Source organism: Anas platyrhynchos, chromosome 1 (assembly GCF_047663525.1).
Source record: "Anas platyrhynchos isolate ZD024472 breed Pekin duck chromosome 1, IASCAAS_PekinDuck_T2T, whole genome shotgun sequence".
NCBI classification, from domain to species: domain Eukaryota; kingdom Metazoa; phylum Chordata; class Aves; order Anseriformes; family Anatidae; genus Anas; species Anas platyrhynchos.
Genome location: NC_092587.1, coordinates 104,486,986 through 104,631,164, shown reverse-complemented (window position 1 = coordinate 104,631,164; position 144,179 = coordinate 104,486,986). Strand labels below are relative to the sequence as shown.

At 38.5% G+C, this 144,179-nt stretch overlaps 2 protein-coding genes and 1 long non-coding RNA gene across 5 annotated transcripts; 2 read left to right on the top strand and 1 right to left on the bottom strand.

Annotated features, from left to right (window-relative positions):
* Window positions 1–52,449: 52,449 nt before the first annotated feature.
* C1H21orf91 (chromosome 1 C21orf91 homolog) lies at window positions 52,450–69,404 on the top strand. Its single transcript, XM_038164919.2, has 5 exons — window positions 52,450–52,593; window positions 52,811–52,941; window positions 64,101–64,637; window positions 67,856–67,918; window positions 68,391–69,404. Exons 2-5 carry the CDS (start codon window positions 52,818–52,820, stop codon window positions 68,549–68,551), a joined length of 885 nt encoding a protein of 294 aa, XP_038020847.1. The 5' UTR covers window positions 52,450–52,593; window positions 52,811–52,817; the 3' UTR covers window positions 68,552–69,404.
* Window positions 69,405–74,976: 5,572 nt separating this feature from the next.
* On the top strand, window positions 74,977–89,617 carry LOC139999148 (uncharacterized). Its single transcript, XR_011804255.1, has 3 exons — window positions 74,977–75,089; window positions 75,384–75,585; window positions 89,400–89,617. It is a non-coding gene; the product is annotated as an uncharacterized lncRNA (long non-coding RNA).
* A 12,806-nt stretch (window positions 89,618–102,423) lies between these two features.
* Window positions 102,424–135,895, bottom strand: CXADR (CXADR Ig-like cell adhesion molecule). Of its 3 annotated transcripts, XM_038186900.2 has the most exons (8): window positions 135,404–135,571; window positions 120,534–120,703; window positions 119,163–119,367; window positions 118,657–118,812; window positions 116,480–116,602; window positions 116,007–116,145; window positions 115,496–115,682; window positions 102,424–103,009 (listed from the first exon to the last, which is right to left on the bottom strand). In XM_038186900.2, exons 1-8 carry the CDS (start codon window positions 135,480–135,482, stop codon window positions 102,968–102,970), a joined length of 1,101 nt encoding a protein of 366 aa, XP_038042828.1. In that variant the 5' UTR covers window positions 135,483–135,571; the 3' UTR covers window positions 102,424–102,967. The 3 variants fall into 3 exon arrangements, with proteins under 3 accessions (XP_038042828.1, XP_027305078.1, XP_012955379.2); XM_027449277.3 differs by lacking the exon at window positions 102,424–103,009 and having other exon boundaries at window positions 111,427–115,682; window positions 135,404–135,895; XM_013099925.5 differs by lacking the exons at window positions 102,424–103,009; window positions 135,404–135,571 and adding an exon at window positions 129,598–129,658 and having other exon boundaries at window positions 111,427–115,682.
* Window positions 135,896–144,179: the final 8,284 nt, after the last annotated feature.

Genomic DNA, 144,179 nt, shown 5'->3' with positions numbered 1-144,179 from the left:
TTAGCATGAAAACAATAAGAACCCACTGCCAAGACCTTAAGTACCTGCTATTAACTCCCTGTCAGATTTGAAGGCACCCATTATTTTGCACACAAAAAGCTTTCCTAAAAAGAAATGGGCCAAATTCACCTCAGGTGTCAGTTCACAGACGTCATCAAAGATTGATTTAATCAGTGTGCCAAAAAAATTAATAGCTTTTCTAGTTCGGCCAACATTTTGTGCTTCATTTCAAGTACTCTGCAAGAATCAGTTATTTTACCAGTTATTAACACTGCAGTTATTTTAACTCTAAGTTAAAAAATATATATATTTTTTTCTTGCACTTATTTTACAAGAAAGGAATGAGACACCATGATAGAAGTGAATGTCTACCCATAACTTAAGATAAATATTGATGGGGAATTTAAAATTTGGTGAATTATCAAAAACACAACATACCCCTTTATGCCTTTACCCATTGTCACAAGGACACTCAATGAAAGGATGCTTACTTGACATGTTTTTCTCATTCTTACTTATTTTCCAGTGGAAGGAAGCTGTATACAAGTAAAGTCAAAGAACTGTGCATTGGCTGAAGATGATGAAGGTGCTTATGGTCCTGAAGAAGTTCAGGCCACAGTCCTGAGCTGGCCCTCCAAAATGTTACATCTTGTGAAGATGAAATCTTACTCTTTTAGTAGGACATGCCCTTTTTGTAGGACAGAGATCTGTCAAGTTACAGACTGATCCTTGAATTTTTATGGGTTTTGCAAGTTGTATTTTGCAGGAAGCAATACATGATGCTGAAAAGAAACATTAAAACATTCCAGATGAGTCACATTTTCATACAGTATTGAAGACTTCTTATATATGTACCTTTCATAGTTCTAAACCACACAATAAAAAATATGATGCTAGATAAACTCCTTCATAATGGGATTGAATTTCTAAAACTATTAATGACTAGAGAAAGCATTAGTCATAGATGTGCTATGGAGAATGAAAATGCTTCTAACTGTGAAAATGGAGCAGCTTTCAGCCAAAGGTAATTTCAACATTTCTTAAGCTCTCTCTGAGTCCTCTTGACTCAGCCAGCATCATGTCAATGGACTCAAGTTCATCCATGGATAGTTCTTATCCAAACACTGAATAATTCTGGGGGAACAATCTCTTTTTGAGACTCAGCTAGTAAAAGATTAGTAGAGAGGGCTTAGTTTTGCTTCACTACTTCTTGTATGTTGCATTCTAAATAGGTTTTCATCCATTTTATTCTGTAGCCAAGGGCTCTGCCATTCCTTTTGAGTGAAATGGCATTATCTAATGTCCTTCAGAAACAAATGTTTCAAGAAACTGAGAATAATGAGAGGAAATGTCTGCCCTCTGTCCACTGACAGTTAAGGTCATATATCACTGCCAGTAAAACATTTTTGTTTCTGGGTCCTGGCCCTAATCCAGACTGTGCCAGGTCTAGAAGATTAGTTTTGATTAGATGATGTTGTAGTCAGCCTTCCCTTAGTTTTCCTTCTTGCTTATCTTTAACAATCAAAAATCAGAAACCATGTCACAAAAACAATTGCCTTAAAAAAAAAAAAAGAGAGAGAGAGAGAGAGAGAAAACACATCTGGTCACATCACTTCGGAAGCTGTTCTATAAGAGAAAATTAACAGCCATAAGACAGGAAAAATTCTTGAACACTGGTCTAACAGTATGTATTTTAAACCGCTGAAGCCTCTGAAATCTGTTTTTTTGATAGGAAAGGTTATTGCAGCATTTTTGTTTGTTTATAGAAAAAAAACTGTTGCTATCAGATATCCAAATTAAGTAAACTGGATAAATATAAAAAATAATGGGATTCTTGTTCCTCTCATGGAAGTTCTTCCTTTTATAAATGTAGCCTGATATTAATCAGCTTTGTCATTTTTACATTTTACATAATCTTTATGACTCAAATCTTAAGATTAGAATGGCAATAAAATACAAAGAACTTTTTAAAGAGTACCCATAGACTGTGAATGTATGAAAAAATATATAACTGTGCTGTAACTAAAGCTCTCTAGTGAACTAGAAACGTGTTTCATTTATCTATGAAAGTGTTCAGAACATTACTTCTTGCTGTAAAGGACATTTTCTCCCCATAATCTTTGGTTTACTTTTCCTAATGTCCAGCCTGAACCTCTCCAGGCCCAGCTTTGTGCCATTCCCACTTGTCCTGTTATTGGCTATCAGAGAAAAGAGATTGCACCTTCCTTTCCATTTTCCCTCCTCAAGAGAGGAGCAATGAGGTTACCTCTCAGCCTCCTTTTCTCCAGACTAGACAAATCAATTGTCCTCAGCCTCTCCTCATAGGACGTGCCTTCCAGCCCTTACACTAGCTTTGTTGAGCTCCTCTGGATGCTTTCAAAGACCTCAACGTTGTTTTTACATTGTGTATTCCAGAACTGCACACAATATTTGATGTGAGGCTGCAACAATGTTAAATGTAGCAGGAGAATCACCTCTTTTGACCAGCTGGCTGTGCTGTGTTTAATACACCCCAAATGCATTTTGCCATCTTGGCTGCCAGGGCATGCTGCTGGCTCGTGTTGAGCCTCCTGTCAAACAGCACACCCAGATTCATTTCTGCTAAGCTGCTCTCCAGACACTCCTCTCTCAGTCTGTATCTGTGTCCAGCATTGTTCTGTCCCAGGTACAGTGCCCAGTGTTTTTCTTCATTGAACTCCATGCCACAGATGATTATCCATTGCTTGAATGTATCTAGATCCCTCTGCAATATCACTGATCCTTCCATAGAGTCAACAGCACCTCCCAGTTTAGTACTATATATAGTCTGAATCGCATATATAGTGTATATTTTTAATACATTATAATACTATATTATATTATAATATTGAATGGAGAGTGTATATTTTGAATTACAATTAGTTGTGTTTTTTTCAGATTTAGTAACTCTAGATACAGCTGAGCTTCAAATATATGATTAAGTTATTAAGGATCTAAAATACTGTAATCTAAAAGAACCTTGCTCTGGGATAGATTACAGGATGATGCAGCTCATTATGTTTGCTGGCAACACAAAGGAGAAAGTAAACTGATGTCAGCTGTTCAGAAGTTTCTCTCAACAGAAGAACGGGTCCCTTTTTCCGTACCGGTGCAAACATGAGGGGACCTATGTATGTAAGATTCATGCCATGAAATGCCATGAACAGATGGAATGAAAAGAATGACTACGCCATGCAGAGAAGATAAAGAAATGTGTCATATGTTCAAAGGAAATGTTTCATTTGAAACATTTTTCCAAAGGACTTTGCTAACCTTTATAAAATACCATTTTCCAAAATGAAAATATTATTTCAAAAACATTAACTGTCTGTTTCACCTAAATTTCACAAGTCATCCAGCAATTATTCCACAGAAATTTGATCATGATCCTCTGTGTAGCTGTGAAGTTTTTGATTCAATTCCAGCAATAAAACCATCACCTTCTGTAATCACTTGCTGGATTATATTTTACATCAGAATGCTGTACAAATCTAACCCCTCCCAAATCATGCTTGAAGTATGGACCCCAGGAGGACACAGCAGGTGTTTCCAAATTTGTAAGTATAGCAGATCTTTGTTTGTTGCATAAATAATATTTATTTTAAAATGGCTGAGCTTTGAGCTTCCATGTAGCTTGGGGAAATTCTGGAAAGTAAAGAGATTATTATTATTATTATTATTGTTGTTGTTGTTGTAGTTGTTGTTATTATTATTATTATTATTATTATTATTATTATTATTATTATTATTATTATTATTGATATTATTTCAAGGAAATGTACCAAAAGGTGCAGCATGGTGAAGTAATTGCAAAGGTTCGGCACAGAAAACAGGTATCTGAAAGTCGATTAAGACCTTATATGTGTTCTGTTTGTTCATTTTCAATATATCTCTCTCAGACCTTTGTCTCCATTGTGCTTTACAATGGCTTTACAGCCATTGTGGTCAATCAGTAAGCCATCTTCAAGAGTCTCAACACCTTAACATAAAGCAGTGAGTCAAGCATGTGGTTTCAGCCTTAATTCCACGTTTTCTGACTCTAGCAAACTGTATCCAGTTATACCCTTAACCTAATTTCAGCACATTTTGTTGTACAGGAATATGAATTTACATTGTCAGCTGAGTATAGAAGAGTGGAGTAATGGTGTTTTAAAGGATTGTGAATCATGAATAAATGGTGCTGGAATATGCAAAGATTTTTCTTCAAATTTCAGTTATCAGGAACCTTTCATAACACTAACCCCACTGCAAAATGTGAATATTGCATAGATTAATCATTTTGATTATTAGGTTGTACTCTTTTCTGCCTCATCAGGGTTTGATCCTGAAAACCCTGCCACTAGAGATGCTTAACAGAAGAGTCCAGTACCCTTGCAAAAGACAAATTTTGGTTAATTTCACATCTTGTTACCTCTAGGTTTCATAAACAAGGGCATAGGCTCTTTGTAATTAAATATCATTACTATGTTTTTCTTAAGTAAGTTTGGCAGAAATTCATTTCACTAACTTTAGACATCTAGAGGTACACTAAACATGAGAGAACTCTTTATCTAGGTTCCCTTGAGAGCCTGTGGAAAGTCAGGAACCTCTCAGCAGCACTTCTTCACATCTGTAGCATGTATTACCCTGGCAAGGGATGAATCACCTGCTGGAGGTGCATGTACCTCTTGTCAATGATTCATTTTAGCCCTGAATAGGCTGAAAAAACATCTTCAACCAGATGTTTAACTTTTGGACAAGCTAAAGTCTGATGAATCCCATCTGAAAGCACAAAGTAGTCTTTGCTGTTTATTTTGCTGTATTTTAAATCAGAGGAGAAAGAGAGTTTACTCAGTAAGACCTAGTTCAGCTATTGTCCCTGGTGACTTCATTTTATGTGCACATTATATATGTGCCCACGTATGTGAATGGTACTGGTTATGAGGCAGATGATTCAGTCTCCCAGAGGATGTATATATAATACCTTTATACTGAAAGCAATCTGAGACAGGACCTCAGAGCTGGCTGAGATGGTAGTAATGCCATTCAGATAAATGTTTTGTGCCATACAAGACCATAAATGTAACTGAAATTTGCAATGATAATCAAATTAGCTTAGAATTGGTTTATTTTCTTTTGCCATATTTCATGTCTTTGATGTCAGTCCCATTCCCATATGCCATTAAACCAAAAGATTTTCTAATGCATAAATGTGGAATTTTTGGTAGCTCTAGTAGATGTATGTAATATTAACTGGCATCAGCAAAAATGTATGTATAATTCCATTGTACCCAAAAGACAAGGAACAGAATTTACAGACAATAAAACTAAGTAAGCTGTGTAGCAGTAATTCCCTTTCTACTTGATCTAATATTAATATGGATGGAGGTAAAATGAAACACAGAGGAAATGAGCACTTAAGGGACACACAAAAACAACGGCCCCTATTGAAACACTGTGTTGATAAAGGAACCTGAGAGCTGAACATAAGACTCTAGACTTCATATTTAATTCATGCAAACACAAATACAGGCATTATTTCATTTTTATATAATACAAAATAAATGCAGCAACATAACCACTGTAAAGGGCTCCTAGCAAAATTCTTACTGAACCAAGTGGTAAAATCCCATTATTTTAATAGCATGTTTGTAGTGTGCCTGAATTTCATTTAATACTACTTTTGTTTTTAGTGGCCCTATGCTTTACTTAACACACCAAGAGGCAAATCATGCAAGACAGAACAAAAGGATATACACAATAGTTGTGTGTTTGTGCTACAAAACCATACAGAAAAACACAGACTTATATGAAACATTCCATGCTCAAACTGAAGGATAAATGTTCATAAGCAGTGAAGAATAGAAACTTTGAGCCAGTGTCAGCTCAGTTAAGTATAAATCCCAGTTTTGCTGATGTTCTTTTTAAGTATTGGTCCTACTAAGTTTTATGAACAAGAGATTGTTAGGACAGGTCCTGATCCTCGTGCCTTTGTATACTGCAGACACTAATTTTCTGAATAATCTAAATTACACTGTCATTTAAATTAATCTTGTAAAAGACGTTCATATAGGGCAGGCTTTTGTAGTCATCTGCATGTTTAAAGATAAAAGCTAGTGCTATGCTAGCAATGAAATTCAAACAGTCTTAATCAAGTCTGGTGACTAAATGTTTACCAAGTCAGAAACATTTAGAGACCCAGCCTATATGGTCTTGTTTCATAAACTGCAGCTGTCATTCCCTCAAAGCAGTACAAAAGAAATAAAATATCCTCAACATAACAGGTAAATTCTGTTAGGAACTAAAATAGAATCCTGGTAAGTTAAGAATTGTGATGGCTACTTTGAGAGATTTTTCATGAAATGGTAGAGAACGAGACCTGATGTATAACTGATGCAATTGTCAGCTAAATCAGTTTTTACTTTTACTTTAAAATTGCCAGATTCAGAGGTACAAGTAAGGGCTGAGTCAGAGCCAGTGACTACAAAGTCAAAGCAAATAGAATTTGTCCTTTTCAGCTTTACTGTTAAAGCATACACATGCAATGCTGTTCTTGATCAAATGCTTTTCCATCTACTTATTACTTGCATCAGGCAGTGCCTTCCAGGTCCAACTTGTACAATTTTCAAATATTGCTGTTTGTAATGAGCCATGCTAAAATAAACAAAAATAAAAGAACAGGTTCAGAAAATATAGGCTTCCCTAGCCCACCATTCTTTTTGGATTCTTTGGCATACTCTTTAACCAGAGTATAGCTGAGAAGTCTCTCAGTGCTCAGCCTGCAGCAGCCTTCAATCCCTCAGGCAGGCAGCCTCACACACCTCCCTAGGGAGCCACGGAGAGGATCTCTGTCAGTGGAGAGTTGTCTTTCTGGCTATGGGCGCTTTCCCAGAAGTACTATCCTATTCTTCCAGATGCTTCCATTTGAATTACCAAATGTCTCTGTTTGATGTCCTCTTGGGATTTCAGTTGATATGAGATGATAAGACATGAGAGAAGGTAAAAGGCTAAGTATCCAAAATTCAGCTGGCAGTTTGGTCATGTTATATACAGAGTTAATACTTTTGTACAGAGTTCATAAATTCTGTAGGTGGTTGCCTCAAATCATCACACAGACAGACTTGCTAAAAATAATGAATGGTGCTTAGAAAGCAACATAACTATGTTTTCTTACAGTTAAGAGCTTTTCTTACTGTGAATGTCGAGGGAGGAAGATTTTTGTTTTCTTTTGATTTTATTTTGAGGGCAGTAAGTTTTCTTAATATAAAGGAGTTCTACACATTTGGGGGCATGGTACCAATAGCAAATGGGTTCACTCTTGGTGCTGAGAACAAGTGAAACGTTACTTAAGTCTTCAGAATAGAAGATCTTACATCACAAAATCACAGAATTATCTAGGTTGGAAGAGACCTCAAGATCATCTAGTCCAACCTCCCTGCCAAACAGGATTACCTAGAGCACATTGCGCAGGATGGCTTTTAAGTCCTTTGCAAACAAAATCAAAAGATAAAGATTAACAATAAATAAATAAATAAAAGGAATTAGGAGTGTCAAATATTTAAAATCTCTTGCCTCTATAACCATAATGAGTTAACAGGTTAATTATTTTAAAGGAAGTGAAAATTGTTATGTGATGACAGTTTGGTATATTCACCACTTATGTGGACCATTTCTCCATTTCTTCCACACTTTATGAAGTTCCTTTTTAAGTTCCTTTTCCCTTCCTCTCTGAAATCAGAGTTACTGCAGGTATTTCTGTTCACTCTCAAATGTATTCAGAAAAATTGGTTCTTGCAATTTGCACATTTTTATTGTCACTTCTATTCCAATAAAACCAAAACTAGATGGCTGAGACAGTGCAGGGTAGTTTCATATAATCAGTCAAAAAACCATTCAGATCATTCTCTCCAACTTTTTTTTTATAATTTATTTATTTATTCAGAACTATTTTGTTTCAAACATATCTCTTTCATATTGCTTTCTGAAATTGCTCCCTCATCCCATATTCCAAGGAAAGAAGCAGCATCAGAGTTGTCAGATTTCTAATAAATTGTTATGGATCAGACTGAATATACAAGTGACAGCTCCTGTCACGCACATATACATGTGCCTATTAGCCAAATGGCTAAAAAAGTAAGGATGTGGGTTCATGGACCTGCACTGAATCTGAAGGTGTATAGATTTAGAAACTCAGGACTAGAAGAGTAATTTGCATTATCAAATCCTCCCTCGATCACAGGCAACCATACAGCAGATATTCAGGCTACAAGAGCACTTTCTGCATGCAGTGTTCAAATGATATTTTGCAACATCTTTGATGATGTAAACTAATAATAGAACAGAACAACATAGTTTATGAGCAATTGTATACACGGGATCAGATCTGAAGACACTCAAGTTATCACTTACATTTCTGCAATAGCATTTCATACAGTCATCTTGTCTCCTTCACTTATCAAATGAGACACGCCAGAAAAACTTACTTTGAGCTAATCAGGCCCTTTGGCTATGTCTGCACTAGTAAATAAAGGTGCAGACTCAGGCTGAAGCTCTGGCCTGCAGTTATCCAAAGTGCTCACTGTTGTGTGCTCCTCTGCATGGTTTTTGCCTGCATCACCTAACACTCTTCCAGAAAATGGGGGGTATGCTTGAGGAAACATGCACAGCAGGGAATATTTCCAATATACAGTACAGAAAGGTGTCTAATTTAATTGGGTCCCTCCATCCACTACAAACCTCCAACATTATCCCATTAATTTCTGCACTTTCAAACCTTTTACTCGCCCTTACATTGTACAATGGGGCAGGCAAAAAAATTCCATGGTGTCAAGCAACAACTCAGACATTATTTCAGGTACTTCAACCTGAAAAATGCTATTGTTCTTTTGTCTTAGAGCCACAGAGCACCAAGTGGAGCTAAAGAAATAGCAACAGTATGGATACAGCTATGTCCTGACACTGGCTTAAGGGACAGAGAATGGTCTCTGGCTTTGTTTTGTGGAATAATATGAAGAGATTAACACAATTTACTGTGTATTTCAGCCAGTTTCAAGTAGTGCTGGCTTGTCACTCAACCCTCTGCAGAACTGAGGTTTTTCCCCATATTTTTTGAGAATGACAGCTCTGAACTTCAAAGCTCTGAAGTTCAAAGACAAATTCCTGGAAGCAAGGCATATATATTAGGGATACATGGTATGTTACATAAATACTACCATTACCCTTTTCTATGATAGTATTTGAACATAGTTGACACTCTGTTTTAGCATGGTTCTTCTCTTCCTAATTCCACTCATGAACAAGTTATTCAGTGACTTCAGCGTAACACCTCTGAATTGAGTCCCTGTAGTTTCATCTTAAATCTATGCAAATAAAAAGCTGACACACCCATCTTTAATATTTATACTGTTACACAATCTTGTTGTTAACATCACTGAAGAGCGTGAGATCTGCAAAGGCTTCAACGGATTGTGGTGCTCACTGAAATATTTACACCAGCAATGTGACAGCCTTCCTACAGAAAATAATCTAGCAGTCACCAACACTTTTATTGTCATGCATTATGTCAAATGTCTGAAAGTGAAGATTATGGCTCTCCATCACCTCTGGAGCAAGGTCAGTGAGGTTCTCTCTGCAGTTCAGCAGTGGCCAGTGCACCAGCCCACCATTTAATGACATGGAAATAGCCTTAAGATATATTTCTAGAGTCCATTTCTTTCACTGGTCAGATAAGGCTATAAAGGTACTTAAATGGCTTTATTCAGCACATGCTTCAGATAAGCACTAGAAAACCTCACATTGCCTGTCACTGTGCTTGCATTAAATTATTAATGGAAAACCTGGAAACCAGAAACATTGCTGCTCATTTTGTCCCATATAAGCGACACAGTTTTAATAGTTTCCTAAATATTATCTTGGATCTTAATTTTTATTGTAGGGAATTGGTAAGCTATGACTTTAATTTCAAATCCAGGCTCAATAAAATATTGTATTGTAATAGTCAGCATAACCAGAGTGGCAGGAAGGAAGGAATGAATAAAAGTAATATCAGTAGGTTTTTTAAATTAAATCACATTTTATGCTTTCCAGATGGGAGCAGAAGACTAATTCCCACCTGGTTATATTTTTTACCTATTCAATATAATTGAAAGGAGTATGAAAATAATGTGTATTTCTCCAGACACATGCTGAAATGTAACTCTTACATAATTCTTACTTCTCATCAAGAAAACAACACCTTTTCTTATAGTCTCTCTGAAACATTTCTAGGCTAAAGAACTGTGTATAAGTCATTGCTGAATTAATAATTAAAGTGGGCTGAAAAATATCCATTTATATTGTAATTATAAATAAAAGATCAGCACTGTTCATGTAGAGTATTCAAAACATCGTGGACTATACTCCTCAAGAGTCAGAAAATGTATGACTTGAAAACCTCTCATATGGAAAGCTTTAGCAGTCAATTTGCCTGCAATTGAAAATTAATCGCATAGACACTTAGTAAAATTTTACAAAGTTTTGGATTCATTATCTTAGTTTTGCCTTTTTTACTCCCTAGTGAAAAATAAAAAATAAATCAATAAATAAATAAAAATAAAAAAAAAAATCATATCTCACAAAGAGGTCATAATTTAAAGAAAGTATGATAGATCTCCAAATTTAAATTTCTGATGTTCCCCAAGAAAGGCTGACATCCAATAATTAAAAATATATTCCAAAGGGAGAAAATAAACAATGGTAGTGTAAGAAGTTGAGAGGCCAGTTCTGTGCAAAAGAGATTTGAAGTCTTTGTTGCAGTTCAGAGGCACCTGTTTTTTAAGCAGACATTGAGCAAAATCCTGTTTACAGTTTCATTTTGGTGTGCCACTCTAGTGATACATGGCAGTTTTCAGCTTTTCTAATAGGTCAGCCAAGATTTACCCCAACATGCCAGTCATGGCCTACATTCAAACACAATTCTCAGTCAGCCCTTCGGAGGTAACGAGGCCATCAAAACACACAGCATGTGTCCGATCTCCAAGGAGCACAGGAGTCCAAGCCAGGCCATTAAACTTCAGGTATATATAGGGCCTAGGGAAGTAGAATGATGTTGAAAACTGAATTGAGCTCATGTCAGTGCAGTACACAGGAGGATGCTTTATAAAAGAGGATGACAGGTGTACATAAAAGAGAGGACCTGTTTGCTGCACTTGTACGAAGAAGAAAACTGACCAAGCCAAGGGTTGAGACTGTGGATTGTGACTGAAGGCAGCAATACCTGCTGGTTCATCCCAGCTTAGATTGAGAGCTCACTTACTTAGGTCATCCAAGGCACATTATTCTTCCCAAATCTTTTAAAAATCAGCTAAGTATAATCTTATATCCTTTTTTCTATTTTTCCTCAAAGACATCAGTACAAGTTAGATGTCAAAACAGCAAGCATCATCACAACCCCAAAACCTTTGTTGTGGATCTCACTCTCTTTGATTAGGTTAACAGTGAGTGAAGAAAACTGATAATCATATACTGTAAAATAAATAAATAAATAAATAAAATAATAACAGAAAGGAGTATGGGAAAATTAGTAAGTGAAACAGATGGCTGTAATGCATATCAAAGTGAATGACTTAAAGTAAATAATTAAAGCAATAAAATCACCAACACATTTTTTCCATTAAAGTTCTAATTAAAGTAAAGGAATGGTTCAGGATCCTTGATCTTAAATGTAATTAACATTGGGTGCCAGGAGTTGGCTAAACGATTACTATTTATCAATGTGCCTCTACTATAAAAATCAAAGTGATGGAAAAAAATAAACCTCTGTGGGTCTGTTACACTCCCTTTAAAAAAAAAAAAAAAAAAAGTGTAGTTCCACTGGAGTGAACAGAGTCTACATTATGATGTTATTATAAGGTCTGACCCAATATTTCAACATTTTCTAAGAAGTCAAATATGACACTTTATGACACTACACTTAAAAAATCATGCTACAGATCATGGACAAAAAAAATAACATATAAAACATTACTCATCATGTGCCACAGTGGCAGTTATTCTGGCCCTGTAAATTTTCTGCCTTCATAACTGCGTTATTGTTAGTTTCAAGAACAGTCTTTAAATAGCAGCTATTTAGCTGCTACCCTGTTTTACTAAGCAGCTGACTGCTAAACAAAAACTTGGGTAATGCTTAAATTGAGTCCACAGCAAATGATGTGACTTCAATGAGAAAGCAAAGGCTACAGTGTTGGAGAGGGGCGGGAATGAAATGGAAATGATAGATCAGAGGAAGCATGGCAGGGGGATAGTTCAGAAGCAGAGCTGAGCCAACCTCACAGCCTGCTGCCAAGACCAATTTCAGTGTCAGACCAACTCAGCTCTATTTATCTAACCACACCATCACAGAATAAGGGGAAAGGAAGAAATGCTGATGGAGAACAGGTGGTGGAATAGTAGAAAAAATATTTTCAGAAATGTCATTAGGAATTTGGTGAACAGTGAACAGATCCTTGTCCTTGTTAGACTTTTCAGGAGAGAATGATTATTTTTCTAGGTGTGTTTTTCTGGGAATCATTTAAACAGTGCACAATTGAATCTTTAAAAATTTCTATACTCTATTCTGAGGGACAGGAATTTTCTCTAATTTGGCAAGAGTAATATGAGCATATTTAAAAGTATCACACAGTGTTTACTTTATGAGTATTGAATATCAAGAGGATTTTCATTTTGAAATTAAACTACTCTTTTTAGAAGCTCTGGTTCTGAGTAGGCTAAGGTCTCTGCTTACTTTTCATCTCAGAGGAAAAAAAAATAATCCTTTTCCTTATGTCTACTAACTAAAAGTAGAAAGATCCTGAAGAAAATTATGCTTTGGACCATTTTTTGAACAAATATTCTTTAATTTTAAATAATTTTGCTGATGCCAAGTCTGATGTGATGCAGCACAAAGCTGTTTTTAATGGTAGAGGGAAACTGGAGAAACAATTTCATGTTATTGCTAATGTTATATATGGAGTGGTAATTCGTGTCAAGAAAATGGTTGATATTAATAAAGAAGAGGGAGATTTGGGAGTGTGACCATGGGGGCTGGAAAGCCCTGTGGTTGAGATAACATTAGACTCTTAACGATGAGGCCATCAGGAATATAAAAGAGTTTAGAGGGAACAAAGAAGGGTGATTCAGGAGACTCCATGCAGTCTCCCGTTTCTTGTTCTCCAGATGGTTTCTTGTTCTCCAGCCATTAAGGCATGGAAGTTTCTGGGTGTTTGCTGTTGTTGTTATATGCAAAGATGTTTGACCAATGAAAGAGTTGTTTTTGAAAAGGACTGCTGTGGGTTGAAGGGTGTAAGAGGGGAGCCTGCCCTCAAAATAAAAAAAAGGCAACACAATGAAGTCATGTCATCAATAAAGAAGCAGAAAGAAAGAATGAAAAGGAACAGGCTAGCAGAATGGAGACCAGGACAGGAACAGGCACATTGATCACCTCATTTAGACAGGCCAGACTCAGCAAACCACTCAGAGAAGCTCGTACTGAAAGTCGCTGGAAACAGGCGCACTGGAGCTGGAGAAAAGCTCAAGCTGAGAGAAGCGGAGCCACGCACACAACTGCCTCTCGCTGGTAAGCAGCTGCGCATTATGGAGAATCATACGTCCTTAGGAACAAAGACTGTCCTGGTAACCTTACAGCTTATTCTCCTCATTAACAATCGGACAGTTTATGATCCTGAAACATGGAACCAAATTGATGTCAAGGTGTGAGACTCTGCAACTAAAAATGACAAGATTGCAGTGGGATTGCTTGGCACCTGGCAAACAGTCTCTGAGGCCTTAAAGAGCCCTGTAGGGCCACAGTCAGAAACGTGTGGTTTGCCAGACAGTGAGGGAGCTGCGGGCTCCTTTACTGATCCGACTGCTACACCATGGGCCCCTCTGCTGCTACAGCCATCAAAGGCTTTTGCTGTTACGCCCCCTGCTGACCTGGACGTGCCTTTTGACCAAGGCCTCATTGGCCTTGAAAAGGAGATGGATATGCTTTTCTTCGATCTGGGAAGAATGGGATACATAAGGTCTGAAGACCGAGTTGCTTGACAACTTAAAGTGAGACATATTGTTCAAAAGGAATGGAAAATGGAGAATTGTTTGTAATCAAGAAAAGGAATGGAAAATAGAGACTGTTCAGTCATGGAACTTAAAGGATTGTTTGTTACCTTTTCTGATTGTATGGGCATACTCGGGTTTAGTATGTAAAGCAATGTTCTGTATATTTAGAATGTTTGATGTTCGTGTGTGCGTGTTGGTGGAGTGTAGACTCCCTGCACACCCAGCGCTGTTTACTTGCCTTTTATACCTTTTATAAGTATTCTTTTATAGATATTATTAAAGTCAGATTGAGTTGAGACTTCATTTATAACACTAAGAAGAGCTTTGTCTTTCCTCATTCCTAGGAGATAGGAGAGGATTTTTCCCTCTCAATATAAATGATGATGCTTCCTGATACCTCACGCGGTAAGATGGCTGTGTGACACCCAAAATACACGTTTACAGAATGTCATTTGCATAGTAGGCTTCCCTCTTTCTAGTGCTGTGCATGTCAAGCAGGTGCCTTGCAGTCAATTAGCACCTCAGCAGCACCCAGCCCCTGGCAGGTGGGTGGGAGGGTAGGTGCTTCATGCTTCATTTGAAGTTCTTTCTGTCTTGCTGCTGAATTGAACCTCATAAACTGACATGCATGGACCTAGCAGAACACTTTTTGGCGTTTCCTTCCACTGAATGCCTTACATTGTCGATAGTGATTTTCAAGAATTCGCCTACTATTTGTTTTTAGAGTGACATCTATTTATAATAAACACAGACAGGTATATATAGCTCTGCATGCCTTTTCTTAAACTCACATTAACTCAGATGTGAAACGCCTTTTAAGATTTTTCTTTTCTGATCATAAGGGAATAAGACATCAGCAACATGTACAGAAAACTAAAGTTTCTACAACTTTAAAAAAGGAAGAAAAAAGGAAAACAAATCCATAGAGCAAGGGTGAAAAGAGCTGAATCTTTATGACAATACAATAACATTTACTTTCCTTGGCAATCTCTCTCAAATACTATTTCATGTAACAAGATTCCTAAGCAGTTCATTGCAAAGTAAGATTAGCCCCAGCAGCATCTATGAAATGTCTACTTTGTACAAGTTTCCTTGCATTTTCATTCTTGTTGCTGTCTACTTTAACTCTAAAATATAAAAATAATAATAAAATAACTAAAATAAAATAAAATAATAAAGTAAAATAAAATCCAGTTGGAGGATTAACCTGTTATAAATGAAGTCTCAACTCAATCTGACTTTAATAATACATATATATATAAAAGAATACTTATAAAAGGTATAAAAGGCAAGTAAACAGCGCTGGGTGTGCAGGGAGTCTACACTCCACCAACACGCACACACGAACATCAAACATTCTAAATATACAGAACATTGCTTTACATACTAAACCCGAGTATGCCCATACAATCAGAAAAGGTAACAAACAATCCTTTAAGTTCCATGACTGAACAGTCTCTATTTTCCATTCCTTTTCTTGATTACAAACAATTCTCCATTTTCCATTCCTTTTGAACAATATGTCTCACTTTAAGTTGTCAAGCAACTCGGTCTTCAGACCTTATGTATCCCATTCTTCCCAGATCGAAGAAAAGCATATCCATCTCCTTTTCAAGGCCAATGAGGCCTTGGTCAAAAGGCACGTCCAGGTCAGCAGGGGGCGTAACAGCAAAAGCCTTTGATGGCTGTAGCAGCAGAGGGGCCAATGGTGTAGCAGTCGGATCAGTAAAGGAGCCCGCAGCTCCCTCACTGTCTGGCAAACCACACGTTTCTGACTGTGGCCCTACAGGGCTCTTTAAGGCCTCAGAGACTGTTTGCCAGGTGCCAAGCAATCCCACTGCAATCTTGTCATTTTTAGTTGCAGAGTCCCACACCTTGACATCAATTTGGTTCCATGTTTCAGGATCATAAACTGTCCGATTGTTAATGAGGAGAATAAGCTGTAAGGTTACCAGGACAGTCTTTGTTCCTAAGGACGTATGATTCTCCATAATGCGCAGCTGCTTACCAGCGAGAGGCAGTTGTGTGCGTGGCTCCGCTTCTCTCAGCTTGAGCTTTTCTCCAGCTCCAGTGCGCCTGTTTCCAGCGACTTTCAGTACGAGCTTCTCTGAGTGGTTTGCTGAGTCTGGCCTGTCTAAATGAGGTGATCAATGTGCCTGTTCCTGTCCTGGTCTCCATTCTGCTAGCCTGTTCCTTTTCATTCTTTCTTTCTGCTTCTTTATTGATGACATGACTTCATTGTGTTGCCTTTTTTTTATTTTGAGGGCAGGCTCCCCTCTTACACCCTTCAACCCACAGCAGTCCTTTTCAAAAACAACTCTTTCATTGGTCAAACATCTTTGCATATAACAACAACAGCAAACACCCAGAAACTTCCATGCCTTAATGGCTGGAGAACAAGAAACCATCTGGAGAACAAGAAACGGGAGACTGCATGGAGTCTTCTGAATCACCCTTCTTTGTTCCCTCTAAACTCTTTTATATTCCTGATGGCCTCATCGTTAAGAGTCTAATGTTATCATCAATGATGGGGCTTGCCCAATGATGGGGCTTGCCGACTCCCATGGCCACACTTCCAAATCTCCCCCTTCTTTATTCATATCAACAATTTTCTTGACACGAATTACCACTCCATATATAACAAACCATAAATAAGCATAAATAAATCTGAGAGCTAAGGACCAGGGGGAATGTCCACTTAATAACCAAATAACATGTACAGTGCCTATATAGAAACATGGTAAAACATAATATCCTAAATTCTGAGCACAAGAACAGGATTTTAGCCATTCCTACTTTAATTAGGAACATATATCTCAAATGTATCTGTTATGATGTGCTCTCAGTTCTCTAACCAAGGCTTCTGTAGATTTTTTGGTTGCGATAAGCTGCCTTAGATGGGTGTGCAGTCAATAAGGCAATGGCAGGGAGAATGGATATGTTCATGCAGTTCAACAGTACGTGTCCTGTATAAAATATATTTATTCTGGATTAAAAGCACTTCAATAACATATGAAACTCATTCTCATGACTCAAGTTTATTGAAATATTTTAGTAAGTTTAGTATACCATAATGCTTCCTGTGAGGTCAGTTATTGCCTGTCCATTATGCTATAAATTTAGTCCCAAACAGATATAATTTGTCCTCCTGCATCTGTCCTAGACAACCTGCTATCTCCTTTTTACCACTGCACTTTTTGATTTTCTTCCTCTCCATTTCCCTTCTCTCCCCTGCTACTTCACTTACCCTGTTTCCAGTTCTCAGCAGACCCTTCCTTGATCCAACTCAACACATTTTAAAATATCTGTTCTTCTGAGGGAAGGAGGGTTAGGGAATTTGTGTTAAATTCTTGTTATATTAGCAAGTTGATTAAAATAATGGAAACTGCAGCAAAATGTAGGTTAGAATACACCTCTGGAGGTCATTAATCCAAACCTCCTCTTAGAGCTGGATATCTTTGAAATTAGATTTTCCTGCATAGGACTGTGCTCATTTGGGTTTTGAATACCCCCAAGGGTGGAGATACCATAGCTTCTCTGGGCGCTGATCCAGTGTTTGACCATCTTTACAGTGATTTTTTTTTTCCTTATGTCCATTTAGAATGTCTCCCAGTGCAGCTTGTGACCATTGCCTCTTGTCCATTCAGCATGAACTTCAAGGACAACACTGGCTCTATCTACCCCACAATACCCCTTTACACAATGGAGGCACATGCCTGACAAAGATAAGGAGCACAAAGCCCTGGGTGGACCAGGGACATGTGATGAGGAAACATGTCTTTTCCCTTCCAGCCACACCTCACCTGACAGATTGATTCCATTAGCTGATTTCCAATTACATAGAAAGGGTGATTTATAATGAAAGAAACAACAATGTTGTAATGACTGAAGTCTTTATTGTAAGTGAGAGCTGAACTGGAAATCACCAAAATTAAAAACAGGATCCTCAGCTTTGTAAGTGAGAGCCTGTAGCATAATGGAGAAGAGAGATCTCTGAAATGGTATCTATCTGCACTGATACTTCTGCAAGGTGTGCCCTGTACAAAACTAGTCAGATGTAGCAGGGTGGGTTGCAAAGCTATTTAATTGCATCCATTAGCATAAGTAATAACCCTAAGGAACTTGGATTGTTTTCTGTGTCAAGTTTAGCTTGATCATTACTGGTTTGATGATCTGTGCACAGCTCTTAAATTCTGTGTAAGTGTACTTTAAGAGATATTCAAAGGCACTTGTACTTGACTCCTATATGGGAAAGCTGTGAAATTTAGGTGTCTACAAAGTTTTGAGTTACATAGGTAGATATTACGAAGTTCAACTAAACGGCTACAGTCAAGGTATGCAGTTGATTTCCACCATCAGAGATTGAGGGAGGTGGAGACAGGAGCACTGTTTGATAACAAAAGACTGTGAAATGCTCTTGCTGGAAAAGTTCGGGATTATTTTTTTTCCCCAGCAAATGCATTACATCTAGCAATAACATTAAATATTGTCCAGTATATGTGCACTTTTAAAAGAAATGAGGGGTGACCTGGCAGTTGAAAGGGGAGGAAAGCCTCACTTGGTCACTCCTGTTCAGGAAAAAATGATCTTAACACAATGGAATATGATCCATGTTCTACAGATGTCCTTCCTTTTGCTGGCACAGGAACAACATTGTCTAGAAACTCCAGGCTGTCTGAGACTGATTCATATGGACCATTTCAATTCCTCTGTATGCTACAACACTGTAGGTTTAGTTTATAAAATGGGTCCAGGAACAGGAAGGCTGAATTTGCCCTGGTGGATCAGCCCTGACGTCTGTCTGATCAAGAATCCTATTCCTGACAGTCACCAGTGTCAGACATGTCAGAGGAAAGTAAGATTGACAAAGGAGGTCAGTGCATGTGATCTTCACGTGTGTGTCGTGGTTTCTGCAGATTCAGTATTACACCTCCCTGTAATGCAAAGCTTAACGTGCTTTCAGATTGTTATTCTTTACAATCATAACTATTGGAGACACATGGCAAACGTTTTCCACGAAGGTGTCCTTTTAAAACCACCTAGAAAGCAGACTTTGCAGAAATCTGTCACCTTTATATGTGAGAAAACCCATTATCTCAACATGACTGATTTGTGAATGCAAACCAACCTAAAACAACCACATCCTTTCAGTGCATCACTAGCCAACTCTACAATATCCAGTCACTGCACTGCGTGCAAAAGTTATATACATTCAAATCAATATTAGTAAAAAACGGGTCATGGCCAGATTTTCAAAATCTGAGGAGCAGAAATGAGCCTTTTTGTTTTCTCCTCGGGAGGCGGCCGCAGGTTCTGCAGCTAAAATAAATACGCAATCCTGCTGCCCTCCTGTGGGCGAACGAGATTGTAGGGCATCACGGCTGCATCTCCTCGGCTGGCTGCTGACATCAGGGGAGGGGAGGGAATGCCTTAAAAAATGTATGAAGGCAGGTTTTCATATGGGAGTTTCTGAGCAGAATAAATCTAATCTGCAAAGTCCTCTCTGCTCTGCTATGGCTGTTCTACGCATAACAACGTGATGCTGCTATATATCATACAATAAATCGTTTCATTATTAAATTCGGGTGAAAAAATATGTTTTAACAGCATTTCTCTCTCTGAAACATTCACGATTGTTTGATGCCATTAATAACAAAACCAAGCTGAACAGTACCCTTTCAAATGATGTTGCCTATTTCTGCAAGTTTTATTTAAAGGAATAAAAATGCCCATACTTCCCATAGGTATCTGACCTATAAAGTTGCCAGAGACTGATTCATAGTGCAGACATCTCCCAAAATATTGAATATGATTTCAACTCTGTGAATGTCTACACCTTTATAACTCAAATGTTCAAATTACTTCAGCTAAGGTAAGAAGCATATTGTGACATTTGTGGCAACTCAGTAGAGCTTGCTTTTTTTTTCATTCCCTTCTCTGTTTCTGTCTCTCTCTCTCTCTTTTTTTTTTTTTTTTTTTTTTTTTTTTTTTTCCCCAGTCCTCTATGTTTGCACTTCCTGTTTCTGGAGGAATACCACTTCTGAAATACTATGGGAACCTCTTCCTTGCCTGGCCAAGATACAGTTGCACTGGAAACACAGCAAGAAAATCTTCTTTAGCTATTTGTAGGCCAAAGTTGTCTGGATAAGCAACCATATTTTTCCAAGCTTATCTTCGTTTTAGATTTCATGCAAATAAACCACTGGTTTATTACTGATGAACCAGACACAGGAGCTCCAGATCTTTTTGAGACCTGGAATTTTACAGCGGGGATATCTTGAGGAATTGAACCAGTTGATAACAGCTGAGGGGCCAGAGCTATCCTTTATCATTGTTTATAAACAACATAATAAAGCATACCTGATTTTGTTCTTTTTCTGTACATGTCAAGGAGTCTTTGCTGTTTTAAGATCCCAATTCTGCAAATAGAGTAATTAAAACAGTCCATACTCAACTAAAAGTAAAGCTGTGTAGTGGCAAGTAGAATAGCCTACAGTCTTGCTCTCAACACATATGTTTGACAAAATTGATCCAAACATTCCTTATCTCCATTTCTGTGTGTGAAACAATAAGGTTCAAGCATCCCATCATTCACAGGGACATTACAATATAAGGGTTATTAATGACTGTAAAATTGTCAGAATAATTAAGGTCACTTACATGGACATTGATGGTGTGAAATTGCAAGAAATGCAGCCTTCTGTTTAAATTGTTAAAGCCTGGAGCATGACTATGCTCACATATGCTCACATGACTATGCTCCTTAGCACACAGGACTACTGAGTATTACAGAGGAAGAGATAACAAGTACTATTAATATTAACTGGTCATTAATATATAATGTTAAGTGATTTCTTGGGTTATTCTCTTAATTGAGTAAATTGAATCCTTTTACATTTACTTGTTAGCAGAAGTGAATTGCTATCACAGAATCACAGAGCTATGGTGCCAAAGAACTACTTAAATAAAATCTATTCTCTCACTGGAGTGAAATAACTAGTCTTGTTATCCATATAATTAGCAGAGGGCAGAGCACATCTTGGAAAATACAGTAGAGGATTAATAGAGTCAAGAATATTGCCCGAATATTGCAGGGTTTAGAAGTCATTACTGTGGATTTTAAGTAGTATTTTTTTCTTTATCCTTTCAACATTGTCCTTTTATTAATAAAGCTTACAACACTAAATGATCCAACACTAAATGATCACAACCTGTGTTTGCTTAAAAGTATCAAAATTAATGAAATGAAGAATTAAACTGTTGCCATGTACCAATGATTTGGTTGAATCAATCAGATTAAATATTAAACACTGAATAAATTGATCTTAAGTGACTGTATTAGATTGCCAAGTTAATGACCAACTGGAACTAATTTAAGGCTGTGTTGACATAGTATTCACAGAATATTTAAACAGGAATGACTAAATATGCACCAAATCTCTCTTTTTTTTTTTCCTTTTTTTCCTAAGAAATAACTCCCCTTCTCTCCCTTGCCCCAAATGTCTAAGGAGATTGAAAGACTTTTCTCAGACTAACAGGCTACCTAACCTATATGCAGGTTTTCGTATGTTTTGATTTTCTTTTATCAACTCTAAATTTCTCTTACACTCAAGAAAATGTAAGGGCTGACAGAACCACTGGTCTTATTTTTGTATTTCTCCTAAATGCACTTCAAGTTAATAGCAGTGTATAAACTAACATATACTTATAGCTCTGCAGAGAAGATTGAGTGCAAAAAATATTGCAACAAAGGGAAATAATACACTCTAATTTAACAGATAAACTTTGCCTTTCCTACATATTCTCTATGAATGTATGACTTTCTCAAATGCTTTTTAAGAGACTTGTAAAATATTGATAACCTTGAGACATCAAATTCTTAAATGTTTGTTCTTTTGTGTCTTTGCTGTTTTGGTTTACTTTTTATTTAAGATCTATTTTTAGTATCACAGAATTACAGAATCACAGAATTCTATATCATTCATTTAAACACTGCCAGTCTTGTGGGCTAAATGCTTCATAGGTAAAGTTATAGATAATAAACACTTTTTTTTTTTTTTTTTTTTTTTTTTTTAAGGGACCCAAATTAAACAAATAATGTACTGTACCTCAGATTAAAAGCTCCCAATTGAAATGTCATGTTTATTTCCTTCTGTAGAGATCTGCACATTTTTATTATGTGTGTATGGGATGAAGACTTCTATCTAACAACAGCAACAGGAAAAATACATCTCAGAAGACCACAAATGGTTCATAATGGCATGGAAATCTGCAGTCATTCATGAACCTGTTCTGCTGTAACACATTACCTTGATTATTTCAAATCTTAATGTATCACATTGCATACACACAGGTGCAACTCCAAAAATATGTGTCAAAGTTGTGGGTCAAAACCATAAACATCGGTCCTAGTTCTCCAGAACTTGGACCTCAGGTTGTTTCTGTAAAGCCCAATGTAGAAGGAAAGTGACAACTCATAAAGCTGAGTGCCTTGGCACTTTCCTGAAAGTGTAGTGGACAGAATCCCAGCCCCAAAGAATGGAGAGGTGAGTGTCCTGGGGATTTGGACAGAACACTAGCTAGATATATGGATCCAAGCCAGGCATCTTATGAACATGCCTGCAACTCCTAACAACTCCTACCTTAAGGATGGCCTTCAGCCCCGGAAAATTGGTGTAGCACCATTCATGTTTTTATGCAACCCAGGCAGATGGTAACAGTTCTGTATGAGACTTTGAATAGTGTTAAAGAGATTTGGAACACAAGACCTATAGATTTGTATTTAGGACTGGGTTCTAAACTCCATAAAGTGCTTTAAAAAAATTACTATATCATTTTGAGCAAAAATTTTACACGAAGAACTTTGCTGTGTTTCACAAGTGTTATTTAGAATTATTATGTAAAAAATTTTGACAGATCACGCCATTGTGAAGAACCTGTCTTTTTGTGTAACACCAACTGTGTTGCAAGTGATGTTATTTCTCTCTCTCTCTTTTTTTTTTTTTCCCCTACTGGAAAGAACAAATGCAGAACTGAAGATGTCTTTAGAGGAGGCATAAGTGGTTAACAGATAAAGTGAGAAAGCAGGTGTAATTTTTCACAACCAGGTCAGTTGCCTGCCTACAACTTTCTGCTTTGGTTTTACTTCTCTCTTTTTTTTCTCTCTTTTGTTAATTTCAGGTATAACATCTTGTGTTTTCATCTTCTTGTGACAAAGCAATTTGACATGAACTCTAAATCCAGGAACTATTTGGATATAAGATTTAAGACAGCTTTTTAATCTACCTATCTATCTTCTGCTATGGTGATAGGAAAGGAGAATTTAAAATTATTCAGTAACCTGTATGGTAGCCCAACCTTATATCATACCAGTTTTAGGTGTTCATTAAATTATCTTTCATGTTCTTTGTCATCCTGGAACTTGTTTCTTGGTCACCAGCTTGATCAATACACTTAAAAAAAAAAAGGAGGGGGGGAGGCATTTCTGTCTGGCTTTCTGCTAGGGATTTAATACACTATCTTCACAGCCACTCAGTTGCTTCACTGTTGCCTACATTATACAGAGAAATGTGACAAATTAAATCTGATTTGCATGATTTCAACAGCTTTCTTGAGAAGTAGAATCAGCATTCATGTCCAAAGATAATCAAGCACTAATTTATCTGGAATTTACTGGGTAGGTCCTGTTTAACAAATTTTATTTCCTTTTATGATAAGATCATCTATCTAGTCGATTAAGGGAAGCCAGCTGGTGTAATCTTTTTGGATTTCAGTAAAGTTTTCAATTCAGTTTCCCATAGGATCCTACTGAAGAAAATGTACAGCATACAGCTAGATAAAAACATCATAAAATGGGTGAACAATTGGCTGAAAGGTGGGGCTCAAAGGGTTATGGTAAATGGGTTTACATCAAGCCAGTCATAAGTGGGATCCCCCAAGTCTCCATTTTAGGGCCAATTTTTTTCGATGTTTTTATAAGCAATATGCATGTAGGACTAGAGGGTGTTTTGAGTAAATTTGCTGATGATACTAAACTGGGAGGAGTCATTGACTCTTTTGAGGGTGGAAAGGCCTTGCGGAGAGATCTGGACAGATTGGAGAGCTGGGCAGTCACCAACCGCATGAAGTTTAACAAGAGCAGGTCCTGCACCTGGGACAGGGCAACCCTGGCTATACGGACAGACTGGGCGACAAGAGGCTGGACAGCAGCCCCACAGAGAGGGATCTGGGGGTTGTGGTTGATAGCAAGCTGAGTATGAGCCAGCAGTGTGCCCTGGCAGCCAGGAGGGCCAGCCGTACCCTGGGGTGCATCAAGCACTGCATCACTAGTCAGTCAAGGGAAGTGATTGTCCTGTTCTGCTCTGCACTGGTGCAGCCTCACCTTGAGTACTGTGTGCAGTTCTGGGCACTACAGTACAAAAAGGATGTAAAACTGTTGGAGAGTGTCCAGAAGAGGGCTACAAAGATGGTGAAGGGCCTAGAGAGGAGTGTCCAAGGTCACTAGGCCTGTTCAGACTGGAAAAGAGAAGGCTGAGGGGAGACCTCAACGTGGTTTACAGCTTCCTCACGATGGGAGTGGAAAGGAAGGCACCGATCTATTCTCTTTAGTGACCAGTTATAAGACCCAAGGGAATGCTCGGGTCCTATGTCAGGCTGCAACAGGAGAGGTTCAGGCTGGATATCAGGAAGAGGTTCTTCACCGAGAGGGTTGTTGCACACTGGAACAGGCTCTCCAGGAACATGGTCATGGCACCAAGCCTGTTGGAGTTTTAGAAGTGTTTGGACTGTGCTCTCAGTCATATGGTCTGAATTTTTGGGTAGACCAGTGTGGATCTAGGAGTTGGACTCAATGATCCATCTGGGTCCCTTCCAACTCGGGATATTCTATGGTTCTATGATTCTACTTTCTACTAAGCAGTACGTTCTTTTCCGTTTTTTTCCCCGGCTTTGTCACCAAAGTAATTGCTAATTTTATCCACAGGAGGGCAGCAAGAAGCTGAAAATCCCGTGTGACGCATGGTTGTGGTGTTGCAGTGAGCTATTCAAATTTCTAATTTACATTGCAAAGAAAAGTTCATTTAAAATCTTATCTTCATCCCAAGTCATCAAAAGGAGTTCAGTTATCAGTCACCTTTTTTCTTTCTCCTTTTTCTCTTTTTTTTTCTTTTTTTCTTTCTTTTTTTTCTTTTTTTCTTCTTTTTTTTTTCTTTTTTTTTCTTTTTTTTCTTTTTTTCTCTTTTTTTTTCTTTTTTTTTTTTTTTTTCCTGAAAAGGAAGGATCTCTGAGAAAATGAATTTTAAAATGTTGAGTTGTTTTACTCTATTCATATGTGACAGGTTCTACTCTTGGGTGTGCTGCAGTTTAAGTTCTTGGAGTCATAGTATTCCATATGGAACAGATATTCTGTGTTTCTCTTCTGAGTTGTTTTAACAACAAAAGAGAAGCAACCAACACAATTAAGACCATACCACACCCAGGCCATAAAGACCAACAGAAGCATGGGAAACCAGGCCTGCCTTCCACAAGGCAGTTCAGCAAGTCACACAAAAATGGATCCTTGGAAACTGCCTAGGAATCCTAAATATTTTAGCCTAATCTATTCTAGTCTAACAGTAGATATTTTCTGGAGAAACAATTTAAAAATAGGAGAAAAATTAAAATATTATCAATTAAAAACCTCAATAACTGCAAAGTACCTTGTCTATTGGAAAAGAAAAAAAAAAAAAAAAAAAAAAAAAAAGCACTGATATGAAGTTCCTAAAGATGTCCATTATAGAAGATGATTTTCACCATTATTCAGTTAGCTGTACTTTTCAAAATGCTGTGTGATCCTGTGACCACCAATATTTAGGTTTATTTTAATAAATGCACCTTCATAATTCCAATTCATACTCTTTTACTAATATAAAGGAAGAAATCAAGACATTATGGCATGCTGAGGTAAAAGGTTTAATCCATTCAGGATTGTTCAAATAGTCTCCACTACAACTTTTATATACATCTAGTTACATTGGGTTTGTGCAGTACTTTTAATGAAAGAATATTGGTTTTACTGATTCTAGTAAATCAAAAGTGATGCATCCTGCTAGAGCTCAGTCAAGCCATAGCTCAGTCTAACTCAGCTTCTTATCATTCACATCTCTCATTTCTCTTGAGAAGTTCAAGCAAAGTAACCTACTTAAAGGAGTGTTGATACCTTCTCAGAACCAAATTCCACATTATAAATGCTTCAAAGTGCTAGCAAATTGCTTACTCAATCAATAAGTGCACAAGGTAGAGAGGGCTACAGCTTGAATATTGTTGCATGTTATCCATTGTGTGAATTGCAATCAAAGTAAGACCACTGCTCAAAGAAAAGCGATGTAAATTGAGCTGCTTCTGTTATACTGCTGTTACAGCCTCAGCTTCTGTTTGGTTGCTGAGTTTCAGAAAAGTCACAAGGTTCAACGGCTTGAGCAGGAAGCGCTTTTTTGATTCATACAGGTCTTTCTTTCACGTATTGTGTCTCAGAGCCCATGCCAGCTCTATCCTGTATAGAACGAATGCCAGCACAGCAGAGACTTCAACATGTCAATTCTCTCAACATGAGAATTGCTTAACATGCAGTGTCCAGAGCTATCCTACAAGACAATATAGTGACTCTGTGCTTTGTTTTCATTTAACTAATGTGCCAATCCCTCACTCTGGATCATTGAACACCTTTGCAAAATGTTTTCTTGTCCTGGCATTCAGGATCAATTTTGTTAAATAATCTAACTATGGAATTTGGCTTTGGGAATCTGTCAGAAACAAAGAAAGAAACAAACAAAACTTTGGTATGCAACATTATTATCTCATTTTCCTCTGTTTTTTAAACAAAATTGGCACAGAGGCACTGAAGGGACAGAATCTACTTCTTAGGAACATGACATTGCTCATAATTCATTTTGTACAGGCTGACAGAGAAACTCCAAATTGGCAATTATTGCTTCACATTTTACATTTAAATAGCTGACTTATTTGCTCATCAGTGGATTCAGTCATCTTGTATTAATTAGATTTTTTTTTCTGTTATTCTATACACAAGCACATATGTAGTATGATATTTAAGTTTGCCTGTGGACTAGAAGAAGTGTAGCAATAAACATCTTACAATGATTTTTTTCTGACTGGTAATGATTGAGCCTGGATCCCAATCACTGCCAAGCCATGAGGGAGTACATATTTGCTATACTTGGGCTGATATTTCTCAGTTTAGACAGCAGTATTTGAAGTTGCATTGTCAGTGAAAATATAATAAGCTTAACTCAAAAATTGCTGAGCCCTTTTAATGAGTCCATGAGAATGTCAAACATAGTTTATCCAGTTCTCAAGTGCACATCCTGACAAATCTAAAAGCTGGTACTTTCATCAAAGCAGTCAACTACCGTCCCCATGGGGCTTTAGTATCACAGTGTCAGTGCTTAGCTCCAAGTACGCAGGATCTGCTGTAACAGATAAAACAAGTGGTGCATCTGGCCCAAAGAGTCTGTCCCTGTCAAGGCCTGGCACGAGAGACCTCCAAGGAGTATCTTTTGTGGACAGCTATGAATAACTTCTTCAGCAAGTGTTTCTTCTGATTCTTCTGAAGTTCAGACATTCGGTGATTTGTGCACTGACATATGAGTTTGTGTGTACCCCATAATGAAGGAATTTGAGGCTTGCTTGTTCTTTTCCTTAGTGTAACTTGCGGCTCTCTGTATTATTCTTATGATGTTTTGTTCCCTTGCTTTTAAATAAGTTGTATAAGTGCCTATATTTTAATTTTTGGAAACAAGTTCCAAGGAATAATGTGTGTGTCTGTGTGTATGTATTCTGCTTCCCATTTTTTAAACTACCATGTTTTATTTCAGGGGAGGTCTATGTCCATATACTTTAAATATCCTATATATTATCCTATATATAAAGTATGCATTTGTTAAGCCTTCTCATACCTCTTTGCTTTGTAGTCTAAAGCACTCTGACCTACTCATTCTCTCACTGTAAAAATAGTGTGTTGATCATATGCTGTATTTCTCAGTATTGTTTTAATTTGAATATTTTATTTGTGGGTTTGGGGTTTTTGTATTTATTTTGACAATATGACTGGAAGTCAGCAGAATACTTGGGATGACATAAGCAGATGATGAAGCTCTACAAGGAGCTAACTTACTCAGGGAGAAGAATTTCATGATTTAGCTGATCTGAAAGAAGGAAAGTCTGCAGTAGCTGTCTTCACTGAGGTACTTATTTCTCAAGTTAATGGTCATTTTTTCTTATTCTTCATTCCTCAGCACTCTTAAAAGCAACGGAATTTTACAGTTCAGGAGGGCCAGGACTTCACAGTTCAGGTGCAGTTCATTCCTATAAGTAACAAAGAAACTACATACTCTTTTTTTTTTTCACAAGCACGGATACTGGAACATCAGCTATGGTTCAACAGATTATTCATCAAGATAATCTAGGTTCAGGATGCATAAATCCATAAAATGCATTGGCACCTGTGTGAAATACTACATATATGGGGGTCTAGTCCTGTTTAACATTTTAACATCTTCATTAACAATCTGGATGATGTAGCAGTGTAACATCAGCAAGTTTGCAGATGGCACAAAATTGGGAGGAGTAGATGATACACAACTGGGTTGTGTTGCCATCAGACCCCAGCAGGTTGGAGAAATGGGCTGACAGGAACCTCACATAGCCCACCAAGGAGACATGCAACGTCCTGCACCTGGAGAGGAACAACCCCATGCACCAATACATGCTGGGGGCTACCCAGTTGGAAGGCAGTTTTGCAGAAAAGAAACTGGGTGTCCTAGTGGACACCAAGCTGAACATGAGCCAAAAGTGTAATCTTGCCACTTAGTATGCCACCAGGGCACTATAATGATGTCTTGTGATGCATTAGGCAAGGTATTGCCAGCAGGTCAAAGGAGGTGAGCCTTTCCCTCTTCATAGCACTGTTGAAATCGTGGTCTCAGTGATGGAGCACTGGCACAAATTACCCAAAGAGGTTGTGGAGTCTCCTCCCTTGGAGATCTCCAAAAATTGTTCGGCCACAATCCTGGACAACCTTCTCTAGGTGACCCTGCTTGTGCAGGGGTGTTGCACTAGATGAACTCCAGAGGTCCTTTCCAACCTCAACTATTCTGTAACACAAATAAAATTTATGTTCTCTGCTCAATAACCTTTTGAAACATTGGAATACCTAGTTCCAAAGACTGTTTTCCCTGGAGCTGCCTAAAGTTTGGAAACAATGTACAAATAAGCTGCCCAATCACAGACTAAATGTGAGCCAGAGACCTGGATTTTCACTCCCTCCATCAGCTGCAGAGCCAAATGTAAGGCAGTGATCTCACAGCACACCCGTAGCATCAGTTTCAAACACTGCTTCAATTGCAGTTTATGTAGTTTAAATTAAACTGATACATTAGAGGATATTGGAGGACAGAAAGTAATGTCTTTGTCCTGTGCAGGTTGGTGTTCTCACACCAACCTGCCCCATTCTGTCGAGAGAGATACAGATTTGCAATCTCTCAGGCAGAGAAAGAAAATGACCCTAGTTTTTGTGCTGATAATTTTAAATACTGAGCTACTAGGTTAAAAACAATAATAACAAGTTACCGTATCTGTCTCTTTACATGCTCTTTGTTAAGTCTCTTCTTCATAAGAGACATAGAAATAGCTTAAAAAAAAAAAAAATCAAACTTGTGAAACCCAGAAGAAATTGTTTTAAGTCCAAGGCAATAATAGACTCACTTGTTTTTAGTGTTTCCTGTGGTTGTTTCCTGCTCATTCATCAGTATCATCTTGGATGTCTAATTCTTCTCATGTATCATAGAGGAAGCCTGCACTCAAAACTGAGGACTGACTGGGAAAGGCCAGGTACCCCCAGCACTACATGTTGCACTACTAAGTGTTGTGCAGCCAGATGTTCTTTTATGTTTCTAGCTTTGAACCTGTTTGCAGCATAATGAGAATGATTAATAATAATATGAAAAAGAAGTCAGGTGTTATTAGACTGATTGATATTGCTAGAAAAAGGCCAAAATACAAACAAATAAGCATTACCAGTCTAATGTATTACTTCTCCTTACAAACCTTGCTGATTATGTTCTTGCCAATGATGCAATCTAATCAGGAGATTTGGAATGAATCTTCAAGAAAAGAGAAAAAAAAAAAAAAAAGAGAGAGAAGGAAGAGGAAGGAAGGAAGGAAGGAAGGAAGGAAGGAAGGAAGGAAGGAAGGAAGGAAGGAAGGAAGGAAGGAAGGAAGGAAGGAAGGAAGGAAGGAAGGAAGGAAGGAAGGAAGGAAGGAAGGAAGGAAGGAAGACTGTCACAGATCCATTCTCTTTTAGCACCTAGGATTATCACAGCTCTTGGCCATTCCTGGATGCTGTAACATGTCCCTTCTTATGAGATTCGATATTGGAAAGAGAACACTCTGCTTTTGCTCTTAGGTAAACAATAGTTAATCTTTTACAGGGGTCTTACATTTATCTCCAGACTAATTGCCATTAGCTGCAGTGTATTACAGGATGGTAACTCACAGTGCAGAAATAATGTACCTGGATGGCTGAAATGTAATTTAGTTATGTCAACAGCAAGTGAACAATGTTCAGCCCCAAGAGCAGCAATGTTATGCGTGTACTACACAGTATAAAATAATTCTACAGATAGTTGTATCTTGTTTGTATTTGCAGCATTTTTCATGATGGAGACGAGACACCCTTGCACTGGAAAAGTGAAAGCAGATAAACTTACCTTCTGCTAGAAGTTTAGTAATAAGCAAATTAACAAATCTATGTATGTATCATTGTGCTGTGATGCATTGAATTATTATGTAAGAACATTTGCGTTCAAGCCAAGATCTTTGCTTGAATGAAAAAATTATCCTCAGTGGAATCAAATGAGGCTATTTGATATAAGTATAGAAATCAATTTAATATCTCTCTCTGCCAAGGGCCTCTGGGTTTAGGCCTGCTGCTGTTGAGCTCTCATTGGGCAGATAAGGCTCATTGTCCTGTCCTTGTAGGAGATTATGGGCTACTTCTGTGGTCCTGCAGAAGGCTTCTCGTCAGCACAAAGACCTAAATGCTCTGATAAGTCACTTTCATTTATGCACAGACATAACATTACAAACACTTCTAATGTTATTTCCAATGCTGGAGCAAAATCCTGCACTCAGACTTGTGTGCTATGGGATCATGCTGCGGTTGTGCGAAGAGAGTTTATCCTTGATACAATTTTTTTCTCTTCCCACTGTTTCAGTGGGAGGAAATTGCAATTAATCTTCTTCAATTTCAAAGGAGAAAAAAGTAATTATAAAAATTATAGTAATTGAGTCATTCAGCTGCACTTCAAAGGATTTTCTTTCTTTAATATCCTTGCGGAAATGTAGTTTCACATTTCCTAACAAAATGTCATTCCACCTACATCACTGGTCTTCTTAAAAAATGAATCTTTTAGAAATGATTATGGGTTGACTATGAATTCACTGAAATCAAAGGATACAAGCCAATGACTATGTTGTACTCAGTAGTTCTTGATGTTAAAATAACAGCAGGAGGTTACATAAAATTGAATCCATATAGCTGGTGTAAATGAAAGCATCTTTGAGCTTCCTGCATACCCAGGGCCTGGACTGAAATTTCAGCGAAATCATGGGAAATTCTTCCTTAACTTAATATGGTAATATAATGTCCACAGGTTTCATGACAACAATGCTTCTTTGATCAATAGACCTATTAAGTCAAGTTTACTACAGAACTATGTTCTTTTCCTTGAAATAATTTCTTACCACTGTCATAACCCCAGTGCCTCCCACATTGCTCTCGAGTTCCCTGACACTTCCAAGGGGTTGCAGCAGAACACTGATTGCTGCCAAGCAAAACAGAAAACAATGTTGTCCTCTTGTGTTTTCCACAGTGGAGGAATTAAAATCTTCTGTTTGATCGCTGATTTTCACCAAACTACTAGTAATGACATGGTGTATTGGAGACTGAGACTTTTCTTCAATTTTGTTTGAGCTAATATGTTCAGAAATTACTTGATAATGATGATGATGATTATAATAATAATATAATACAGTTTAAAATGTTATATGTAATATAATAATAGCATAATACAGTTTTAAATGTTATATGCATACTTTTATTATGCGTACTTTTATTATCTATGGCTTTCTGTGGTGTTATACTACTCTGTCACTGCCCCTCTGAATCTACCCCTTTGGATCAGCTTAGGGCCATTTTTGTATGTTTGCTAACGTGCAGTATCCTGTGCTCTGCTTCTCAAGGCCTGTTCTGTTGTACCAGGGTTACGTTATGTTTCCCTAAGTTGCGTCCTTGTGTTAGTCATAAATATTTCATTCTGTACAGAATAGCTGCTTGTTACGGCTATCTACATAAGATTATGCAAAGATAAAAACAACGACAAAAACAACAACAAAATGATAATAGCCAGCTGGTCATTAGGAAGACATTGTAACATTGCTCTTACATCTAAACCTAGCAGAAACAAAGTTCCAAGCAGAACAGGACAGGTTTAAAAAAACATGGCTTCAGCTTTGAGGTCTTGCAAAGTCAGTACAAATGCTGTGGCAAGATACTAGCAACAGTTTTTACCAAGCTACAAGGCTGCAGTGCAGTATAACCACTGAAAACAGTTTTCTTTTGAAAAGCAGGGTAATGTAAGAGAAAGAGATACAGCAAATTGCTTGTTTTCTTTCCTATAGTTCTATATATCTTTTGTGTATAAGTGATTTGAGGGAGGGAAGGGCGGGGGGGTTGGAAACAAACAAAACAAACAAGGTTGGTATGAGTAGGAAGATAGCCTGAGTACACAACAGAAATAAATGTCTAGTGGAAGTCTCAGAGATGCAGCAATAAGACTATAGAACAGCATGAAAAATTGCTGCAACCTTTCTCCTCACTTTTCCCTGCTTTCAGTGCCCATAGGTTCGGAGATGCCCAGTCAGCTGTGCTCCTGGGGTTTCACCTGCAGGTGCTGCTTCCTGGTTCCTCTGAGATCAACATCAGAGATTTCTGGGAACCACAGATCTTGCTGGACCAACTTCCTTGGTTCACTCCTCTCATGGTAACTCTCTAGATCTGATTCTCTCATCCTGGAAGTCAAGGCACAAGGTGTTTCTCTAGCACTTGCCTTGCCAGCACTGCAGCATACCCAGCCGAAACAGCAGGCAGCCCCATCAGTCAGTCCTTCACCCCACACCACATGCTTAAGCTTTTATTCCACCCCCAGACAGCCCAGGCTCTGGGAAAGCGCATCGCCAGGCCTGCTTTTGGCCTTCCTGCTGGTAACCCACAGCACCAGCTGCTTGATCAGGATTTGCCATTCGACACGGATCACAGTATGGCCCCTACAGGGATGCTGGGCTGATATTAAAAGAGCAGGCCCGACCAAGAGCCTGTCCCCAGGAAAGGGCCACTGTCAGAATGCCCCTGCAAAGCTCAGCCCTTGAAGAGACCTTTAAATCGGGAGGGCGCTGCAATTGCATGCAGTTCATTTCCTACTGATCCTATTCCATAAGTGGACAAGGGATCTGTTGGCCCTTAATACGGATTTTTGTGCTAATCCTTCACAGAGAATAAGGCAGCTGTAGGTAGGTGAAGGCAAAGGAACTGGGTTAGGAGAGATCCCTGACAGAAAGCTGCTGTGAATTTCCTTCTCATTTATTCCATTTTCTACATGGATTATTCTTCAGACCTAACAAATAGGAAGTAAATATAGTTATGGGAAGGAGCTGCAGACTGCAAAACTTTTTAAAGTTAACAGAGACTGCTTTTCATAGTCTTTGTGAGATGCAAGTAACAATTTTGACACTTTCAGTATATTCAGAAAGTCCATTTCCAAATGAGAGCAAACTTCCTGTGGTTTTATGGGCCCTGAAAACCTGATCTCTAAAACTGATGAATTACCAATTAAAAGCAGTAATGGCAACTGCAGCAAAGATGGGTAGCAATAAGATCTTCTTTGTTTAAAGAAGAAAATGAAAAGTACATTTGCTTTCAAGAAATGGTGATCCTCATAAGGAATTAAGAATAGTTTACCTCAAGCTCCATGGGGAGCAGATGGAAGGCATAATAACACTTAAGCTTTGGGAACGAGTCCCCTGTGGGGCTGGTCTGCTGGAAAGATCTAGTTCATTATCCGTTGAAATGTAAATGTTATGTCATCACTACAGGGGAAAAATGGAGTGAGCCTTTGTTTTAAAAAAAACGGGCTTCATGTTTTCTCTAATCTAGCTGCAGTAAAATTAGCTTCAGTCTTTATTCTGTCGTAAATTTGTGCTCCAACATCTAAGCTTTTAACTAATAAATTATGTTTCTACACCTCTGCAGTGAAGCAAGTCTTCAAAATGTTACCTTAGTCTAAACTGATAGAATATTGTTCTCCTTAAATAGAAAACATGATTTAAAAAAATAGACCTATCTTAAGTTTTATTTTATTATTTTTTTTCACATTACTGATGTCACAAAAATTCCTCAGAGGGGGAAGAAGTGGCCTGTGCACAGAAAATTTCCTGTTTTGAGCTTAGCTATCTGTTCTTCACTGGCTTTGCCTCAGCCATCAGTGTAAGGGACAAACCAGGTTTGTGTCTGATGTATAACTTGAGCACAGTGTGTTATGATCATGACTGCTTCCACAGGTCCAGTCCTGTGTTTACAAATGGACATCACAATACACATATTTGTTAAGGCACCTTGTACACAGCATATGAATTAAAATAAGATCTGAGGTTTCTTCTCTCTTTCTCCCAGTGCTTTACATCCAAACTATTTACCACAGTGTGCTTCATCATCTTCAGGAAAAAAAAAATATAATAATAATAAAAAAATAAAAAGATTGCATTGGTCTGTCTTCTCTTGTAACTTATCCTAGCAACAATGGCTGATAGCTAATTGTAAGTTAATGACCAATATTGAAATGCAATTATCACTTCTCCACTGCTCTTATTTTTATTCACTATATTAAGTAGAAAATCTGTCTTGCTGAATTTGTATATTTCACAGGCAATTTGATGTAAATTTATCGCTTTAAAGTTAAAAAATATTAAATAAAATGTATCATTACATTAAATTTCAGCTCAGTATTTCCTGGTGTTATAAAGATTAAGTTTAAAGTTCCTTCATAACAAGTTTTTGTTCTGTTTGATTATTTCTTTTGTCAATGTTGTTTAATTACATGTGATATTTTAAGCAATTCCTTTTTAATTCTCTCAGAAGATCATGTTCATAAAAAAGAAAAGAAAAGAAAAGAAAAGAAAAGAAAAGAAAAGAAAAGAAAAGAAAAGAAAAGAAAAGAAAAGAAAAGAAAAGAAAAGAAAAGAAAAGAAAAGAAAAGAAAAGAAAAGAAAAGAAAAGAAAAAAGAAAAATATGAAGAAGTTGAATAAGACTTATTGTGAATGGCAGTTGTAGTGTTATACATGCAGGAAGATGCTATAAATAGAGCAGCTAAACTCAGAGACACACCTCTTGCTATGCTTTAATCCCCCTGTGAGATGCTGAGTACTTCTAAGTACAAAGCTCATAGAAATCACTTGACTTTAAGATGATCCATGCTTATATTGCAGAGTGAGGGTAATGCCAATGTTGCTACAAGACTGCTGAAGAGAGTTATTTTGAGGCATACAGAAACAGTTTGCACTGAGCTCTGTGATATGGTTCACAATGCTTCCTCCTCTATTCTGAAAAAGCCTTGTAGAGAACAGAGGATGCCCAGTGAACCATGGCACCATCTCCAGTGCAGTGCGATTGGTGCCTAAGCATGAATTTCTCCCATAGGGCTTCCAAAAGCATCAGCTCTTTCCAAGAGTAAGCTACCTTGGTGACAGCCAGAGTTGAAATGCCCTCAGAACCAGTATTGAAAGCTTCTGTCTGGATCTTCATAGAAAAATTCCCATCCTGGTACCTTCAGAAGTTCAACATTTCTTTTCTTGGTTGTCAGGTTTTCAGCGAGTACAGTGCAATCTTGCTCTTCATCGGGATATATAAGCCTGCACTTTAGCTTACAGAAAATACAATATCACACACATCCCAAGAACAGGGGATTAAACAGAAATGTCAGGTGTTGTGAGAAAGGGTACACTGAAATGTGAAAAAGAAAAAATGGTGAAAGGGAAAAAAATACTGCCTATATCATAGCTTCTTCTCCTTTGTGTGTATGTGTGTGCATGTGACAGTATGATGGTAAGGACAAAGTAACACAAAAATAAGAGAAGAACAGAAAAAATCAGTCAGAGAATCCAATACCCTACTCTCACAGATAATTACATAATTTCTTCCATAAAGTTCTGAAACTCCCATCAGAGAACTATCTGGTTGTGGTGGTGTTTTGTTTTGCTTATGTCTGGTTGTGTTTTTTTGTTGTTGTTGTTGTTTGTGGGTTTTTTTTGTGTGTTTTTTTGTGTGTGTGTGTGTTTTGTTTTGGTTTGGTTTTTTTGTTTGTTTGTTTGTTTGGTCACACTTCTGTAAGTAACTTGTTTTTTCTAAGGATTAGAAACATTCTGCCAGATTTCAAGCCAAAATGTACTGTGCCAGTTTATATGATTTTTTTAAATACATCCACTGTTGTTTAGTTTGAGCCTTTCCCACAGAATTCATCTGTTCAGTCCAACAAAAAGGAACAATTGTATTCCTTCAGGCCTTCCTACTGCAAAATAAACAGAACAAAAACTTATTTTCATACCTGCTAATAAACCTGTTATTATTAATAGGAAGAGGGACACATAGGGCAAAACCCTTGTTCTGTCTAGAATAATGGCAAAACTATAATTTATTTTGCTAGCTTTAGAGTGTTATCTATCACATCCATAAAGCACTGATAGGTCAAATAATCAAAAAAGGACAATGCAGAATCAAAGATGAGTATTTCTGTCAAATGCAGAAAAACATATTATGAGTTTGTGTTTAGTAATTTCTAGCTGTGTGAATAGGCAAGTATAATCAGGACTCTTCTGCTAACTCAGAGGCTAAAACCTTGACAAGCCAAATGAAATAAGCAAGCTGTGAATGCTTTCTGTTAGTCTTTTTGCAGTATGGAAGCAGAGATGGAGCTTTTTGTTCTCAAAAGGAGACGAGCGGTGAATGCAGGTGGCTCTGTATAAAGATTGTGGACTGCCATGCCTATGTGGAGCACGCATCAGAGTCAGACTTATGTTCTGCTCATATGTGAGCTGCATGCGAGGCAAATATGCAAAGGTCACCATTGTGCATTTCACTCATTCCCAAAGACTTCTTATGTTTTCTTCTCTTAGTCCCCTTGGATTATTTTTATAAAAGAGAAGAATTTACAATGCCTTAAAATTTTCAATATGGAAAAAAAAAAAAGTATCTGGAAAACATAAGTTGTGCATCTTCCATAAAGAGAAGGTGGCATTTTCCAAACTATAAAGAGACGAGAAATTAGATAGCATGCAAATATTCAATAATTGTAGAAGATCTCCGAATCTGTTTTTCCTATAGTCATTTTGGCCTTTATTGTAGTGATGGAGAATGTCACCAGGAACTGTAAATTCACTCAGAACTGGAGAGTGAAGAGTGTCTGGGAGTTTTATAACACTGATTGGAAGAGTATTTTGTAGCAATCACTCATATACGAAGCCCGACAGCTATTATGCCTTCCGTTGCTTGGCAGAGTCCCACAGAGCCTACCTGGAAGATTGTGGAGTTCTCATTTCCTAAGATGGAAGAAATTACATTTGGAAGAAACCCATGAGGGACTTCCAAACTCAAGGAAGTAGCACAGGTCAGGCAGCTAAGAAATCAAACAAGAAAAGTTAGACATAAATAAAAAATTGTGGCAGAGCTTTTGCTACAGTGCTTCATTATCAGTTTCCAAGAGAGAAGTAGTTTTGTGCAGCAGGTCAGAGTTGAAGGAGGAAGAAAAGGTAGGTTGCTTTGACTTTCCTCCCATGAGTATGCGTGTGTCATCTCGATTTAAAACATCATTTTAAGACATCATTTGGGGAGATTAACTTGTAAGTTACACAGTGCTTTATACTAATCAAAATATGTGAAGAAAATTAACACAAAGTCTTTCGCTCTTCTCAAGGGAGACAGTTTTTAGTGTTGTTTCCAGTTGATTTAGCTTTTAAATGAGTAAGGTTATAATTGGTAATTAAGCTGGCTGCATTTTTGGCATACAAATGAAGATGAAAAGTGGAGTTGCAGCTTCTGAAGGGAAAATGAGAATAAGCATATGGGAAGTAAATGAGGCTAATATGACACAATTCACAGCTTCATTAACATCAGTATGCAAGTCAGGCAGGCTCCTCTTAATGTTAACGCTACACATGCTGAACTTCATAATCAGATGACAAGCTCTGTTGCAACAGAAAATAAAAAGGTAGCTACTAGATGAGAAATAGCCTAAAAATAAAATAGTGACAAGGCTCATTCATACTCTGAAATGTAAAGCTGAGCCAGAGTCACACTATTGACAAGCAGAAGATCTGGAATTTTCCAAATCTTAGATGGCATATAAATCATGGCTGTATCTGCTGCAGTTACAAAATAGCCTTGGATATCATTACTCCTTCTGTTTTATACGATAAAACATTTGAATATTTCAGTTTTGCTCAAACTTCCTTTACTAACACACTGATTGAGAAGCCAAATGATTTGCAGCAAGAAACAGAAAATGGCAATACATCCACATGACAGGAAATAGAAAACAGAAAGGTAAAAAATGAACGGATTGCTAACTTTGGGCCAAAACCTACTGAAATTAATAGGAGTCTTTCCATTGACTTCTTGGGGTTTTATGTGAGTGGCTGTATGAGTACCTGGCAAAACAAAAACTTGGGCCACTCCTGATAGAAGTTGCTTCCTGATAGTGTATTGTACCTCCTGCTGTACTTTCCTAGTCCTTTCAGCTATGTTCTTCCTATTTTTAGTTCCTCCTTACTTTATTCAGCCAAGCAGTCTTCTCTAGGTTTTGGTATTAACATTTCTTGCACACTTTTCCCAAGATGTACAGCTGTATTCTGGATCCTGTTGTATGCAAAAAAGAAAGAACACAATGCCTTGTCCTCTCTACATTCAGTAATATTTTGATTCTAGTCACAAAACAGATTTCTAAACACTAATGATCTAATAAATCTCCAGCTTGACAAACTTTTTCTGTTAGCTTTTTTATAGATTGTTCAAAAATGTGTGCTAGGTAATTATATCAGGAATGATAGTGAATGAATGAACTAGATTAAATAATAATAATAATAATAATAATAATAATAATAATAATAATAATAATAATAATAAAAGTTCTAACCAGAAATATTAAAGCTTGTAGGAGTATCTTGCAGACTTGTGAAGTGTTAGGTCTGAATCCTGCACGTCTTGTGAATATAATCGTCATTTAAGTAAACCTGAACTGAAAACTAAGAGAATTTTCATTCAAATTTTGTTCATGATCCTCAAGATTTCATTAAGCCAATTATTAGCTTTCCCTTCAAAAAAGAGTGGCAGTGTTATTTGACATACCTGCTTGTTAGTTTACTTTGCCAATAAAAATCCTAAGGAAAAAATTGAATAAATTTCAAATTATTTCTCACAGTAAGACCATTCCATATGGTCAGTACATATCCTTCCTATATATATATATATATATATATATATATATATATATATAATTATTTTTAATTTTTTGTCAATAAAGTTATGCTTTAATTTTTGTTTGTTTGTTCATTTGCTTATATATGCGCAGGTGAAAGAAAGAAAGAGAGAGAGTAATAAAGAGGTATAGCAGGTACAGTAAGGAAGTCAGAAGAAATAATGTAAACATCTCATTCCTGGACATGTTTGTTTCTGTTTGTTTTGTTTGTTTGTTTCTTTTCTTTTGTTTGTTTGTTTGTTTTTTTCAGCCAGTGACCTTGGTTGGCATAAAATTGTCTTCAATTAGTAGATGTTGCATCACTCTGATGTAAGAGGTGGCCTTGTCGGTTGTAGATACAGCTAACAATTTAACAACTAAGTTGCGAAAAGACGTGTCTGGTCTTTTTTTGTTTCAGACTTCATGCTGATTTGGAGACCACACACTTTTTCACTGAAAAAGAGCCTAACTAACTGCATGTAGTTAGTATACAGCTTGCTCAAGTAGGTTAGCACCATTGTGCTCTTACTGTAATATGTCTATCCTTTCAGTACTCTAGTCCATAGGGTAGGACTTCTGTTTACTGAAATATAACTTTATAGATGATACATATCTACAGGTAACAATCTCCTGTAGTCCATTTACATTTATGGATTCTGACAAGCATGACATCACAGTTAAAAACTTTTATTCTTTTCTGAATCTTATGTTTAATATAACAGAGAATTGTTATGCTTTTGATTCATCTATCTTAAATGTTTTACTTTTGAAGTTGTTGAATAGAAGAAGGAAGAATCATTCAAACAACATGGAAAACTAGCAATGATTTGGAATGATGATAAATATCTTCATTGGATCAACCACACATATGAGTCACTGCAATGAGTAATAATGTTCGAACACTGAAATGCATGAAAAATATCAAAACTGAAATGCTTTTTATTATTTGAATCCCATCAATTATGTGGTGAAGAGTCTGAATGATTTTTTTTAAAATTGTCTCTGCCAATTTTAACATGATCAATATTATTTCAACATGCTTCTAGACTATACCTAAGATAAAGACATTTTTGAGAATGAGGATAAGTTTTCCAGAAATTCTGAAACAGGAAATTAATGACAGTATAGCAGATACTGAGAGAATAAGGAGAATAAAGAGAATTAGGATGACAGTTGGTATGAAAATAAATAAATAAATAATAAAATAAAAATAAAAATAAAAATAAAAATAAAAATTAAAATTAAAATTAAAAAAAACAAATAAAACTACTGTGTTAAAATGGAAAGACAGGGAGCTTTGTGCTGTGATGGGTTCAGGAAGGAACTGAGTGCTCATCCTGCTCCTTAACTAACAATTAGTGAGATTGCACTTGGAAAACTCTTCTTTCAAATGGTTCCTCACAGGCAAGGAAGAGTAAAATAGAAAATTCTCTCCTAGCATAGATGTGGTCACACTTGCTTTTGGAGATTTCTGCCAGTGGGTGAAAAACATTAAAGAGCTGGCCTGTGTCACAATAGGAGTTTGATCAGTTTAAGAAGAGGACTTGGTTCAAGTTTTCTTCAACATGAAAACATTTACTACTTTGTTTAACCACAAATGCTACTATTTTCTGAAATATCTTTTTCCATCTGATACATATATAATGATGTATCTCAGCTATAAAAAATGATCTTTGATGACTGCCAGTATAAAACATTGTCTTTTATGTATGTATTTATATTACATATTATATAATATGCTACATTAAAAAGGGCATTGTATAAATGTTTCTATTTCCTCTAATATCAATTAATAGCTATCAGGTTAATATTTGCAATCAATAGAATCAGATAATGAAAACCTAATCCTTTGTTATTCTGGGCTGTGTACAAACATTGATGTCAATGGATGTAAACATTGACAAATTAAAACGGTACACTGAGCACTCACTAATTTTGCTAACATGGCCTTTGGCACAGGGCAATGAAAAAATGGCTCCACCATATTGTTAATACTCATTTTTGTGGGTCGCCTGTTGTTTATTGTTTTCCATTATTTGTTAAAGTTATAAGACAGGAAGTATGTTATGATGACAAGACAAGCATCATTCAAACACTGTTGGATGTGGATGCTATGGTTTAGGTCCTTGGCTGAGGTTCCGTGTAGGAGTGAGGAAAATTATCATGGTTTTTGATACACTGGATCAAATCATTATCAATAATATTCAGGAGCTAGAACTAGGTATTTTAGGATAGAAAAAATACGTGTATTTTTAACAATGATGATGATGAACTATTGGCCTCTTTACCATGTGATACATTCCTGTAGTAATGGAAAAACATCTGTCTTAATAAAAATTGATGACCTTTCCAAAGTCTCTAGCAAGTAAAAAATCCATGTGCTTGAGAAAAGAATTTCTGTATTTCATTCCCCAGCCTGGGTTATGCATAGCGTCAGACTAGACTACTGCAATCATCTTGCTGTCTCTAAATGTGAATGACCTACAGCTAATATCTGTTCCAATACCTGAGTCTTGTTCTCCGTAATCTGGATAGTCTGTGTTTTAATGGATTACCACTTAGGTGGCATCATTGTCCATAGCAGGGGGTTTGGAACTAGGTGAGTTTTAAGACCCCTTCCAACCCAAGTTGTTCTATGAATCTATGATCTTCCAAAATTGTTTGGTATGCAATATTGAGCTTGTTAAGTGGTTAAGGAGACAACTGGTATTCGCTTTGTTTTGTTTTGTTTTGTTGTTTTTTGGTTGGTTGGTTGGTTTCTTTTTTGAGAATTTTCTTTAAAAGAAAAAAAAAAGTGAATTATATGATCTGGAATGCTATAAATCTTAATGGCTTTCATAGCCTTAAGTATAGCATTTAATATAATATAGGAAATAAGATACGTAGTAATCACCATTGATAGTATGTAAGTAGTGCTATAGAATATAAGAGTAACTAAGACAATTTAGCATTAGTTAATAAGAAAATATTACAGTATCCAGAAATATCAGAGATAAAATAAAGATATGAGTTTAGGCTTTCCACAGGCATAAGATTATTTGCAATAGCCTGTAGGCAAAGTAGCAAATAAACTTGTAAACTAATCCAGCATAAGTCATTTTGTACTATCTTCTTTAGGTTAAGATAGTACAATCGTGTCTGATTATATTTTTATATAAATAATATTTTTGTATTATTGATATATATATCATATATATGTGATATATATGATCATATATATATGATATATATTGATATATATATAAGGACAAGTTTTCCCCTGTCTTTAAATCAGTTCTAGACCAGATTTTTCTCCCTGTGGGAAATTTTCTCACTAGTATTTTACTAAAAATATTTTTTTCACTTTATTGAATAATGCATCCTTTACTTTACTCTTGATCTACTTTTCATCTTTCACATTTCATTTTCTTTCTAATTTTACATAGTCATTGTTTGTTTACATTTCATAGTACTGAAGACAATGAATTTGTTGTGTGATATCTGCATCACAGATATGCTTAGTGAAACTGGTAAATTTCAATATATTGCATGACTATTAAGTAAAAACTTCTAATCTATTACCATGAGAGCCAGATCTCTTCAGTGAATGTTTCCAGAGCACATGTGATTTCCTGGTTAATTTCTGGGGACCAACATCTCAGAATACTTCACTGTATATTTCTGAATAGCTATGTCTGTCTGCTGAAAGAATTCATCTGTCTATTCATCTTTCAGAACCACCATTAATTATTTTCAGATCTTTCTCCAATTTAAACCACATTTGGCAGAGAGACAGAAGTCTCAGTTTTTGTTTTTGCAAGTTTAATGAAAACAGGAACATATGATGGAAAGAACTTAACAGTACCCCTTTGCAGGAAGAGTGGAGTGTGAGATTATTAAACATTTAAGTACTAGAGATGTGTGAAGAGGAGAGGAGAGGAGAGGAGAGGAGAGGAGAGGAGAGGAGAGGAGAGGAGAGGAGAGGAGAGGAGAGGAGAGGAGAGGAGAGGAGAGGAGAGGAGAGGAGAGGAGAGGAGAGGAGAGGAGAGGAGAGGAGAGGAGAGGAGAGGAGAGGAGAGGAGAGGAGAGGAGAGGAGAGGAGAGGAGAGGAGAGGAGAGGAGAGGAGAGGAGAGGAGAGGAGAGGAGAGGAGAGGAGAGGAGAGGAGAGGAGAGGAGAGGAGAGGAGAGGAGAGGAGAGGAGAGGAGAGGATGACTTTTCTATGTCTTCAGATATTTTAGGGTTAAAAAAGAAACAGACATAATGCTCATTAAATGGAACCAGCAGGCATCTGATTTGAAATGGGATTAGTTCCCCCATCCTGCTGTGCTGTTTTCATGTACAAGGATGGATTAACAGAACAGGTTGGGTTTGGGCTTTTTTTACCCCTCATTTCAGTTCAGGACTATCAGTCACTGCTTTTTCATGACTTCGCTGACTAAAACTTTTAATTAATCTATCAGTGGAAACTAGGCCACTGTCAACAGTGAGCCTAATACTAGCTGACAATTTTTGGAGATTAAGGTTCAGCCTGTACATACAGTGATGCATCATTTTTATTTTAATTAACAAAAAAGAAGCAACTAAACACAGTCTTTACTTCTCATTAAGTTTAATAGAAGCAACATGAATTTGGCAGAATCATGGAACATTACATTCATTTTTTGGTCTGATAAGTTGAATCAGTAAAATACTCAGAAATTTAGCATGTTCAGGGAGGGGGGTATGAAAGTCAGTGACCACCTGGAGATGAATCAGGTAAGGAATGTGAAAAGCAACAAGAAGGGCTTCTACTGGTACATTATCAGCAGAAGGAAGACCAGTGAAAATGTGGGCCCAACACTTAACAGTGCAGAGGGTCTGATGACAAAGAACATGGAAAAGGACACTGTACATGATACCTTTGAGTACTAATAAAGACCAGGCTGCCATTCAGATGGACCTCAACAGGCTGGAGAAATGGGCTGACAGGAACTTCATGCTGTTCACAAAAGAGAAATGCAAAGTCCTGCACCTAGGGAGGAACAATCCCATGCTGGAAGAATAACCAGTACAAGATGGGTACTGACTGGTTGGAAAGCATCTTTGTAGAAAATGAATTGATTTTTTCTGGTGGGCAACAAGCAGAAAAAATTCCAAAAATGTGCCCCTGTGGCAGAGAAGAGTACAGTACAGGAGAGATATAGAGCTACTGGAGAGAGTCCAGCAAGGGGTCAAAATGACAGAGGGCTCAGAGCATCTGTCATATAAAGAGAGCTTGACAGAGCTGGGACTGATCAGCCTCAAGCATTGAAGTTCTCAGGGAGATCTGATCCATGTGTATAAATACCTGATGAGGGGAGTAATGAAGATGGAGGCAGACTTTTCTCAGTGCTGCCCAGTGACAGAGGCAAGAGAAAAGACACAAAAAGATCACCAATTCTGACTCCTGGCTTCACACAGGACCACCCAAAAATCAAACCCTATGTCTGAGCGTGTTGTCCAAATGCTTCTTGAACTCTAGTAGGCTTGGTGCCATGGCAACTTCCCTAGGAAGCCTGTTCCGGTGCCTGAACACCCTCTTGGTAAACCTTTTCCTAATATCCAGCTTGAACCTCCCCTGATGCAGCTTGATGCCATTCCCTTGGGTCACCAGAGAGATGAGATCAGTGCCTGCACCTTTGCTCCCCCTTGTAAGACAACCATAGATCATGATGATATCTCTACTCAATCTTGTCTACTCAGGGCTGAACAACCCAAGTGACTTCAGCAACTCCTCCTTCATCTCATATATCAGCCACTCCTCATACATTTTCTACTCTAGACCCTCTACCATATTTGTAGCCCTTAAACACCATCTTTGTTTCACTTAAGCATACAGAAAAACTTTTTCATCGTGTGGGTGGTTGAACATTGGCACAGGTTGCTTAGAGAGGCTGTAGAACTTCCATCCTTCTCATATATTTAGGCATCAGAAGTGAATTAATAGTGTTTTTTCCTAACACTGTGTTAGGGCACTAACTGATGTAAATAGTTTCTGAGTGTATAATTAGTGCAAATGCACCACCAGAACTGAAATGAGGCAGGGCTAAGTCAATACAGGGATGCTAGGAGTGATGCTACAGTGTAGTTATGTATGTATAGACAAAAAGTCTTTATAGCAGCAAGCTTCAGTGAAGTTTTCTGGCAGGTTGATCATCTATACTAATGCAAACTCATATGGCTGCAAAGTGCTGTTTCCTTCAGCATTTCCTCTGATGCCCTATTGATTTTTTATTTAATTGAAGCAGTAACATCCAAGTATGTGTATATACATGTATATATAAAACACCTAAATGCTGACAGCAATAAGAGGCAGGAATAAGAGCAAACATAGTCACTGGATAAATGAATTTCCAAAGAGGTTGATTCTGCTGTACCAGTGATTGGAATGAGTGTTGCAGTGAACAACTCAGGCACTTCAGCTGAGTATATACTTGCTGATGCAAACATTATCACCACAGAAGCATCCTACAACACAGAGGATTATTCTCCTTAGAACATTGACTGTAGAGAAGAAATACTTCAAACAATGGCATTCAAAATTGTCTCCTTTTTGACAAGCTTCCATAAATGTTTTTAGTATGTTGTATGAATTCACACATTGAACAGGCAGATGATTTTTCCCATGTTTATTGTTATTTTTGTTTTTATTTTGTTTGGCCTGAACTTTAACTCTCTGAAACAGAAGAGGGAAGGAAGCAGTTAACAAATCATCCCCTATCAATACCCTGTCAATGAGCAGATTCAACATTAAAAAATAATAATAATACAGAAGGAGAGCAGTATGAAGATGTAATTCTTCTTGTGTTTGCTGCTACAGAAGATTGCAATATGAACACAGAATAGCCTGGTTTTGTATTCAGAATACAACTAATGCTATCAGTTCCCAAGATATGTATAGAGCATTTGCTATGACATTGAAACACCTATATACTTCAAAAGCAGTACCTGAGTCTTGTCTAGTAGACAGTGGCATACATCTTACTGCCCTCTAAAGAACACAACTATCTTATTGTATGCTTTTCAGGCTGATATTTCAACATGTGGAAAGCTATTAAAGGCCACTAAAGTTCTTTAATGCTGTGGGTACGTGTGCTACTTAGTGGTCCTCACATTTGGTAAGGCAGTGGACATTTGGCTGGCATGTCCCCGGATAGTTCCCATGTTATACATGTATACCTGTTAGCCTAAACTTGAATAAAACCTTTATTCAAGCAGCAAAAGACTGCAGTCTACTTAAGATGGTTTTCAAGACCACAGTTTGGCAACCAGAAGGCTTTGGTAACAACCTTGTAAATATTTATAATAAAAAGAAGATGAGTTTATAGGATTTCAGAAATACAAAGTGAACAACTGGATAGTACCAGTGAAGATAACGAAAGGTACAGAGCACGAAGACTGTATTTTGCATGTTCAATTCTGGGCAACAACTCTGTCCAGCAATACAGAAATAAGTCCTGGGTGAGTAACAGCATGAACTAATTTCTTCAGAGTTTGTGAGGAACTTCCAGCAAAGGCGGAGGCACTTTGTAAAAAGGCCAAAGGTGATTGTATGAGAAATGCACTAACGAGACAGTGAAGACTAGTATTACTGACAGGAAATACATGAGGGCTGATGCTCAATGAGACAATAAAGCTGATTCAGTATAGAGTCAATTGATCAGAAACTTTGAAGAGGACAATGAGTTTGCCTTTGATGCTGATGAAACGAAAAGCCAGAAGAGAGACAGAGACATTATGTCAGCAAAGAAGATAATCCTCACAATGCAATTTTCAATGAACTTTAGAAGAACACAGTGAAAGGCACAGGAATTAGAGAAAGAAGCTGAGAACTAGATGAGGTGTGAAGTGACAGGGGCAGCTGAGACAGTCAACAAGGCTGAATCTTCTCACTGATATGTAGGAAGAAACAAATAATATAGACATAAACTTTATGTTTAGATCCAGAGAGAGCTATGCTGCCAGAAGTATTCACATTAATGGCCTAAATGACTGAAAAGATAGTTTGTCATTCACAATAAAAACGTGGAGAAAGAGAGGTCTGTGAGAGAAAAAAAAAAAAAAAAAAAAAAAAAAAAGACCTGAATGTATTGTGCCAAGTAAGCAAGTAAGCTGTGGTAATTTCCTCAAAGAGGTGGCAAAAAGGTACTGATTTAGATCGGGTGAAGAAAGACAGATCAGCAATGTAGATGTAGAACCATGAGTCACCAGAATAAGACGTGAGTTAATGTCAAGTTCATGGATAAGACAACTAGAGACAGAGCTCATGGCTGTGAGAACTTCAGGGGATGCATGACAGATCATGATTAAAAGCTGCTTGACAAGAATCCGCTTCTTTAAGAGAAATAGCCAAGAATTAAAAGGAAAATCAACCACACACACCAAAAAAAAAAAAAAAAAAGGCTATATGAAAACCTTATTTTAGAAATGATGGAATGACTTACACTGTCAGAAGATACTGACTGAGAGGTCAAGGAAGATTAAGGTGGAATAGAAGTGTGCTGGAATTTGGGTAGGAGGAAGGTGTCCATCACTTGTAAGAGCACTTTCAGTGATTGGTAGAAATGCACAAATTTGTAAATTGTTGGGTTATCAAGGAGGAAAACAAGGCTGTGCCAGAAATAAGGCTGTGGTAGCAGAAAATACATTCAGTTAAACTGAAAAGAAAAAAGTTTAAAAAGCTTTGGTTGATCACTAAGGGGGCAAGAGGCACTGCAAAGGATAGCTAACTCTATGGATGAAACACCACTTAGAAATTAGACAAAGTGCTATGTCATCATTACAATTAATCACTGAGACCTTATTAGCATTAAGAAACCTTGTGTGTTCTTCTAAACAGAAAATCAGGATAAACAAGTTACTAGGAAATCTTTTACCATAACGTGAGGGCAGAGAATTAATTTCTCTCCTCTGTCTGCTGTTTATGACTTGTTTGAACAGACACAGACTGATTTATCACATCTCTGACCCACTGTAGCCAGCAACCTGCCATAAGCCTTTGCTTATAAGGCATAAACATTTGTTGCTCCACCCTCACGTTCTGTGACTGAGGAATATTTTTACATTGGCTCAGCTTCCTCCTTTTTGTGGCCTAGCAGACATATACAACTGGAGATTTCTTCTTCTAACCTCAGAAAATACAGAACATGTTTCTCTAGGGACTGATTTTTCACGCTATCTGGATTTTTTTTTTTTTTTCTGGGGCAATTGTGAAGCCAAAAACCTTAACAATGAGCAATCTACTTTTCTAGATTGGTCAGGGCTGTGATTAGACCATTGGTACTGCGGTTAGCTTTAAAAGCTTTCCTCAGCAGTCTTTTGAAGTTTGGTGCTGAGTTTGCCTACTGTCCAGAAGAGGCCTACATCTCCTCCTATCACTGATTAATGAACAAAACTAAATTTTCACAGGTGAAGATCTCACTTTAATGAAGTCATGTAAGTGAATGAGTGGAAGAAGATGTAAGTGATACATACTGGTGGTGTGGCGTGACCATGAAACTCTTGAGCCATAGAATGACACAAATGCTCCATAGAGAGAGCAGTGGAACGAATTTCCTGGTTTTGTATAGCAGAACAGGAAGGAAATTGAGAAAGAAACTGGAGGAAAATGGCAATAAGGCGAAGAAAAGAAAAGCAGAAAGAGGCTGGAGAAGAAAGGCTTAGGCTGTCATTACCCATCTATTGATACGGTCCATTTAAATAGCTTCTGCTGCTGCTTTCCACTCCTCCTACCATCTTGACACAACATCTGCTGTGCCAAAATGAATGTTTGGGCAATCATGCAGTGAACTGTACAGGAATCTGGTTGATATTGGTTACTTCAGCACATAACTCAAATTAAAAAAGCAGGAATGAAGAGGATAGAAACAGGGAACACTTAAGCTGACACTGCTGCCAAGAGGACTATGGGATCATAGCCTGAAGGAAAGGCATAGAAAAGGGACTGGATAAATGAACAGAAGAGCTGGGAGCAAGGGCTAAGACTGGTGATGCTGCATCTAATTTAATGTAATTTCAGACTACGGAAAGGTCAGTCACATCCCCACCCCAAAACCCCTTTCTCCAAATCTAGCAATAATGTATCTGAAGCTATAGTAATTTCATGAACTCACAGAGAAGTCTTTCTTTGTTTATTTTCCTCTGCTGGGTCACTTCAGTGACTCAGTTCACCTTGGAGCAGCCATAAGATCATCAGATCCAATGAAAATTAAATGGCCGGATGAGGGAGAGAAGAACTGCCTCTTTGCAATTAGATTTTACATCACACACCAAGAGGGGCTAAAACTAGTCAGTAAAGGTTTAAAATAATACATTACAGAAAAGGTTAAACACTGAGTGAAGTTAAAAGAGAAAGAATATGAGTGAAAGTATAAGAAACAAGAGATCACAAAAGAAAAGAGTCAAGACGGGATATAGCAAGGTATTTCTATCTCTATATATTCAGTCTTCCAGAGGTGAAAGCTAAAATAAGCAAGGAAAGTCTAGAGAACACAGAACCATCTGATTCATTAAAACAGGAACAAGTAAAAGAAACTATGGAAAACAAAATGAATGAAAAAAAAAAAAAAAAACAACACACAAACAAAACAAAGAGTTGGAGACAATGTATTTGTGTTTATTAGCTGCAGATAGAGAACTACCTGAAAAACTATGATCCATAGAAATGCCTAGAAAAGCCTCAGCTGCCTGACCTATAGAGGAAAAAAAATCCCCCAACCCAGGGGACAGCAGAATGAAGAGAACAGGGAATAAAGAGAATGAAATCAAGCTGATTTGGGAATGTTACTTTTTAGAGGTTTTCAAAGTGGGAGTCCTCACCTAGACTATGAATTCCAAATTCAAATTCTTTATAAACTTTTCTCCTTTCCTGCATCTCTTTTAATATACACACTCATATCTACACAGGTACTTTCATTTGAGCAACGCTAATGCTATTCATTATCTCCTCTGGGAGTTTGCTGCAGTATCTTTAATAATGCCTAAGCATTATTGTTCTTCTTCCTGGACTCCTGTTTGACACTGTATTTTTCAGTAAAAATATTTTTTAACTTTGCAACTTCTACATCTTCACTTAGAAAACTGTATGCCCTCAAAAGACTGACAAAAACCTTCATTACTAATTTTCAGCTCTTTAGAGTAAAGATACCAATGAAGTCAAAGCCATGATTTCATGATACAGGGGACAGAGTACTACTTTCAGCTGCCTTTCCACCACTGCTTGTAGGGCCATACTGTGAAACAAAACAGTGAATCAATCTGAGTTAGAATTAATTTTCTTTCTTTTAAATCAGTTATCCAGTCCCTTGTGTCATCTCATCAAGACTGAAACATGGTGAGGAAATAGCGTGGGAACACAACCAAGCAGCTAGGGGAAGGTGAAGCCATGGGAATTATTAAAACATGCCTACTGCCAAAGCCTCCCTAAAATGTAAACACAATCTTAATAGGGAGGAGGAAAAGAAAGAGAGAGATGATACAGATTTGTTTGTTACTAAAGTAATTTTTCAGTGTAAGTAAACTCCTAGCTAGAACAATATGCACTGATGAAGCAAGGGACTTGGGAGGAAATATGTATAGGTATGCATACATACAAACAACATCATAGGCACTAATTGAGGTTGCTTGGGGTTTTTGTTTTGTTTTGTTTTCATAGTTTTGCACCTGAAACTTTTCCTTTCACTATTTTCAATGCAGTGACCTCTATATTTTAAAGTGATTGTTTTTACAAGGAAAGCGGTTCAATTGCCAAGAGCCATTACTATCTCCCACATGTCATTTGTTAACAAGATTCATGGCTTTTTTGCCATTGGATTTCACAGCTGCAGCGGGGTGTTAAAACTCAATAGTCTTTGGATTTACATCAGATTCTGGAGAGGAAAATACACCCATATTTATAGATACTATAATCTTGTCATCTGCCCAGTTTCTCCTTTCTATTTTTGTTTGTTTGTTTGTTTGTTTAATTATATTTTAAGCCAGGCTGCTGCTTCTTTGCTACCCTTCAGGTGTATGAAAAAAGCAGGCAAGGGAAATGCAATCCCTCTCACAAGTCCAGCGTCATGCAGTGGGAAAAACAATCGGAGGAAGATTTCAGGAAGCTCAGGGATGAAGCACGTTCTGCTGCCCTCCCACAGAAGCAAACCTAAAGTCTCTGCACTACTTAAAAGCTGTGGAGGAATGTATTAACACAGAGGGACTGTTTGATTGTTTCTTTTCCATACGGTTGCAAAAATGCCCTGAGAAAACACAGTGACAGAACTACCAGACTGTAAGCGATAAGGTGTCGGAAAATGTGTTTCGAAGGAGCAGACTCTGGCAGATTGCACATCTCTCCGGTACACAGCCCTGCTGACGCCACGGGAGCGCGCTGCGGGTGCTTTCCTCACACCGGGGAACTTCCCGGGCGGGCCGGCGCCCCCAGCCGCGGTTCCGCGAGCGGAGCTGCCGTGGTTTCACGTTGCACAGCAGCACCCGGGGCTGCCCGGCACGCACACTGCCGGCCCGGCACAACTCCCAGCCGTGTTGTCAGGGAACTTTCTCCTTCCCTCCCTCCTTCCCTCCCTCCACACGCACAAGGAGCGTGAGGCAACAGCAATCCCCAGGGACCAATGTTTTTATTATTTTCCTCAGAATTGTGTTAAAACACCACCGCCACCACACGCCCCCTCCCTCCCTCCCCCCCCCCACACACACAGGCCCTGGGCGAGCCCAAGCGGCGGCGGCGGGCAGGGGCGCTCTCTGCCGGTGCAGCCGCTCGCAGGCCGGGCGGCGGCCGCCTCGTCCCGCCCCTCCCTCCCCGTCCCGCCCGAGCCCTTGGTGTCGTCCGGAAGCGGCGGGCGGTGCCGTGGGGGCGGACAATAGCGGGGCGCCGGCAGCGGCAGCGGGCGGGCGGTGGTGTTGGAGCGCGGCGGTGAGCGGGGCTGGGCTGGGCTGAGGGGGGGCGCGGGGCTGGGGGTGCGGGCTCGGGGCTCGCCCCGTGGGGGTCCCGGCCCCGTCGCGGCCGCGCCCCCGCCCCGCGGAAGAAACTTGTCCGGGACGCTGCCTGCCGGGGGGGCGGGGGTTGTGCTGGAGCCGTTGTTTCGCTTGGCGGCCGTTAACGGCTCGCGTGTCGCCCCCCCCCGCCTCAGGGCCAGGATGAACGAGGAGCAGTTCGTCAGCATCGACCTGGACGATGACAACGTGTGCAGCGTCTGCAAGCTGGGCACCGAGAGGGAGACGCTGTCCTTCTGCCACGTCTGCTTCGAGCTCAACATCGAAGGTAGCGGGGGGGCTCCCGGGGCTTTACCTCCTGGTGCTCAGCCCCGGGGTCTGTTCTGATGGAAAGCAGCGCCTGTGCTGCCTTTATTCAAAGTCTTTTGCTCAGTGATCAGAGTGGGTTATATATGAAACTTGCTCTGTGAATTTCTAAGCAAAGTTGTTCTTCGAAGCAGATCAGTTTCTCCTTTTTAAGTAAAAATAATCAGAGGTCTGTTTAGCGCTTTCATAAGACGGTGATACACGCAGCATGATAAAGACTGGATTCACAGTTGAACTTCCTTAAAATTTGCAAAGCGTAAAGTAGCAGTTTGGGCTCTTAAAGACTGATCTTGTAAGCGTTGTCACTGGCCTCCAGAACAGTATGGATTGAGTAAAAACTTGTATGCTTCTAGAGCATGAAGCCTCATTTTCCCAACAAATCTGCCTATCTTGCTCCTTGTCTTCATGTCTGAAGTAAGTGGTTGGGCATGCATGAACAGAATAGAACAGAGATTTCCATTTTTAAGTCAGATAAGGTGTGTTTTGTTTTTTCTTTTAATGCATAAACATGGTCTCTCGATTTTTTTTGGACAACAAAGTAAGTTGTTCCTCCTTAAACAACTAGTTCTTTTGGCGTTTGCCAGTTCTGTATGCGGGTGACCACCTAGAGTAATCTAAACTGGTACGAGGCAATTGAATGTGAAGATCTTAAAGCTGTAATGTGAATATTCTCATTTCTTGGTGACAGATAACAGGATATGGTTTGTTTGATAAATGTGAGAGTACACTGAAAGTCTGATTGAGTCTTTCTGAGGGGGAGTACTGTGAGATATAAGCACTGTGCCCAGTGAGTGGTCTAGTTTCTTATTCTGAAACACAAGTATAAGACCGTCTGGAATATAGGGGACTATAAGTGTTATGTTCAATATACTGCTTCTATTGAGCATCTTACTTTAAATGCATGTGTAAGTAATAGAATTGTGTTATCACCTCACAGAAACTTGTAAAATATATTAGCAAATTGGAATTCCTTTCAAATATTGACCCTGTACTTTGTTTTTTAATTAAAAGTTGGGGGTTTAATTAAAAAAAAAAATCTTTAAGGCATTTACTAATAGAGGTGATATATATTTTAATATGAACAATGCATTCATGCTTGAGTAGTAATCTTGCTTTTGTTTAGAAGAGACATGCTTGTATACCTCCACTTTATCATAGAAAACTCTGAGCAGCTGTCTAACCTAAACCAAGACGTCAGTGTGCTTTAATTTGCTTCCTGTTTTCAAATGATAGGTTTGCACAAGAGTTAAGACGCTTCTTTCTGTAGACTCTTTAATTAGGAAAAAAAATGTGTTGCTATTGTTAGAATTAAGTAAGCCAGTTACATTCAGAATCTATTTTTGTAGTGGAAGTGGTGAAAAAAATAAAACAGAGTGCATTAAACATTGCTGGATGGTTATTTGTGCTCTGTTTGAAAAGCTGTGGACTTGTCAAAGTTTCTTGTAATGGATATTACTTTACAAAATGATCATGTTTTTTAGCTGGAACCACGTTATATTTATTTTCCAGAATTCTAAATAGACTTGATAATAACAAAGGCGTAGTGTGTGCAGCAGTATAGTCTGCATAATCTCCCAGATTTTCACTTAATTTAAAAAAAGACAACTTGAACAGAATACTGATGAAAGCTCACCTGAAACTGAGGCCATTACGTTCTTAATTTATTTTGCATAGTTAAAGAAAAGTATTAATTGCAGTATTAATTGGTCATTGCAGCATCAAAATACCACAATTTCTGATATTCTGTCTTATGTGCTCTTCTTTGAAAAGATGTACTGTTACCTTTATAGGGAGAGGAGGCTTAAGATCAGCAGAGGTTGTGTAAGTGACTTTAGAAAGAATCTTCAAAAGAATTTTTAGCTGAACATTGTATGAGCCAGTTCTTTACCATATCCAGGGTCACATTCCTTCTACTTCTGGCACATCTGTTACATTCATCTCCTGTATTTTCCTATAACAAAGGCAATGATTTATATGTATCTAGAAGAGCAGTATTTTGAGAGCCCTGGGTAGGGAATGAAACAGAAAATTCATAGTAACTCCGAGTATTATACTGCATATTTTCATACCAACTTGCTGCTTATATTGTAACAAACTTCACATAATGACTTGTTGCACAGAATCAACTGACTGTAAGTTGTGTTAACTCTGTAAATGTGCTATCTATCCCACACATAAGAATAAGTGTCATTCTTGCTAATAGTTTTTATTTGAAATCATATTTAAAAATGCAGGAAATTAAAACGTGTATATTTTTTTGTTGTTCAGGTGTGTTTTTAAGTGATTCAGGAAGTGAAACAGGCTATTTCATGTTCATGCAACAGCTAGGATACTGCTTAAGGATTGCTCCTTTTTTGTATTGGTGTGCATCATGGGATCTTGCAGGAGCTGAAGTATTCCTGCTGTTTGCAGCAGCCAGTGTTAATTTCTGTATAATGTATGAAATTCTGGAAGTCATTTCCCCAGTTTCCTTGTTCAAAAGGATTTAGTATTCTAGTGCTTTAGTGAAACCAATGAGAAAATTCTGTTTCCATTCCTGCCGGCATCTGGTTCTTTAAACCTGTCTGTGGTAAATCCAGATACATGAAACGAACCTAAGCCAAAACTTAGCTGTTTAAACCCCATCTAAAGCAGACTTTCTCAAAGGTATATAAACAAAATGTACTGTACAACAAATCGCACAGTCTCCAAAACAAAATATAGTACATAGCTGCACATTATACATGTAGATAACTACTGGTGTAAGTCTGTGTTTTGGACATCTGTGAGTAAAAGTTGTAAAAGTTTGTGTGTAGATGGTGATGTCCTTGATTGTCCTGGTTAAGTAAGATGAGTATTTAGAAACAAATCTAAGAACATCCCAGTGTGTAATGACTGAATAGGCTTCCTCCTGGATCAGTACTGTGATGTGTCTCAGCCTTTACTTTCTTGATGCTTTGTGGTTTTTGTAACCTTTATTATGGTTGGACAATAGCTTAGTAATGATGCATAATTGAAATACACATTCAAGTTCTTTTTCCAGTCCTTTTATACAGACTCCTGCACAGAAAGCTTAGTCTGTGGTCTGCATTAGCTAAGTAATCATTGAGTTACTGAACTAGGAAAGCTAGCTATGTTACTATGAAAATTCTGGTTTTCGATCAGAAATATTGTCTCTGTAATAAATTGTTTTTGAATACTAGATTTATAATGTTTAAATGAGATAAAATTGTAGTTTAGTCTAAGATTTGGTGGGATAGTTAATTCACATAAACCGTTGGTTTGATTGTAGCTTGGAGTTCAGCTGTGATGTCTGTCATTGAATTTATTCAGGAGTGGTGTGTATGGATTGTAGGGCCCATTTCTCTAAAGTTAACTGAAAGATTGTTAGCAAAATGAGGAGAAAAGGGAGAACGGGCATACAGAATAAACAGAAAGCCAAGATGCAGGTTTAAACAGTCTCCGATTACTTGTCATCAACTATTGTTGAGGAACAGGGAGAGATGGCTGTAGAGGAGAGTTTAGCAATGCTTCTGCTGTTTTTCACTCTAAAGAATGGGGGGGACAAAAGGGCAGTGTTTCTGTCTCTTGTGGTTGCCCTTTCAGCTCATTTAGTTAGAGGATTCATGCTCAGGGAAATCAAATGGATTAAAATACGCGTAAATACCTCATTTATTCCCAAACCAGCCAGAAGGATGATTATCAGGTGACTTAGCATGTTAGGATACTAACGTAATTGCTTAGACTTTAAGATACATAAAGCCAATGCTCTGGGAAACAAAGCTGGTTCTGTACAGCAGTTTTAAAGTTGTAGACAGAGTTTAGAATATATAGGTAGTGTGGGTCTGCTGGAATTGGATGTTGGCTTCTGTATGCCCTGTACAGGCAAAGTGAACATCAGGGATTGTTATGTACTGTTTTGTTTTTCTGAGTAGGTGCAAGAGTAGTAATCAACCATTGGAACAGGAAATGGTTTAAATTCATGTTTAAGTAGATTGCGTAAGCCAGGAAATGATGTGTTGTATCTCAGTTTGAGACCAGTTTCTTCTCAAGAACCATTTCATTGTAGCATGCAAAAGTGATTAAGTGGACCATGATAGTAAATACATAATACTAACAACAGATCTGAAGTTCGAACTGCAGACTGGATTATGGTGGTGGAATACAGACACACTTATTTCTTGTGTTTGTATATAGATATAAACAAAAACACCTAGTAATGGTGTCCCTACAATCTGCTTTGAGATGCCAAATGCAGGAGTTTCTGTTTCCAGGTTTCCACGTGACAATACCTGTTTGTGCTGTGCTCCTCCTGCTAGAAGGATGTAGCCATCTAGTCCACATTTTGCACAGCATGGAGAGGTGCCTGGAGTGATGGGCAGTCGTGCTGCCTGTGGGGCTGCTCGGGGTTCTTCAGATACCTCTACATGGTAGCATGTCATGCAACACAGATGTGTCCCTCATTGATGCACACTCTGTGATCCTCCAAACAATGTGTGGGGAAATCCCAGCTTTGGAAGCTTAATACCCAAATGTATTTGTGCAGACATCACATTCAGCTCTGAAAATTTCAAACTTTGTAATAATCACAGTTTAATTTTCATTATTTGTCACAAATGGTGTATTTGTCTTATCCTGTTTTATGCTAGCGTGTCATAAGGCAGGATTGTTTAGAAGGTGTCAGTTTGGAGTTTGTAAGGGAAATGAAACTATAATGGATGGGAAAAATCTGTTTGTTTGAGCTGATTTTTATGTACTGTTTTGCTTATCTGTCGCTGCTGACTATGATAACATCTTGGAGAATACTAACTGACAAGTAAACCGGCTTGCTTCCTTTTGTGTTTAGAGGTGAAAAACAGCTGAATTGTAAATGGCAGGAGTTGAAACCAAAATCTGTATTGCAGGCCTTCTAATATGAAAGAGAATGTAGGGAGTAGATGACACAGTAGTTACACTGGTTAACGTTAAGTGTAGTTACGTTTCCATGATCCTTTAAAGTGTGGAGAGACTCACAGCATTTTAAGCAATTTCAGCATAAGATCTAGTGCATTCTAGTCTCAAGATTGAGGCAAAGGTGCTATAAACAAGTCTGTCTTAGCTTTTTTGTATTTTAAGTTCTATAAAATCTTGTGTAATATTCTTATTCTTCATTCTCAGTGTTCATCTTTGAAAAATGTGTTTTTGTTCTTAAAAGTTGCAAGTACTTACATTTTTTTCCCCTCTTATGCTGTATGGAAGAATATCTTACTGAAATAAATTAGGTTATGAGATGTAGCTTAGAGGATTGCAAACTACTGTCTTACTTTCATTCTGTTCTAAAATACGTCTTTTTTATGCTAATAAAATAACAAATGACTTGTTATTCTGGCAACAAAAGCTAAAAACTTTCATCATTGTCCTTTAGGGTAGACAGATGAAAACTTGTTTTAAGGTAGCATTTACAGTCCAGGGGCATGACTCATTTCTGCAACTTGAATGGACTTGTGGAACTAGCTGCAGCTTCCAGTAAACCTCTTAGCTATGAGTTCAAGTTCAAACATGGTTGGAGATGCTGTTCTTAATCCTTTGAGTGCCATACAAGTATTGCCGAGTAAATAGCGCTGTGTGGCTAGTCCTAAAACTGTTTTTGAACTCTCTTAACTTAGGGAAGTTTGTATGTGCAAGTATGTAATATGAGCAGGTAATGTTACTTACTCTGGCATCATCCCGAATACAGAAATACTGTCTCATGGCTTCCATTCTCTTCTAGGTCAGCTTAGTAGATTTCTCTTATAAAGTGAAGCATCTCTGGCATAGTAGTAAAGTTTTCTGCAGAATGCATCAGCTCATCTCATGTAATAGAAAAAACTCTTCCTAGATAGTAGCTTATAGGGAATGTGAATTTTGAAAATATGCTTAAAGGCTAAGTTGGATTTATGTTGTCCTATATAGGATGTTTGCTATGTGGCAAAGTACATGTAAGTTGATAGAAATGTAATGGGAGGTCTTGATTACACACTTGATGAATGGGGAGCACTGGCTTTATCAAACAAAAATGAAGAGAGAATTTTAATTTATGAAAAAAAGATAATATCTAGTCATTACTGGTTGCCTGCTTTTGGAATTTAACGAATGGCACTGGCATTTTTCCTTCCAGCTAATCTAACAAATCAGAAGCCTTAAATGAAACTGCATGAATACACTTGAAAATAGCATTTGGCTTTAAGTCCTATGAGGCAGATGTATTGGAGATAAGTCTATAATGGCCCCATTTTTCAGTGTTGGCAGAATTGTACAACTGAAGAATAACAGGTCTCCCCACCCCTTGTCATTTAGATGTGAGGGTGACTTGCTGTCATAGTTTACCATGGGCTGGTTTTATTTAATGCATTTTGAAGACGTCTTGGGGCAAGAGCCCTCCTCTTACAGCAGTCTGAGTGATCTGACTTGTAGATGGACATGAATGTTTATGTCCATGAAACAACGTCTTGGGAAGCATTTCCTTTCGTTTCGCATGTCCTAGTCCTGCATGCAAGAAAAAATCAAAATTGAGCTAGTCTGATCTTAATGTTTTCAATGGAGATGAGCAGTTGTTCAGAGGTCAATTAAAGCATTGGTGTTTCAATACTGTGTAGTCACAGAAGACAGCTGGGGAGAGCAGTAACTGGAATGTTTCAGGAAGTTAAAAGCCAGTGCATCCTGTGAAAATCCCCCGAACTGATTGAGACAGTCATACATCCACGCTGTGATACTACTCGTTGTGAAGTACAAAAGTCTTCCTTTGTTTTATTTGTCTCTGTGTTCATAGTGTTAAATAAAGTAGTCTGTCCTCTAAAACTGAATTATCTTTGTGTCATTTAATCCATGTCAGTTTACCAGGTGGTAGATTTTTTTGAAGTGGCGATGAAGAAAAATATGGAGTATTACTTAGTAAAAAGAAATACGCATCTTTTCTGCCTCATAAAGCTGATGATATTGCCCAGAACAGAAGGACTTATGTCAAAGGAAAGTACTCTTAGTTGCTGTAATTCTGGTAGGTTATCGCTAGTTTGTGCTGGCACAACAGCTACTGTGAATCCTCAGATCTTGGGATAAAATTCTAAAATGGTAGTGGCAGATGTTATGCATATCCTCTGTATGGGAAGGGACTGTCACCTTAGCACAGCAGAGAGGATGGTTTTTGTGTATGTTTGTTAACATAGAAACTCACACCAGGTGAAAGATGAAGCAATTCTGCTAGCCTAAAGACAACTTCCAAACCACTTCTGTAAGTTTGCTGTTCCTTATTTTATTGAAGAACATCTAGATGGAACTCCAGGGTTCTAACTTCTAAGAGGAGAGGGTGGTTGTAAATTCTGATTTGGGATGGGATTTTTATTCTTGTAGATTGGAAGTTTTTGTAATAACTGGCCCCATGTTCAGAAATAATGCTGTTATGGCTAGTATCCTGTGGCTTATAAATAGCAAAACTTAAAACTTTTGAAGGAATGTTTTTTTTCTTCTATAATAGGTGCGCCTGAAATTAGCAACTGTTATTACTGAATTCTGAGAAGTTCATTTCTTTGAGCAGCATGCCTCTGGAGTGGGAAAGTTAACGATGCTCAAAACTCTAATGGAAGATAAACTTAGCAGTAGGAAAGACTGCTAAATTGCTTTAAGTTCATGTCAGAGACATAAAAATCAGATGGGGCTTCATAAAGCCATGCTATGTTTTCTATTGTTCTGTATGACTGATAATTGTGTGTTTTCTATTTTGAGTACTCTGACACCCTCTGGAAAAGAAGAGGTCATGCCTAGAAAATGGTTCAATTAAAGAATGCTGAGACTTTCAGTGGTGTGGGTTTTTCTTTCTTCCTGTTGTTGTTTTATTCATACAATAGTCCTCTATTTTGCTGAAAGCAAGATTCACAGCAATAGGGAATTGTTTAACATCTGCAGTGAAGATAAAGTGTGTGAGCCTTGGAACCTGATCTGTGTCCCTTAGCCAGCTGCATTTCTACTCTAGGATTTCCTATACACTTTCTAGTAGAATTTGCTGGGGTTTGTCAGCACCTAATCTAGGCTGGGATTCTCTGCTTTTGTCTTCTGAAGGGTCAACCTCTGAATAAATGTGTTTGGAGTGTTCTATTAAAAAATTATCAGGATAGGGCTTCTTAGACCAATATGTGAAAATTCTATGTAGTGCAACATACTTTGTTCAAATGCGTGTTTCATATCTGGAAGTGTTCTGGAAAATAAATTCAGACAAGCTTTTGATACTTTTTATATCATTAGCAGTCCCGTAAACTATTTTAAGACCACAGAGCTCATGTGTATTTGGCTTCAAAAATTCTATATTGGAGCTCAAGGTTTTTTACCTGTGCTTGACTATGAGTGCATATTCAGTTTTGTGTATTCAATATCCAATTTTAAAAAAATATTTAATATTCTTTTAGAATGTTTTTTCATTGTACTCCTGTTTCTTATTTGCCTTTCTGCTGTTTTGTGAAAAGAAGATATCATAGTCTGTCAATTGATTATTAGTACTTACTCGTTTATTTTCACACATTCACCATTTCATGTGTAAATTTTAATGCCCTAAAATCAAAGAGAGCATTTTAAAAGAACAACATTTATAAATTTGTTTGCTCTAATGCTGATTAGAACTTGTTTCTGGACAAGTAATGTGTTACTGTAATGGAAATAAAAAGGCAGAAAGCCTCAGATCTGTTTTTTTTTTTTTTTAACGTATTTTAAGTGAAGCTGTAGTATTCTGTCATTTGTTGTGCAAGTGTTTCTTTTGTGATTGCCTCAGAAGTGTTAGTGTGTATACACAAGGAAGTGTAGCCTGACCTGCTTCTACAGCCATGCCAGACAGGAGCTAAACACAAGAGGCCATGCCTCGGAACTAGTGCTGGGAGTATTTCACTGAACTAGCAAGACTCTGTTCTTGTATTTTTAATAAAAACAGTGTTGTAGTTCTTCCCCCAGTTTTGGGAGGATGGTGGGCTGGGAGAAGGGTAGAAGTAAAACAGGTGGTAGAACCTGTTAAGAGCCAGGAACTAGAATCAGTCTGTGCAAAACTGTGTTTACCTCAGCCATCCTTAACTGTGCTTCCTGTGGTTCCTTTTAATCTCTTTAACCAAATCTTCAAGTATTTGCTTTAGGTGGGATTTCTCTGTCCTGTCGCTAGAAGACATTGGCTTCATTCATTCATCTTGCGATGAAATTAAGTTGGTTCCTGAGAGCTACTTTATGGAAAATTGTACAAGACTTTTTCCTTCCAATCTGTTGAAGTTTTCAGTAAGTTTAAACCAAACAACAGCAACAAAAAGTACAAAGAATCACTTGGGTAAAGCGAAGAGCATTGAACAAACAAAAGTTTTTGTAAAGTTTGAAATGTGGCTGTCTCACAACTTCAGTTGACAGTGTTTTCTGTTTCTTCATGGCTTAATGATTTAGTTTATATCATACTACCCAAGTTAAACAGAGTTATTATAATCATACCGATAAGCTCTGAAGATAAATGATTTGCCTTTCCTTGTTTTCACTGGAAATGTTTTCTTTGTTTTTGTTATTATTTTAAAGTCTTTGGAGGGAGAGAGGGGAAAATAGCCATTGCAAGCAGACAAATCACTTAAAGCTAAGAAAAGGTAGTGGATTAGTGGATGTTTATTTGCTGAAAGAGGTTGAAAGATTTTTGAGGTGCTGGGTAAGGATCTTGATTTTATAGCTATAGAGATGACACCTGTACTTCGTATTTTGTTTCCTTCTTGAAAACTGCCTCTGGCTAGGATTTGTTTTTTTGTTTGCTTCAATACTTAGTTCCTGGACAGAAGGAGTACCTGTTTTCATGACTTTACCTTTATCCTCTGCTGCTCAGCACAAAATAAATTTCACTGTCATAATCTTTCATTGCCCATTCTTGTCACTTTGACCTATAAATTGTATGTACGCTCTTACAAACAAGGCCAGAACAGTAGCACTCCTGAGTTTCACTGATGTCTAGAGAGTAGAAAATAAAGAAAAATTGTAAGGGCTCATCTCCCTGTTTTACCTCCCAAATACGGAACATCAGTTACTGCTACGTGAGAGATTCAAAATAAAGTGTTTGGATTTGTTTTCAGGACTTAATATTAAGAATCTTACCTTTGTTGACATCAGTAAGCATTGGGCACCTTCAAGTAGTGGTTCTCAGAAATGCTTCTTGTTGTAATCAGGGACATAATTGTGTTACATAATTTTTTGTTCATATTGGGACCTTCCCAGGTAGCGTACGGACTGAGGTAAGCCAGCCTGCTCAGTATTCTGAACTCGGATACTGAATCTACTGCATAGGTAAATCTGAACAAAAATAAGTATCCACTGAAGCTGAAAAGTTGTTTTGTAGTGGAGTACTATTCACTTTATGAAATAGTAATTTCTTATGCCATCTGTCTGAACAACTGTTGATCTTCACAGATTGTGTTCCTTTTTACCATGTCAATCACTATCAATTACTTTGAGGTTTCAGTAAATTACCTGCTGTAGCTATTTGAATAGTCTTTGAAGGAGGACAAGCAAAGAGGAGAACAAGCATCCATGTTACATGGAATTAATTTCCAGACAATTTAATGTTGGCAAACGTAGACAGTGCTAGAACTCAATTCTCAAGCTGGGCTACAGGCTTATACTCCTGCAAAATAATAAACTGTGACTGAAGTCTGAATTATGTTTGAGTACTTGACAAAACCTGGGCGCTGCAGTATTGGTGGACCAGATGGCTCATAACATTATACATAGAAGGCAAGAGCATGAATGGCATGAATGCTCTTCACTATTGTTCAGTGGAAATGTCTGATACGTAGTTAGCGTTACTTCGGACAAATTATAAATGTCTGTTTCATCCAATATATGTGCGTCTGGCAGCTTGCTTAATCTGTGTTATCATGTAGGAGACACATGGAGGTAACCTGTGAGTCTGAGTCCTGCACTAGAGATTACTAGTTTGAAGGATTTGAGATTGGGTGGTATTTCAGATCATTTAGGTTATCATCACATACCAGGCTTACTTCAATGATGGGACTATTAATATGAAAGCATCAGGAAATGTTTTATTTTATTGGTTGTTTGTGAGTAAAGGTTTTGAAAAATTAGTTTGAATAAACAGTGAGCTCTGCTTTTTTTTTTTTATTGTCTTTACAGGAGTACCAAAGTCGGATCTTCTACATACAAGATCTTTAAGGGGCCACAGAGACTGCTTTGAAAAATTCCACTTAATAGCAAATCAGGACTGTCCACGGTCAAAACTCTCTAAAAGTACATATGCAGAAGTAAAAAATATCTTGAGCAAAAAAATTAACTGGATCATACAGTATGCACAAAACAAGGATTTAGACTCTGATACTGAAAGCTCAAAAACATCCCAACATCCATTTTTTAACTTCAGACATCAGACTGATAGAAAATTACTGCCACAGTTTGACTCCCCAGTACCTAGATACTCTGCAAAATGGATAGATGGAAATTCCGGAAACATTTCAAGCTGCTCACAAAGTCTTTTAGAACAAAGAGAATCCTCTGATTTCAGACTTGATATGTTACAAGAAACAGGTGCTACGTTCTGCTGCAATAGTGTTTTGTGGTCTAATCACAGCCAAGCCCAGAAACCTGAAAAAGCTGAAAGTGATTCATGCACTAGTGTTCCTCATCACAGGCATCCTCATTACAGCAGGGAAGAATGTAAGTATGTGTCTATTTACATGCAGCCTCACAAGTGGGGGGCATGTCCTGAAATATCTCTTGACCACTATATGTTACCACAGGGCATTAATTCACAGACAGAAATGCATCTTTTAACAGTTTAGAATTACTGTAAAATCTGTGGGAAAATGTGGTTACATAGTTAGGTAGATAGTTTTTGTGGGTGGAGAGGTGGGTTTTTGTTCATTTTCTTATTTTTTTGAACTTTCCTGATAGTTATACAACAAAGCGATACACCGCCTGTCTAATATATGTTTTAAAGAAAGGATACATTTGGCTGCAGTCTGTCTTTAATACGTCAGTCATGACAGTCACACTGTGCTTGTGCAGACTCCTGAAAGCAATCATCTTGTTGAACATCAATAGTGTCTTGAGTTACCTTTTGGACAGAGCTGTCTTAAACAGTAGAGGAAACTAGAGGTAAAGTAACAGAGCAAACTTGTGAAGCAATGTACAGAATTAAACATTCTTAATAGCAGCAGACTCTCCACGTGCACTTCTAGTTTTGTTTGTTTTCTGCTTGTTGAGCATAAGAAAAAATAAGTTTTCCTGTTATTTCAGGAAAAGTCACTGGAAGAGTCTTCAGACATACATCTAGGTTATTGGAATCTTTGGAACCAAGTTACATAATATGTGTCAAGTGCAAGATCCTAGAGATCCGTACAGTTACCTTGATGCTTCTAAACAGTTCTTAGTCCTAAACTAGCATACATTAACTCTTACTTTTGTAAATGAGGAAAGTAATTGGAGAGTGTTTTTGAATTTCAAAAGACCTGAGAAAGAAGATGAAAAAGCTAGTAAAATGTTCTGTGAAAAACTTAGATAATGGAAAAAAGGCAACAGCAGAATTTGGAATGAGAGAGTGAGAGAAAGGGGTGCTGTGAGATTTGGAATTGGTTTCTTTAGACTCCCATTTTTAATAAACTAACAGAACTTGTCCTTCTAAAGTTTGGTTATTTCTCATTCTTTACAAGACAATTTTAACTGATGTATGATGTTTTTTATTGTATTTATTGTAAATTAGCAGTTGCAGTGCCATAAATCAAACCAGATATGCTGTGCTGTTTGACCACCTGTCCTCTGGAGTCATAAATTGGAATTAAATAAATCAGGACAGCATTTAACAGAGGAATTATGAAAGCTTGACCTGGTTTATGGGGTTATCTAACTGAAGTTAGTCACATTGAATTTATCTCTCTGATCTCGGGACAAAGGAACGTAAAACTCTTTTTGAGCACAATAACATTTTTTTTCCTACCTGCTATGACTGCATCATATGCTTTTAAGGCATTTTTGCTTTGTGTCTTAAATAATGTTAAAATTAATTATTTATCTTTTCTGCCTTGTAAGATATTCATTTGGAAACTTTGTGCTTATGTAAAGTTAATTTAAGAGAAAAATCTAGTAGGACCATGTATGCTGAAGTTAGGTCCATTCTTATTGCAGCACCAGCACTGTAACAGTGTAACATTCTATTTAAAAAAAAAATAAATGTTGCTAATGTAACTGTAAATATCTTGGTCAGTATTTTTAAAATTTCCTCAGCTGTGCATAGAAAAACTTATTTAAATTTAGTATTCTATTCCTGTATTAGAATTATGTGGCATAACACAGACCTGTCCTGATACACACAAAGAGGAGGGAAATGTGTGAATCTGCCTACCTGCTGCAGCTATTGAAATGTTGATGAAAATAATGAAATAGAAAGTGACTTCCTACCCCTGGGTATAGAAAGAAGGGAAGACTTATTGATTTAATTTTCCTTTGTTCTTTTAAAATTATTAGTTACCATATTAAATCTGATCAGACCTTTCATGGAGATTAAAAAACATCAACTTAAAGTGTGGTAATTTGTGGGAAAATCTGTTCTATTGAATTGAAGGTTAGGAGAAGCACTGCTGTAATTGGCTGTTGGAGGAGACAGGTGGAACTGTTCCTCTGTTAAGTGGCCTTATGTCGTGAGCAGCTACAAGCAGGCTATCTTAGCTGTTGCCAACTTCTTTAGTTTGGCAATAACAAGAGAAAGTTAATAACCCACAATTACAAGATGTGAGAAGGTTTGGAAGAGAAGGCTTAGCATAACAGAATAGTCTTTTGGGTAAATAAAAATCAGCCTCATCAGAACTTATGTTTTAAAATTAACAATACAGAAACTTCTGCCATTCATAAATCCCTGAACAAAAGCTGTATGATTGCAGTATGGTCTCGTCCCTGTGGTGTGCAGTGTGTTTTGCTAAGCTGCAGCACTAAGGGGCAGGATTTACAAGGTCTTAGTTTGTTTCAGCATCCTGTAACTTCCTGTGGTGGCCAGGCTTGTTAGTTTTTACCATCCAGCCCTGGGGCGTTTCAGCAGTAGGTGTGGCACCAAGCTCTGCCCACCACACCTGGGTTGAGGGACTTCTAGGAAGGAAGCCTTCCTTGCATGCTACTGTTGATTGAGAGCTGTGTAGAATACTTTCAAAATTCCCTACTTTAAGGTTTAATGTGTTTTCTCCAAGGATGAGCAATGTGCATGTCTTAGAATAGCCTTATATATAGGAGGAATTATGAATGATGAAGAGGGTCTTTTAGTTCTCTCTAGGAATGTGACAGAAGAAAGTGAGAAATAAACTTTTTATATGTTAGTCTTTGCTTGTATCAAACAAAGATTTTTTCATTGTTTTTCATTGTTTATCACTAAGTTACTGTATGGAAATTGTATACAGTATTTCTATATGCATAAGGCACAAAACTTTATAGGTAACAGATGTAGCTGCATGATAAAAAGTCTGTTCAGAAGCAATTTTCTAAGGGCTTGCAAATGTAGCAGAACTAACTTCAGTATTGTCCACTTGCTTGCAATTAAACATATGTACTTGCAGGGGTAGCACTGTGGAAAACATGTTTTGCTGTCAGAACTGAAGTCCAAGAAATGTTAAAAGGGGACATGCAATTCTGATTCTAGATACTTGTATTTTGAGTGCTTGAGCTTGCATCTTCTTGATGCCAAGGAAGGGGCTTTCTGTGGAATAGATACTTGTCCATGTCAGCATAAGAGAATTTTCAAACTTTCCAAAATTACTAATAAACAATGTGGCCTCTAGTTTACTGTCACACCTGTTGATCATTCGAAAGCAAATAAAAACAATTTGATAAAATGACAATCTGTTTAGAGGTGTTTGTTACTTTAGAAGTGATAATGGATTTTATTCTTACAGTGAACACGATGACTCCCGGAGAGTTAAAGCAACTTAATGAAAAACTTCTCAAGCAAATCCAGGGTGAGAATTTTTCAGTAATCTTTGTTTTGCCTTTGTGCTGCTTTGTGGTAAATAAAATCGTGTTTAAAAAGAAGTTGTAATGGTTTTGCTATCAGTTAAGTTTGGAGTTGAGATCACTTTACATCCAATCACTACATATAGCAAGAAGCTTCTGTGTGCTTTATTATGTAACCTTACTGGGTGAAACAGATTTGCATTTAATATGTGTCTTTGTTATACATGTATTTTTTGCACTGGATTCAACTTTATTTCAAGTTACTAATTGTTCCACCTTGACTTGGGTCACCTAAAACAAAACTAGAGATCCCGTTCAGTTTACAATGCATATACCAAGCTGTGCTGGGACTATACAGTGTTCTTGTGAGTGAGCCACTTAAATACCTGTGCCTTTTAAATAGTAATGTTCACCATTACTTGTTATCCGTATGAAAGTAGAGTGGTGAAGTGCATTAACCTAATGATGTTCTTGCAGATGTGTTTGAGGAGCTGACACAGCAAGTCCAAGAAAAGGACTCTTTGGCCTCAGAACTGAATGTCCGTCACATTGCTATTGAGCAGTTGCTGAAGAACTACTCCAAATTGCCATGTCTACAAATGGGACGTGCAGGAATGAAAACAAATGTCCCCATATAATGGGGATACAACTCGTATCCCCTGTATAGCTAACTTTCCCTGGTGGCTTTGAGAACTGCTACACAAATATTTAGAAGCTTTTGAGGAAACTTGGGCAGCTTGTTCTTTGCATTCCTAATCCATAAGAAGTCTTATTCCACTTTGGTTTTAACAAAATAGGCAAATACCATAGATACTAAAATCACTGTAGTAAGGCCTATTCCCACTCTGGATTTTTTTTGCCCGTAATGACGCATGAGCCTTGAACTGAATTTTGTTTTGTTGATAATTAAATTGTTTCTAACAAGGAATGACCTGAAGCCTGTAAATCTGCCTACTTTATACAGAGGAAAAAAAAGTTTTGATCAGATCTGATCATGTTACATCCAAGAGAGCTTTAAGGGAAGAACAGTATTAGTGAAACACATTTTCTTATTTATTACAAGCAATATTTTATTATTGAAATTTTATACTAAATATTACTATTTTAGGTACTTTTCCAGATCTCTTTATAAAACGTCTGAATTACTCTGTGTAATGTTTATGCCTTGTGTATGATTGTTTATCCCTTTTCAGGTCAGTATCTTTCATGATACAATTTAAAAAAATAATAATCTTTTTTCCCAAAGAGATGAATTTCACATGTTAATTCACATGAATTTCACATGTGCATCATTTATTTTTATCAAATTTATAAGTGAAGAATTTAGTTCGTAAGATGTTTAAAAAAAAAGAGAAAAAGCACAGCACTTCTGTTTAAAAAAAAAAAACATACTTTGGATTTAATACATAAAAGTTGTTTTTGTATGTGTGAAATTTTCAATGCTGAAAAAATGATTTCAAAGAAACTAAATAAATTTGTAATACTACAAAACCGTGTTGTGTTTTCTATGATATTGGATTCCAATGTGATAGTATTTTCATTTTTACATTCTAAAAAAAAGGAGAAAATTCAAGTTAATCTTTGCTGAAAAGACCGTAGAGTTATATTTGTATAAATGGAAGTTAGAAAGTTAGAGAAAGTTAGAGATTTTTATAAATGAAAAAGTCAGGGATGGAGGGGAGAGATTTCCCCTTCCCCTAAATGTAGAATTTGTGCTTTCTGACTTTATGACTTCAAGTGAAAGCAGGGAATGTTTAGTGGGAAGAAAGGTTTAGATTTGGTTTTAACTTAAACTTCAGCTTAATTTGCACTTTTGGTTTTTTGATTGCTCAACTTGACATCTGAACTACATAGGACAGGTTTATTAATGCTTTTCTTACGATGCAGTTCTGGATGGGCCCTCTGAGGGTTTTGGAGCAGCATGAGAGAGGATGCACAAGCAGGGACTTGAACTTGTTTCTCCAAGTATTTAGTGGTGTAGGAGGGTAAAATATGGGTGGTGGTGTATTGTTTGCATGCAAAAGTGGTCCTATAAGTAAATGTGTACTAGCTAATCCATGATTATGGTTGTCAGAGGATGGATTAATCTCCATATGCAAGTCTAATAATACAATACTAAGATAGCTGCAAGTATAATGTGAGAGCAGAAATACCATCATTGCTTACATCTGTGAAAACAATCATCACACAAGCTGAAACAGATAAATCTAAACATCCCCAGCTGTCTGATTAGAATGTTGTGAGGATTTGAATTTCAGTTCACATGGTAATAAGAGGCTCTGAAGGAGTAAGTTGTACTTCCACTCCTGATGTTTGCTTCTGTAGGAATTAGAAGCATAGCATCTATATGGAGTCCTTCCTAATATCTTTCTATGTGTTTTATTTTTGTTACATTAGATTAGGTTTTTGATGAAAGCAAGGTGAGGGGAATTATTTTGTTTTTAAGGTAGAATATCATAAGGAAGGACAACTTCTAGGGCCCAGAAGCCATGGAAAAACATTAATTGTTTTTATGCTTTGCCCTTGATCTGACTGTGAGTCAGGGGAAGAGGAAAGCAGAATCCCAGCATATGTGCTTAGAAGAAAACCTAACTGTATAGCTGCTGCTGCTTAAGCCCAAAGGAAAATGCTGCAGGTTCAGAGGGGTTAGTGTGTGCCCCAGCTGCCTGTCAGCTCTGACCTGGAATCGCTTCCGTGTATCACTTCTCTGTAGCCCCGAAAGAGTTCAAGAAGATAGATGTGGTTGTGCCCTTGGGTGTTCAGGTTCAAAATGAAGTACTGTAAGGAAGTGCTCACACCATCATATACGTGGGATTTCTTTCCTCATGACTTCCCTGACTTTCACTGAGAAATCTATCTCGTGCAAATCTTGCGTCAAATTTTGAGCTGCTTCTCTATAAGAAATGTAAATCCTTAGGGTATTCAGACTCAAGATGCATTTTGAGTGAGTGGTAAATCAGCTTTACCTAAGGGGAAAAAAAAAAAAAAAGGGTTTTGCAAAAGTGGTGTTTCTGGGTATGAGCACCTGTCAAATAATAGCTACTGTGAGAGTCTTAGCAGCTTAAAATTTACTAGTTTTTATTTGCATTGCAAACTTTCTTACCGAAAATGGTAGCAAGAATTGCCTGGAAAATTGTGTACTTTATAAATAAAAAAAAAAAAAAAAGACCTTCATGAAGTGCTCTCTAAAAACAAGCAGAATTGCTACTGATTCCTCCTTCACAGCCAAGTCCTGGTGGTATATGGCAAAAACAATGTGTGGGGTTTTTTTGTCTGTTTTTGAAGGGGAGGGAGGGAATGTCTTTGTTTTTGTTTCCTTCGTTTTTCCTTTTACAAAGGGATGCATTGCCAGGAAAAATGTTCACCGAAACTGAATCTGAAAACCTTTTGTTACTTCTATTTGTATTGCAGTGACTGGAGACCCCAACAATGAGAACACAGCTGAATCTAAGGCTCAGTAAGACAGTAATTAAATTCATGAGGAGGAGTCTCTTGTTTGATCAAAATGAGATCCGTATGAGTATAAAAGAGCAGACCACAAACTTAGATCCATTTAAGAGCTTAATCTGTTATTTCCATGCTGATTTTTTTTTTTTTGGACCAACTCAGTAACTGCATTATGAAAACGTTGCCCTCTCCCTTTTTCCTTGGTTGAGTTCTCATGTTGGGCATGATATTCTGTTAGCACCCCCGAATGGTAATGCATGCTCTGGTTTCCATGCCAACAAGCCATTTCCAGAAAGTGGGCAGGGGGTTGGGGGCTTGTTGCTGCTTTTTAATTAATCAACTCCTAGGAGCAGAATTGATTTTTTGTTTTTGCTAGAAATATTTCTTGCATTATCCAGAAAACGTTATATGGAACTGTTCATGTCAAAATTGGAAATGCAAATTACATATAACAGATATGTGTTAGATTGCAAGGGCAATAAAATTGGTTTTGCAGTTGTAAGATTTAGGTTCACTTATACATATTTAAATACTGAGATTTAATTTTGAGGAAAAAATAATAAAGCAATCAGTTAATTTATTTTTCATAGTAACATATTGCTTGCTTTATTGTTGTGTTTTTTTCCCCACAATTGCTGTTTTTTAAAATGAATAAAACGTTAATTTTCTAGGTTTTACTGAATATAAAGTCAGCGATGTAAAGCTGAAACATACATCAAGGAAATGCTATTAACTGCATTAAAGCTTTCGAAGTAAGTTGGGTCATAAGAAAACTTCCACAGGATAGCTCTAGTTTTAAAATGTCTCAATCATCATTTTCTAGCTAAAGAAAGAAAGGGTTTAAACTTATAAAGACTAAAAAATGTGTTGTTGTTGTTTTTTTTAATAAAAAGTTCTTTTTATTGTGTTGTGGAAAGCAGCGATCTATTCACTTCTGTTTTGCAATAATTAAATGTTAGCATCTATTGGTTCAAGGCTTTTAAATGTTGATTTCATAAGAATATGTTACATTAAGAAGGGGTATTTGGATAAAGGGAAGTAGGAATGCAGGAAGCAGTAGTTCTCTAGGCAGATTAAATTCTGCAGTAGAGGGGAAGAAACAAAGATGCTGCTAAATTGCTGTTGTTTGGTAGTGTAATCATAACACGAGTCAATTGTGGATCCCACTGTGAAATGAAAGACAGAACTTTATTGTTTTTTCCTCCATCATTTAATTATTTCCTATACAGTGCCCATCACCAGAGAATCCTGAAACCTGCAAGAAAAGTCTTGCAGTCACTTGTTTATCTACCATCTGCTTAAAAGTTTATTAAAAGGATTGTTTTCCTCTATTACTGAGAGCAAGTTAATTTGCCAGTTGAAAGCACAGGTGTGTAGGTGTTGAATTCTTTTCCATAGGCCTATCCTAAGGTAAATATTTTCAACACCTCCTTGTGCTTGCCTGTATTGACTTTCTCCAGTACTCAGTGTCAGTTCCATTCCTGCATTGCCATGACTGAGAAACACTATGTTTTTTTCTGTTAGCACAAACTACAAGTTCAAAATCATTGTTACCTTCTCAGTGATCATAATACCTGAACCTAATTTCCCCTTGGCCCCTCCAACACATAACTTGCCATCTCTGTAACCCACCAGCTCTCCACAGATCCCTAGCACAGCTGCCTAACCCAGAAACAAGTGCAAAACCTTGGCACCACGTTTGACGGAACTGTGAGACAGAGGAGAGGTAAAATTACAGGCTGAGGTAGGGCTGTTAACATAGTGATGTATTGGTAGCTAAACAGTTCAAGAGTAAGGCATGATTGGGAAAAAGTACAAAATCCTGAAGAAAAGAAGGGTGTCAAGTCCAACGTCGGGTTGGTCAGGTTGGTGGTGTTGGCGGTGTCAGTGGCTGTGGTGGATGTGCAGTCTCAGCAGTTCCCACGCTCTGCAGCTCTGCTCTGCTCCCAGCTCCACCATTCCTCCACCCCCACCACGTGTGATGCCTGCCTGGTCAGCACAGACTCTTCAGGTGTCTTACCAGGGTATTGTCATGCTGATGCTGAGCCAAGGAGCTCTGTAAGCATGTGAGAGAAAAAATAAATAATTGCTTTTTTCTTTAAGTTGTATGTATCTCATTTGCAGAGGCTTTCCTGCAGGGCTACAGTTGGGCAAATACGCTGATGCAAGTAGCAAAAGATGTCTGCATTTGTACAACACAGTAAGTCTGCAGGTATCTTGCAGGTACTTCTTGCGGGTATATTATTTCATGATGGCTGAACCTGAGCGAAGCACACAGCAAATGTCCTTGATGCCGCATATGCATATCAGGGCTACAGGTCAAATACTTCAGGAAAAAAAAAGCAAAAAAAACTGACTGCTATGTATGGGTCATGCAAGTTTGCAGTGAAGGTGATCTCTTGCAAAAAGTTAAAATTTGTTTGCCTACAGAGACAAAAATATTTTAAAGGTGAAATTTAAAGTTGGCAGTAAATGTCCAGCAGGTGTACTACTGGTACATCTGAAAAGCAAAAATACTGATATTTCATTTGCAATAGTGTACCTACGTGCACCTAATCTAGCAGAAAGAGTTAACGTGTACTTTTTGTGCATTCTTTATCTTTTGAAGTTATGTGGTTAAACTTCAACATTATTATTATTATTATTGTTATTATTATTAAAAAGAGGGGAAAAACAGGCAATACTCCTTCATAGCCTTTGTTTACTGGAAGTGCCTGAAGGGAGATCAAGTCAGACAGTTGGTCATAAGATGAAAAAGAGCCTCCCCGCAAGCTAAAGAAAAAGTTTAAATTGCATTATTTTCAGGAAGATAGCATTTGGCACTGATGAAAAGTGTGTGTGTTCTTAAAAATCACCTAACATAATTAGACCTACTCAGTTCTAGGTGCATCTGTCCTGTTCTCTCATTCTGCCCCAGTAGCTCATGACACTGGCACAGGTTGCCCAGAGAAGCTGTGGATGCCCCATCCCTGAAGGTGCTCAACACCAGGCTGGATGGGGCTTTGGGCAACCTGGTCTGGTGGGAGGTGTCCGGGTCCATGGTGGGGGGCTGGAACTGGATGGTCTTTAAGGTCCCTTCCAACCCAGACCATTCTATGGTTCTATAAACATTTGCTAATTTTATTTTTTTTAGAAAATTGACAGCTAAAAATATAAAAGAAAGCTAAAAATCTCACCATCTTTGCAAAGTTATGTGACTCAGGGAGATTTTATAAAGCCATCTACAGGTTTCCACTTAGAAGGAAAAAAAAAAAAAAAAGGCTGCAGGATAAGGTCACACCAAAGCACTCACATGGAGAGTGTGCTTGCATGTGTGTGCATGTGCCCCAAGTACAAGGAAAGCTTTGCTCGGTGCTTCTGATATTCCCAACAAGGAGTCATAAGTCTGTGGGCAAAAAACTCCGCTCCTTGACCACTGCAACTGTGGTGACATCATGAGATGTTCCAATGCCCACATGCCCAAGTGCAGTCCAGTCAAGCCAAGACCAACATGGTGCATTTTGGATCAATTTCCTGCCATGGGTTGAAGCAGCAGCAGAGCAGCTCCTGCCGGGTTACCAAGACAACCTTGTGATGTTGTCTTTTCAGAATGCATCGGATCTATAGGTCATCATGCTGTTAGAGAGGGGCATTAAGTGATGTTTCACTCGATCTGTCCTTCAGCAGCAGCTTGCACAGCTGCCCTTGGCCATCTGTAACAATGGCAGAGGAACAGCAACTTACCAGCAGGTACGTCCCACTAAACGCTTTTCTTTTCAGGATGTCGCACGCAAGAAACAAGATTAACGAGAAGAGTACTTAATAAATCTGATGCAAAAGCACCAGGACAATTTGGACTGCTCTGTAGGATCATCATTTCTCAGCAGGTTTAAAATCTGACAGGACCCAATGATGCCTTTTCCAATTCTTTAAAATGTACTCTGTATTAGCCTAGCATTTGAAACACACCCTCACTATAGCATTTAGTTTTACTCACAACAATGTAATTAATGCAAGTTCAGTCTAAGTCTCGAATATTCCTAGGGTGCTGTGTTGACTCCAGATGAAGAAGCCACTGAGTAAAACCCTCAGCAGTAACAAAAAGCCTACCAAGACTGATCCTGGAGCAACTTGTCTATAAACCTCTGTTAGAACAATTTCAGGATCTTCATCGTCATCTTCATCCATATTTCAGAGGTAGATTGCAATGCTGAGGGACCAAGCAGAAACAGGTTATTGGCTAGAGGTAACTTTTGCAATATCAGCTGCATGGTACAGTCTAAAACTATTTGTTACTTTTTCTTTTTTTGTTTTTTAAGCTTCTCACTTGGCTGCTTTAGTTTATTGATACTAGTATGGAGAGGAGTGAGTGCAGGCATCTGCATAGCTATATTCATAAATTAATTATATATGAATATATTCATAAAATATATAAATTAAATAATTATATTAATATATAAAAATAATTATATAAATCATGTATAGCTAAAATTAGGAAATAAGATTTTTTTTCCTACCTCTTATTTGCAAGTGTTAAAATATTTATTGCACTTTTCTGTGTGTTTGGCATGCATGGGAATCAATGTGCCTGTTGTTCTGTGGTCAGTTTAGAACACGGGAGAATTTAGTGGCTTCTGGTAAGGATACACAATACCCAGCACATTAAATACAGCACATGATTACATTTAGAAGAGTAATGTTGCAAAGCATTAACCAATGCATTCTGTAAGTGAGGAAACAGGGCTAAAGTTGGGTTAGGCAGCCAAGGGCAGCCTAACTTCTTTTCGTTAGCAACGCTGGATTGGTACAGATTCCTCAGCAGAATAGTTCTGATAATTCCTCTTTTTAAGATTTTTTTTTCCTTCCTGATATAGTAGGAAAAAAAAAAAAAAGGGTATTCTGTGAAGCCAAATGCTGGCTTTAAGTGATAGGACTTCCTTAATCCGTCTAAAGAAAGATGAAATATTGAGAAATACTGTCCCACTTTCTGACTCTTCAATGATTTTTGCTAATCTACTGAAGCTAAATAATACTGTGGGAAGACGGTTTTCCCTGTAACGGTTTTAACGATTTTTATTTTATTTTATTTTATTTTTTAGGTAGGAGTCTGTGGCTTCCAGTGGGTATTTTAATTAGAATTCAATTAGAATTCAAATCCAATGCAGCTAGACTTTCAAATGAAGAGATCATAGAGTGCAAATTATTCTGTTTAGAGTTGTGCATTGAAATAAACAACAGGGGACTTCTTTCCCATGATGTTTTTTTAAAAAGTGATTTTTAAAAAGTGAATAGATGTTAATGTGGGCTGCACTTTTGAAAAATAGTAATACTTCTGTTTAACTGTAGGTTTGTTTGAAGTGCCATTGCTTGAAGTTTTTTGTGTGATTAGTCTGGAATGAGGCTTTTGTACAAGTGACAATATTTAAGGATAGATGGGTCTTTCAGTATGGAGATAGGTTAAGGAATAATAGTAGTACTAAAGTGCAATCAACGTGGGAACGTGCAATATTCTTCTTCTCTCATCATGACTTAAATGACTTTGATAAGCAGCAGCATCCTCCATAACGCTGATACAGCTGCTGCTCAGAATAAGCTGGACTGTATTCTTTGTCCAAAAGCTCCGTCATGCAGACATAAGATGATTTGCTACAATCTTTTGATAATTACTGCTGCCACCGATGTGCAGCACAAGGCAGTGTGCAGGGCAGTGCCGGCTGGTGTCTGTAAGTATCATGGCTGTGGATGCTGGATTAGAGGAAGGATGCGAATCGCCATGGGGAGCTCACCAAGTATTCTCTCCTCTTGCTACTGATGGGGTCACGCTACTGGGCTGGAAGTACCACGCTTTTGTACAGTAGGGCATTTCTGACATTATTCTCGCTTTCCAGGCAGATTAGTTGGAGCACAACAATGGCCAAGTAACATACCCGTTTGCTGCGGCTGCAGCTACTTGTTTTTCCTTCTCACCCTACTACCCCTAAAATTCCCTCCTCCCCTCCCACCTCCTGCAAAAAAAGTATGACTTCCCTCTTTCTTCAAAGACATACTTGAAAAAACATCTCTTTGTGGATTCGTAGCTACTGGGAGAAAAACAACAACAAAACAATACCCTAAAGCTTTAAAAAGTGCTGAATCCAGTCATGGGAAAGATACACTCACCTACAATACTAACCAGTAGGTAGGTCAAGCTGGTCTCCATTAGCATGGAATCATCCAGTATGTTTTTTTCCCAGCAGCAAACACTTTTTTTTAATTATTATTATTAGTAGTATATAGAATCATAGAATCATAGAATATCCTGAGTTGGAAGGGACCCTTAAGGACCATCAAGTCCAACTCTTGACACCGCACAGGTCTACCCAAGTTCAGACCATGTGACTAAGTGCACAGTCCAATCTCTTCTTAAATTCAGTCAGGCTCGGTGCAGTGACCACTTCCCTGGGGAGCCTGTTCCAGTGTGCAACCACTCTCTCTGTGAAGAACCCCTTCCTGATGTCCAGCCTAAACTTCCCCTGCCTCAGCTTAACTCCATTCCCGCGGGTCCTGTCGCTGGTGTTAATGGAGAAAAGGTCTCCTGCCTCTCGACACCCCCTTACGAGGAAGTTGTAGACTGTGATGAGGTCTCCCCTCAGCCTCCTCTTCTCCAGGCTGAACAGGCCCAGTGCCCTCAGCCGTTCCTCGTACGTCTTCCCCTCCAGGCCTTTCACCATCTTCGTAGCCCTCCTCTGGACACTCTCCAACAGTTTCATGTCCTTTTTATACTGTGGTGCCCAGAACTGCACACAGTACTCGAGGTGAGGCCGCACCAGCGCAGAGTAGAGCGGGACAATCACCTCCCTCGACCTACTAGCGATGCCGTGCTTGATGCACCCCAGGACACGGTTGGCCCTCCTGGCTGCCAGGGCACACTGCCGGCTCATATTCAACTTGTTGTCTACCACGACCCCCAGATCCCTCTCTTCTAGGCTGCTCTCCAGCGTCTCATCGCCCAGTCTGTACGTGCAGCCGGGGTTTCCCCGTCCCAGGTGCAGGACCCGGCACTTGCTCTTATTGAACTTCATGCGGTTGGCGATCGCCCAGCTCTCCAACCTATCCAGATCCCTCTGCAAGGCCTTTCCACCCTCATTCGAGTCCACAACTCCTCCAAGTTTGGTGTCATCAGCAAACTTGCTCAAAATGCCTTCTATTCCTACATCCAGATCGTTTATAAAAATATTGAAAAGTACCGGCCCTAAAATGGAGCCTTGAGGGACCCCACTGGTGACCGCCCGCCAGCCTGACGCAGCCCCATTCACCATAACCCTTTGGGCCCTGCCCGTTAGCCAATTGCTCACCCATCGTATGATGTACTTATAAAACATTCCTTTAAAATAGTTCTGACCAAATTGCTTGGTTTTCAAAAAGCATGTTTTCTCTGCATAATCAACTCTTGAGAGGGAAAGGAGTAATGCTACATATTTGCAAAACAAAGGAAAGGGAAGCAAAAGGTAAGGCAAAGGTTTGCTTGTTTGTTTTTTAAAAGACTTTAATAAGATTCCTCACTGCAGTATCTAGAAGGTGATCTTAGATTGAACCTCAGCAGCAGCTGTCAGCACAGATCCCCAGGGAGCGTGGGCTGGCCTTCAGCAAGCCCATGTCAATGTTAACTGCCTTTGTGGCTAGCTCCACTAGGTCTTTCCCCTGAGAGGAGTGAAATGAGCAGGACTGGGAGGAAGTCTGGTCTTTTCCAGCCCCCATCCCTCTCACATTAAGCTCTAACTCTGCTGCACTTGAAATAGCTCTGTCTAGACCCGGAGACTTCATCTTGAGAGCAGCAGGCATGCCGGCTCGCTCAGAGGGGCCGCTGTCACCGCATGGTGTCTGGCAGCACACCCCACGTGGCCATGGCCTTGCCTGAGAAGGAGGCTGGACACAGAGAAGAGGCTGTACACAGGGCATGTTTTTCTGTTGGGTGAGGGTTGCACCATGACATTCAGACTCTGGACTCAAATACACCACAGCAGAGCCGTGCAGAGAAGTAGCTGAGGTGCTTTGGCTCTTGCACAGAGACATTACGCAGATCTGTCCTGTTGTTCATGAACAATCCCACTTGTTTTCCTTATTGTGGCAAACAGCCATGGTTCGCTTATGCTCGTTTATTTTTGTACTTGTTAAAATAACAGCATTTACAAAAGAATTTGATTTTTGGCATGCAAGTCAAAGACATTGATCCAACAGCAAAAGCAGACCAGTTATTACTGCCAGTAATATGATAGTGTCTTTTAGTGCCAAAAAAATAAAACTGGTAGCCAGATGCTTTTGTCTTATTTCTGCTCTCTTGTATTTGATCACAACAAATCTGATAATTAACTGCATTTATCAAAATTAAGTGCCTAATGTTTAAATTCAACATTTTAGTAATGTAATCTCCTTGTTTGTTCTACTTTTGCATTTATTACCTTAAACTGCACATCTTTTAGCAGATGAGGTTTTTCACACAGGAAATAGTAGATCACAAAAGTATTCTCCTAATAATTTGTACCCAGTAATAGTTAGCGTTTGTGTAAATAAATCACATCTACACTCTGCTAACATCAAATTTCAATCACAAGTATATTTGATGTTTTATCTGGCCAAGGTACTTTAAAACAGTTCCAGCAGTGATAGCCAGACTGCTGGTTCAGTGTGCTCTCCAGCAAGATACTATCAAGCCCTGTTCAGAAGTTAATATGGGTATGTTTTCCTTCATACTGAAGGTCAGCTCAAGGTTTTGTCTATTTAACTTTAGTACTCTTCATGTTGTTATCAGGGAGGCAAATCCTAGGGAATGCATTTATATGTGAAATGCAGCTTTTCGTCCTGCTAAAAGCTCACAGCTTAATCGTCGTTTATGTTATTTACATGTATGTCAACCTTCAGCTTTGTTGCATCAATTCTTCAGCATTCAGTGCCATTTTCTGTAGGACTATATGACAATTTCAGCTTCATTTGCTGATCACAGGCCTATTTTAAAGTGTGGCTAGGACAAAGGTATTCTCATTAAAAAACAAAAACAAACAAACAAACAAAAACCTCTTTGCAGCTGTATAATATCTCTTGAAAACAAATGAACAAAACTACATTTTACACGCTTAATAAAAGCAAGGAAAATAGTATTGCCTAACATTACAATTTTCAAACTCGCCCAGTCATAACATGCTGCCTCACATGCTAGCATAGCTGCTCAACATTATCCTGTTGGCACTAACTCCTCGATGCTGGGTCTCTGCTTTAGAGAATGCCCTTCCTTGCTTCCAAATCCTGGTGACAGTAACTCTGAAGAGCTCCAGAACATTTTTACATTGTCGTGAGGACAAAAAACAGACCTGGGACCTTGCTTTTTTTTTTTTTTTTTTTTTTTTTTTTGAAATTTGCTTTCCAGTACCCTGCTGAGGCCGTACCCAAAGCTGGCTAACTTAACAGGCCTCCGAGAAAGCTCATGTTCTCCATGCTGGTGTCTGAGACAAACACTGAGCCTTGCTGCCAGGGCTGGCCATGCTGTGCTGAGTCCTGCTGAAATCCAAGTGAGGTTTGCTGTGTGGTTAGGCTGGGGAGCACTAAGGCACAAAGTCATGTAGGTCAGCTGCATCTCTTGTGCACTCAGGGCTTGGCTTGGAAAGGTGAAAGTATCTTCTGCCCCAGCAGACCTTGGCACAGACGGGGAGCATCTGTTCCCAACCCATTCACAGCCATCCCGTAACAAAAGCAACAATTCCTAGCATTAAATAACATCAACATTGGACTGGCTCATCTAGAAAGCAAACACATCAGAGGCTAGCTGATGTGAGATGTTATCCCGGCAAAGCCAAGGAGGCTGCAACTGCCTGACTGCACTAGGCAGCTGGAGATGGCTGGGAGCAGCAGATGCTCAGTAAAGCACCCCAAAACTGTCATCAGCTCATTGCATTTTTGTCCTCAAAGAGCTGGCAGGGCACCAGCTGACACTGCTTTGTACCAACACCAGTGTTAGGGGGTGGCAGCCTCAAACCTGGCTGATGGCTCCTGCTCTAGCTCCAACTTGTCCTGGCCCTCCTGGCCACCAGCGTCCCCAGACTGCAGCCCTGTGCTGCAGCCCTGAGTGCCACGAGGCACACACTTTCCAAAGAAGAGGGTGCAGTGCCTCTGTCCCTGACCAGTCCCATCCCGCAGTCACAGCAAGGAGAGCTGGGCCATGCCAGGGATGGTGACTGGGGCTGTCCACAGCCTGGCCATCCCCAGGCCCCTCTGCAGGCCCTGGGCCCATCTGGGGATGTCAGGTGTGCATGGATGGGCATGGGCACGGGCACGGGCATGGCTTGGGCTGAGCCCAAACACTGTTCCCTAGACACTGGCTGGTGGGTGCCCAGCTGAGGCCTGGCACAGCTCACATTAACAGCTTGGCAGTTTCCACAGAAATCTGATCCGAGGTTTTACAGCTGTGCTGTGTCAGACTTGGTTTTGAATATGGGCAGCTGAGGTAGGGCTAAGGAGGACTGCAGGTGGGGAGTCAGCCAAAAAAGAGGTCAGAAGGTGGCCAGGGCAAACAGAGCCATGTTTATACATGTTTATACATGTGGATCAGATGTTGCTGCACCTTCTCTGCTCCAGGCCAAACAACCCCAGCTCTCCCAGCCTCTCCCCATCAACAAGAGATGCTCCGGTCCCACAATCACCTTTGTGGGACTTTGCTGGCCTCACTCCAGTGGACTCTCAGGCTAAAATTGCTAACAATAATGAGGCCCCAATGCCACCTATGTTGTTTCTTTGCCCTGGTGGTGCACAGACTGGATCAACATGAATAATGTTATAAGACAGGGTCTGATTGCCCATGAGCTCTATCTGTCATGGAAATGAGAGGGAGGAGGAGGAAGGAGGAGGAAGGCTTACAAAGAAAACGTGATCATCTCAGCAATGACCGCCTCGCACTGGCTAACCACAAAGAGACAAACTGCACTGCTTTGCTAGCTTTATCTTTGCCAAACCAGAATACCTGATTTCGCAAGCATAGCTGCATGTGCAGTGTTTTCTACATTGCTTTGTTTCTGTTTTTGAGAAACTTTTAATTTTTAAACTAAAATAGGAAAAAAAAAACCACACCACCAACAACAACAAAAAAAAGAAACATACTTCGTTCTTGCATCATATTTTCTTCTTGCTGATCAGATCTTTCCAGGGACATTTATCACACAAACATCTTTACTTACACTCATGGGAAAGGCAGATTCAGAGTAGTCTGACAGAGCCCTAATTCCCAAGTCAGGCTTCAGGCTTGTCCAGCAATCATCTTTGTGGCCTTTCCCTGGACTTGGTCCTGTACTGCACTTTCATTGGCCTTTGGCTCATTAGAGCCAAAGGTGGTCAGAGAAGGTCTGAGAAGCTGTCTTCAGCTGTAAACTCTCTTTCTAGCTGTGTCACTGAATTTTGGATGACGACACTATGCAAATCCATAAAACTATTTGTTCTTGTTTCTTCAACTACAAAATGTGGCAATACTGAATTTGATTGCAAAACTTAATCTGTTTACATCTGAGATCCTCTACAGCTGTATGCTATGCAATCGTGCCATTACTCACTACTTATCACCTTTGTGGGGGATTAATCCTTCCAGAAAATCTCTGAAATTTGACTGCAGGGTTCTGCTGACTTATTTAGAAAATGTGGAGCTCAGAACACTAACAGAAGTTGCTTTGTGCAGTACAGTCTTTGCTATGATAAATTCAAAATTGCCTGAGACCCACTGGAAACTACTTACTTTGTGCAAGTTTTAAAGCAGGCTTGCTGGACAAAATATCATCAACCAAGTGCAATGCCTGGTCGCATATAACAGGATGGCTTTTTCACCACCTTAAAGAGGTAAATCTGCTTCTGTTGCCGTATAGTTAGAAACTCATAACCTTCTTCTCCCCCTCACACCCCCCAACTGATGAAATTAGCTCTAAATATTCCTATTATTTTTCTCTCTGATGTGAGTCAGCTATTTGATATCACAAGGCTGTATGTCACTTCTTTTCTGAACCAGTGCTCTCTGGCTCCAGTTTTTACCTTGTAGCATATCTTGAGCTAACAAACATGCAGAAATTGGAAGCCTTGGGTTAAAGCACTGACAAGAGAGAAAGAAAAGTTTTGTGGTTTTTATTTGTTTGTTTGTTTTTAGTCCTCTGCTTCAAAAATCCAAAGTAAACTCTCAAGCTGGCACTGGCATTTGTGAAACCAGGGCAGAGCAGCTAGACTAGTGTAACATTTTCCCTTTATAAACTCTGCAAAGGTACAGTTAGAGATGATGGTGGAGTCACTGGCAGGGAAAAGTGTTGAAATCTATCAAGACAGATCAGACACTCTGGGAGTGACAGTGTAATTGAAAAGACGTCTTGAGAACTGAAGTCTCTGTTGTTTCCAGGGGTTTTCTTCTCCACTGTCAAATGGAGGATACTTTCTCAGCCAGGTCCCAAAGCCCTCAGCAAACAAAGCTGCTGATCCACTGATACCTCACTCTCTTGGCAAACTGAGAGCTTGCAAGTGAGGCAGATGTTGAAGCCTGCTACCCCACTCCTGCATGGTGCTTTCCTTGGCAGCTGAGCCAAGTGAACACATCCTTGCCACCAAGAGAACATTGCCACTAACACCAGAGTACCCTGTTTACCTGCAGCAGGAGAGTTTGCTCTGGCTTTTTCCAGCCTCTTCTGGGAGCCACTCATTAAAGAGGCAGAAAACCAGCTGCAGCCTTGGTGGTGGTCCCACTGGCCAAAGGGGTATAGAGAGGAATGCTGAAGCCAGTGCATGGTGGGGGAGGTAGAGCAGGCAATAGCAGTGAGTTGCTGCACTGGTGCCACTCATCAGCTTGAGGCTCTGTGCCTGCCTGGAGCACAGGGCAGCTGAGGAGGTATGTGCTGCCAGCTCACACCTTTCTTACTGTGCTGGCTTCTCTTCAACAAGCAATGCGAAGAGGCATAATACTGCTTGCATAGAAGCCCATTTTAACATGCAGGTCTATGTGCATTTCCTGGCTTCTCTTCTTCTCATTTTTCTCAACATCTCCTTCCCTGTGTAGCCTCTCTGGTTTTTGCAGGTGTGCAGGCACGACTGTCCACAGCACTGTGTTTTGCTGGGTTATTTTTCAAGCAAATCAGTTCCCTGAGCTGATTCATAGCGTGGTCTGACAAACAGTTGAGTCGACACTACTTCAAAGGACAGCATGGTGTGGCTGGTCTGAGAGAATGTGACATTGGGCAGAGGGAGAGGACATGCCTTGGGTAATATTCCTCTCCAGTATCACACGTTGCTGTACTGTACAGCTGGAGATTGCAGAGCAATTGCAATAGCTTTGAACTGCAGCCACAGAAAGAGCTAGACAGTCAGTCTGCTGAGGTTTTGACAGGCTCTGTTTGGCGCCCTGACATCATCACTAAAGAACCTGGTGGCCTCAGGAGACTTCAGCACCTGCAGCCCAGGTGCCCTGAACACAGCCACTTGCTGACACATCCAAGGGCATCCTGACTGTTTTCCTAGTGAGGGATCCCCTGGGGCATGTGCTTTCCCAGCTGCATACTTAATGGCATGAGTGAAGGAGGATTCTGTTTTGCTCATACACTGAACTCTTCATGAAATTATTAGAAAGATTGCAGAAGACTTTGGAGGCAGACTGTTGACAGGAGTAAAGTCTTCTCTAATTATCATTAATTCTGAATGACAAAAGTTGCTAAGAGGAGAATTTCACATTATCAAAGGTGTTCAGTGTCTTGCAGGGTCAAATCCTCTATTATCTAAGACAACTTTTCACCTTTTCAGTAAAGCAATCTTGAATTCTAACAACTCTAAAACCTCACTAGGCACTGCTAAGTTTTTGATAGGATCACCCCTGATTACATATCTGGTCAATCAAATGTTGCAGCAATGTGCCTGACCTAATTGATGTCAGGGTGTAAAATACCACAGCTTTCACAGCAAGCAGCTAACACAACACTCATGGATAAAAAGAGCTCATGTTGGGGTCAAGATTAGGGTAGAATACATTTAGGACACCCAAAGTTACATTTCTTTTATTTTTTATTTTTTTATTTTATTTATTTTATTTATTTTATTTTTTTTACGAAAATACATTAGAATACATCTACTCTCATGATGCTTTTTTTGAGTAAGCAAAACAAATCAGAACCTAATTTGTTAACAGGATATTTTAGCACAGTCAACCACTACTAGGAGGAACTTCTGAAGGGTTTTTATATGAATCCCAAGCCAAAATTAATGCTTAGTTTTTCAGGACTTCACAGAAATTGTTGGCTCTCAGCGTTGTTACTTATTTATTTATTTAGTGATACACATCACACAAACACACACACAAAATAGAAAGTCCCAGAACACAGCATTAAAGACAGCCTATAATTAAGTTGGCTTCATGCAGCCTGCCAGAATAATTCACCACCTGTAGTATGCTCTTTTCCTTTAGGGCTTCTTGGATATCCACACGTATGTGTGGTCAGATCACGTGGACTTTTGTTATGTGTTTTGCCCACTTGGAGGATGTGTTTTGCTTTGGTGACTACTTGACATGCTCTTTGATCTGATTCAAAAAAACAAAACAAAGCAAAAAACACGTTGAATACACTTGATTTTACGATGAATAATAATTAAAAGACACTAAGAAATCCCTAGATCAGACATTCTTGGAATCAAACAGTTCCTGGAAGAGAGAAGAAGCAGCTGTAATTATTCTACCTGCAGGTAGAAGTGTTTCTTGCAGGCCTGAACATGCATAGTCCTCTGCACTCCCTGAAGTTTTAATGTGGGAAGGACCAGCGAAGGACAGTTAAGCAAAAGGATTGAACTAGAAAAGTATTCCTATTAGAATGAAAGACATCACTTCGCTGAAAGTTTCCATACACTGCTGCGTGGATCTCAGGAGGGTCACTCAAAGATGGAGCCATTCACCTTCAAAATTGCAAATATTCTTTTACAATAAAAGTGGATAACAGGGTATTGGATGTGGGAAGGGTGAATAGGGAGCTACTTCATCTGAAACCACAAAGTTGGTGGAGCTGCTGGGCAACCGCAAAGGTGGGTTTTGACCAGTATCCTATTTGCGATGCCGTAGACCCAGGAGAGAAGCTGGGAACCCTGCAAATCTGCTTGGATGTGTCCCAGATACAACTTCAGAGTTTTGCCCCACCTGCTGTTCTTCCTGAGCCATTGCTGGTGTCTTTGTCACGAACAATATGAGACCTAAAGTAAAATAGACCTTTTACCGAGCAGATAAGTAAAAAGAAAAACAAATTTTTATCTGAAGTTGTGTCCATTTTATAGAGACTGGTTTTCTATTTTAAAAATTCAGAGTCACTGAATATTTTAAAAACACAAAGAAGTTATCAAGTACATGGAAGAAGTATCTTGGTATTATGTCACATGTTAGTGGTGGAAACTAAAAGACATATTTCCAGAATAAGATTATGCTCATAATTTTGTAGCAAAGCAGAAATATTTGGCTTAGCTCACTACTCTGTTCAACTCTGGGTGCGTTTTCCTTCACAAAGCACCCTTTGCTCTCAGCCATGCCAATAGATCAAGTTAAAATCCAAGGAATTGGTATCAAATCAGGACCTTTATAGATACAAATTATCCAGTTAGTACCATTTTGCCCCCAGTTTACACTAGTTTTATTATTTTTATGCTGTCCTGACAGATATCACAGTACTAAGCATGCAATTAAAATGAATACAAAATTCATGTGTATGCATTTACGTTTCCTACTGGTGCTGTCGATTTTGATTCATTATTCTCTTGATACTTAAAGACAAATAATACAATACTTATGAAAACTCCCATTATGACACTAGATGAAGGCTTGTTGCCGTCTTTCTATTAATGTTAGCAAGACAAAAGCTCTCTCTGGTGGTAGGTTTCAGTAATTACATTTTTTTCATCTTTTCTGTGGCATGTCAAGCAGGCTGGCATTGTAATTCTGTTATGTTACTAAACCCAAAGTGTGCTAGTGACAGCACCAGGGGAAAGAAAACACTGCACTGGGCTGTTTGAACAGCAAAACTTGAGATATGATAGTGTGTAGGTGGTGAACTGGAAGCTAGATGTAAAACTGTGAAATCAGAAAACTCGTGTATTAATGTTTATGACTGCTTGATACATATCACATTAAACCTAAAGACATTCAGGAGCTCAGAAAACAGAAACTACCCTGGATTTAGTTGATTTACTTGTTCTTACAGGTAGGCTTTCTTAAAATAGCAAAATATAAACTGGTCATGTTTTCAGCTGCAGGAGGAGGCTTGGAGAGAAAAACATGCTTACTTTCAAATCCAATTTTTACACATATTGCCGACTGCTGAGCAGCTATCACTCTAAATTAAATTTCCACTTCCCACATGGAAACATAACTATGAGTAAGCAAACAACCTGGGAAAAAAGAGGGAAAGAGATATCCTTAGCCTGTAAAATTTGCTGCAATTTCTGAGTTCATTTTACATCAAAGATTTATGTTTAATAAGAATAGTGTTAGCGAAGCTAGCAATAAAGGTACTATGTCTTCCCATCCTTTCACATATAATAACACTATGCATCTTCTCTTTGGGAATGTGCTCTACAAAATAACCCTCATCTACGAGATCACAAATACACAATACTAAAAACATCCTTCTATCCCTAAATTACAGTGTTATTTCTTTGCATGCATATAATATTTACTTGTCTGCCAACGACAGCCCAGTTATGCCTGAAAATGGGAAGAAAAAAAAAGAAAAAGAAAAAGAAAAAAAAGTCACACAAAAGGGCATTTTATTTCTGTGTCCTTATCAGAGATTTGTCTATATACACTGCAGTTTAGTCACTTAGTCCCCATGATATTATGTGAACAACAGATTTCACAGAATTGCCTTCTCATTTCACTGACCTGTTATACCTTTGGTGTACATGTCTGAGGAAGCTGGGAGAGAGAGGCTGGAGAGAAATACAATTTGCTGATGCTCAGAGATGCATCTAACTGCTAATGGGCTGCCACATACATCAGTGTCTTTTATACATAGTTTTATATATACGTTACATTTCATTTTTACTTTTCCATATAGGCAACTAAATGCTGCCTAGGAAAATCACATGTAGAACTTCAGGCATCAGACTTCAGTAAACTGTTCATAAATACAAAGTAAACATTTTTATAAGTATTTGGCTATAGTGGTACCCAAACATATTGCAATGATTTTCAGGGACAGAAGGAATTTTATAAATCAATCAATTTACTACTTTTTATAATAACGAATTAGTGCATGTGCAACTCTCAGATGTGTTTAGCACCTGGTCATAAGTTTGAGGAATTTTAAGATCAGAAAATATGTTTTATAAAAGTTGGGTGTCACCTCTTTTTCTGTCATGTACACATCTACAGGTTGGCAATATCTCACAAGACTAGACTTGTGAAGTTGTATTTATTTTTCTTCTGAAGTTTTTCATTAATGTTTTACTAAATGAAGTATCCTAAATACATGTAGGTTTACAACACTCCTAAAGCAATCAAAGACCTCGAGTCCTGTATCATTGTTCTTATATCAGTTCTTGCGAGCTCATATTTTCTTTGAAGAAGTGTTTCTTGTATTAAAAAGACAGCAGCTGATGTTTCCAAAAGATCATTTATGTGCTCCAGTAGAAGCACTCTGTAGATGAATAAGAATCTACAGAGCTGTATTACGAATGTGCATAAAAGACTATATGTAATTATACTGCCTACAGTGAAAACATACCCAAACATCTTTGCCACAGCCTCAGTGGAGAGAGGCTTTCAGTGAAGGTTTTGAACAGGAAGGGTAGGATGCATACATAGTATGGCCAGTGATAGTCTTACTTTAAAGGATTTCTCCAGCTGACTTAATGCATTTTGCCAAAGTTGACCTCATTCCATCTCAGCAATTTAGAGCTGTAAGTCTCCCTGTCACTTTTCATATTACTTTGTTCATTGCCCAAACTGGTGTCTCACCTAGGACAGTATGCACCAGGGAAAAAACCTTTTTGCTTACTTCAGAAGAAGCTTCAAGAGCAATTGTGACCTTGCCCTCTTGCTTATTCTAGGCTGCTGCAGAGTCCAAAGAAGAAAGCAAGCTGATGACATAGGGGAGGAAGCCTCCAACAGTATGCTAAGTTTGGGACTGAATCAGGAGCAAGCAACTGAACTTTGTCTGGAACAAGGAGCAAGATCCACAGGGTTTGTTCAGGCTTGCCCTGGACATAGAAACAATGGTGCAAATTTTCTTTTCATTGGTGAATCCTGAAATTTTAGCTTGCAAACATTTATCCCCAGGGTGTATGCCTGTTAGAGGTATTGCCAGGACTATAGTCTGGATCTATTATTGTCTAAACAGAGGAGACATCAGTGCTGCTGGATCTGGACTTGCCTTAATGAGAAGCTGCCTGGATCTGGAGCATCAACGCTTATTTCCCATGTCAGAATAACAGCTGGGTAACTTCTGCTCTTGTTCCCCAGGAATTTTATACTGTCCACAAAGTTTGATCTTTCATTCAAAGACTGCCTTATTTGCATACCAAACTAGATACGATTTCATACATAGAACAAGCACGGATTTTCCTTCTTTCAGCACATGATGTCCAAGTGCGTTCTTGTTCTTCATTACTCTTCACTTCCTTTTTACACGTCCCCCAGACCTTGGTTCTTCTTAACCCAGTAAGCCAATTTTGTGAGATGGGGAATGCAGTGAATAATGGTTTTATATCTGTCAGTCAACAGTCAGAACTTGGGCCAACAGGGAGGAGGCACATCAATTTATTGCTGGCAGAGACAAGCAATATATTACTGGCACAGAAGAGGGAGGCCCCGAGTGGAAAAATTATGGCAAGAGATGGCTGTCCATGTGACACACTTCCTTATGCTGCACCATTAGTTTAAGGAACTCAAGTATTATTATGTGTGTAAAATAATGACCTCACAGCTATAGGCACGATGGAGTAAAACATCGAACTACAGAAACAGGAAATTACTGTTTATACACAAATAAATGCTGTTTCCAAGCACCTTGATACTTATATCACAACATCCCTACTAAACTGAAAGACATTAATTAGCCACATACAGTACCAGTGAAATGATAACAAAGTTCTTCTTCAAACATCACTAAAATATGAGTGACTTAAACAAGTAGAGAGAGACCCAGCAGGACTGAACCCTGGTCAGATACCAGTTTTCTTCTCACCGTCTCACAAATCAAACTGCAATGCACGATCAAGGCAGAATACTGTAGGAATAACACTAATTAGTGTATTAAAATCCATTTGGTAAAATGATGTTAAAATTTAAAACAAACAAACAAACAAAAATCCCCAGTGAATTGGCTCACATTGGAGCTGTCTGGTGCATTACACAAAGTGCCTACTTCACTGGACAACTAATCCAAAGTAATCCTCTTTTGAGATCACTGATTCACTATCTGATTTGTACTCTGGTTTGCACTGGGAATGTCTGCTACTGCAAATTATTCCAAAGTAGCAGATTACTTTATTTTTCACAGCATACACTTTGATCTCCAGAAACTGACAGACAGCACAGTCTTTCCAACAGCTGATAAAATGAAACTTAAAAAAAAGAAAGAAAGATAAAATCCACACATTATTATAAAGTCTCTTACTGGAAATAAACCTGTAAGAAACATCCTATTTTGGCAGTCATACCTCAAATAGATATGAGAAAGTTCACAGGTTAAAAGCTTCACTTTTAGTTTTCCCATAATCCTACCCTTCGGTTTCCAGTTTCCTTTTTTTACCTACTGACTTACAATTCTGCCAGTCATTTCAGCAAATGCCTAGGTGTACCTTCCCGTCTTTCACTCGTACAGCAGCAGGAAGAATGCTGGTCTGGTGAGTGCACTGGGCTTTGATGCAAGTAAGCTGGACTGGGGCTATCTGTCTCTTGCAAGGCTCCTTTTTGGTCTGTGCTACTTAACAGACCTCAGGCTCAGTTCCTTATCTGTAGAATAAAGACAACAATGCGCCTGTCCCTTTATATCCCAGCAGTTGGTAGTCTTCACAATTTAGACTATGAGGTCTGTGTGGCAGGAGTGGTTTCTTACTGCTGGCCCGTAGAGTCTAAGCCAGTGAGGCCAGTCTGGGTTGGAACACGTGCACTCATCCCTACCTTAAGTATAGCAACTGCGCAGTTATTTGGTAGTGGTAAGAGTAAGCGTGTTGAACAGTTGAATCAAGCAGCATCTGAAAGAAGAGCACTAGTATGTTTCTCTTTTACTACATTCATATTCCTTAACTGTATCATAAAGTAAATGTGAATGTATGTGTGGTTTTTGTATGTTATTTTTTATAATAGTTTAAAATTTTGATCAAATATCCCTTCCATAAATTGCTCTTTCATTAAATAATTCTAGTAGCTGGAGACTTCTATCAAATACCATAAGATATAAGACTGCAGAATCCAGCGCTTTCATCATATTTGTATGTGCCATTCCACAACCAAGCATAAACAAGAAGGTATAACATAAAAATTAATCAGTAAGGAGGAAACTGAGCATATATTCTGTCCCCCTCCCCCCTTCAGTTATGTAGATTAAGTCAACAATAACTAAGTCCATAAGCTAAGCCAGGGTCAAAGACTGAGATCAAGGGAAAGCATGGAAGGTAAAAAGAGAGAAATATTTTTGGATTTCAGAAAGTTCTTAATCCATGGCCATGATACTGCAATACCTAGCCAACACACAGATTGCTGGTCTCCACATGATTTTCTGTGTGATATACAGTAATAACAACAATCATTCTAAAAACATTGACATTACTAATTAGCTTGAGGCTAACTTTATGAAGCTTGACAGATTTCTTAAAGACCATATGATATGTCCAATACAACTGAATATTGGCAAGATGCTATTAACCACACTTTTTTCTTCTGTGTCTGCCAAAATACATAGTAGAGTCAATGGATATTCCCCACAGTAAATTACAAAGTACAGCAGTGCTCAAATGCATATAAACTAATACAAAACTTCCCATTGCAAGCTTTGCTGCTTCTGCTGTGAAATAGAAATAAATTGATATTTTCATAATGCAGTCAGGTTAGGTCTCAGAGTCTGATCAACACACATTTCCACAGGCAACTGTACTACATCTTTTGCGTTGCTTTTAATGAAGCTGCAGTGTTCATTCTTAGCTATATCTTGTTGCCTGAGCAACAATGCTTTGAATTTGGATTGCTGTGTTACTCAATTTTGCTCAATCAAATTAAATGAAGAAAATAAATCAGAGAGCATAGAGTTCAGGAAAAAAATGCAAGGTTTTCTAGCCCCACCTCCCTTTGATTTAACACCTCGTCAGTCCACAGATTATGCTCCAGGAAACATAAAAAAAAAAAAAAAAAAAAAAAAAAAAGAATACATGCTACAGAAATTATGCTGAGATGGGGTTATAGGCACAGAGCTTCATTAGCAGCATCCATAACTTATGGTATACATTGTGTACATATGGTATATGTTATATGCATACACACTCAGATGTAAAATGAAAGATGGAAAACAATAAATAAATAAATAAATAAATAAATAAATAAATAAAATGGGACAGAGACAGGAACTTGACAAGAAGGAAGGGGAAGAACAACAACAGAGTCCAAGAGGCTTCCATGGCTCCCTGCAGTGCAGTAGTTGGCAATAATGAAAGTGATGGGGATGACAATCATTTTTGGCCATGTTTTTCCTTTGGTGTTATATACTTTTTGTTTAGGACCTCCTCAAATTTCCTACTGATTGCTCCCATTTAAGATGTTCTTAGCATTGATTGGAGTATGGTAATTGGGTGCAAATATAGCACATTAGTTGTGAAGCTTCTCTGTGTATTATTTGGATATGAAAAATATCCTTATTGGAAAATATTTATTGAGAATTTAAATGACTTATCTATGTTATTGTGCACCATATTTGTTCTTCACTAATAAAAAACTAACAACCACAAGAGAAGAGGTAAGGCAAAAAGGGGGGCAAGACAGGCGACTGCCACACCAGGCGTAGTTGTTTTCCATGAGAACCTGACGTAACAACAGGTTTGCAGGAACAAGGGCATGAAAACAACACAAGCACAATAAAAGAAAAAAAGCGTGACAGAGGCTCTGGAAACTGCTGGCTAAGATGAAAGGTTACAGAGGTGCAAACAGCAAGTACCATGCAGCAGTTTCTAGAAATTGGTATTAAGTAAACCTCTTTGACAGGCTATTGACTCTTCTCAGTAGCAGCTTTATCAAAATGTGCAAGAGGCTAACAAGTGGTCCTAGTCAAGAGATCAGTTCATATCTCTGAGAAAAACAAAGCCATACGTGCTTTATTTCACAGAATCACAGAGATTTTCTAGGTTGGAAGAGACCTCAAGATCATCGAGTCCAACCTCTGACCTAACGCTAACAGTCCTCACTAAACCATATCCCTAAGCTCTACATCTAAATGTCTTTTAAAGACCTCCAGGGATGGTGACTCCACCACTTCCCTGGGCAGCCCATTCCAATGTCTAACGACCCTTTCGGTAAAGAAGTTCTTCCTAAGATCCAACCTAAAACTCCCCTGGCGCAACTTAAGCCCATTCCCCCTCATCCTGTCACCAGGCACGTGGGAGAATAGACCAATCCCCACCTCTCTACAGCCTCCCTTGAGGTACCTGTAAAGAGCGATAAGGTCGCCCCTGAGCCTCCTTTTCTCCAGGCTGAACAAGCCCAGCTCCCTCAGCCGCTCCTCGTAGGACTTGTTCTCCAGGCCCCTCACCAGCTTCATCGCCCTTCTCTGGACTCTTTCGAGCACCTCGATGTCCTTCTTGTAGTGAGGGGCTTTGTTTCGTAACAAAGAATCACACACCTGAAAGCTACGTGACCCAAACAAGCATCTCCATTCTTTGTTGGTCTCCTTCTCCCTGTGAGAGGTGCTGGTGGCGTTTGCACTGCATGTCACTGTGTGTCACTGCCTGTGCATGACATTCAATATCCCAGCTAAAAAAAATCAAATCCATTAAAAGATAAACTCTGCTGACAGTGTTGATAGCATAATTTGGGAGGAAGGAGAGAGTTCTTTTTTAGTCTTTTGGTATTTTATTTTTGGAGTAGTGGCCAACATTTATTCCTGCAGTGTTATAATTTAAGTCCTGATGAGTTACTTAAGAGTTAATTTCACTAAAATCTACTGTATCTCCCATCTCGTAACTTTCTCCTCTCTGATTGATGACCCAGAACAGCAACCAGCAGTCACATCAAGGGATCTGCAGTGGCTGGAGGAAGGTGCCTCTCTAATGAGGTTACCTGGCCAGCAGGAACCAAAAGGAGAGGAAAACTGTACGAGGTTTGCTTCTGCCAAGCAGGCTTCCAGTGGCATTAGCGCTTGTCTTTTATCTGCTTAGATAGGAGTCAAACTGACAAGCTGAAGACAACAACAGTCTTATTTATGGTTTTGCTTTGTAAAGCCTACTTTTCAGGGCTTGTGTACCAGAACCGTATAGTCATGCCTGGGTGGCTCACAATGAAGATGAGAGCTGAAATCTGTGCAGAATAACTGTTTCTAGATTTCCGTTTATTTACTGCATTTTTTTTTCTTTTTTATTTTTCCCAAGGAGAGAGTGCAAATGCAGATTTTCTGAAAGTGTCTGTTTAAGATTAACATAGCATTGTATTTGAAAATTAGGCACATCTATCTAAATGAGAATCTTTCAGAGAAGGCTTTCTACTGAGAAATATGTTAAGCTTGATGTTCCTTTTCACTTCAGAATAATTTAGTTGTACAGAAAGAAAATCAGCCAAACCGAAATGCAAAGCTTGTTATATCCTATGAATTTCCACTTTGCCTTAAAAAGATGTAACAAGGAACAAATATAAAATGCATTTCCTACAGTGCTCATTGCTGGATAGAATTTATGCCAATTACAAGGTTATGTTAACATCTCTGGGAAAGCATGAATAATATCAATATCAGGAAACACTAATTTGGCTAAATGTTATTGAAATAAAAATGTTACATATTTTTACATAAAGGAAATAACAGTTTGACATCCAGTTGCTGTTTAAATATCTAGCCCTATTCTAATATTATGTAAGCTTTTAAATTGTACTAAAGCAAAATCATATAATAAAATTGGAAAATCACTTCAGGGGATGCGTATTTGTTTTATATATGTATGCATACATATAAAATAACACGTAATATAAATATACATTTACATATAATCAAAGAATAAATTGTACACCTACAAAATATATTTTTAAAAAGAATGAAGAACTTTTAACAGAAATTATCAGAGAAGCAACCATAAAGGCTTGATTCAAATTTCTTAGGTTAAATTCTTTTTATTAAATCCACTTTTCCCTGCTCAGCTATCGGTTTATTATTGATTCCTATCAACAGCTTCTCTCCAGTGATTCACTCTTGAAATCTCTCTCTTTCTGAATATGCACATTCTCTGTACATGAATCATCTCACAGCAGGACAAATCTAATCCTTATTCTTCTGCATGACAGCGCAATGCCAAGCAAACACATTCAGAGCACACAAAGGAAGAAAAACCACCACCAATATCAGCATACAATGTATTGTTTATGTTCTTCCATACATTTTCTTGCTTCAGGCAATCCACTGACAAGCCCAAATCTGTCTTTTTAGCATAATACAATAAGACAACAATTTATGTGTGTACACTGCATTTTATGAATAAAAATAGTATTATAAGTCAAATAACAGTTGGCCTTACTCTGCAACTAAAGAGATCAGTGGAGCTCCCAGGGTAAGCACACGTCTAAGAAAAAAGGGCAGAGGCCTGCTCCCTGTATGAGAGCTTGTCCACCTTGGTTCCTTTATTTTATGGAAGAGTTGTCTTGGAGAGATCAACCAGAGCATCCAAGGCAGCGCTAGGGAGTGAGGAGCCCCACCACACACACTCCAGGCAGTCAGAAGTCCAGTGCTCCTGACAATTTCTCTTTTGCTCAGAAGCATACGCGCACACTGGTTCCATGGCAAGGCCATCGTCCCACACCAATTCCTTGTGGGTGGCCATGCTGTCTTAAGCTGTATCATTCTTTCCACAAATAATAATATTTCACTACAGGAGACAAAAAGGTTCCTTTGGTCAGATATCCTTCGTGCTAGCATGAGTTTAAGAGTAGTCAGGGAAAGAGCAGTCCATAAGGGGACATATTACACCAGAAAGACTAAAAAGGTGTTAGCCATAAACATAACTACCTTAGTCCTTTGTGTGGACGTGTATGATGACTGCATTCTTGAGCAGGGTGCTCAGTTGACCTCTGAGTCCCTGAGCCTCAGTGTCCACTATTACAGATCACAAAGCATCTAAATACCTGCCTGTGGTACAATCAAACCACATAACTGTGGTCAAGCCCTATGAGCTGCTTGGCACACAAGGATCAATGGGATTCAGGGCCTGCCACTGCAAGCACATTAAACAAACAAAACAAAACAAAAACCCATATTAATCACCAAAAGAGCTGATTAAGCCTTACTAAAATAATTACAATGTTGTTTTTTTTCTTATGTCTCAAAACTTTTAGGGATAAATTACTACAATTTCCCGTTCTTACCAGCTATGTACAAAAGCATGCGTGGTTCTTCACACTACAAATACAGATTTTTTACATTAGTATTTCCATTGCTTACTACCATATAAACTATACCAATAGTGGCTCTACAGAAACTTCTGAATAAGTCATTAGGTGCTTCTCGACAGCATCTCCACTTCTGGATCTAGGTGGAAGAGCTGAAAATATTACCTACCTATATACCAGCTCATTTTTGCTGCCAGATAATTCTGCTGGCATAACAAAAATTGTATGAACGCACAAAATTTTCTCCAGTGAAAGCCTAAACCAAGCTAATTTAAATCATCCTCATTAGTGTATTGCAGTGATGCCAAAGCAGAGGCTGTGGAACTACAAACGCCTCTCTGATGATTAAATCTTGGCCACTGAAATACAGCCGTGAGGGCTGAGAAAAGACACCTTTTACTTTACAAGAAGAAAAAGCCAAGGAACTAAAAAAAAAAAAAAAAAAAAAAAAAGAGACAAATGTAAGGCACCTGCTATTCTAGAAAAGTAACTGCAGCTTTGTGTACCAAAGTCCATGGCAACAGACCAAGGGCTAAGAACTGCCTGGAATCTAAGACACCTTATGACAGGACAAGATTCTGATTTGAGGGAGGGGCTGAACACTTCCAGACACTTCCATCCTGGTTTGCCTGTCCAAGAGCTCCCAAGCCACCCCACTGTGACTACTGGGACCAGAACTGCCATGGAGGGCAGCCAGCAGCACTAATTGCAGGGCTTCCGCTCTGCAGTTTTGGTATCACATACTCACAGGTATGATTATTAAGGGCTAACTTTTTTTTTTATTTTTAATATACATATATATGTAGTGATAATGACTGGCAAGGCATCTTTTTAATGGCAGTCAACTGAGTAAAATTTTGTACTACATTTGAAACTAGTCTAGCTTCTTCTAAACTGTCCCATCACAGGAATCTCTAATTCCCCATTTAAGTTGTAATATCTATATCAAAATTTGGATTTGAAAGTGTGAAACTCTTCTGCCTGTCACAGGACAGGCCTTAGTGTGTTAGTACTCTATTTCCCAGTTTCAGCAACTCAGATACAGCATTCTTCAAACAGTTCTGCAAGGGTTTCATGCACTTCATTTCCATGTTAAAGCATGATTTGATCAGAGATGTATTAAATTTACCACCTCCTTTTCCATTAACCTGAAGAGTAGGACTATCAGAACCTCCAAAAAAAGTTTGTTTTCTGATAATAGAGAGAGCTACATAGAAAAAGTTCAAAACTGAGAAAGACAGGTGTGAAGGGAACAGGGATTTTTCTGCAAGGACAACACATTCCTGTTGCATTAATGACAGCTAGATTGTGAGGACAGAGACCTGGCATTGACAATTTAGACACTCAGACATGGTAAAAAAGCAGCACGAGACAGTGTTAACACAGAAGGCAGTAATTCCATTATAATTTCTCTGTCAAGCAAAACTTTCAGAGTTTCTGTTGTGATAATTTTAATTAATGCAATTTACTTTGTAACCGGAGAATTGCTTATGCAGAACAGAGTACATACAGTGCATTGTAAGCACTTTGACATATTCAGTATCAGCTCAGGCTCCTGCTCATGCCTTTCTGCTTCCTGAACGTTAAAGCATCCTGCATTATATAAGCAAACAATTCAAAATAAATCACTTGCAATTCTTAACATATTACATTTTCCCATAAACAATGAGAGTCATAAGAGGAATACAAATGAACTAGAATGAACCACATTAGAGTCTTACTATCTCTGTTTACATTTTATGAACTGGGCCTTGCGTATATGGATTAAAGCAAGCAGTATTTGGATGATACACCACATTGTAGAGAAAGATACTGGTTTTTCTTTTAATGGTTTCCCTCTTCACCTTCCACGTTACTGAAGTTGAGTTTGAAGTAAATTATTCCTCTCCACTTGAACTTGAGCCTTTTTTCTTGTAAACAACAGAAGACATCGTTTGCATAGAGAACTGCACTACCAGTGACCTAGCTACACTGCCCTTGAAGATAACGGTGATTTGCCCAAGTGAATCTATTTCATCAGATGCCTTAGGGAGAGACTTGGAATTACTTTGCAGTCACAAAAAATAACTGCATACATTTTTGCAAGCTCATAATTGAGGACAACATCAGCATTATCAACAGCCATCTCCTTTAAGTATTAAAAGTGGCAACTTCTGCTGACATGTTTAGTTCCAACACTGGCTGGGCCGGGATGTCCTGAGAACACACTGGATTCATATAGACTGGTTCATACGTGTGGTAGCCCATGGGATGCATGTGCAATACAACACAACCTGCATCCCATTCAGACCAGCTGGTTTCTGAGCAGGCCAGGAGGACTAAGGGTGCCTGGAACCACCAGTTGGAAGCAGAGGTAACTGTAGCCTTCAAGCATCTTCAGATTTACATGGCTGCTAAAAATCACCATTTTTGATGCAGGGAGAATTTGGGTATGTGTGTCTATTCCACAGAATCACAAAATAGTTGAAGTTGGACAGCATCTCTGGAGTACATCTAGTCTAACTCCCTGCTCAGAGCACTTTTAGCATTGCTGCTGAAATAAGTTGTCCCACCTTTCTCTTGTACTTCGATCCCTGTTTCCACTTTCACACTGTCTCCTTCTCTTCCCCTTTTGTCAGCACAAATATTGGTGCAGCTGTCTGGTGAACTGAAATGGTGAACATATCTGAGTTAAAACTAAACTACGCTATATGTAAGTAATTTTAAACTAAATCATGTCTCTGATGTGGCTCACAGCAGCTGCACCAATGCTTATGCTGACAAAAGATAAGATATAGCCCAAGGCCAGAAACGAAAAGCCAAGAGCAAGAAGGACTGGGCCAATTCAGCCTCTAGCATACTGAGTTCTGCTGTTTAAAAAGCATATGCTAGAGTTACAGTTTGGGGTTTCTAATTTTTATGGAAATAATTACAATGCTATAAGTTCAGGCCTGGATAGAGTCATGGCAATGTGAAATTGCCTTGTAGTGGCATAGCTCGTTCCCATTTCTGAGCCTGTTGCAGCCATATTGCCTGTAGGGCAAAGTCTGAATCTGGATCAGCCCCTAGACCACAGGAAAGTTCATTTGGTGAAGGATCTGACTTGCTTCAGACTCCAGATGGTGTAACACCCAGGCAGTCTGAACCCACATAACCAGCTTTGGTCTTAAATTGCAACACATGATTTCCATATCACACATCAAACCTAAAGGTCTGCATGACTAGAACGCTTGGTAACCGTGGAGAAGATGCCAGCAAGTGTTAAAATGTATGAGCACAGTGCTATTTTTCAGATGTGTATAATTAGAATGGCTGTTGGAAAAATTATACTGAGAGGTCTGAACTAAATAGAGTACAGTAACAGCTTGATTCAAGAATTCACATTCGATAGACCTGCATATTATGCAGGGATAGTGGGAAAGCACTGCAAGTTTTGCAGCAAAGATGCAGGCTGCTGAGTATAGGCAGCTCTTAGGCTTTGTCCAATTGTCCAGGTCAGCTAGCTTGCATATGAAAGAGAAAGACAGAGATTTTTGGGTGTGGACAAGAGCTCAGTTACCAAATAAGTACTGCTTGAACTTTCTTGTGAAAAGCAAGCCCTGGCAAGAAGATCTCTTGGCACAAGAGCCAGGGTGTTTCCTCCACCCTTTGACCAGGTGAGCCAGTCTGCATGCTAGATACAAAGATAAAATGTTGAAGACTTGAACCATATCCAAGTAAAAATGCCTACTGACATATATAATTCACAAACAGACACCAGGTCACAGTAATCTATCCAGGCATGATCTCCAGGCTTCATTATTTTACCTTCTAAGCATGAACACAATGGCAGCATGCAGACAGAGTTAGTCTCAATCTTCAACCTGTCTATATAATATCAGGAAGGCTTTCGAATTTGTACCACATTTACACCACTGTAACAAAACTAACAGTTACTTGGCCATCTCACTGAGGTAGACTTCTGGACTAAATAGTCAACATTCAGTACCTTGCAAAAGACTCCGTGTTGGCATCTGGAAGGCTAGTAAGAAAAGCTGTACTGTCACGTGGATTTGACATGACAAAGTAGTTCTGCAGCTACTAGCTTACTTGAAGAAAACAAATGCATCACACATTTAACTTCAAGAGCAACAGATATTTTTCTTTACTCAGAATATATTGAAAGATAGTTTAAGCAGGAATTTGAGTACAAAAATGGTTCCTTTCACTCCATGGACATACTTAGGTGCATGAAGTTTCAGACTTTTCTCAAGTTCTTTTTACAAAACTAATTTTTAACCAACTAGCTGATACTATCAGCTTGCACAGTAATTCCTGTGTTTCTCCCCTCTCCTAAAACACTAGCAGTTAATCACTTAGATGATGGGGTGTGTAGGGAGGTGGGGGTGGAAGGGAATATCTCTTCATCTTAATTGGAGCAAACTGTAGTGAAAAAAGTTTTATTTATAAATTACTGTCTTATGTGACAGTCTTATGGAACCAAACAGGCAATTGGTGCTTCTTGACCAAGTAACTTTCCCAGTGGAATTTTACCCTGATTAATTACTTGCCAGATTTGCTCACAGACAAGTTTAGGCAGCACAGAGTCAAGGGAGAGATGAGTAATGCAATGTTTTGGCATAAAAATAAGTGTTTCTTAAAGGCAAAGTATCTTTTTCTGCAATCATAATATTGAAATTAAATCAGATTTGAAATTACTTCAAAAAATTTGGCTACTTAAACAACTGTGACATTTAGAAACTCCTCTTTCCTTTTTTCTTTTTTTTTTTTAAACTTTTTTCTTAATTTATCTTATTTCTATGTGCAGTGTCAAAAACAAATGTATGATTTTTTTGGTCAAAAGCATCTCAGTTTGAGTTTATAATACAATTAGCTGTGTTCCTTTCAAAAACTGAAGCAAAATTAATTAAGTAGCATACTTTTCAGCATTATAAGCACCAGTATCACCAATGAAGTATATGGTTGCCTTTCGAGTACAGTATAGCAGATACCACTGGATTAAGTTTTAAATTAGTAACTACATATTATAATAGTAAAACAAAAACAAACAAAAAAGCACAGCATGCACACATACACTCAGCATTTCTCAAGAGCAGAGAAAGATGTCCTTAAGTTGCTCTGATTTATGGGGACTGTGACAATAACCAAATGACCACTTTAAAAACTGCCCACATATCGGTGGGGTACTGACTCCCACCAATTTCATCTTAGCCACAACTTTAAAATAAAACAAAGAATAAAGTGAATTATTAAAAGCTCTGATCCACAGGATCAGATACAGTGATTTCATCCTTACATGGTTAGGTAGATTAATGTTTTTATTATGAACTCACAGTTTTAATCAGTACTCAAAGTCTCATGTCACAGAAGACAAAAGACTATGTACCTAGCTTGGTTTAAAGAGAGCATTCTTCCTTCCTCTGGTTTTCTGCAGGGTAAAAGTTGAGGAACAGAAACAATGAAACAGTGTACAGACATGAATTACCACAACATCTGCATTAACAGATTATGCTGAAGCAAGCATTAACTGTAGCATTCAAATACATTTTATTGTTATAAAACATATACAATCTTAAAATACAGTACATTTCAAACACAGGTTGCAAGTCCTCATTACAGTGATACTGTAGTAGCACTACAGTACTGAATAGATGATATACTTCCTATCACATTAGCTGAACAGAAAGCTAGGGAAAAAACAGAACTATTCTATTAAAGATTAAAATCTCTTTCAATGCCCCACTGCTTAAGGCTGTATTTCTACCACCTGAGTTGATTTTGTTAACTTGATGAATTTTTGAATCTATGTGGTGGTGGAGCAAAGGGGAGTGATTGTGCATTCTTTTTAAAATACAAAACTAGCAAGAAAATGCTGGTAGTCACTTTGTAAACTTTGTATTAAAAATATATAAAAGAAAATTTGGTACTTACAAAACTAAATACAGTCTACTTTACAATCTTGAATCTAAAGTGAGATTAAGTTAAAAAAAAAAAAAGCACTTCATCATGAACTTCAGTTTCACCGTACTTGAAATTCATGCAAAAAATGATGCCTGTTTCTTCATGTTTATACCACTGTTATGTCACCAATCTTGTGTGCGATGCCATACTATAAAAAAAAAAGAATATAATTAATCTATATTAAAGAGGGGCCAGACACTTTAACATGCAGTAATTAAATGTATGATTCAGATAATCATCCAAATGATGGTCATTCCAATTAGAGTTCATACCAGTGCCTTACATAAAACCAGTGCAGCAGTGTAGAAAGCTAATTTGATTTATTAGTTAATTTGAACAGAAATTATTTGGTAATTTCGCCTAAAACATGCTTTAACTCCCACTCATGTCAATGCAGTTGGCTGCAGCTAACAGAATTGCTCTCCATGCCATCCAGTAAATCGTGTATTTTTAACTTCATCATAGGTTTTCTAGTATCTTCACCTAGGTTATTGAAAATTTGCATGGATTTCCCAGCATACACCCACTACAGTCAACTTGCAAAGTTTCTGTGAAAGTTTTCTTAGATAGTAGTTTTCTGTTTCATACCAGTAACTGAATTACCAAAGAACCACACATTTTTGCTTAGCACTCTAAGCACTCAAACAGGCTTTTCAAAGTACCCAATGACTCACCCATACTTAATAAAACATACTTAATTAAAAAATTGTTCCAGTTACTGTTCTTTACTAGGTCTGTATACTTTGACCTAATATTCTAGATTGATATTCTAAGAAATATGATAACTAAGCATTTTTGCTACCACTCTGTGCCACAAAGCTATTTTTTCTACATTGTTAATACTCAAACCTTGCTGACAGTCACCCATATTCATTTTCAAAACTTGATACTCTAACACAAAACAAATCTTCTTAATTAACAATCCACAAATGCGTATGTATATAGTGCATTTACTGGAAAAATCCCACTTTCTTACTCCATTTCAGCCTATTAAGGGCTTCTGTATTGCTGTCCCAGTACTGACAGATATTTAAAACATGCCTTAACTCCATGACAACTCATCTGTAAGACCATTAACTGAAAAACTAACTCAGGTTATCTCTGTAACAACTCACATTCTTCTTTGCAAGCTGTCACATTTCAACTAGAATTACACTTCGAATAAAATCTTCCAGCTGCACATGATAGTGAAAATAATTCAGCACCTTCACAAATCTTGCTTGGAAGCATAATTCAAAGCAGTGCCAAGTACTGCTTGGCACTAAATCACCATATTTGCTGATACATTCAGCAACTTATTCTGTTTATTGTTTATATGTTTTCTAAAGTTATTCTTTTAAGAGATAACAACATGCAGTAATGTCACAAACTTAATTTTCATTATCATATATCTACTATTCTCCCCATTTGCAAAGATTTTGACAACATTTTTTTGTTCGTTTCTCCTGGAACTCATTTTCACCCTAACTTAACGTATCTATCCTCAACTCTAGTACCACAGGAACAAGAACACTGCCATCAGCCTGAAATTGTACTTGATAAAATTAATTGATACTCTGTAAGAGGCCTATTAATTAGAATTGTACACTGAGGCAAGAAGTGTCCTTTCAATCTTTGCAGTTAACACAGCACTCCTACTTCTGACATTTTTCATCAATAGCTCTCAAACATACCTAGTTAATAATTAGTAAACATAATCCTTCTAAAAAAGTTACACTGCTCCCCCCACAGTTCATCTTATCTCATTCTATTGCAAAAGCCTGAAGAAACAGATCTTACGTGCCAAAAAGTTTATAAATCTATCTATTCTGAAGGATAAAACAGGCACGCAAGTAGGAGCTTACTCAAGGAGGGCTCTCCATCAAGCCCGTTCTGTCCTGTTCATGCCTTTTCATGAATGAGTCTAGAGACAATTAACATAGCCTACTTATGAAAAAAATGTCTTCTGTGTGGAGCACAGAGACCAAATGGAACAGGCCGATAGCTTTTGATCACCCAGTTGTTTGGGAAAGCAAATGTTTAAAAAACAATCAGATGCTTAAAAGAGCTGGAAAGACAATGTGAACAAATACAATGTAATCTGTTTTCTGTTTCCTGCGCTGTCCTGATATTTTCAGTCTTTGTTTTCTTCTCCTTCTCAATCGAATAAATCTTTCTTTCTCACACCAAAAAAATGTGCTAACTCTTTTGGATCTCAGAAGACAAATATTAATTAATGAGAAACTGCTGCCCGCCCAGGTACCTGGGATCATAACTTTACGTTTAACCTGAGTAAACAGGTGTCAGTCTAAGATACTACGTATATTTAGTTTACAGTACCTAGTACCTAAAACGGTACAAAACAGGTGAAACTGGTTAGGAACAGAAACTATGATAGAAAGGAACAATAAAAATTACAATCATCTACAAAAGCTTGTTCAATAGCAACATACAGAAAAGGGAAAAGCTGTCTAAAATCCATCCTGCTCCAATGGTGAAAAAAATCCAGCAATCAGAAATAGACAGGTAGCATGCAACAGAAAGAAGGTGGAAAGTCAGACACCAGTGCAAGTGGGAAGCTGTAGGTAAAGTAAAGATGTATAGAAAGGCAAACCCAAGGAGTAATTCATCGCTGACAGGGCCAATGATGACAAGCAGCATTACTTCCCTCTTTATGTACCACAGCCTGGCAGCGTAAGCATACCTGGCTAGATGCCTACAACATCAGTAACAATAAAGAGAAGTACTCAGTATATCCTGACTCTGCATTTTCAAAATAAATAGGATGAACTACCTTATTTTGAGGATACCTTTCATTACACTCATAAGTGAGCAGCAGAGGAGAAGGGTAGGAAGGGAGCGTCAAGTGGCCCGGATGACTAATGAGGGACACTGGCCTACGTGACTACTCTCTCCTAAACGCAGTTCAGGGGAACGAAAGGGAGGCATGCTTCCTGTGAAGGTGATCCCAAGCAAGCAGCTAACCTGGGTTTTGTGACAATGCACCTGGAGGAAAAGTGTTTCCCCTTGCACTAGCAATGGGTCTGGGGAGATCCTTCGCTCCAAATAAGTTGCCTAATGAGATCTGACCTACCATTCTTTTCACTACATCCTGAAATACCCAAGTAGTGCCAGAAGTACTGGAAGAGCAATTATTGTTAGGACAGAATTAAATAACAGCAAATGGTAGGGGACAGACAACTACAGATGGTCTGATCAAGGTAACTACCTTTAAGTGCTGGTCATTTGAAGGTTTCATTTGACAGTTCAAATTGAAAACAAACATTAGATGGACAGCTGACAACCACTAAAAAGACTGGTTAAGGAGAGCTTTAAAAAAAATAAGGTGGTGAGTTGGAAAGTCTAGTTCTAAAGTTCCAGTAACTCAACAGAATTGTCTTCTTTTTAACAAACATGGAAACTGAGGAATACGGAGGTGCTGTCAGTATTCAGACAAGAAAACATAATGATCACGTGGCTAAATCATGACATAGCCAAGACCTCAACCCTAATCCTCTACTTCATTAATCAGACTTCCTTGCCTTGGAAATCTGTTGTTATTGTTATTTCTGCAGGTGAGAGCACCTTTGTTGGCCATGTCAAGCATTAAGCATGTCCTAAGGTTCCTTGCATTTTCAGCAGTTTCGCCCCGTGTACAAACCATACAGCCAGCAGCAAGTTAGCTAGTTAATATGGATGGCACAGACACAGGATGTTGTCAGGACAAAATTCACATGTGTAATGTAATGACCCAATTTCCACTGTCAGTTGGATACCCCTTTTAGAGTGCTGATTAAAATCCTAGCTTGCCCAGGTATAACTGGGGGCAGGGAAATTATGCTAAAATATGCAAAATAGGACTGTTGAGCATAAAGGCTCTAAAACTCCCTTCAGCTCTTTCATCTAGCAATAAAGTATCTTAGCAGGTTGTTGGAAACTCCTGTCTGCCCACCTAAATCATGCACTATTAACAAAAAAAAAAATCATATTGGTATATCTTATTTAAATAATACAACTAAAATACTTGAAGTAGAAACATAACATCAATTTTAAGATGTAATTAATGTTTAGAACTTCAATCTCTTACAATCTTTCTATCGTTATATGAACTGTGCCCTTTTTTTTTAAAAAAAAAAGGGGGATCACAGTTTTCACTATCTTGCCCCTGAGAAAAGCCTACAGATGCAATTCAAATGTCTGAGACATTCCCTCCCCACCCCCACAAGGACCTCTGCAAATGAAGGAACATTGTCAGTGACCTTAACTGCAGTCTCGTGAAAACAGATATTTCAATGACTAACTCATACTAGTCAATCAGGTTTCAGTTACGCTTTTTTTTTTTCCTTAAGAAAAGGATGTAGAAGTTTTTACTTCTAGCCTAGCAATAGGGTAACGTAAGAATAGTGTTTTACATCAAAACTGTCAAAAGCTATATTCATACCTCAGCTGTACATTTTTTAATATCTGTACAATTTGCAGCTTTTTACCAGAGCTTATGCAGACAAAGTGTCTACAAATAACAGATGCAGATTACAATAATCATTTTCTTACCCAAATTATTTCCCTGAATAAACAAGAAAAAATAATTTTCTGGTATTTAAGAGTCACTTTGCTTTCTGTTGAAAAACATAACATTTCTTAGTAAGCCACAGTTAACCATCAGTAGAACAGTACAGTGGCCTTCAGCCAGCCAGAAAAAGATTAAAGCTGCCTACAGGTCAGCCACAAGAGGGCAATCAGCATTCTCAAACACAGAATTTACTACTTTGTTTCAATTCAGTCCAATCCATTTACCCACATTTTTGTTTTTTTCCCCCTAAGTAGGCTGGAGTCAGTATGGGAGACAACCACCTTTTTCAAGTTGTGTTTTAAACACAGTGAGTTTTCCACCTTAAGTAATAATAACAAGGTAATTAAATTAAATACGTTATGCAAAGTTACTTGAACCAACATTCAAGTCTAACGCAAGAGAAAGACATTGTAATTCCTAAACAATTTCACGCTATAGAATACAAGGACAAAATTAGGTCAACAACAAATAGTCAATTTGAAGCTGTTGGTATACAAGAAAAGTCGGTGTACTAAAAGGACAGAAGGAATGGGGAAGGATATATTAAATAAAGCAACTTCAATCTTTATTTTATATTTTACAGCTCTTACAGCTTAGACGAACTGTTTCTGCTCTTGACAGTTATAGAATTGGAAGTGACATAAAAGGACATTCTATTTATTGGGATAAGAAGTACAGTGCTGGCAGCCACAACATAAGCTTTTTGACAAGTTCCACAAACCACCAGCTGTGCCCTAGAGTTGTCATCGTATTCAGAAGTCACAAGCAACTCAGTAGTGTTGTCTTATCACCAGCTGTCTTAATTTCTGGTCTAAGGATATCAGTTTCCCTCCCACCTGAGCTATTCTACTAGTAAATGGAAATCTTAAGTAAATATTTTATCTTAATCTCCTATCGTTAAGTATGGCACAGCTCAAGTATTTTCACTTCAGAAAACAGTTTCTTAGAAACACTATCCATTCACAGGACTAGCAAGATGCTGCAAGTTGATGCTACTACAGTTGCAGTCAGAGACCTTGAACACTGAGAATGGAAGCTCTGCTACACATTTTTAACTTCAGTGAAATCTGACTAATCCTGACTGCTGTTTTACAATTAAGATATTAGCAAACAATATGAAATAAGGAGTTTCAGATTCCTGTATGGGACAGTAATCTCACTTATACGTTACTTTACTTGTGTAACAGTAACTGCCCTCAAAAAGACAGATGTTTCTTCCCAATTCACTACGAACGTAAGTGGCAAAACTGACACAATTGGAAGCTATTATACTAACAGTACTAGATGAAGTTACTTTCATTGCTCTTTATCATCTGATACAGTGTTCCTTGATACCACATTCTGAATTTTGACACCAAGGTCTGCTAACGTAACCCAAACAATCACTGCATCCCCATGGATGTTTGGTGAGCACCGAAACCTGGGCTCTCATTGCTTGCACCATGTGGGCTGTGCAGGAGACTTTTGTCTACTGCAGCTCCTACCATTTCTCGCTGCTTCTTTATACAGTATTACTAGTAACAATATAACCAGAGACATCACATGCAGAAATTAATCATGGTAGGAAGAGTACCTGACACTGCGTATTTAAGCAGTGAAAATATACTGACTGATTAAACAACTCAAATACAAAAAGGTGCTGCAGATCGTCTGAAAACCACCAAATCAGACACTGCTGGAAACCAGAGCAGTAAAAAGCTTCAAGTTGGACAGTTAATTTGTGTTTCCAGAAATCATCTGTTTTACAAAATTCCCGACACGCTGATCAGACGTGCTACTTTTCCTTCCCCATTTTGTAAGTTGGAAAAGTACTTCTGGAAAGAAGTCCCATGCCCTTCAGCTACTTCACTCAACTTTTACCCTGCCTGCCACTTAGAGAACCAAGGCTTCCAGCCTTGAGAAGTGGGACAACTGTCACTGCATCACACAGCTCTCTGAGTTTCCTAGTGGGCATACTGCCTCAAGAGGTTTTACCCTGAAGAAAAAATTAGATTACTGAAGGTAAAATGATGTGCTTTCAGATGTTAACGTCTATTCTAATATTGCTGTTTTAAAATTGTTACATAATCTAGTTGTGTAACCGACCTACTCAAACTCTTTATAAAGATACCCAGCTCCTTCCTACCATCCAGTAATCCTATCATCATACAAGGTTAGTACATGCATGGTTAGTAAAAGTTGTAAAACTTTTATGTTTCTGAATATTATGGTAGAAGTGTTCTTCATCTAGTCAGTAGAAGCTTGATAAATAATTCAATGAATATGCTGATCCGCTAAAGAGAGAAAACAACTAGTAGCTGCTGCCACTGAATTAACTTTGCTTTTCAAAGCACCCTGGCCAGTACTATGCAGCTGAAAACTTGTCCTCTGAACACCAACATAGGAATGTGGTGCTAACACTGCCATAGAACAATAGGGATCATTTAAAGAATTTATGTTTTCAGAACATTTATTTCCTCTCAGAACTGGGTAATCATCTACAGTTACCCCTCAAGTGAAAGGTAGTTTTAGTAATTTTAAAATATGCTAAGACTTGGAAAGGTAGGCAACACTCATAGCTCGTTTCATTCAACTCTTACTCCTTGATCAGCTATTTTCTTTACAAATAGTTTTGTTTTTTTTTTTTTTTGTGGATTTTACAGACACGAAAGCAAGGCTAAGTAGCTGGCATTAAGTGTTTTCCATCTAATAATTTATTAACTATCAGCATAATTATAGAGCCTCTCTGAGAAAAATGTAAAACAGTAAGCTCAAAGTACACAGGATGTCTAAGAAATTCAGCAGAGAAACAGTAAGACAGACCTTTTAAGATACTTTATCCAAGGTGTTGTCTAATACGTGTGTGAGGACAACAAAGGTTTTGTAAAATTCCATGATGAGCATCCTCTCTTCTTTTATGACACTACCAGCAAAGTACTAGTTGCTTTGTTGGAATTCCCACATTCATCAACTCCTCTGATTGAAAATCACCTGTCTCTAAACAGAAGCAGCACAAGAGCTGCAGCTTGAAAGTTCTATTTGACAGAAAATTGCCAAATTAGGAAAGGACCGAAGTCTTGAAATTCACATTTAAGAGATCTTTCTGCACCTTCTTAGAGTTCTATAAAATAAGAATATGAGCCTTCATTTTTATTAGGTATCCTTTTGGATTTAAGCACAAATTTTAATCTGAAATATAAAAAAAATATTTTCTGCTAGTACACTTCATATGCTTCTGTAAACACATTAAAAAGATTTTAGATATACACAAAGAAATAACACATCTGGTATGGCACAAGTATGCATTATCATATGAAAATATGCATACATTAAGAACAAATGTAAGCAATTTAGTCCTCTAATGGTATTATGGTATTAACATACAAAACATGCCACTAATGCAAACCCATGCCAGGCCTTGTTTCATGAAAATAAAGTGCCCAAACTGACACTGAAGAACTTGCATTTGTCTTTGAGAAAATTACAAAGACAGTAAAGCAATTTGTTTGCAAGGTCAAGGGGTGGGAGGTATCCCCAATCATCTTTTTTTTGAATAATAAAAAAAAAAAAAAAAGCTAGTTGGTTGACATTATAAAAAACAATATTTTTGTCAAAATGCTTTAAATATAAAAGCCTTCTTGTTTGAATTTTAAAAAATTAAGAAAAAAATATCAGATTCAGGAATACTTGGTTCTGCCCAAAATAAAAACAGAGCAAAAATTAAATTCCTTTCCAGCTTTTTTTTTTTTTTTTTTTTTTTTTTTTTTTTACAGAATTCCTATTGAGAATGCCCGGATGTTTCAACTCATCACTACATCTGTGTATCTACAGTTAGAATTTCCATATTAAGTGCATGTTCTAAAATATCTATAAAAAGTTTTACTTCCTTTTACTTAGAAATTGGTGGGAGGGGGGAAAGCAAGAAATGATTATTTCCAGTGTGGTATACACATGCATATTTATTAGTTCACTTCCAGTTACAGAAAGAGAAAGTTGAAGCCATATGTAAGTGCTGCTTCAAAATAAAGACAGACTACTGTTTTTTCCAACAGTTTTATTTCAAAAAAGTACACAAGTCTGTCATGGAACTACAGCATTTTAAAATTTTGGATTTGTTTTTACAGATTCACGAACAATACTTGTATTTTAGGATACCATTCCCCCAAAAATGTGAATATAAAACTTCATACTGGAATTCATATCAATATTCAAGTCCATGTTTTGTGCATGGGAAGTATAAGATTTTGGATTCCAGGAAATATTATTGCTCCAATTTCATTTGAGCTGTGCCTCAGTGCTAGAGGACCAACACCCAAAGGGCTCTGTAAAGCACCCATCAAGTGTATAAAACAAGGTTTAAGTGATACAAATAGAATTGTGTCTTTAGACTGCCACAGAGATCTAAAGTGATCCAGAACATACACAGTCAAGAACAAAACCAAAAAGCTATCATGGAAAACAGCAATATACAATATGCAATATTACAGAGAAAGCTTGTAATTAAAAAGTCTTGTACTATCAAGCAGGAAGCATACACCTAACATGAATGTGACTATCACGGCTGATAAAGATGTATGCACTATACATTTGTTTCAAAAGTCACTTTACCTCTCCAACAAGGCATTTCTGTGCACTACATAATTCAAAAGTATTCATTTTCAGATAAGGAAGGTTCACACAAATATCTTTAAATATCCATTTCAGAAGATTATGAAAAGGCTTGTAATGTATGGACAAATGTTACATAACCTCTACAGTATTACAAGTCTAATAGTTTATTCACACCATACTATAATTCAGGGGTTTCTTCTATATATAGTAGTCCTCAACAGGCAAGTTTACAGTCATGACATTAACTAGTAGTTTCTCAGGTTCATTTGGAGTATTTACATAATGCTATCACCACCCACCCACCCCCATTTTTTTTAATTTTTTTTTTTAATAAAATGAGACATTAAGAATGCCACCTTCTAACAGGTATATCAGCTGCCACTACTTCCTAGAAAAGTTCTGTTAGCAGGTTTATTTGTAACATCAGACACCTCATGCGTTTAGTCAGTTCATGTCCTACACAACTAGAAATCATTGCTAAGTATAGTAGCTCTTTTGAGAATCATAATCCAGTGTAAGTTATGAATCTAGTGACTAAAGAAATAATTTATAACAGTGGTATTAAGTTTATATAGTAGTGTTTTATTCATTCAAAAAGGCATGATGATAGCAACTCGAGGCAAAGTTTACCCCAAGTCAGAGGATTTTTATTTCAGATAAGGACTATGTCAGATTCCATTCCTTTTATTTTCCATGCAATTACATAAATAGACAGACACTGTCAAGGCTGCTAAGCCTAACAGCGAGGCTCTGAGGGCATATCATGCTGTCTTTCCATTCTGTCCATTTATTGTTTTGTGCAATCTGACAGAGCATTAAGTACGTGTAAACTCTGCTCTGCATGCTTCAGTGAGAAATTTCTCGAGTGTCCTAGGGCTTACCTGACGGAAAGCACAGGGTCTCAAGACAGGAAAAAAAAAGCAGAAGCAAACAAAAACCACACCTAATCTCACATTAGGTCCACAGAGGGCTAGGAATCAAATTCAGTAGGTTTGCCTGTTTGCTTAGGTGTCTAGCTATCTCTCAGTCTGTGATTCAGTTCTAGTTTTGTACTCAGCTTGTTTTTATGATCCAAATAACCATACCCTTTTAATTAAGGAAGGCCTTAGTTGACAGGTAAACAACCAGTTTATGATTAAAATATCTTGAAAGCCTCTTCTGTCACTGTAATTGGATGCAAAATGTCATCTCCTCATCTATTGTTCTTCATAAGCTTGAGTTTGGCACAGTTACTAAACCTATTATTTACCACACAAGTGAGAGTCAATCATCCATCTCATTAGTACAACTGAAGAGTTTTCAGGAATATAAACACAATGTAACTATGAATTGAAGGAGCAACTCACAATTTGAAATACAGAACAATACAGAGAGTCACCGAAATCACATCCAAAAATAGGCATGAAGAGGTATAAATAGTACACAGGAATCAAAAAATCAGATCACAGTGTCATGTTTTAAAAACTGTACCATCATCTAAGCACCTGTCTGAACAGTAAATTTTAGGCACCAGAAATTTCATTAAAAACTGAAGATACAATCAGGCAAAGTTTATTGAAAAGGCACACATGAAAGATAAAAAAATCTGATCTCTAACAGTATCAGTTTACAATCTAAAAAAGTCCAAAATGTGTAAAACTTTAGTCTAGAATACTTAGTAGCCATTCAAGTATCTAAATTCAGTATGAAGGGTATGTTATCTATGTTAATAGTGCCAACCAAAAATGGTGCGCATAACTATAAGATAGGGAAACATTTAGTAGTAAGCCAAATAATTTATCACAGATTTAAGCAGCTACAAGAAAGCAAACACTAAGCCTAGAAGTTCGGGGAAATCTTTTATCTCACTGTTGCTACATACAAACAATCCTAGTATCTTTCAACAGGCTCTTTCAGATATTTTCTCCATTAACCTCTGTGCCACATACTATACTCATTTAGAGTTTTCCAAAATAATTAGCAGCCTAACATCTATAGCTAGAGTAAGCTGAAGGGACCCACACACACACACTCCCAAGCACAAGATGAGAAGGAGAGTAGAAAATAGGAAGGAAGGAAAAAAGATTTAAACTGCACTTAACTTTAAAACTAGCTTCCATAGATACGTAGTATCAATCATCAGAAACTTGAAAGTTCTTAAGCAGGTGTGAAACTAAGATAAGGGATTGTTCTACTCCTCCTGTAATGCTTTAAGATGGCAAAACTGGGAAGGATTTTTTTTTTTTTTGAATGGACTCTTGAAACATATTCATATCAGCAATTCTGGATAACTATTTTCTCCTAGATTCTGTCTGCATGAAACTTTTGGTGATGAAAATCTAGATGTCCATTAATAAGAACATTTAGGGCCATTAAACAGGCAAGGAGAAGCTAGCTTTAAATTCCCTTGCAAATTCATATAAAAATGTATCAACATCTTAAGGCTAACTACCACTTACATGAATGTGGGGAAGATTTTTCTGAAGAACTGTGAGAGCAAGAGAACAGATATCAAATACCAGTTAATTAACGGCTTTATTAAAGCCCAATGAATCTTCTAGGTAATTGGTTTAATAAAAGTAGGAACACTGCCTTAGAACCTAAGCAGGCTTTGGAAAATGGCAAGCTACAATTATAACTCAAGACCTGTAGAGATACATATTCGTTCTTAGTGTGACAATATAACAGTTGAGCTACAGATTTTAAATGTTAGATACCACTAGTAACAATTTGATAGGATGTCTTACATCAGATAACTTAATGTTATCTGACATGACTAAAACTAGTTATTGCAGTGGAATTCAAATTTCAAAGAGCTCACAAGGTCTCCTACCACATTTCCAGTCACTGAGATTTTAAACTCAGAACAGATTCAATTATATTAACTGAATCAATCAGATAACTGGCAGCCCCTGAAATAAAAACTCCAGAAGCACTCAAGATAAACATTACAAAGTTAAAGAGCTGCATAAATACTCAGAGTTTGAACAGAATTCAAAGTCATCCTCAGTATTTCAGCCCCACTGCAACTTTAGACAGTGGCCAAATTAAAATACTTCTATTAGTCCAAAATTGAGGATGAAATTTCAAGAACTCTGAGGAACTTCATGGCCTACATATGGTTTTGTTACTTTTCAACTGTGTACTACTGTTTCATATTCAGAGCTGCACATTAGCAGACAATGTCTCTTCAGCAACCTACCAGAGGTCCAAACACCTTCAGTGTTTGCATTTATGAACTCCTGTGCTTTCAGCAAATAGTTCAACTGTTACACACTAATAAGATTAAATTTAAAGACGAGAATTGGTGGCTTTTCAAACTAACTTTGTTTTCCTCAAGGAAAATTGCATGCCATTGTTTAAATGAGGGATGGAACACCGTAGTTCTCTAATACTTATAATGAACAATTAAAAAACAGGATTTAAATTAACGTTCTATACTATGGACCCATCTTTGCTTTGTGCAGGAATCATCACTGGGACAGCTCCCATTCTACTTAAATTAGGTGCAGCTACCTTTGAAGATGCAAAGGTTTGGTTTTGACCAGAAGTACGTTCAAAGTCTTCACTTGGGACTTGACTATATGGAGTTTTGGTATATCCTTCCATATTTGATGGAGACATTGAGCCCAGAGAAGAACGATTGCTGCCTATATAGCTGCGGGCTGTTGAACTGCGACTTTTTGGAGGCGGAACATCTTCTCTGAAATAAAAGAAAAATTCAGTTGCAGAACAAGAGTTCAGTCAATGTTACTATGCAGGAGCTTACATGAGTTTTCCATTTGTTTCTTCCTATTCTAACACAGTAGCCTTTTTAAGTTTAAAAAAATGAAGCATTTGTTGCCTTTAAGATCCTTACTGAAATTACACAAACGTGACATATTCAAAACAAGTTCTCAGACAAACTGTTAGTGTTTCAATAAACAAATTAAAACAGACATCTCTACCACTAAATATTTTACTCACAGAAAAACATTTAAAAGTTAATTTTGAAATAATACTACTCAGAAATTAGGTATGTCATTACCTAATATCATGATGTACTTCTTTCTCATACTTCTTCTCTCTGTGTTTTTTACAGCAACAGAAGACGAGAAAAGCCAGTAAGGAGAGACCCAGCAGAGTTCCTACAATAGCTCCAGCAATTATACCAGCTGTATTTATAGCTAGAATAGATAAATTACAATATTTTTAAGTGTCAAACTTATATGACCATTTTCTCTTCTCTCAACATTAAAAACAGTATGTTTCCACATGATTCAGGTTAACAGCATATCACTGAATCAGATATGCTTCAATCCATGATTCAGAATGACAATATAGTTACAGCCTCTGCATAAAAAAGGCAGTATTAAGAGGGAAGTACAGACTTAAAGCTACAACCATCAGTTGCATAACAGTTTTTTTCATTTGTTTTGTTTTCAAACTTTTTAGGAATTTAGAGAAACAAAGTTATTCAGTTACACAAAACACAATATGACTACATAAGTCAACACTTACGAGGGGTGACATTCAGCTCAATAGAACATTCATCTACGCCAACTCGGTTTGAAGCAACACAACTGTATACACCAGAATACTCTTGAGATGCGTTTTTCAAGAGAAGTTCGCCTGTATTTCTATCTACAAGGAACAAAAAGCAAGTGTTTACCATTTACCAAAGTTTAGTTTCCTATTCAGTGCTACAGAACTATTATTTCCGCACATACATGAAATCTTAAAAATACCATATAAAAAAATCCAAAAGTCTACTGTGCCACAGAATACTATTATTTCAAAAAGACTTTTTACTGTACTAGATATTTATTCCACACATTTTGACTTTAATACTAAGCCTTCAAATTGCTCTGTCAATGGAAAGGAACAGATGCTTAAAATGGCCAATTCTGTCACCTTAATGTAGAATACTAAAATATAAGAGATAAACTGCATCACAGAGGTACTCTCTTCTCTTCTATGTTGAAACCAATTCTGCACCAAAACCAATTCTGCACAACCAGCTCAGATGTCTTTCATGATGAACATGAGTTCTGCAGACAGATCTGACGTAAACCTTGCACTCCAGTGGGCAACCAGTTAAGTCTAGCTATGCTGATAGTGAAAGCAGGAAGAACACTTCCCTTAAGGTTTCCAAAGCTAACAGCTACCTTTGCAAGATTTTTAAAATGCTAATAGATTTGCCACCAGCACTTAAACCCTAAAGCTCACAAGAGATTACATCATGGTAACAAAGAATCACACATATACTTAGCTCTTCCCACTGGAGTTAGGCAGCATAGAGGTCCTTGAGAGCACGTTCTATGCTCCCAAACCTACAGTCACAAGCCCCAAATAGCTGTTGCTTCATTATATGAAATGCCACTTTTGCATACTTCCTAAATCATTCTTGTCCAGCACTATCAATTGATTTTTTTTTCCAAAACATGAGACAAATTTATGATGCATAAGAAGGAATAACAACAGAACAACAGAAACTTAAGGTCTTGAGTGGTAAAGATAAAGACATTAGTGACTAACTTCATTGTCAAAACAAGAAATTGGACATAAACAGCGCTACTGGGATGCAAAAGTTCAAAAAGAACAGCATAAGACTCTTCAGATATAGTTATTTTTTTTAAGCAATCTGGCCCTTAAGATATACAGATACTAAGAGACTACAAAAGTAGTAAGTAGACTGGAGAAGTTCCTGTAAGTCAGAGGTTGTTCTAATGAACTAAACTGGAACCACATCTCCCCTCTGAAAATTCCTGAACCATAAATCAAGGGAGGATAAGAGACCACTATGAGGAGGAACCACGCAAGTTCCTGTTCCCTCTTCCCTAGACACCCACTTTTTAGACACATGGAATCATGATACCCTTTGTCCCACATGTCACGCACACTCCACATCAAAATGCTTCTATCTGTAAGTAGATTCCTAAACTGCTCCAACTGCAAGGTGAACATATCTCCTCCCAAGGATTAAAGTTTTTGTAACTATGAAGACTGACAAGAATTGGTACTGAGAACTATAATTCTAAGAAATATTCCAGGATAACTTTCACATAGTCAAAACTCACAAATTACAAATTAACTGGCTTTACTAATAAACTTTCACAAGAAAATCAACACCACCACAATAATAATACTGAATTCAGTCAAAATTTGTAACATTGAATTCTTTCCTGGATGTCAGCTAATGTAAGAGGGAAAAGCTTCTCTTCTCCTTTATGTATAGGAACTTTTCCCCTAAAGACACAGAACTTCTTGCTTAAGTTCTTAACTTCTTGCTGTATCACTTGATCAGGAATTAGAGAACTTCTGTGCAATCTCTAATGACAATCAAGTTTTTATTTTCACTTTCCCAAATGCAGCTGTAACCATTGGTCTAGACTACTCTGACTCTTGCCTGATGCCCATCTGAGGAGAAAAGCAGCCAAGAATCAGAAAGCAAGAGAAATTAAAGCATTCATGCAGCAATGAACATGGTTCTGCAGTCTAATGGTAAAAATCTTTTGCAACTTCAAACAGCTAATTTAAATGTCAATTTTACTACCCAGTGAAAGGACAGAAGTGACACTTCTATAGACTGCTCTATACTAAAATTATGCATGAGATGCTAACAAGTCAAAATATGTCAAAAATACGAATATAATCTTTATTATTTATAATTCTGAAAAATTAAAGTTTGACAGTACTCAGCGTGGATGTAGCAGGAAGTTCCTGTGTGCCAGATACTCTTCTCCAGTCATAAGACAAAAGTGGAGATCCTTCTTGTGATGCACATTTCAACGTAACATCCTTTCCAATCTCCTGTGATCCTTCAATGGAACATTTAGTTCTTGCCGGCTTCACTAATAAATAAAGTATTATTGAATTAATAGGTCACAATCGAAAATGCTAGTTATGTAGGTCAGACTGTTTTGCTAAAGAAAGTTTGTGAAACAAAGCCTTTGCAAGCATGGAGAAATTTTGTATGAAATACAAGCAAGATTTAGATTTTAAGTTCTTGTTATTCAGAATATTACTCCCTTTGCCCCTCCCCCAAAAAACAGAACAATGTCTTTGCCCACCCTGAAGTCTCAATAAGGGCTGATATGTTTAGGATGACTTTGCCCTGTGTAGGTTTTCATTTTATATATCAAATATAAAATGGCATAAGCACAAAAATGTCACTGCAAATTCAAGAAAAAAATTTGCTTACCAAGTACAGTCAACTGTATTTTTTGGCTTTGAACTCCAGGAGCTTTCTTCACTTTGCACTGATATGTGCCAGTATCTGATGACTTTAAATTCAGGATATCCAACGAACCATCACCAGATTTGGGATCGGCACTGGTAAACTGCATCCGCCCAGTCATAGCAGCATAATAATGATTATAAATTCTGTCTACAGCATACATAATTATCTATAAAAGAATAAATATGATTCAGAAATCTACATGGCATGTAAGCACTTGAAAAAAATGTTATCTTCAGATCCCTAGCAGTTCCTTTCTACTGTTTAAAATAAGCATGACAGATGATCACAAAGATGATATGAAGGCTGGAGAACCTCTTCATCAAAAAAGGCTGATAGAAGTGGGTATGTTCAGCCTGGAGAAGATATGGCTGCTGGGAAAAACACAGTATCATAAAGGTTGGAAGAGACCTCCAAGATCATCTGCTCCAACCGTCCCCTACCACCAATATCACCCACTAAGCCACATCCCAAAGAGAGAAAGAGGAGACCTCATTGTGGCCTTTCAGTACTTAAAGGATGGAGAAGGACTCTTCACTCAGGTAGGTACGGATAGGACAAGGGGGAACGGTCATACACCAAAAGATTAGATTTAGATTAGACATTAGGAAGAAATTCTTTAATGTAAGGGTAGCGAGGCAGTGGAAGAGGCTGCCCAAAGAAGTTGTGGATGCCCCATCCCTGGAGGTGTTCAAGGCCGACTGGATGGGGCCTTGGACAACCTGATCTAGTGGGTGGCATCCTTTCCTATGTGGTGTGGTGGGAAATTAGATGATCTTGAAGGTCCCTTCCAACACAAGCCATTCTATGATTCTACAATAAGTACCTCCGTTTTCAAAATAACACCTCATACAATGCTCTAATGAATGCTCCAGCTCAACACCTGCCCAACTAAGAAGACATCAGCATTGATTTTTGGCTTAAAGAAAACCGTTTAAAATTCCTCAAATCTTCATTCTGTAAAATCTCTATTAAAAAGAAGTCATTGATAAGGCTTCAAAAGAAGTGACAGCCTTAATAACTAACAGAGTTAACACATAACACAAAATTCTCAATTTTTTGATCAGGAAAATACACACATACACAACAGAGTTTTCTGTACTCTGAAGCATTTTTGAAGTTCTTTAGTTATTAAATTAAGTACAAAATATCATAACATTCTCATTATTCCAAAACTTCCACTACATTTCATATGACTGGTGTTTTAAAGTTATTTAAGACCACAAGCATCCCACCCTGAAAATTTTAACAAAGTCAAAAAAGTCACCACCAAAATTCATATATTGATTTACTTTAATAATTTAATTAGAACCGTGCAGAAAAGTCTCTACTTACTATTTGTTCCTTCTTTTGATTATCTGTTGGTATCAAGACCCACTCAATATCTAGTGGGCCTTCATCCTCGTCTGAGAGTACAAAAGTACATGGCAATGTAACTTTTTCTCCTTCAGCTTTTTCAAACATTGATTGGTCAGCTGGAGTTATACTCAGGCTTCTCGTTAGACCTATAAAAAATACTATGTTTTAAAAATCACTTCACAGTTCCACAGCAAATGTTCTCCTAGACATTACTATATTCTTTCCAGAACAGAATGCCTAAAACCAGTCCCTGTACAACCAAAATGCGTAAGTTACCCAAACAGCTAAAGCCTTAGAAATTTATCTCGACACAATGAAAGCCCAACTTTTTTGGAGTTCATATGTTCATTTAAGAAAAAAGTAAATTTACACCAATTCCTTTTGCAAATCCATTATATACTGTTTGTTCCTGTATAGAAATCAACTTTAAAAATCATTTCAAATTATTATTAAAAATCATTTCAAACTTTCATTGCTGCTTAAGAAATCCTGTGCAGTATGTTACTGAACACAATGCAAAGCTGGGTAGACTTAGTTTGGAATTGTATCCCATAGGCAATTGCATCTTTGTTTGAAAGGTCTTTTTGTTCAATTTGAGTCCCATTTGAAGCTAATAAATGAAAAGGCTGCTGCTGAAAATTTTGAAGTTATTGAAAACAGAAAATACAGAATATTTCCAATGACACATTTGGAATGAATAAAAAAAAGTCACAAGCTACTCACTCATTGATAAAATGAGAGCATGAAATGGTGACAAAGACAACCAGGACTGTGGGGTTAGATCAAGACAAGTTACTTTGTGATGAGCTATAAGGACTGGTTTATCTAGGAGGAATGGACAAACACATCCCTTCCAAAAACCTCAGGGAGTTTTCAGATCTGTTTGTCCTTTCTACCAGACTTACTTCTCAAAAAAGGCTATATAATCTTTATCCATATGGGTGACTACAGAAAACATGTTTCTGAACAGTATTTCCCCACTTCAACCCCATAAAATAATCCATATAGTGACCCAAACAGACTTGCTCAAAGGTCTGAAGCAAGATTCCCTTTATTTTACAAAGGGTATAGGCTTCCCTCCTTAAGTGTATAGGAACATACATCACAATCAAGAAGTAGAAATCTCCATTGACTTGTTATGGAAATAGGTTTGGCATTTTTACACCCACAGTTTTGTCCACCTTGCTGGCTATCATGTTCAGGTTTTCAGAGTCATTTTTGTATGTTGAGGCTACTGTCCATTGTGGCTATGATGTAGTCACTTGGATGTTACCACTACAGCAACAGATAAAAGGCCACAAGAAGATTGTCCAGCAAGATTAAGATTGTTTTGGTGCATCTGTAGAATTATAGCCTCAGACATAATAAAAGTTACTACAAACAGTGCACATAAGCTCTAACTTGCACTCTCGCACTAGCTCAAGTTACTATTTTACTTGCACTTTTCCATATAGTGGAGAAGCTCCAGCTGAACTCTGGAAACAGACTGTACCACAGCACAAGGACATGGACCTATTAGATCAAGTCCAGAGGAGGGCCATAAAAAGCTGATCAAGGTTTTGGAGAACCTCCTAACAGACTGAGAGAGCTGGGGTTGTTCTGTCTGGAGAAAAGAAGGCTCTGGGGAGAGCTCATAGCAGCCTTACAATACCTAAAGGGGGTCTACAAGAAAGAAGAATAGCAGCTATCAGGGAGGGTAGTCATAGGACAATGCATAATGGTTTAAAACTAAAAGAGTGTAGGTTTAGAATAGATATAAGGAAGAAATTCTTTACTCAGAGGGTGGTGAGGCATTGGAACAGGTTGCCAAGAGAAGCTGTGGATGTCCCATCCCTGGAGGTGTTCAAGGCCAGGCTGGATGGGGCTTCGGGCAACCTGGTCTAATGGGAGGTGTCCCTGCGCATAGCAGGGGGGCTGGAACTGTACAGCCTTTTAAGGTCCCTTTCAACCCAAACCATTCTGTGGTCTTATGATCCTATGAACACTTGTAGATAAAGCTATTTTCCACTCTGTCCATTGTTTGTTTCATCAATGTTAAACTGACAAGCAGAAGCAGCAAGCATCTTAGTTGAAAGGAGATGACAGAGCCAGCTGGGTTTAATCAAGCATTAGCACTAGAAAGGAGTGGCAGTTAATACTAGCTGGAGATCCCCTTCTGCAGAACAGACACCCATCTGCTGCCAGATACATGTATGCTGGCAAAGAAGGTTTAGCTAGAGCAGGCGTGCTAAGAGATTGCTTACCTTCCATGACTCTTGGACTATTATCATTGCATTATTACGACTAGTAGTAGTTTTGTTGTTTGTTTAAACTATTACCATTACCTACTCACGCTATTAACGAAGACAACCTGAAATAAGTAAAAACTGACCACAGAACTGGGAGCAAAGGAAAAGGAGGTGGGAGTGCTGGGGATGAAGGAAGAAAGGCTTGTGGAGAAGCATCCTGTGAGTGAATTGGCTGCAGGATTGGCCAGAAAAGCGTCTGATAGCACATGAGCTGTAAAGAACCAAAAAGGAAGTCAGGGCAGTTGTTTTAGTGACAGCCAACATAAGGCAAGATTGAAGTACTCACTGTTGATTCTGCTTGGAGCAGAAGGTTAGATGATTGAGGTCACTCTCAATGCAAACAATTCAGTTAACTGCATTAAAGACCTGTATGAAGCTAATGCCCACAGTGATCAGATGGCGTTGTCTCCAAGCTTTCCCCAAGCCTCACCTCCTCTAGTTTCCACTCAAATCAGAAAGATTAAATTTCTGTTCACTCCCCTAGTGTACTCCTCAAAACATAAGAGGATCATCTGTGGCATTTAAGTGCTAGTACAACATTATCAGACTGAGTGAAGATCTGTATTTCATAGAATCATTAACGATGGAAAAAACTTTCAAGATAATCTGGTCCAACCATTGCCCTACTACCAATGTCACCCACTAAACTATGTCCATGTGCATCAGGTCCAGCCTTTCCTTAAACACCCCCAGGGATAGTGACTCCACCACTTTCCAATGCCTGACTGCTCTTTCTGAAAAGAAATGTCTCCTAATTTCTAACCTAAATTGTTTTGATTAGTGGAGTTTTATGGATCAAGTTTCAGACTTTTCAGACTATTTTGAACATACCAGAAAGATGGTGATTCCTCAAGTTAGCTATCCCACTTATTCAAAGGTGCTTAGCATGAACTTGTCTGATTTTTAATTACAGCTAACAAATCACTGTGAAGAATAGACTCAGAAGCATGTAACAGATTCCTCCCCCACCCCCCCAAAAAAAAAAAAACACTGAAAAATATCAACATAGAAACATGGGTCCAAACATATATCATTCCCAAATACTTTTTCAAGGAAAAAAAAAAAACAACCAACAAACATTTCAAATTCAGCAGGGATAGTCAGAAGAATGAACCTTTGTGAATGGGTAAGAAGAGACAAGTACCATTCCTTGATGCAGAATAGTTAGTATTATCCCTTATAAAAGTTTCAGAGAAATGTAAGAGGTCAATACACATTTTGGTTCTGAGCATTTAGATTTAAGGTTCTCAATGTGGAATTATTTAATTTTCCTCTGAGAAATTGACCCTACTGCAAGTCACTGACTGAACAAGTTTTTCACATTATTTCTAAAGGAGTGCAAAACAGGATACCATTTTTCAGAAAACTGTAGAAATGCCTTCTGAGTACTTGGACATACCATCAAATAGCACTCAGGTGGAACACAGTTTAGCAAAGTACATTATTAAATTTTTAATCTAGGAAAAATGGTGTATTTGATGAAACTTAATGGAAACTGATTTTTAGTATCATTTAAAATAGTTTTCAAAACAGAAAACACAACAAATGGAACAATGCATTCTCCATTCCAACACAAGTAGCAGAAGACAAATTTTCGTTAAATACTAAATGCAGAAATAATAAATATTTTTAGATGAAAAATGTGAAGAGTTCAGCATACACTGGAATTCTGGGCTGCTTGCTTACACAAACTGAAGTGTAAATTTTAGCTTGACCAAAACATTTCTGGCAATCAGATAGCACTATCTTAGAGCAGTGTTGCATATCCCACTGAACACAATCCCTTCTTAAACAGGTAAGGTTAGAAAAGCCATCAGCTGGCACGGAAGGTAAGGCAACAGAAATACACAGAGAGGACAGGAGTAGCAGAGCTACACCATGAAGGCAAGACTGCCACCAGGTTAAAACCAATGTCTGAAATAGCAACTGCTACAGAGTGCAACTGCAAAGAAGCACAGACGATTTCTCCGTGGAATAAGAACTGAGCTCACATATCTTGCTGCACTTAAAATTGTAGTTGATCAATATACATTCTACATTTGCACAGTACTTCACCTGTACTAGCAGGCTCTCCACAAAAACTTTATGATTTGCCAATAGCAGCTTGTAAACAGGAAATGTCTGTAAATGCATGAAGGTTTCCTCACAGAATGAGGTCTTCAGAAGTATCAATCAGAAATGCAAGCTACAAAATTCACTTAAGAGACTCTTTCAAAGTATAGTTTATAGATGATGTTTGCCTGCATAGTTGTGATCAGATCTTTCTGCCTGACAGACTTCAGTCTTGAGAATCAAATCCCCACTCATATTACTTCTGATTATGCCTCTCAGCCGTAGTGAGTCTCTTATTTTAAGTTAGCTCTAATAGTATAAAGCAAAATTCCCCAACTGTCCCTTTTTTCCCACATCCACCTTAACAAAACTGCATTTCTGAAATAAAACACCATAAAACCTGGAAAGTCAACTTACACCGATGTCCTTACCAACTAGTACCTAACAGAGTGAGTTTCCCACTGCTTGCTGGCACAGTCTGACACAAACACTGTAAGCCTTCCTCATGGCGCAAATCCCTATAAGTCATCATCTCACAATCTTCTGCTTCCTGACTACACAAAGAGTCAGTATCTCCAAGTGATGCCAATGAACATCTCTGCAAGGCAGGGTGCTTCTAACAGAATAAGTGGAATAAAAGTTTCCTTAGCAAAAATAAAGTGAAAAGAACATTTGATATTATTCATTTTTAGTGATTTTGATATTACTAATTTTAGTGATTTTACAGCACCCACCATCCAAGCCGCATCAGCAAAGCCAGCAGGGCCACAAGCTGCAGAACTTGCTTAGGGTTTTTTCCCCCACAGTATCATAACTGACCACACCGCAAACTGAATCCTAGTTTTACCAGTGGGATCCCCAAAGGCCACAAAGCCTAGCTTTAGGTCTGGGTTCTCACAATTTCCCAGCATCTTGCCTCAAACAGAAAGCGTAGCAATCCATTAAAGTCAAAACTTTCAGGAACTTGGGCCAGATGTGCTATGAGGATTTGCTGTGTCTACCTTTCCACATCTTAAACTCTAGAACTTCTGGCAAGCCTCAACACATTGCAAAATCCTGAGAACATCATGTCCCTTAGTCATAATGAGGTCTGAAAGACAGGATTAACCTTGCCTTAGTTTCTGAGGAAGTTTTACCAGGATTCAGAAAAATCAAGCTGATCAACTTGGGGGTAAACAGAAAATGAAGGGAAGAGAGTCAATTCTAATTTTTCAACCAGCTCTAGTCAGATTTATTTTCTCAACTTCACTGTTTTTCCAAAGACACGACTTAGAACACAGAAGAAAGGCCACCAAAGAGACTTTAAAATTAGTAAGCATTATAGAACCAATGGCAAGAAAAAAAAAATGCAATTTAATTGAAGGACGCACAAAGAAACAGTGGTCTTCCCTTTAGAAGGGAAATTAATGAGATTTGGAGAATTCTGACATGAGAATAAAACTCTAAAATTCTATTTTACAGTCACATACACAGATTCTCATCAGATGTTTCAGAACAGAATCCAAAATCCCTATTAGCTCAATACACATCTTCTCAACTTTTCTAGTTAGACTCCTAGTCACTGAAGAACCAGCACAGCAACCTCATCTTAGCTAAGAGGAATAAAAGAGGGACAGAAACAAGCAAGCAGTCAATGAACCGTTGGTAAAAACAAACTGTAAAGCTTTTCTAACAAAGAAAGTACTATCCAGCCTGTTTTAGAAAGTTAATATTTAATATGTTCTACAGAGCAGTGCTTGATGCTAACTGTGGCTATTGTACAATGCTACAGTACAGATTTCGAAAATAAACCACAGTTCATAGTAAGTAGAAAATAAAAAACCCACCACCACACCATCTTAGCAAAAACATCCAACACTTCCATCTAGTATTTCTAAAATTATCAACATTAACAAACTATGCCTTTACTTAAACCTCAGAAAGGCTCTATCAAAAAAGATTAGAGAGAAGGTAAAAACCTGCCTGCCTACCAGCCTAAGTTCACCATGCTGAACACTTGTTAATCTCTGAAGACAGCAGACTCGACATTTGGACGGATGTTCACACCTGCATCTGTGATCTCCTAGGTGAACACTCCACAAGCTAACCAGTGACACAACTTATTGAAGCACTTCTACTATGCAGAAAAGATCCAAAGTTTATGGAGCCAGAGAAAGTAAACATCTCAAAATAAAAGCACTAGCCTAGAAAAAGTTGAGATTTGGCTTCCAGTCTTAACTCCAAACACTGTTTCCTCCTTCCTAGCCTATTTAGTCCCAGACTCAATATAGTAGTTCAGGAAAATAAATCCACACAACAATTTCTGAAAAAGAGATTGAATTTTAGGTAGATAGCATTAGTAGAGGCACAATGTTAAACCTTTCTCTTTCACATTTCATCTCAGCTGCCTCACCAGTAGCAGGATGAAGCTGAGAGATCGAACTCCCAGAGATGTGGTCTGGGTAAGCTTTCGGGACATGCTGTACACAAACTGAAGCTGTTTATCAGCACAGAGGAAGCTTCTGCCATAAACTACAAAGAGAAAGCTGATGAAACAGCAGGAGCACTTAACGCACAACATGGGAAAAAATCCACGTCAAAATGATCCTGGCAAATTCTATCACCTGGACAATCAACTACACCCCTGCTGGGTCTCCAAACAGTGGGTTTGTCTTTCCAAACTTCACTTCATCTGAGCAGCCAGGGTTGGGAACACCACTTACTGGAGGCACACTTACCATGCAAAATCTTCAGTTACACTTACTCTCAAAATAACCAGGGTGACATCATGGATTTACTTTCTCTCTGCTTATTTCTGACTTCTTATCTGCTTCCATATTAAAGAGGACTCTGCTATTAAGAATAAGCCTTATTTTCCTTTTTACTATCCAATCCCCAGATTCACAGAAACATGGTTTTAAGTAGCACAGAACCTAAAATCTGACCAGTTCCAGAAATGGAGGAGTGTTGCCAGCTGAAGCTCCTGATTTCTGCAGAACATCTCAAAAACACTGATTCTGCTTCAGAATTCCACAAACACCATCTTAAAGGTATCTGCTCTGAACAGAAACTGAAGCAATCCTGCATTAGCCTAGGCTAAGAAATCTGACAAAATAAATCAATTCAACAATAACCATTAAATTACTGAATTTCTACCTGAGTTCACCTGAATCCACAAATCCTCTGTCAAGTTACACAATGGAAAAGAAGAAAAACTGCAGTAAAACCAACAGGAAACAGGCTAAGCATACTGCCTTTCTGAAGACAAAAATATTCTCTTTCAGTCTGGACGTTACTTGCAATGGAAGAGTTCTGTGGCAGGATCAAACAAATAAGTTGCTCTAATTCATGTAGAGTTGCATGCTCGAGCTCCAGTTTAAAGCATACTGCACAGTAACTTCAGAAGTTATTCTTTCTCCCAATCTACTGACTTTTTTTAAGCTCTAAGACTCAAACAGAACTACAAACAACCCTAATCCTGTAAATACATAACATGATTTTTATTTCATTCCCAACCGCAATTCACTGAAATCAACTGGAATAGCTATGCAACAAAGGAAATCTTAAAAAGCATGGGCTAAAGCTTTACTGATCTTTTACTCGTCTCCCTCAAGTTTCACTTCTTCCCTTGATATCCCATTTGATTCTACCCCATGTTCCTTTCCTTTTCCAACTGTCCTTGTGCTCCTAACTTGCTCAGCACATTCTTGAAACTATTCTTGTTGCTAAACCCAAAGTCATTAGCCACGTATCCTAGCAACTACAGCAGCAGATGACCTTACTTAAGAGGGACGTACTTATCAAGTTGGGAGCGGGAGAGTTCGTATCTCATTACTGAAGTAAAGGATATGCTTGGGGGATGGGGTGGGTGGGCAGCCACACATAAAAAGGGAAGGGTTATTATAATAAAAATTAGGATTAAGATTAATTTTAAGCATGGGGATACTGTTTAGCCCAACATCTGTAGACCACTATGAATTCTGAGTTTTAATGCTTGGTCACGTTCAAATGGTCACGTACAACTTTGCTCAACCTGAAGTATTTAGGAAAAGGCAACCAGACGACTTCGGACTTACTGAGGTCCTGCCTTCTCATCCTCAGTTCCGACTGTCACCTCCCTTTATGCCAGTAAAACACTTCATGCAAAAAAGCACAAGTTTCAGTAGTACAAAGCCAGACACAGAAAAGCTGAGAGGCTGCTGTAGCCTCGGTAAGGATTTTCTTACGCTGCCATGACGCCCCACCCCATAGAGAAATTTTGCGTTACACCTACACCAGCCAAGCTGCTGCCAGCTCTCAGAGTAAGCAGCAGGGCTCATCCCCATGCTGCACAGCCACAGAGTGACTTGACTTAATGAACTCATCCAGTAAGAAAATAACACACTCCAAAAGTCCTCTGTTGTACCAGCTGAGTGATTTCAATCATCAGCTGCACAGCACTGACTCTGACAGTAGGAGAGGAAGAAGGAACCCAAAACCACCACTGAAGCAGCAACAACCTAGATGGACACGTGCAGTCACACCAGATGTAACCACATCGCATCTGTAACGCACCTGGGTGTAATGTGAAGCTATACCTTCACACTGCACTTAAGTGGCATTAAGGAATCATCGTGACATAGCATTTAGAAGAGTAAAAAGAAATGGTGTCCAACCATTACAGAGATTTTTTTCAAAGACAAAACAAGAAAAAACAACAAATCCTGATACTCCTTACTTACCCATACAAAACCCTGCCTCTCCTCTACCAGTCCACACCAACTGCAGCAGCTGGTTTGTGCTTTCAGCCCTGCGAGTCACATGTTTTCCAGCTACCCAACTGATACTGAAGGGTTATACAGCCACTAAGCAATCAAGTCACATGGTTCATTTTATTTTTTTCCTGCCAATTTGATGACATTTAAAAGGAAGATGAATGAAGTAGTCCTTTTGCAGTGTGAAAGCATTAGGCACATCTGTCAGTCAATGCATTAGGGAGTTTAAGTACAATCAAGCACTTAACTGAGCAGCCATATTACTTTCACTTGAGTAAAGGGGTTTGGGCTCTTCCGAGCTAGTGAGCCACGTTTTTTCATAGCACATGCAAGTTTTACATTAAGATTGAAAGTTATTTTATTCAGTAGTATATTTTTGTTGCTTTGTGAGTTGTCTTTGTTGTTGTGGTGGTGTTTTAGAGTAGCTACTTGTTTTTGCCTCCCTCCTCCCCACTGCAAGAAATAGCCAGAAAGGAACATGTTCAAAGAACTAGAATATCCACCCTAAATAGACAGAAAGTTAATAAGTCATTATATGTATACATATGCATTATTTTATAGGTCTTAACTGAGAGGGAACATTCCTCATAGCTTAAGTGGTGAATACATCTAGAAGGAAAAAACAGAAAATGCAGGATCTATAGATATATGAAAATTCAACTACCTATACAATATCACTCCACACTAGTTAAAACAGCTGTGAATTTAAGAAGTTTTCATCCTTCTTCCTACACACACCCCAAATATTTCTTGTTGATTAATCATCTTTCAACATGCCAAATGTAGGTTTTAGCTGCAGGGCATGAAAGATACAACTCTATGTGCTACATCACAAAAAAAAAAAAAAAAAAAAAAGGTAGCAGCAAGCAGAACTGCAAAACTTGTGACCATTGAGCACTTCAGATGCTTCTCAAAAGCAGCTAAAGGAAATCACGTCACTGCTGAACAGCTCAGGACTGGCTGCAGCCTACAGCCACCAGAGCTCAGATCCCACTTGTCTATCACACTGCAGTTTTAGAATACCCGATCCAACAAGTACATGACATCCAGAAACAAATTTTTACCCTTCACCCACACAAGTTTGAGGTTAAAGCTGATCCTTTGCTTACAACTAAGACCAGTGATCCCACTGAGTTGGATCCAGAAACAGAACAGGTAAACAGTACAACCTTATAAAACCTTACAAAAATTTAATGCTTTTCTGACTTTAAACCTCCCTGAAGACGCTCACTGTGGAGCCAGAAGAATGCCAACTACCACTTGAAATGGATGCAAAAATAATCCTTGAGGTAACATCTAGCCATACAACTGACCAATTGCCTGATTTAGCGATGTAGTCAGACTCCCCAAAAAAGCTCCCCAGACCAGGGTTACATATTTTTCTCACGTGGGAGAACACTGATCACACACAACTAGTCTTCCACCATCTTCCTGGTACTCATTCCTGCCCTGTAGCAGGACAGATTGTTGGCACAACTCTTTCTTGTTCCAAATCAGGCAATCTTAACTGGTTAAAAAACAAAACAAAACATAAAAGGTAATGTAAGGATTCTCAATTCAGACCCATTCACCCACACAACTAAGACAGTTGTGCAGTAAATAAAATTACCAGCAAGGATGAAGGGTTTGCTATGATCCAGCTCCTACTGAAAGAGGTTAGCTTCACTGCCACTTACTCCCATGACAACAGGCTGAAGTGGCTCTTCTAATAACCAGTCCCTGTCAGATGCAAACTAGTAAAAAGATGAATTTAAATAAAAGGCAGCATAAGCTAGCTAACTGTGTATTTAGCCAGCAGTGACTAAATTGATGTAATTGGCAGGGAAGGTATTCTTACAAGCTGCTGAGCCACACAACTGTTGAAATTTATTTTATGTTTCACACAGCATCTAAAAGCTTCATGAAATGAATCAGAAGTTGCAACATGAGCAAAAAGGGAGTCCCTGACATTAAAAGCTTATGAACACATGCAAGCAACAACAAATGATGAAATTAGTTAGACAGTACTATGAATCAATACTGGCCCCAAAAACAAGCTCTCTGTTGCGTATTCATCTCCTAGGTCACTGTGGCAAATGAGTTTTAAAACACTCCAATAGCAAGACAGGTCCAAAGATGCTTACAAGGTTACAAGGAACTTCTTGAAGCACGAATGGAATCAAAGGCAAAACACAGAAGTACTCATAAGAAACTTTTTTTTTTTTTTTTTAAAAAAAAAGGAAAACAGCAGTGAAAGCCAAAAAAAAAAAAAAAGTCATTTATATAGAGATGAAACTACCACTGCTGAAGTGGAATCTGGTTTGGAGAATGCTGTGACAAGCACTGAAAGTGAAGACAGGCAGACAGGCAGCTGATGCTTGATGCAACACAGGGGAAGCTAGCAAGGGGAGGCAGCCAGAGCAGAGCAAAGTGACAAGCTATAATCATTTTTGCAGCACCACACTGAATGCATAAAATACTTTCTGATAAACAGAAGATTAGATAAAGCAAAATGATTGTAATTCAAATCTAAAGGCTGATGTCACAACAGTAACTAATTAAACCCAACAACCTCAGCTATTGCTGGTTAAAGTTTTTCATATGACTTGAAAATACTATTATTTGGGAAATCTAGGAAAGGAGAATTGAACATCATTTAACTGTCCACTGACATGAAAAGCTAAGAAGAACTTGAACCCTGCAAGCCGTTAAAATTATTTTTCAACTGACCAAGCATATGCAGCTTAGCAATAGAGACTAGGATGGGAATGATCCTGTGGTATCGAAATTCAAAAGTCAAATTCTGTAAGATCCTGGTGCTGCATAAAAACATGAGCAGGCTTAAGTTCCTTCTTACACATACTTGGCGAAGTATACCAGCCACCAAATGCTGGCTGACTTAGAGTGCATCAAAAACAGTTGCATAACCATAAGACCTAACAAAATGATCTGCCAGTGGTAATAAATCACCACCTCCTTAAACCAAAATTCTGCATTATCCTTTGGAAAACAGTTTAATATACATTTTCTCATTAAAAAAGTATTCAGAAGCTGAAGAGTATATCATTTTGATTAGCCTTCTAAAGGATTTGTTGGTGACAGCTACCAAATTAATTTAAAGAGAGCTTGCACATTTTGGGAACCCCCCCAACTACTTGAAGCAACCAATCATACTCAACCAAAATACGTAACAACAGACCTTGCACATGGCCATCAAGTTTCACTTACCACAGTGCTTGGAGTGCATTTTTAGATAGAGAAGAATTATCAACATAGCTTTAGAAAAGGTCTCACAATTACAAAAAGTGATCCAAATATGAACTCATACTGTACGACCACAAGGCAGCCAAAGACTCAATTTCACTACCCCAACCAGTTCTGTGGTCACACTGCAGTAGCACCAACTCAAAGAGAAACCACCATGAGTTATTTATCAGTTGCACAGCCAAGTAACACAGAGGCAGTTGCTAGAATCAATGCAGGACTAGTTACAACGATAGGGTAGAAGAGGATGGTTCTCCCCTTGTATCCTTGTGTTCAAGGATGAACCCCTTCCCTCCTGCAAGGGGAAGAGGAAGTTCCCAATTTGATTATTTATGACTGTGAAATTGACCTTAGCAGAGAGATTAAACCCCTGCGCTGGGTTCAGGGACGGCTTACACCCAGACACCTCTCGCTTTCAACACAGAATAGCACAGCATGGTTGCTGGCTGAGGGTCTATTTTGTACAGTCAAGAGAAGCTTCCTGATTTATACGAAATCAGTAATTTTGAGTCTTTTACTATTAGCAAGGTGGAAACAAGGAAAGTTAGACTTACAGGAAAGGAGGGAAAAAAAAAATAATACAACTTTCAGTAGAAGCCCTGAAGTACCACAATAAATTACTCCACTACCACAAACTCAAGCAAGGACTTGAGCAGCTAGCTAGACCATGCTCCACTGCCAGCAGCTTTCACACAACTGCACACAAATGGCTTCTTCTAACTTTGGTCCATACAGAGAAAGGCAACTTACTGTTCTCTGTTTCCTCAAAGGAAACACCGTGCATCTGGACCACTGACAGAAATATTAATTCTATTTAATAGGGGAAAAAAAAAAAACAAGGAATCCCTGATCAGCTCCAATGAAGAACTTTTTTTTTTTGTTTGTTTCTTTTAGAGGACTATGAAATCTGTGCATCATTCAGGCTAGTCATCCAAATAACCATGCAAAAATATTCCTAATCAAAACACACTATGAATATATTACTTTAAGAAGTCATCCAGTTTCACAGTGAAGTTTGAAGACACCTGTAACACTTCTGTAAAGCTGGGGCGTGAAATCTGGTTCCGGTTTTGCATTTCATCATATAACAATTAACTCTAGTTTTATAGCATTGTAATATTTGATATCTTAGCAGGGATCCAGCTCATTTACAGCATATCCAATAATTGTGCTCGAGACAATCTTTCTTCCCCAGCTTTTGTTACATGAAGTGTTTCAGTACAAACCTTAATCACTAACCCAGACACTAAATACTTGTGATTCATAGTTCACGCACAACTTCTGCTTAGAGAAAGCGAGTTAATGCAGAACTACCGATATCTCTTTTCGCATGAGATTAGAGCCCATCATTCTGTTAAACAGGCAGAATTTTGATCCCATGAGTAATTTCCCCCATGACATCAACACGGTATTAGCATTTCAACAGGAAACAGAATCTGTCCTCCTGCCAGTGCTGATGCGTGCTCTGCTGTAGACCTTAACCTCCTCAGGTGTTCTGTCACCTTCCGCAGTTTCACATAAATTCGGGCCACCTCTAGGCAGCACACAACATGTTTTTCGAAGTCACTTGAAGGAAGCGTTGACATTGCACGCGGTTCAACCGAGTTCACGCCAGCCACCTAGCCAAGCGTTTGCCTACTTTTTTGTTTCGAACAGGCCAGGCACGCTTTCGTTGCTGTTGTTTGACAACATCCACCCCTTTGTTCTCTCCCAGTAAGAAAATCAAATGAATTCGGGTTTACGTGTAACGCAGAGGCTTTCTCCCACTTCGAATTCCCTCAGCTTTCCACCAGAGCCTCCAACCGCCCTCAGCACCCTCACTGAGCCCAGAACAATTGGGCAGCGAGGGCTCGACGAGCCACCCGGCCCCTTCCACCCTTCCACGCCAAGGCCAACTTGGCGGCTGGATGCAGGGTCGGGGGAGGCGCTGGGCGCCGATTTCTCTCGGATTTCTGATTAAATTTGATTAAAAGCACTCCTTTTCGCTCCCATTCCCCCGGCGGGGCGAGTCCCCTCCCCAGCCCCGAGCTGCTGCGCCCGTTCCCGGCAGCCTCGCACACACACCCTACCGCCACCACGTTAAAGATTAATTAAAAATAAATAAATAAATAAGCAAGATCAATACAATAAGGGGAGAAGGGACAAAAAAAAAAAAAAAAAAAAAAAAGGAAAGAAAATCGAAGCCCGCAGGTCGCCTTCACGCGGCGAGGTGGCGGAGGGAGCCGAAGCGCGGCAGCCCCCCGCCGGCTGGCGGCGAACAAAGCCCGGCGCCGCCCGCCGCAGGGCTCCGAGCCTCGGCCACCGCCCCGGAGCCACGGGGGAGAAGCCGGGACACCGGCACCGCCACGAGGACCGCGGCCACCGCCCCCTCTCTCAGCCCAAGCGCGCCCTTTCCCCTCTTTTCCCCTCTTTTCTCCTCTTTTCCCTTCCCTCCATTCCCTTCCCTGCCCTGCCCTTCCCCTCCGTTCCCTGCCGGTTCCCTCCCCGCCACCTGCCCGCCCGTCCCGCCCCGTCCCGTCCCGGCGCCCACCGGCGGAGCCGAGCAGGGCGAGTGCCAGCAGCAGCAGCACCGCCAACGACGGCGACGGCAGCGATAGCGGCGGCTCCATGGCGCGGCGCGGCGCGAGCGGGCGGGCAACCGCCACCAACGGCTCCGGCCCCGCGAGTCCCCCCGGGCGGGCACAGCCCCGCCCCGCGCGCCCCGCCCAGCAGGTGAAGCGCCCGTCACTTCCGGGCCCCGGCGGCCGAGGTGTGTGGTGGCGGCCGGTGGCCGTGCTGCGTTGGGTCGCTGTGCGCGAGTAGCGACCGCTGCGCAGCAGTCTGATGGGTACACCGCAACGCCAGGGCTGGTAGCGGGCATCAAAGGCTTTCTGCCGCTGTGGCTTATTCTCGTGAAGGGATACGTCGTGCTGGTAGCGCGTCCTTTGATGTGCCCCCTGCCCCGTCCGTACTGAGAAGCTGTCCCCATAATAAAAATGTTTACACAAACACAAAACATCGTTTGTGTCCCTACGCTGTTTTTGACAGGAATTGTGTTACTGTTAATTGTGGTATTTTTCTTTGATGCCCATAATAAACTCCAAATACGTTAATATTCTACGGCTGTGTGGGAGATGAAAGCTTAAAAAGAGAAGTCCTCTCTCCCCTTGTAAATTTTAGATCAAATGAGCATTAGGGTATATATTAGGGTATTTTCCCGACTGCTTAGCTATAAAGGACGTGTTGCTCCTTCCATTCAGTCAGGGATTCCTAGTGATACAGGTGGTGGTGTCTCCATTTCTGCTGGAGTAATGAAGGCGTGAATATGAGCTAGCATCTTTCAAAATGGTTGGCTGCTGTAAAGAAAGCTGCAGCTTTTACCTACCACCTCACATCTTTTTTTTTTTTTTTTCTGATAAATAAGGTAAATGCATTGCTATTTTCCATGAAGATGCACCTAAGTACTGCTTATTCCATCTTGTAAGGGCATGACAGTTCATAGTGCTTGTTAGATCTCCTTTCAAAAACAAACTTACTCAGTACGATGCTAGAGACTGTACATAAAGGATAGACTTTTAAATCAGGGGATTTTTTTTTAATGACAAAACAGAATTGTCTTTCCCCTCTATCCAGGAAAAAAAAATAACATTAAAGTAATATTATGTTAAAGGGACTGGGACCTCAAAGTGGGGATATTCAGATTTTGTTTTCCTCTGTTGTTTTATATGTGCTACAGACTTGTGCTTTAAAGGGTAATCTGTTTTGAGCATCCTAGGCTGACTGGATGAGTGAGGTTTTTTGCTGTATATCCACTTGTGTCAACACAGAAATTATATGCCATGGAAAGTATAATGAGGCAATCACAATCATTACAGAAAGAGAAAATGATTCATCATTAGAATGGAGATGCTCATCCTTCTGTGGAATAAATCCTAGCTAGTAATTAAAATAAATACTGTACTGCATTTAGGAGACATGAAATCCACACTTTGTCTAGCCTAGACAGACCTATTTCTGGTCTCATTTAAATCAAAACCAATACTGATGTACTTGTGTTCACACTCCTGAAAACTGTCCTACACTAGCAAATTAAGAGTACGTCAAAATGCATTGTTTAAATAATAATTTTTATTTTTTTTTAAGCAAAGATATCCATGCTTCCTCACTGCAGACCAAAGTCGGGGTAATAGGGCATAAAGCCACCAGATTTATTAGAGGATATGACACTGTAAATTTTGAGTGGCCTATACTTCCTGGAACACTAAACAATATGACGGAAAACACAACTGTGAAAATGACCAAAGCTATTCCACTCACAAAGGAAAAGGTCAAGTTCAAAACTTTTTGAACGGATTTTGACTAATGCTGACATTTTGGATCAAGCCCCCAAAAAAGCACCTGAACTGAACACGGAATCTGCTCCACAAGGAAGAGATATCCACTGGAGTGGAGACCTACAGTCTAGACCTACGTTTTGCAAATGTATAATTGCTTACCATTTTGTTTATGGAGAATGTTGTCTTGTGCTCCCGAATCTTAAGATTTAAGTCAAATGTACAACTGTACATTTCGTGTCTTTAAAGTTAAGAAAAAACTCGGTATGACAACCTATACATTAGTGTCAGTCTAAATTTATGGATATCCTGAAGTAATGCCAATAAAATCTTTTTTTAAGTTTTTGAATAGCTTTTTACACAAAAACCACAAATTCATAAGTAATTTTAAAATAAGCTTACAAAATGCGGAGGTGGTCAGTATATCCACAACTAAATCTTTCACAGCTTAAATAAAATGATTTGCAATTTCCCTCTACTTTTGTTGAGGATAAACTATCCGTCAATTCAAATCTCAGTTTGTGAGTAATTTCTGTTCCCTGCATTGGGAACACTTCCTTACCTACCCTTATCTACTTGACCTTCCTGTATAAGTGAAATAGCTTTTATTATTAATTCTTTTTTTTTTTGGAGAAGAGTGGAAAAATATCAACTGAAGTGACGTAGAGATGTGATACAGAATCAATGAAATGGGACTTATCTGTGTTTCTATTACACAAATCAAGAAAATGTACAGCACGTGGTATTGTGACCCTGTCATGAAAGGAAAACAAGGGCTATGTTTCAATTTCCTCCTGCTGAGTGGAAGGGCCACTGTGGTCAGACAGCACAACTCTTGATGGAAAACTGCCCATAGGACTATATGACTCCTAACACAGATAACTGTATTTCTCGAGAAAATGAAGAGGAAAAAAAAAAACAAAAAACAAACAAAAAAAAAACAATATATAAAGAGGAGGAAAAAGTCAAAAACTCCCTTGGGACTTTGATTTTAGATTTCTACTTGTAGAAGGGAGTAGACACATTTTTGTTCCAGGACAAGTTTTCTTCTTGACCAATAGACTGCATAGTTTACATTATAATTCAGGCTAGAGCCAGACAATAGAAGGAGCAGGAACATTTGGCCAGGAGAGTGGAAGGGGACAGTTTCTGTTCAGGCTGCTGCTGTTAGGTGTGAATCCACCCACAGGATGGTAGTTCAAATTAGGGGCGCAGCAACCCTGCCCTCTCCCTGACACCACAGTACTGCTCCATGCCAGCGCTGGGGCTCATTACACTAGCTAAGTTAGTTCAGGAAGCCAGGTTGGCCAAAGATGAGTACCTTTTGTTTTCAGACACCTCAGCTCAACGAGCTGTTTTCCTGCTTATTTGCCTGAGTGCCAGCTGGCCCCAAAAATGGGGCAGGCTGGGGAAGGGCGGGACTGTGAGCGGCCCAGCTGAGAGCAGTTTAAGCTGCTGTGCAACCACATCCAGAGCTACCAGAGGGTCCACCTGACCCAACCTTTTTTTTTTTTTTTTTTTTTTTTTTCTCCCCAGAAGAATCAGTGCTGTTTATACCATACTTTGTGCCCTGCTGTGAGGAGCAGGCAGTCTATACAGCCATTTTTTTTTTTTGGCTCTAGATGCCCTTATCAACATTAGTTAAACCAGCCTTGGGCAAGTCAGGCTGATATGCTGAAAATAGCTACCAGGGTCAAGATACAGGCTACATTAAGGTCTCATCAACATGGGGAGATTACAGCAAAGGATTTTAGATGGCAAATTTACAGAGCACTGTGTATTTCACAGTAATGCTTTGAGTGCATGCTCTCGTGCTGTGTCCCAACTGGCAGAGCCTGGAGCAAAGTCAAATTCCTGTGTGGGACATGCCCAGCATTCCAGCTTCCCAACTGGGATTGATCTAGCTAGGTATCACCACCTACTTCCTGACCTTAGTTTCCACACCAGGGTGGATGGATTGCTGACTGGGAGAACCGATGATTGAGGTCCACATTTTTCTTTAATGATCTTGGGCTGTTTCCAATTAAGCTTTCATGAAATTGCTACCTTTTTATAACGATAACTAAATACAATCCCATATTGGGAAAAAGAAATACAAAAAAATAGCCAACAATAGCTGGGGTTTAATTATCTTTAATTCGGGTTAATGTTTTTCACAGACTGTCTTGTTCAGAGTTGAAATAACAGCTTTTTCGAAATTTAACACCTCAGTCAAGTGACAGTTGTTATCAGGGTACAATTCACACCTTGCTACACTCTGCTTTTGGAGAAACTGTTTCTGGCAAAGATGTCCTAAGAGGGCAACAATTTACACCTTTGCGGCCCTGTGATATTAAAGTTTAGAAATATAAATTGGCTCCAATAATTTTCTCTTAGGTTACTTACACTTGTGTGTCACCTTGGATGCTTAAACAGCAGAAAGTAAGAAGGAACACCAGTTCCCTACTGATGGCAGCTAGTTTTACCCAAATTTAAAGTTACACATTTACACTATAAAAGGGAAGCAGAACCCATGTAATATAAAATAGATTTAGTTTGTTTAAAGTCCAGAAGAAGAGTACACTGTGTAATTTGTCTTTGTAAAAATATTAATACTATACATCTTCTATTATATATTTTATATATATATATATATATATATTTGTGTTCAGACTTTCATTGTATATGCATGTCAGTAAAAATGCAATGGTTCCTGATTGGAACAGTAATACAACCGAGAATACAGCTGTGTACAGTAATAAACCATTTTTCTGAGCTAATATTCACCACGAATATACCTGGATTTAAGAAAGCTTCCATTACATAGGAAGCAAAATAGATATTAAGCAATTTCCTGAAATGATGAGAAAGTGCTTCTTTAGCAGCTGATCTGAAAATATGCTTTCTCCCAAAGAGGTCACATTCACATTCCTTTCTCCCTTTCTCTCTCTCTTTGCATTGAATTTCAACTGAGAAATTTGCTGATGCCTTTATGACCCAGAAACAGCATTTCACAAAAAGCACAATTCTAGTCCCCTCTCTTCACTTACACAATCGCCAGACTTACCCTTGTGCCAGCTTTGATAGCCATCTGACAACTTAGTGAGCTAAATTAGCTCTCCAGACTAGCAAATAATTGTCTTCTTCACTTTTTTTTATCAGCTTAGTTTTCCTGCAAAATAGATTACTGACCGTTGCTGGTGTCTTAAAAGCCATACAAGCACAAGGTAGGAGGAAGTGCAGCTGTGAGAAAGGCTTGGGAGAACAGGCCCATGCTTGTTGTTTGTAGCAATAACTAAATCATCTTAGATGCCTCATGAAATCTGGCCTTTCAGCTTTGGCCTATTTTCACTTCACAGCAAAATTAGCTGCATCACGGGGCAGTTGTGTTGAAGGAACCGCAACTACAACTGAAGAAGTGCTGGATTCCCACTCCTGCAATTGGCTCCTTGTGGAAGGAACTCATCCAGCTGCTTGTACCCCTAACATAGATCTTAAATATTACAGCCAGAGAGAGGAGTTATGTTCTTCCTTGCATGGCTTTTATGGGTTATACTTAGTTTGGGTCTCCAGCTGGAACATCTTAGCACTGGAATGGATTCTTGAATAGCCACGCTGGAAACAAAAGCCAAAAGGAAACCACCCACAAAAAAAAAGATAAAAGGTGCACTGCGGAAATTGGCATCTGTGGACAGAACGAGGGTGTTTGTAGTATGTTTTTCTAGTGCCCAGAACAAAAGGGATGATCCTTTGAGAATTGAACAGGCAAGACTAGGAACAGGAGGACACACTTGAAAGGACAGAGTAGAGAAACTGGAGCTGAAATCCAAGAGCATTCGTGAGCTAAGAGTAGTGGGAAGGGGTTTCTCCGTCCCTTCAGGGAGTTCAGTTAAGCAGAAAGATAATCGCAGATATGTCAGAGTCAATTCTTATCTAATCCCCAAATTAACTCAGGTCAGTTTTGATAGTCTTGAACAAATAGCTGATGAATGCTTGGACTCCATCATGAACTTTCAAATTATTTAATTTGGGCAAAACATTTATAAATGGCACCTTAGCACCTACTATCCTCTCTGGTATCTGCAGTCTACAGACACTGGTAACATTTTGTGAACTGGCACTCAGCTGCCACTCTCCTGCTAAGCAGCAAGTTTCTCCTGTTGTCACGGCAGACTTTGCCCAGTCATTAGCAAGCTGCTCAAGCCATTTCCTGAGATGATATCTCAGAACCCCTGAAGCAAGATCCTCAGTAATCAGGGGAAATCACCCCTTCGTACCAAGCTTGAGGCCTACTTTGTTAAGTGGCTTGAGGGAGAGCCTGTGACTACAGCAGGCAAGTCTGCTGTGCAGTACTTCTAGTGACTGCAGTAACTCTGCTGTTACACAGCTATTAGCTATGGGAAGAAGCAAGAAGGTGCTTAAGACAGGAAGAAGACAACTGCATGTAACACTCACTTCATCTGAGATTCATTTTCTTATTCTGTCAGCAAACCAGATCCCAGAAGCATGCCAGATCACTCCTGTTTGTGGTCTGCCAGCTCACATGTTTGAAGGTCTGGGTACAAGCCAACAGGGTGTAGAAGAACACAGTGTCAGCACAAAAAGCAGTGGGAGGAATAAAATAACAGGCCAAAAATAAGAGATAGGGACTGCAAGTACAGGATGGGAAAACAGACTGTTTCATCTGGTAGTGGCAAACCAAAATTTGATGCTGATGTGAGGAAGGTGTTCGTAGCTTAAGATCTCAAGAACAGGTGGGTGGGTAGGTGCCATTTCAGGTCCACTAGCTAGTTATACGGAGTCACTTGCGTATATGCCTGTACAACTTACTTGTTGCTCCACACGTCACCTCTCACTTTTCATCAGTGTGAGACACTGTCCTCAGCTGGCTGCTTTCTGAGATACTTCCTGTGTAGCTGTCTAATATTCTCCATCTCCAGGGAAGCATGATTGCTTAGCTTGAACCTCTAAAATCTGCTTTTCACGGGGTAGCTAGAACAGCACTTAGAGCCTACTTCTACAAATGTATCTCAGTGTTAACTGGCATTGTTGCCAACAAAATAGTTAAATAACACTGAGGATCTGTATGTTGGGGCCAACAGTTACAAAGATTGTGACACTTCTTCCAACAAATGCCTATTTTTGCTATATGTGATATCACTAAGAACGGCAATTTTCTCCAATATGCCTGAAGCCTTGTTCCATTTGGTCTTCTCTTTCATTTTAAAGTACCAGCTGCTACACTCATAAAAAGCGGAACTTTCATAAAAAATGAATAAATATTAGAGTCTCTTTGCAGCTGATAGACTGGGAAGAAGACCTGCAGAAATCACAAAAACAAAAGGCAAATAATTTTATTTTTTTAAGAATATTCATCATTTCTGATGCAATCTCAATACTTGGGGATGTGGAGAAAACTCATAAGTTGTTAGCTGGCAGTACAACATATTAAGGGTTTCTAGCCATTTCTGAGATGGGTGCTACATCCTCCTCATCTTCATCATCATTTCCACTTATTTCTGTCTAATCCTCAGCTTTGCCTCTTCAGGTTCCCTTCTGTAAATCCCATTTTGTTCTCAAGTAGACATGTATCCAGGCTATCCTAGATAGGCTACCCAGAGAAGTGATTGAGTCAACATCTCTGGAGGTCTTCAAGAAATGTGTAGATGTAGAACTTAGTAAGCATGGTTTGTCAATACTTAACCTTGTCAACACTAGGTTAAAGGTTGGGCTAGATGATCTTAGAATTCTTTTCCAACCCAAATGATTATTTGATTTAATAAATCCACATTTAACTATGTCAATCCCTAAAATCCCTAAGTTTTGTATAGCAAGACCTAGGAGCTTAATTATTCTGAAATTAATATTCAGTATCACTTATAGATGTCCCTCCTCTAAATCTAGCTGGCTGTCAGGGGGGTTCTCAGAAAGCAAAAGAATGGGTATGACTGCCTGTATAGCCAACTGCAACTAAAATAGTAGTCTTACTGTTAGCAATGTTTCCTTCACTTCCATCATGTTGCTCTCCATTTCCCTTATCCTGTGTAGTTATCATGTATCCTCAGAGTAGGTCCATCTGACTGACATATTGGGAAGTTAATCCTACAAAGGAAAACAAAATCCACCGCTTTTCCACCTGAGCCAAATGAAACCACGTGATCACTAGATCTGTCAACAGAAACCAGTCATTTATTGTGGTTGGTTTTGTATAAAGGGTTCAGCCCCTTCTGGCAGTAGTGTGCCCTTGGGTGAGGTTAGGCATCAGGCACAACCATGCCCCCCAGCCATTCAGGGAACAGAACGGCCCCTCAGCCCCTCCTTGCTGAAGCTGCCAGCAGTCCAAAAGTGCAATGTGAAACACCCTTTGCCTTTCATTGCTTCCCTCATTGCGGCCCCACCCCATGGGTGCAACTGGGACTTTGGACCATGGAATCTACTTTTTTTTTTTTCTTCCCTTAATTTTAGGGGATAGTTTCTAATTCTTCATGTTTGAAGTTCTAGAAGAACTTTTACCCCTGGAAGAAAAAGTAAAGGTCCTTTTAAGACAGGACTTCACCAGTTTCTGCAAGGGAGTGTATGACATGGCTGCTTGAACCTTGCTCAGCAACCCAAGCAGAAGTCCTCCAAAGGTTGTCTCTAGTTGTGATTCTCTCTTTGTATCTTTGTGGTTCTCTGCATTGTATCTAAATACCTTCCTATCATAAGGGAAAGTTCCAGTTTGTATTCCAGGCTGACCTGGATGCATTTCTACGTTGCTAACTTTTTTTTTTTTTAAAGGTAGGCTTATGTAACTTTCTTTCCTGCTGTTTAAACGGGTTGGGTTAGTTTCAATAGTGCTTTGCAATTACATTAGCTTGGGGGAAAAATGCTGACAGTGTAAGGAATACATATTTTCACTGATAACAACCTTTGTAATGGCTTGCATAACTATTTACAACGAAACCTGTTTAAATGGCCTCCCAGAGAGCCAGTGAAAAGTATTTGCTTAGTAGAAATGGCCCCTAACTGGAACTC

Coding starts and splice junctions, on each gene's coding strand:
- CXADR (XM_027449277.3), bottom strand. CDS start 135,482: ATGGAGCCGCCGCTATCGCTGCCGTCGCCGTCGTTGGCGGTGCTGCTG. Junction 119,368..120,533: donor ATCAAAAGAAGGAACAAATA/GTAAGTAGAGAC, acceptor ATTCTTTTATAG/ATAATTATGTATGCTGTAGA. Junction 115,683..116,006: donor GAAGTACATCATGATATTAG/GTAATGACATAC, acceptor CTTTTATTTCAG/AGAAGATGTTCCGCCTCCAA.
- C1H21orf91 (XM_038164919.2), top strand. CDS start 52,818: ATGAACGAGGAGCAGTTCGTCAGCATCGACCTGGACGATGACAACGTG. Junction 64,638..67,855: donor TCATTACAGCAGGGAAGAAT/GTAAGTATGTGT, acceptor TTATTCTTACAG/TGAACACGATGACTCCCGGA. Junction 67,919..68,390: donor ACTTCTCAAGCAAATCCAGG/GTGAGAATTTTT, acceptor ATGTTCTTGCAG/ATGTGTTTGAGGAGCTGACA.